The sequence below is a fragment of the Setaria italica genome, chromosome IX (genome assembly GCF_000263155.2).
Source record: "Setaria italica strain Yugu1 chromosome IX, Setaria_italica_v2.0, whole genome shotgun sequence".
Taxonomy (NCBI): domain Eukaryota; kingdom Viridiplantae; phylum Streptophyta; class Magnoliopsida; order Poales; family Poaceae; genus Setaria; species Setaria italica.
In genome coordinates this window covers 55,422,103-55,552,322 of record NC_028458.1, presented here as the reverse complement: position 1 = coordinate 55,552,322, position 130,220 = coordinate 55,422,103, and the positions used below count along the sequence as shown (strand labels likewise).

At 46.6% G+C, this 130,220-nt stretch overlaps 10 protein-coding genes and 2 long non-coding RNA genes across 23 annotated transcripts in view; 4 read left to right on the top strand and 8 right to left on the bottom strand.

Moving 5' to 3' along the window:
- The first annotated feature begins 2,083 nt into the window (after positions 1-2,083).
- On the top strand, positions 2,084-3,924 carry LOC101754735. Of its 2 annotated transcripts, none has more exons than XR_215980.2 (4): positions 2,084-2,181; positions 2,365-2,459; positions 2,559-2,847; positions 3,496-3,924. It is a non-coding gene; the product is annotated as an uncharacterized LOC101754735 (long non-coding RNA). The 2 variants fall into 2 exon arrangements; XR_002675638.1 differs by lacking the exon at positions 2,084-2,181 and adding an exon at positions 2,185-2,201.
- Positions 3,925-50,338: 46,414 nt separating this feature from the next.
- On the top strand, positions 50,339-53,688 carry LOC101754335 (2-dehydro-3-deoxygluconokinase). The gene is made up of 5 exons (XM_004985542.3): positions 50,339-50,771; positions 51,648-51,895; positions 52,050-52,341; positions 52,797-52,949; positions 53,063-53,688. Exons 1-5 carry the CDS (start codon positions 50,406-50,408, stop codon positions 53,444-53,446), a joined length of 1,443 nt encoding a protein of 480 aa, XP_004985599.1. The 5' UTR covers positions 50,339-50,405; the 3' UTR covers positions 53,447-53,688.
- A 451-nt stretch (positions 53,689-54,139) lies between these two features.
- LOC101753670 (myosin-binding protein 1) lies at positions 54,140-58,118 on the bottom strand. Of its 2 annotated transcripts, none has more exons than XM_004985540.3 (4): positions 57,591-58,118; positions 56,174-57,503; positions 54,730-56,098; positions 54,140-54,457 (listed from the first exon to the last, which is right to left on the bottom strand). In XM_004985540.3, exons 2-3 carry the CDS (start codon positions 57,168-57,170, stop codon positions 54,747-54,749), a joined length of 2,349 nt encoding a protein of 782 aa, XP_004985597.1. In that variant the 5' UTR covers positions 57,171-57,503; positions 57,591-58,118; the 3' UTR covers positions 54,140-54,457; positions 54,730-54,746. The 2 variants fall into 2 exon arrangements, with proteins under 2 accessions (XP_004985597.1, XP_004985598.1); XM_004985541.3 differs by having other exon boundaries at positions 54,730-56,047; positions 57,591-58,117.
- Positions 58,119-59,264: 1,146 nt separating this feature from the next.
- LOC111255831 lies at positions 59,265-62,483 on the top strand. Its single transcript, XR_002675902.1, has 2 exons — positions 59,265-59,692; positions 61,202-62,483. It is a non-coding gene; the product is annotated as an uncharacterized LOC111255831 (long non-coding RNA).
- LOC101752849 (DNA topoisomerase 3-alpha) lies at positions 62,402-73,237 on the bottom strand. Of its 2 annotated transcripts, XM_022823235.1 has the most exons (25): positions 71,807-73,237; positions 70,760-71,758; positions 69,729-69,907; positions 69,563-69,635; positions 69,169-69,291; positions 68,980-69,101; positions 68,837-68,909; positions 68,588-68,704; positions 68,379-68,462; positions 67,590-67,769; positions 67,350-67,478; positions 66,395-66,469; positions 65,925-66,014; positions 65,690-65,794; positions 65,099-65,133; positions 64,884-65,013; positions 64,667-64,719; positions 64,485-64,581; positions 64,347-64,385; positions 64,147-64,225; positions 63,966-64,037; positions 63,731-63,814; positions 63,390-63,548; positions 63,188-63,308; positions 62,402-62,833 (listed from the first exon to the last, which is right to left on the bottom strand). In XM_022823235.1, exons 2-25 carry the CDS (start codon positions 71,057-71,059, stop codon positions 62,599-62,601), a joined length of 2,754 nt encoding a protein of 917 aa, XP_022678970.1. In that variant the 5' UTR covers positions 71,060-71,758; positions 71,807-73,237; the 3' UTR covers positions 62,402-62,598. The 2 variants fall into 2 exon arrangements, with proteins under 2 accessions (XP_022678970.1, XP_004985595.1); XM_004985538.4 differs by having other exon boundaries at positions 70,760-73,237.
- A 184-nt stretch (positions 73,238-73,421) lies between these two features.
- On the bottom strand, positions 73,422-77,545 carry LOC101753259 (pentatricopeptide repeat-containing protein At5g01110). 5 transcript variants are annotated; one of them, XM_004985539.4, is made up of 4 exons: positions 75,371-77,545; positions 74,940-75,056; positions 74,633-74,709; positions 73,422-74,118 (listed from the first exon to the last, which is right to left on the bottom strand). In XM_004985539.4, exon 1 carries the CDS (start codon positions 77,411-77,413, stop codon positions 75,461-75,463), a length of 1,953 nt encoding a protein of 650 aa, XP_004985596.1. In that variant the 5' UTR covers positions 77,414-77,545; the 3' UTR covers positions 73,422-74,118; positions 74,633-74,709; positions 74,940-75,056; positions 75,371-75,460. The 5 variants fall into 5 exon arrangements, with proteins under 5 accessions (XP_004985596.1, XP_022678971.1, XP_022678974.1 ...); XM_022823236.1 differs by having other exon boundaries at positions 73,422-73,927; XM_022823239.1 differs by having other exon boundaries at positions 74,940-75,052.
- Positions 77,546-79,562: 2,017 nt separating this feature from the next.
- On the top strand, positions 79,563-84,646 carry LOC101782569 (protein CHROMATIN REMODELING 35). The gene is made up of 7 exons (XM_022829800.1): positions 79,563-79,624; positions 80,086-80,695; positions 81,065-81,253; positions 81,648-81,818; positions 82,542-83,228; positions 83,277-84,298; positions 84,463-84,646. Exons 1-7 carry the CDS (start codon positions 79,563-79,565, stop codon positions 84,464-84,466), a joined length of 2,745 nt encoding a protein of 914 aa, XP_022685535.1. The 3' UTR covers positions 84,467-84,646.
- Positions 84,647-88,544: 3,898 nt separating this feature from the next.
- LOC101786196 (BEL1-like homeodomain protein 7) lies at positions 88,545-92,034 on the bottom strand. Of its 4 annotated transcripts, none has more exons than XM_004985534.4 (6): positions 91,767-92,033; positions 91,335-91,448; positions 90,317-91,114; positions 89,816-90,195; positions 89,665-89,725; positions 88,545-89,566 (listed from the first exon to the last, which is right to left on the bottom strand). In XM_004985534.4, exons 3-6 carry the CDS (start codon positions 90,977-90,979, stop codon positions 88,985-88,987), a joined length of 1,686 nt encoding a protein of 561 aa, XP_004985591.1. In that variant the 5' UTR covers positions 90,980-91,114; positions 91,335-91,448; positions 91,767-92,033; the 3' UTR covers positions 88,545-88,984. The 4 variants fall into 4 exon arrangements, with proteins under 4 accessions (XP_004985591.1, XP_004985593.1, XP_004985592.1 ...); XM_004985536.4 differs by having other exon boundaries at positions 91,397-91,448; XM_004985535.4 differs by having other exon boundaries at positions 91,335-91,396.
- A 6,596-nt stretch (positions 92,035-98,630) lies between these two features.
- Positions 98,631-104,950, bottom strand: LOC101785113 (beta-galactosidase 5). 2 transcript variants are annotated; one of them, XR_001163034.3, is made up of 20 exons: positions 104,447-104,950; positions 103,960-104,055; positions 103,757-103,869; positions 103,573-103,639; positions 103,392-103,484; positions 102,948-103,091; positions 102,404-102,492; positions 102,159-102,264; positions 101,960-102,047; positions 101,580-101,698; positions 101,332-101,493; positions 101,030-101,208; positions 100,769-100,878; positions 100,573-100,682; positions 100,376-100,486; positions 100,184-100,297; positions 99,897-100,099; positions 99,357-99,690; positions 99,052-99,244; positions 98,631-98,978 (listed from the first exon to the last, which is right to left on the bottom strand). XR_001163034.3 is itself a non-coding variant. In XM_004985531.4 (19 exons), the coding sequence occupies exons 1-19, from the start codon at positions 104,612-104,614 to the stop codon at positions 99,125-99,127; spliced, it is 2,526 nt and encodes an 841-aa protein (XP_004985588.1). In that variant the 5' UTR covers positions 104,615-104,950; the 3' UTR covers positions 98,631-99,124. The 2 variants fall into 2 exon arrangements, 1 of the variants encoding a protein (XP_004985588.1); XM_004985531.4 differs by having other exon boundaries at positions 98,631-99,244.
- Positions 104,951-110,771: 5,821 nt separating this feature from the next.
- Positions 110,772-113,248, bottom strand: LOC101785789 (subtilisin-like protease SBT1.7). The gene has a single exon (XM_004985533.3). The coding sequence runs from the start codon at positions 113,162-113,164 to the stop codon at positions 110,918-110,920; it is 2,247 nt and encodes a 748-aa protein (XP_004985590.1). The 5' UTR covers positions 113,165-113,248; the 3' UTR covers positions 110,772-110,917.
- Positions 113,249-123,739: 10,491 nt separating this feature from the next.
- LOC101784721 (protein PAM68, chloroplastic) lies at positions 123,740-124,730 on the bottom strand. Its single transcript, XM_004985530.4, has one exon. The coding sequence runs from the start codon at positions 124,626-124,628 to the stop codon at positions 124,002-124,004; it is 627 nt and encodes a 208-aa protein (XP_004985587.1). The 5' UTR covers positions 124,629-124,730; the 3' UTR covers positions 123,740-124,001.
- A 698-nt stretch (positions 124,731-125,428) lies between these two features.
- Positions 125,429-130,220, bottom strand: part of LOC101782159 — a gene marked incomplete in the record, with an annotated part of 9,100 nt that continues 4,308 nt past the window's right edge. The window contains 9 exon segments of the mRNA XM_012842746.3: positions 125,429-126,173; positions 126,255-126,335; positions 127,131-127,264; positions 127,557-127,704; positions 127,815-128,087; positions 128,206-128,415; positions 128,495-128,610; positions 129,208-129,306; positions 129,971-130,186. Coding sequence (XP_012698200.2) covers positions 126,087-126,173; positions 126,255-126,335; positions 127,131-127,264; positions 127,557-127,704; positions 127,815-128,087; positions 128,206-128,415; positions 128,495-128,610; positions 129,208-129,306; positions 129,971-130,186 — 1,364 coding nt within the window.

Genomic DNA, 130,220 nt, shown 5'->3' with positions numbered 1-130,220 from the left:
CACGTTAATCGATCAGCGTCTACGAATCAACAAAACCGCAGCCAGCTTGCTAACTCAGCAGATACGCCTATATTGGTGATCAGCTTTGAAGCTGAGTTTGCTGTAAGAATTTGACTGTGCGGTCGTAAAGGTCGGAGATAATTCCATTTTAAATATGTGTTTAATATAGAGCACGAACAACTAGCAGCTAATAGGTGTAGACAAATCGAATGAAATGAACAGTGTATCCTATACGCATGTACAGTACATGTTAATCGATCAGCATCTAACGTATCAACAAAATTGCAGCCAGGCTAATTCAACAGATTCTTCATCCACGCCAGCCCGCGCCAACTGGCATCGAGCCGCCGGCTAGTTTATGGGCGACGTGGAGCTTGCCCGCCGCCGGGGTTGCCGGTCGACGGCGGCCTGCTGGGGTTGCCCTTGTCTAGCACCTGCATGATCAGCCCCAGCCACCCGCCGTCGCCTCCGGCTACCGCCGCTGCTTCCAACAACGGCCTCGCCGCGAGGATTACGTTGCAGCATTGCATCAGCACGACGGCCATCAGCACCGCCTTCGCCATCGTCGCCGCCGAGGATGCCATATCAGATGATCAGATCCTTACGTAATATTACAAGGGCGTAGATCAGTCGTCGCTGTTTTAGTACACTTGCAGCAACAATATGGCAGTGCGTGGCTTTGTGTCTTGGACAGGCAGCTAGCTAGAAGAGATGCTTCAGAAGACGATCGAGCTCTCGTTCCTCGGTGGAAATGGTTGCTGGAAGAGAGACAGGATGGGTTCCTTTTATAGCTTCGTTTGCACAAGTTTTACCGCCAAAAAGTATAACAATGGACGGAGTCTATTGTGGCCTTGTACTTTTATTAGTAAGCCTTCTTCTCTCATTCCCTCCTGGCTGATCATTAAACGCAAGTGCCTACGCGGTTTCAGGGATCGGTCCATTTGAATTCCAATTCGCAAGGTTGAAAACGCATCGACCAGCAAAACCAGTTACCCTACTAACAAGACACCTATGAATACGTCTTCCTTGCTGGTCCAGGGCCCAGGGCGTGCATATACATTGTTTGAATTGAAGAACCCGTGAATGAATTTGCTAGGGGATCATCCTAAATGTTTTTTTACATGTCCCAGCATCAAGGTCCTCCAAAAATCCCTCCCAAAAACGCAGCCAAACTCGAGATCGACAAATCCTCCAAAAATGGCTCCGAAAATAGGAAAAAAGATAAATCTCAGATCTTGACAAGGAGAAGCAACTGAATACGAAATTGATCTTTGGATTACTTCACCATATTCAGCCACAAGACTTAAGCACAATTAAGGTTAATATGGCAAAAGGTCAAATCAAAGATCCATCTCTCACCTCCCAAAGACTCTCACCAACAAAATGAGAAGCCCACCACCAAACAATCCCAGAGATATGTCCCACTCTCATATGTATAGGCATTTGGCAAATGTCCAAAATACCCTTACATTAAGGCCCTGTTTGGCACAGTTCCACTCCACAACTCCAGCGACTCTAGCAAAAAAAAAATAGCCAAACACCCCAACTCCAAAACTCCATGGAGCTGCCAACTCCATGGAGCTGTAGTACAAATGAGGGTGGAGTTTTAGAGCACCTCTTTTGCTGCTCCAAAATCCCCTCTTTTAAACCTCCTCGTGGAGTTGGTGGGTAATTACCCACCACTGCCACTGATTACACAAAAATAACGTTTCATCTTTGCCTCTTTCTTTCCATTCTCCCGTGCGCCTCTGCTTCTTTCCTCTCCCGTGACTTCACCCCACCGCCGGACGCAACACCCCGCCGCCAGGCGCCCCTAGGCCCGGCGGCGGCCGGAGCGCCCCACCGCCGGACGCAACGCCCCGCCGCCGGATCTCGCGCCTCTCCGCCGAGCCCCGCTGCCGGCCCTCGTGCCCCTCCGCCGAGCCCCGCCACCGGCCCGTCTCGCCCTGCTGCCGAAGGCCGCCGCCGCCCCTCGCGCCTCTCCGCCGAGCCTCGCCGCCGGCCCGTGTCGCCCCGCCGCCGAAGGGCGCCGCCGCCCCTCGCGCCCCTCCGCCGAGCCTCGCCACTGGCCCGTGTCGCCCCGCCGCCGAAAGGCCGCCGCCGCCCCTCGCGCCCCTCCGCCGAGTCGCCCACCGCCGAAGATCCCCCGCCGCCGAAGCTCCCCCGCCGAATCCTGCCCAGGTAACCTGAATCATGCCCAGGTAACTTCATTATCCTGTAGCCTGATTGATGAAGTGACACAACCTCATCGAGAGTGTTGAACACATCGAGAACACATTTTTTGCTTATCCACAAACAAAAAACACCTGAAGTTTTGTATACCATATTGTACTGACCTCTGTTGGTCTCCACACTATTCTGCAGGTGGTGGCTGCTGTAGGTTTTAAAGGAAGAAGGCTTGAAATCCCGAAAGATCTGAATCCTCTAGTAGCCGCGTTAATTGAATCTTGCTGGGCAAAGTATGGAATGTTGTTCCACCTATATACCCCCTTTCATTTTTACTTCGAATTTAATAGCAAGGACCTGGGCCTATTTTACTAATGCTATGTCTTTTGTAGTGAGCCATGGCGAAGACCCTCATTTACAAATATTATGGAAGCTTTGAGACCATTAATTAAGGTTCCAGTGCCGCAGCTGATTCGTTCAGATTCGTAGCCTGCTTTATAGAGTTACAGGAAGGTGTATTTTAGTGAGTTGTCGTGATAAGATCAACACGAAGGAGGGTTTTGAATTGACCTGCTATAACTGAATAATCCATTGTCAGCATCACTTCATTCTGAGAATATGGTTTCCTGCATCTACACTTTCAAATAAAGTGTACCTAGCAACTTCTTTCCATATCTCCAGGTATGCTGCCATTTTCATTGAGTTCTGTTCCTTACCAAAATTTGAAGTATCTATGCATTGTTGAATGTGAGATTACTTAGATATTTGCAAGGAGATTGAGTTCAAGTAAATACAAAATCAAACACAATCTACTGTCCATTTTGTCTTCTTGTGCTCAATTTTTATGTTTTCTCACAACGTATGCTGTATAGAACATTAGAAGTTAATGGCTTGGGTTAAAGGAATGAGTTCATAAATATTGAATTTAGAAATTTTAGGCGAGTAATGCATATATATGCATCCAGTTGATGGCTACTGTAATAATTCGCTGAATGCTCAAAATTATAGTTTTGAGTACCTCAAATGCATGGTTTGATTAGTCTTTCCTGATAGTTGTTGCTAGTATTATTTGTGATAATGGAAGTAACTTGGATTAGGCACAGTTGATCTAGGCTTCTTCATTTTAACTGGGTTTATGCTACAAGTACCAAATTGATTACACATCACTATGTTTAACTGAATGTTCCTGTTTTTAAAGATTGAGTGCTTCAGTGCTGTTCGCTGAGCTCTTACTGCTCCAACTTTATTTTACAAGTCAATTTACCTTTTCTTTTTCCTTTTTTTTTGTTTGAAAAGTAGTGCTGACGAGGCTATAATAACTACTTGCAGGTCTGCATGTTGCTTCAATGGATATCAGATGGAACTGTTAGTCTAACTTCCCCATGAGATGTGGGATGACATCCTTTGCTAATTTGGATTTTCAGTTTGTTTCTTATACGGAGTTATCCTGTGATGATATCTAGCTCACATCAGAGAATGCACGTTGGGTTCAAATTTCCTGACCATTTCCTATAAATTCCAGTCTATAGATTTCTTTGTACAGTATGTAACTACAGGTAGCCATGAAAACAAAAGATTTTGGCTGACTTGCTTCAGGCCTTTGATTCTATTACTGACCTAGACCAAGCAGTGCAGTTCCGTAGAAGCTGATGTATATCTGTATGTATGCCTGTTTCTTCATCTCTTGTAAATTGTAATGTAACATACCACGAAATTAGGTGAGTGATAGTACATGCCTACTATTCCGGAAAGATACAACAAGTATGCCGTGTCTCAACATACCTCTAATGGATCAACTTCGGAATCAAGCTTTGTGACTATGGACACCTTTCGTGATAGTATGGCTACATCAATTGCCCTAACATGGAATTAGTGCAATGATTATTGTAACGACCTTAATTTGGAACTATGAATTTATTTCGAAATTTTAAATTTTTGGAACATGTAATTTATTATTATTTTGGACATGTACTTTCATTTTATATTTGTGATAACTAGTTCAAGTCGAACCAGGGGCAAGAAGGCAATCTACCCTCAAACTCCTCTTTTTTTGGAGCTAGGGACACCCTCCCAGCCAAACACCCTCACCAGACAGCTCCAACTCCACCCAGAGCTGGCTCCACCTGGAGTTCTGGAGTGGAGCAGCTCCACCCAGAGTTGGAGTCATGCTAAACAGGGCCAGCATATAACCCAAATACCCCATAGGGTAAAACCATCCAACTTTTTGTCGGTACATCGAATGGACCTGGCGTCTTCACGACTTCGCTTCGCCTCGACGCAAGCTTCGTGATGGTGCCACGCGTCCTTCGACTTGACGCCGTCCGGCCGCACCGGACTCGCCCCCTGGTTTTGAGACCAAACCAGTCAAACCCTCTTGCACACCCTGCAAGCACGTGACTCACCGAATTCGACGCGTGTCCGACCTCCGCCAAGCTTTCGACACCTCCAAGTCTTTCGCTCGCACTCCCGGACCGCCTACTCAACTTGCCTCCGCCCCGCTTCACTCGACCGACGCCATCTCCGTCCCGTCCGTGTACTCTTGCTCTTCCGTGCACCATGTGGATCGACCATGACTCCGTCCGAACTCCTTGGGTCCCTCGGTCCAAGCCTACTCGTGTCCACCCTTCACAGCCCTAGTACATCGGCATGAACCTTTCGCTTAACCTTCACCTCATGCTGTCGACCGACATGTCGCATCCAACACCTTCACATCACAAGCTAAGAGACACAACACACGTTTACACACACAATAACAAAACGCACTCAACACAACACCTCCAGTTAGCCGTTAGCATAATCAATCACATATGAAATATTAACTCAACCAGTAAAATTTCAAATCATCTAATCAATCACTCATCACAAATATACCAAGGCACTCTCACGAATTCTCGTGTTTTAATGTTCGGCCGATTTCAGTTTGGTCGAATTCAGTGAGAGTAGTCGCTTAGGAGTCATTGCATTAGTCCGTTCCTGATCAAACAGCGTGCTCGCTCGCGCAGCTTGTTGTTTTGAGTTCTGACTTGACTTGGTCATGGTTCTGCGCGGTTACCTAGCTGCAACTCCGCTTGACAGAAGGTGGCGGCTCGATTTAGCTTCCAAATTCGTCTACACGGCCGTCCAAGCCCAAAATGTTCGTCAGTCTCGAGCCGTCGAGTACGCCAGGTAAAACTGGAAAGGACCGCCTAACTGCAAGGACGTCAGTCATGTTTAATTTATATACTTGTTTTCGTTCCAAACGTTGCTCACCCAGCTAGAAATGCGTAATCACGTGTAAAAAAAAAGAAATGTGAAAACATTGCTGTTGTTAAAGCAATAAGTCCCGGCTCCGCCCGACTCCGCCCGACTCCCTCCGATTCGTTAAACAGATACTCCCTTCGTCCTAAATTATAAATCATTTTGATTTTATAAAATTTATAGACTTTGTTATGTACTTAGATATACCCTATATCTAGTGCATGTAGAAAAGTAAAAACGATCCGTAATTTGGAACGGAGGGAATAGTAATTAATCTGTAATTTGGAACGGAGGGAGTAGTAATTTGGAAACGAGGGAGTAGTCACCAATTATATTGGACGATTGGCATGCTATTCTTAGCATGACACAATTGACACAGCAGTTGTACTATCTCGCAACATGCTTGCTTGTCGCTATCAACAACGTCGTTTTAGTTTAGACCACCCTCCAATTCATATATTTAAGGTTTACTTTTCCCCCATCAATGACTCTATGGCAAAACTTTGATGTATTAGAAAAGTTGACATAGACATCCTGCATGGACGGCGATGTGCATGTTCCACGGGAGCCTAACAAGTCTCCACCCAACCCCAATAGACTTCCTCTATTTGTTCTACTACCAAGCTATTAAAAATATTTAGAGAAAAATAAAAAACATTCCAGTTGAACAAAGAAGATTTTACAAGCAAAGAAGAAAAATGCTAAGCACAGTGACAGTGCGGCGCTATTGGTGATTTTGTCAATCCCGAGATCTGCCGGTTTAGTCTCTCGGAGATACTCATAGGAGTAGAATTGCGTGCGATATTGGTGAGTGTGCGTGCATGTATGTGAGCGTTTGCGTATGTACCGCGTTTCAAGAGAGAGACCATTTTCTTATATGGGTTTTTATATCCTTTTTTTTATTTTTATTCTCTTATATTGAATTATGGTTCTATTTTTTTCTATTCTAACCATTATATTTTAGACCAAAAGACCATTAAACTTGTAACTTTGAACTTTTAAACACATATACGGTGCAATAAAGATCAAAATAAAGCTGAAAACGATGGATAGCGAGTGTTTTCTCTGTACAACAGGAATTCATTTATTAAAAAAAAGGATACAACTTCAAGTGCAATTCACACTTATTAAATTATGAACCCAAAATTACATTGAGTGCATTTACACACCGAACTAATTCCTTAATTCGAAGTCTGGACTCTGGACCACTAGCTAATAAGTAGAAAATAAAAAATCTAATGAACGATAATTTCTTGCGAATATGTACACGTTAGTTAATCGATCAGCGTCTAAGAATCAACAAAAACCGCAGCCAGCCTGCTAACTCAGCAGATGCGTCATCCATGCACGCCCGCATCCATCGCGAGCCGCAGGATGGCTGGCTGACCGGCCGGCTAGTTTATGGCGGTGGCGGTGGCTTGGGAGATGTTACGCCGTTGGGGTTGCCATCGGGCGGCGGCCCAACTAGCACCTGCATGATCAGCCCCAGCCATCCTCCGTCGCCTCCTGTTACTGCCGCTGCTTCCGACAACGGCCTCGCCGCGACGATGACGTTGCAGCATTGCATCAGCACGACGGCCAGGAGCACCGCCGCCTTCGCCATCGCCGACGCCGAGGATGCCATATCAGATGCTTGGGCTATATGTGGAAGTTGCTACGCTACTTGGGCTAAGCGATAACTCTTGGTTTTCTGTCCTGAACAAGCAGATCGAAGAAATGCTTCAAAGGAGATCGAGCTCCCGTTGTGCCTCCGTCGAAATGGTTGCTGGAAGAGAGACAGGATGTGGCTTCATTTTAAAGTTTGGTTATGCTGGTTTTGTCACCAAAAAGTACGACACCGGGCTGGGTCAGTTCTCTTGACCTTGTTCTACTGGGGCTGATTAGACGCGCGAGTGCCTACGCGGTTTTTTCATCAGCGTGCATGCAGTCCAGTTCAATTTCAATTCGCAGGGTTGAAAACGCATCGATCAAACCTAGGTACCCTACTAAAACCCCTGTATTTGGTACAGTGAGGTTTAATCTTGCACCTACATATACGTCATTCTTGCTGGTTCGTGAGTAAACGTTTGCCATTCTTTTGCAATGATATTAGGAACTTTATTACGTGTTAAAATGTCTAGTCTTTCTGTTTGTTGGACCGACCAGGGGATGTACATACATTGTTTGAATTTTTGCGTTTTCATGTTCGGCCGATTTCAGTTTGGTCGAATTCAAGTAGTCGCCGCGGACTCGTATGGTCCGTTCCTGCTCGCGCTGCATGTTGTTCTGACTTGGTTCTGCCGTTACCTAGCTGCAACTTCGCTTCCGCGAAGGTGGCGGCTCGATCTGCATGCCTTTCAGTTCGTCGTCTTCGTCTACACGGCCGGCCAAGTTCATCAGTCGAGCCGTCGAGTACGGCATGCAGGCAAAACCATAGTCGTTCTGAATCCTGACTTTCTAGTCCAATTGGACGATCGGCATATGCAGAAGAAGAGCATGACGCACTTGACTCACCAGTTATTATACTACTCAGAACCATCAGAACGTATTTTTATCCTATTTTCTCTTGTCGCTTTCGATTAGGATACTGGCAAAAGGCTAAGGGTATACTGACACTTTCGCATAAAGTTGCGAATAGTATCGGTTGATTTTTTTTACATGGTGTCAATAATCGAGGGTATACATGCTAGTCATTAGGAGACCTGAAGCCTTATTTATTTTAAACAAGAAGGCATAATGATCCTAAGAAACTATATTGAACAACTGATTGATTGTGTAGACAACTATATCCTAAGAAATTAGTAAAAAGATTGTTTTTTGAAAAGAGGTTCGTATTCAAATTTATGGTCATTATATAGAGATGATAATAAAAAAAACCTTGAACAACAACATTCCCAGCCTCTACGAGGTATTATTAGGACAGGCTATTCACGAATTTTGTGTCAAAGAATAGTCTAGTGAGAAATAAAAAAAAAAGGAGATGAAAATGTCTTACTGATCGTGAGCAGGAGCTCAATCAAGTCTGAACAGTTTGACTCAGCAAGAGTGTCAGCGTTGTGTCTACGCAATTCAGTCAAACACGTGTTCAAGCAATCACATATGTACTCTACTGCATGGTTTCTGTGCAAAAATTTAAACAAATTCATTCCATGCATATATAGTATAAAGTAGTCCGAATATAGGTAAGTGACGGTAATAGCCTAGCTGATGTTCCTTCGTCTAATGCTGTGGCCAGTGGCCACGTGTACAACAGATAGGTCACTTGCACATATTGGCCGTTTCCTTTGTTGATCGAGTCCAAGCCCATGTATAAGGTCAAAGCGTCAAACAGTTACGGCACCACGCACCGTTTCCCTCTCTCCCGTCCACGCACCGCGCAGGCTGAAATTGAGCGATCGAGCAATAGATAAAAACAACCATCTTGCAAAAGAGTGGGAAAAAGTAAGAAAAGGAAAAAGGTAAAACACGAAAAATCAATGAGGGGCATCTCTGCGCACCGGCTTTAGTCATTGAAGGACTGCCCAAAGCCACAGCGCCAACCGCCAACTGCTGCTTCCATATATCTGTTTGAGAGATTAGATGAGCAATATTTGTAAGAAGCTCAATGTTCAATACGCAGAATACTTCATCTTATCTTATATTCTACGAGTACTATTTAGTTTAAGATATCTGTGATTTGAGTAGTCAAATTGTCACGTTGCATTAGGTCAATGGCATCGATTATATTTTCTCGCCATTCTTTTACTTCCCTTGCAAGCCACGAGCATTTACCTTTACTACATCATGTGTCTTAGTGTTTTTATTTACGTTTCTTTGACACCTTTAGGTAAAACTGATGTTTATGTATATCGCTGTGGTTAAAAACAGTTTTTGAGATTTGGTATATTGTACTGCTGATGATCTCAAATGACCATATCCCCCCCCCCCCCCCCCTCTTATTATTAAAAATGTTATGCTCCCGTAGCAACAGCATGATTGGTAGTCAAATAAAAAAGCAGTTGAATTTGGTCTGGATCCAACAAAAGGTATCCTTTTTTAATACTACTACGTACCTTTCAATTGTTTGACGATACTATATTTTTCCTATTTCCTGTTATTCATATTGAGCTAATCAAAATAATGCTATGTACACAGAGTGATTTCTTTTTTTTTCTGTCGATCAGGTAATCTTTTATTATATCTGAAGAATGAATTAATAAGCCAATCCAGTTACACGAAAGAGCTTCTGTCATAAAGACAGGTAAATCCATGCATTTTTGCACAGAATTGGTTAATAATCTAATGAACGACTAGCTAGCTACCTATAGACAGATGGAATCGAATGAAGAATATGAATCCTCTAAGGCATGTACATGCATGTTAAACGTCGTCTACAGGCTGGGGCTCAATCAGTCATGCAGTTGATCATCCATGGAGCTCCCGCCTATCGTCTGGCCGCCGGCCGGCTAGTTTATCGGCCACCGGGACCTTGCCTGCAGCAGGGGTTGCCGTTCTGCGGCGGCCCAGCTAGCACCTGCCTGATCAGCCCCAGCCACCCGCCGTCGCCTCCGGCGACCGCCGCCGCTTCCAACAACGGCCTCGCGGCGAGGATCACGTTGCAGCACTGCATCAGCACGACGGCCAGAAGCACCGCCTTCGCCATGGCCGTCGTCGTCGACGCCATATATGCCAGATGATTCAGGCAAGCAGCTACTGCACGAGATGTTTAATTAGCTTATTGTTTGCTGTAAGGGAGACGATGCCTTGATCGAAATGGTTGTTGGAAGAGAGACAGGATGGGTTCCTTTTATAGCTCCGTTAACGCAAGATTAACCGCCAAATGAGAAGTATGGCAGCGGACCGGGTCTATTCTTCGGCATGGTCGTCCTGGCTGATCGATCAAGAAACGCATGCAAGCACGTACGGGCACGCCCCGCCTAGCTACGCGGTGTTCAGCGCCCACGGTCCACTTCAATGTCAATTCACGAGTTTGAATTTTGAAAACCCATGCATCGATCAAAAGCCAGCAGGTGCCATGCATAGTACTAGGACGCTTCTGTATTAGTATCCGTTATGTTAGTAGTTGGTCACTGAGTAAAAAAAGAATCGGTCAAAAGAACAACCTCCACGCACATTAACTCTCAAGACATAAGAATTACCACATTAATTAATCGGAGAAAATATTATTAGAGTTAATATACATGTTGATGAATTATGGTACCACTATAAAAAGATTAATCCAAAATATATCCTTGTTTCGTTTCTCTATTACCCACCTTCGTTGCACCTTATAATTTAAGAGGTAAAAATTGGCATCAAAATTAAAGTTTAAATATCTTTGATGTACAGTATAATAAGGACAAGAAACTAACAAAATTTAGTACAAGTTGTTAAAATTTAAAACACTGAGAGAAATCAAGGATATAAACACCCGAAACAAGGAAATGATTGGTACATTCATATGGTACGTGGAAAATCTCCACGCTCCACCAAACCGCGTGCAGGCATCCATCACTGGAGCTTGGATCATACGTACCTTAAGGAGCTGATTGGTTTGCAGTTTGCTGTATTCGGCTGGGTGCAAGGCTGCCATGATTGGTTGCATGAATGAGGAGCTGGGCCTGGCCCTGAAGGTGCAAAACGTGTTGCCGAGCCTGGCTCGCGGGGTATGAAAAAATTCAGCATTTATCCCGAGCCAGGCTCCAGCGGTGCAAGGGTGTGAGCGCACCGTCAAGTAAAAAAACGGTAATGCTACGAAACAGCCGTCCGCAGCTGGAAACAAAAACAAATCGGACGCGCACGTGACATCACATCCTTCATAAATTTTCACCACATATTTCTGTCCACTCATTACTCCCACTGCACATCTATGCCTCAAGCATACCTATGTAGTACTGCTCTCCCTTCTCTCATGCCTTATCTCTTCTCCAAACATGCAACGATAATCCACCATCAAACCACCATGGTTGTCGTCTGTTGACCTACGTGCTGCTCTTGCTTCAACGCCGGCAGCCGCGCACACTGCTGTTCCTGCTTCTCACGCAAGCAGCGCCAGCCATCGCGCAAGAGTGCTGCTCCTTCAATCCCGTTCCGCGCTCGCTGCCGTGCACACCTGGTGCTCTTTGCTACCTTGTTTGTCGATCATGGACGAGCTCCTCCTCTTCCACACACTCCATGTCAGCCACAATCCGCTCCCGCGAGGTCGCGTCACGGAGTAGAAGCAGCACGTCCTACTGCGGCTGCATCCTGGACGCGCTCCACCGCCCATGGACCCTCTCCCAGTGCCTATAGCAGCAAAGCCATCTCCCCGCTGCCACCGCTCCTCCCGCCCTGGACGCCACCGCTGACTGCGGGGTCGGCGGCTCAGACGGCGAGGAGCCGTTGGAGATCTAGCACCAGCTCGGGCAGAGCCCCCAAGAGCAGCATCGAGCTCTTCCATCGCCTTGGTTCGTGCTCATCGATGGCCATGGAAAGGAGCACAAAAGAAGCTCGATTCTACATATGAAAACAATTCTTCTCGTTGAGCATGTTGCATTAGGTAACCCATGATGTTGCAATAGAGGTTTTTGGATGTTGCAGGTGTTATGGATGTTTGCTGAGTGTTGCATTCATCCCCTCTTGCATACGTATGTGTTGCAACGACCAAATTGATTTGTTGCGATAATATTTTCTTGATGTTGCAATAGCTTTACCGGATGTTTCAAGAGCTAGTCGAATTGTTGCAATAGATTTGTGTGAATGTTTCATAACTGAGTCCGATTCTGTTCTGGATGGATGGAGATTGTGATACCATTTCAAGGTTACAGTAGGATTTTACGGATGTTGCAACTGCATTTTTCAGTTATTTCAACATATTTTTATTGATGTTACAACACTAATTTTTAGATGTTCTATAGTATGTTCGATTTTTTTATGTTACAGTATCTAACCTAAGATGTTGCAACAATAATATTTTTATATTGCATGGTTGACGATGATTTTTTTTACAAAAGTTGATGATGATTTTATTTCTAGGTTCGGGATGTTGCAACTGTAAAATCGAGATGTTGCATTAGATGATGTATGATGTTGCACAAGGTGTTGCGAGATATTTTGGATTAAAGAAATTTTTCCAACGAAACGTTGATTGGAACATTCACAAATATTGCGATGGGTTTCTTTTATGTGTCAGAACTTTGTTCCTAGAATTGTTGCATGCAACATGTAACGCATGTTGCAGCAGAATTATTTCTACTTCCCAACCGTCCGATGCTAGCGTCCTGGATCGGACATCCGAACGCTAGTAACACCCGTAAAAAAAAGTATGGATGTATAAAAAAATAGGGAACCAATAAGTGTCTCATTGCAGCTAGGCTCCGTAAAAGCCGTGAACCTGCCCGGCGGTGGCCTGGCTCCCAGGTACCAGCCAGGCTCCACTGATACGAGAACCAATCATATATATGCTAACAACATAATTGCATAGGCCTCTTATGGTATGCAGGAAAAAAGCAGCTCCACACGCACTTATGGCTAAAGGGAGGATATCCTGACCATCCATGTTTCATGCAAAATATTCATCTGACTATTAATTCTCTCTTCAAGCCATGATTTCGTTCTACCAACTTGTGCAACACCGACCATTAAATCTAAAAAGAATAGTTATGATAGATATTGCGATCACATGTCCATGTGAAAAATTCAATGCTAGTAGCATTATATACATTTTTGTTGGATTGTGAATAAATGTATTTTTCTTTCTTTCTGCAAGGAATTAAGCAGTTGAAAAGGTATATGCCACAAGAAAAAATAAGTATTGTTGGACCGGCCGATTGGTCCTTGCATACACATCGTTTAAATTCTTATTTTGTAATGCTCAGCTGATTTGAACTAGCTCGACCGCGGCCTTGTTGTTCAGACTAGGTTCTGTGGTTAGTAAGCAGCAACCTGCTTGCGGTAAAGTGGCGGCTCTTACTTTTGATTCGTCTACACGGCCGGCCAAGTTCGTCAGTCCAGCGGTCGATCGAGGACGTACGGCAAGGCTAACCCTGAATCTAAACACAGGAAAAGAAAAAGTAGGTAGGAGCGGCTGGCTCCCCACCCAAGTTATTTTTATTTGATCCAGTGAATGATAAAAACCACTTGTCTTCTTCAAAAGCTTTCAGGAATAGTGAGTGAAATATTGCAATTAGTATCCTCTTGATATCCACAATGAATAATATGAAACGTTTTCTCCTAAAGCCAATGTCATTTATTATATTTGTTCAAAGAATGAATACAACCTCAAGTTGAACAAAAAGATTACACGAAAAAAAACTATGTCATAAGGATTACATGCATTTTTGCACGGAATTGATCCATTGTAATTACAAGTCTGACAGATCGAATGAAATGAACAATACTCTCTACACATGTACCACATGTTAATCAACGTCCGCAAATCAATGGAACCGCACGCAGCCTACAGGCAATTGATCGAGCCGCCGGCTGCCGTCCGGCTAGCCTATGGACCTTGCCTGCCGCCGGGGTTGCCGTTCGGCGGCGGTCCGCTGAGCACCTGCATGATCAGTCCCAGCCACCCGCCGTCGCCTCCGGCTACCGCCGCCGCTTCCAACAGCGGCCTCGCCGCGAGGATCACGTTGCAGCATTGCATCAGCACCACGACGAGCAGCGCCGCCTTTGCCACGGCCGCCGTCGACGACGACATACCAGATCCTTATGCCTAGCTTGATCGATCGAGCCAAACGCAGCCTTGGACAGGACAGAGCTCAGCAGTGTCCGTGTGATTGTGCCGAGAAGATTGATCGAGCTGGTGCGATGGCCGATGGGGTTCGAGTACGTCGATGGGAATAAGAAGGGAAGAATGGGATGCCTTTGGAATGGTTGTTGGAAGAGAGACAAGGTGGTGGCCTTTTTATAGGTTGGCGGCCCAGCAGGTTCAACTCAACCGCCAACAAGTATGACAAGGGACCGGGTCTATTCTTGCCCTTGTACTTTTATGCTTTGATTTCCCAGGCGATCAAGCGCAAGCACGTACGCGCTGACCCGCTAGCTACGCGGTTTTCAGCGCTCGCTCGGTCCAGTTCAAGTCCAATCCACAAGTTTGAAAAATTCCATGGATCAGAGCCAGGGTGCCATACTACGTACGTACATTTTTGTGCTTGTATCATACTATACGTACGTGCGTACGTTTTCGTACAGTGAGTTTTTGTACTTTTGCACACACATGTTTCTTACTTTCTTACTGAGTTGCAAATAAGAAAGTGATTTTGAGGGAAGTAGGTGAATTATGTACAGAGAGAGAAAAAAATCAAAGAATTTGTGGTCTGCGCTCTGTTTGTTGGACTGGACGATTGTAGGTCCATGAACACATATGCGTTGTTTGAATTCTCGTGTTTGTGATGTTCGTACGATTTCAACAACTTTGGTCGTGTTTTTTTTTTCTTTTTGGCTGCTGGATTCAATGTGGTCGAATTCAATCGGTCGCCGCGGACTCATTGATCAGTTCCTGATCAGCTACCTCTCGCGCTGCATGCTTTCCTGACTTGGGTTCTTGGCGCGCGCGCAGTTTCACCAGCAACACATTGCACCTTTTGCTTCCGAGAAAGTGGCGCTAGATCTCCTGCGCCATTCAAGTCGTCTACACAGCTGTCCGGCCAAGTTCATCCGTCGAGCCGTCCAGTACGGCAGGGCTCAAACTCTTTGAATCCAAAGAAAAAAGAGGGTACGTACGTACAGCAGGGTAAAAGTAGCTAGGTAAGTAAATTCGTGCTTGTCACGTTATTTGTGGTGTCAATTTTCCTGGCCGATTTTTTCTTCATGAAAACGTTTCTCATAGTTATGGCAAAGTACGTCTCCACGCAAGACATGATTTTAATCCTCTTTCGCTTGTCACTTTCAACAACGACTGCATGACTCTCCAATTCGCATAATCTTCAACGCTTTACTTTTCCAATCAATTACTCTATGGCGAAGCTAAGACACTTTTAGTATAAAATTGCTAATAATATCAGTACGACTTTTTACATATATATCTAGTGGAAAGGGATATCTTGTCGTTGACATTCCAAGTCGCTATCTATTTCTTTTAGAACAGTGATGGCTACTTATTATAATGTTGTGACCATTGTTCCAGCTACACTCGCATTGGATATATGATTGGTTTTTCTATCCTTGATTGAGTCAAGCTACAAGAGTTAAACAAACTATCATGTAGTGATGGTACTACGCTACTGCTAGACTTATGCTCGGCCAAAAACTAGCAATAATGCAACTGTTGATGTAGGCCCAACGTAAGCCTGTTTAATTCCATTATGCATATATATATAAAAGATAATTAATTCTTCGGCATGGCGTGCCCCAGCCCAAAAGAATGTTGTATAAAAGACTAACAGTCCGTTATAGTTGTCCTGTAACACTAATGTTAATTGGCCTAGGGCTTCCAATTTCATTTTTCATTTTTTTTCAAAAATTATCGAAGTTCATGAAATTTGATTTTTTTTCTTCTCAAATGTTTGCTGAAATTTGAAAATATTTAGATATTCGTTACATTATTAAATATAATATGCTATTCACAAATTTGCCTGTAGCTCAGTGGTTTGGTTGTTATTTCCAAAAAGAGGAGGTTTTCACCAGCAGGACATAGAAAGTCAAATTTTGTGAAATTACTTAACCAAAATCATTTCATTGTAACCCAGTGAAAAACCCAGAAATTTGTAAAATTTTGACGAAATCCATCACACAACTACCTTTAAACGAAAAGGAAAAAAAGTGTAGAACCTAATGTCACAGAGATTTGATTGAAGGCTTTTGAATATTGAGATAGAATCAATTTTTGCCTTGCTAAAAATATACTAATACAACCACATGTGCCAGTAACACTTTTTTTACCTCATGGTACCTGTTGAAGGAAGGTCTTTCTTCTGCTACTTCCAAATCTAAAATCAATCGAAATATCATAAGAAACTAATCACCTCTCTAGTCATCTGTACAGTTTTGTTGCATACAAGACTCATATCAGAGACTAATTTATTCTACACATAAGAGACTAATTTATTCTATCTTCTGTAATTAGAGTTACCAAAGAATCCCTTTACATATGAAGTTAAACCTTTACAAATTACAAGGTATGAACAAACTGCAGGAGGAGTCAGCCGCATCAGCTAGCAGCCGGGGTTGCTGGGATCTTGCCAACCGCCGTTGTTCCCCCTGCCGGGCCCCGAGCATCCCCTCTTACTGCTGTCTAGGACCTGCATGATGAGCGCCCCGGCGCCGGCGTAGCGTCCGGCGCCGTCCAGCAACGGCCTCGCCGCGAGGATGACGTTGCAGCATTGCATCAACAGCACGGCCGCCAACGCCACCCTCGCCATCACCATCATCATTGTCGTCGTCATGAGTGCAATGTATCTCAAAAGTTAAAGCTGGTCTTTATGTAATGTCGCTCGTGCGTGTTATTGCAGACGAAGTGGGTAGATAGCTAGCTCAGCTACGTGCCACGTCGCTCGAACTTGTGCTTTCAACTGGTTTGTTGAGAGGGGGACATGATGAGTTCCTTTTATATAGTGTTTCATTTCATCAAGACACATGCTGATCGGCGGCGCCGAAAAGGTAAAACGAAGGACCTGGTCTGTTCTTTAAGCTTTGATTTATTCATTCCGGTCAAAGCAACCCTAGTATTAGTACTTGTCGTGCGTACAGCTGCGTAGCTAACTGGGTAGTTTTCAGCGCGCGCGGTCCATTTCAACACAACAATTTCAAGTCTCAAGTGGAGGATGCTAGCCAATGCAAGACGCTACATGCCTACGCTGGCGCGGTAAGAAATACTCCCTCCATTTATCTTTATAAGGCTAAGGCGTGATATGACTCGACACGGTTTCCTAGATTACGCTTTGATCGTTCGTTTACCATACAATATGTTGTTTATGATTATAAACTTATAATCATTAGAAATCTAACCATGTCAAGTTTATATTATAAAAGTAAAAAAAATATTGACTAAATTATTTGTTAAAGTTTGAATCTTAATATAAGCGCGCCTAGTAAAGATAAACGGAGGGAGCAGTAGTTCATCGTAGCAGTATTTCTTTCAATTCCACCGTCCATTGGTTCCCGCTGTAATTGTCTCCCGTGTATGCGTGCCTTGTTGATAGGGTTTAACTTGCGAGACTTCTTACTGCTGGACCGTTTCGATTCATGCGTGGACGTACGTACCGTACGTACAGATTCGGCCGGATCCAATGGGGTCGCCGGCGCGGACTGCGATTGGTCAAATTCACGAGCGGCGGCGGCTGCTGCTCTGACCAAATTACACATTGCCGGCGGGCGTTGCTATAGCAAAGAGCAAAGATAGCTCCGAGAAAGTGGCCGGTGGCGCGCGCCGAACTTCACCGGCCTTGTTCCTCCGGTGGCGACAGAATTGGCCGGCGGTCCGGACGGTCAGCCGGAACACATCAGTACGGCAAAAGTTCGTACGTACTAGCTCTGATCTGCGTGCTGGCCAGCTAGCGGCCGGAGTTGTGGTGGACGACGGATCATCAGCCGCAGCGGGTATCGGACTTGGCAACGAGCGGCACCGGCTCATGGTTCGGTGCCCAATTCCAATCTGGTAAAGACTCCCGGCCCCGCGGACTCGTTGATCCGTTCCATCCTCTCGTCAGCCGGTCGGGTTCAGTCGCTTCCCGCTGCCTTTCTTTAGCTAGTTTTCTGACGTAGCTTGGTCCTACGCGCGCGCGGCGACACCAGCAACTTTGCCTCAGAGAAAGTTACAAGTTGCGGCTCCATCTGCCTTTCGATTCGTCTACACGGCCGGCCAAGTTCACCTGCAGCGTTCGAGCTCATACTGTACCGACGCAATTTTTACTCTATCGAAACCTTGCTCAACCAGCCAGAAACCGTTGCACGAAATATGTACATGCATGATCAGTGGTGGATCCAGAAACTGATCAAATTTTAGCTTATTATAGGGGAGCAATAGTATTAAAATTTAGTCAAAATTTAACAGAAATTTGCATTTGCATGGCTTGGGGGGAGAGGGGCGCCTCCGCGCACTGTACATGATAGCATGAATTTCTATCCCGGAGAGAATGCAATTCTAGCTACGAATCTGGACGAACAATTCAAATTCGTAGCTAGAATTGCATTATTTATTAAAGCTACTTATAGTTAGACAAATATTGGGTTTGGGTTGTCCTTTTTAGTACACTAACATAGAGATGCTGGAAAACAAGCAAAAACTGATTCCTGATAATTCACGCATAGAGGATGCTGCAAAAAAACAAGGGGATAGTACAATGTCTCGCAAATTTGATCAAACTATCAAAGGGTTTAGTATATATTTAAAGATAGATTGAATATTTTGCCTTGTAAATAAGAAAAATCAATACAACAATATATAAGTGCGAGTGGCACTTTTCTACCTCAAAACCTGAAATCAGTCCAGTTCTCCTTATACTATATGTCACATATAGCTAACAAGCATCATCTATACAACTTTTCTACCTCGAAACCTGAAACTAATCCAAGCTGCCTGCACTAATATCGATCTAAGATACAGTACTGTAAACACTTTTTCACAAGGAAGCTTAAAGCCCTGCAAGGTTGGAAGTTGGAACAAATTAAACCAGAGCCGCGCGAAAGGAGTAAGATGCCAATGCCATGGGCTATTTTCACGGGCAGCCTGGTGGTGGGTGGGGACCCTGGGCGTTATTGGGGTTGGGGCACGGCCCCTTGTTGAGGACCTGCGGCATGATCTGGTGCAGCGTCCCGGTCGGGTGGCCCTTGTCCAGGGCCTGCATGATCACCTGCGGATCGGAAGTCTGAAGTCGATGCTATCCGTGAAAGACGACGCTACACGAAGCACGCGGTATACATGCATACGTATGCGCGTGCAGTCTTGCACTGGGTTCTGTGTGAAGCCTCGGTCGATCTCAGCTACAGTAAATGTCATGTATACTGTCTGTTTGGAATGGTCGGGTCGTATCAACGAACGAGACTGATTGTTCTGTAGTCGGGCTACGTATTACTACGACGCATGCCGAATCGGCCGCGCGCCGAAACAGTCACAGGAAGGACCACGTCAGTTCCTCAACTCGTAAGCCTGTGGTACGTTATTTTTGTTGTCAAGGTCACGCCTGATGCAAGTACTTGTCGTGCGTAGCTAACAACGCCACTTAATTTTCAGCGCGCGCGTGGTCCTCCGTTTAACTGCAACTCGACCCAAAGCGGCGTATGCTAACCAATGCAAGACTCATGACTCATGACTTGAGTGGGTCACTGTAATTCTTGTATGGATGCGTGCCGGCCTTGTATGGACCGTACTGTTTCGACTCATGCGTGGATCAGTTTTTGTAATTGGGACCTACTACTATACTACGGTCAGGTCGGATCCAAATTGGTCGCCGCGGCGGACCGCGCGATTGGTCAAATGCGCGAGCCGCTGCTGCTCTGACCAAGTTATTCCTTCGGTCCGGTTCGGTCCGGTCCGGTGCGTCAGCCCTCAGCCTCAACTCAGAGGGAGAGTACTGCACTGAGTCATGCATAGCAACACGGTCTGGCCGCTAGGGCACTAGCGCAGCGGGCATCGTACTTTGCAATTTGGCATGCAGTTAATTAGGGCAAGCGTAGCGAGCGGCGCACGCTTAGGTGGCCGCCCATTTCAATTTGGTCGAAATTCAACGAGTCGCTCTGCACGGCCGGCCGATTTCCTAGATAGTGGCCGCTGTCTCACCTGCTTTTCATCATTCGTCTACACGGCCGGCCAAATTCAGCCACGCTCGACCCCGTACGGTACGCGACTACGAGTCTGCTATTCCTTAAAAAAAAAACTACTCACTGCTATTTGAGAGATTAAGGATGGAGGTCCTAAACTTGTACTAGATTCTTATCTACATCCATAAATTCTCAAATAGTACATTCAGAACTTCAAAACTGTCTTTCGTTAACGAATTAGCCAATTAGGAAGGTAAGCTGCCGCCTGCTGATCATATTAAATAGAAGAACCTAAACTAGTTTAGGCATTATATATATTAAAAAGATTTGGAGTCTTCAACTAGGTCCAACATGATCCACGTCTACCCTATTTGCCTATATACGGAGTATGTGACAAGCTACCGTAGCGTCCACGTGAGTTTTAAAATTTTTCACCAGCACTATCCACTAGCTTGGTTTAGGGATTCTATAATTTCTAAAACAATCCTCAATTGAAGGAATAATGCAGATAACTTATCGAGATAGATTGGGATGCAAGAACTCAAAACAAATCATGCTATCATGTATGCGTGAATTAGCATGATTTATCCGAGATCGATTGGGATCCAAATCATGCGTATTCACTGATACAGGATAGCACAGAAATAAGGCGATAATCCAATGTCGTGTACAAAATCGATCAAAGTGTTTTGTATATATTTAAATACGGAATGAATATTTGCCTTAGTAAAAACTGAAGTAATATATACAACTTGTACATAAGCGCGACGACTGTGCGAGTTGCACTTTTTCTACTCCGAAACCTGCAATTAATCAAAGCCTTATGTATGCATGTCACCTAGCTAACCTCATCGATCTACACGACTTGTTTGATGCTATGATAGGCTATTTGGTACGTGTTAGACCGGGGTCGAGTTCTAGAAGGTTACGTTTAGGTGTGCTCCTCAATCACAGCACCTGAGTCCTAATCACATACGTAAGTGGGACACGTACGTGAAAAGTTGTAATCTAAGTTATTATATATTGAGATCATAAAAATATCCAACAGTACAAACACTTCTTAATAATCCATTTTTACATGTAACCTTGCGAAATAGGAACGAGAACCGCGCCAGAGCAGCATGCGCATCGAGTAGCAGGCTAAAAACCACAGCCGGGCTGGCTATTTTACGTGCAGCTGGGGTGGCCGGGGCCCTGCCAATGGCCGTTCTGGCACGGATGGCTCGGGGAGCCCTTGTCCAGTACCTGCAAGATCAGCTTCGTCCCGGCGCCGCCTAGCCCCAGCAACGGCCTCGCCGCGAGGATCACGTTGCAGCATTGCATCAGCAGCACGGCCACCACAGCCGCCCTCGCCATTGTCATCGCCGCCGTCGGTGCCATATACACGATGGATGGATTAGTTGAACGAGATGGTTATGCGATCTCGATCGAACGTGTGCTTGCAGTTGCAAACAAGGTGGCTCGGTAGCAACTATAGTAGCTAGTAGCTAGCACACAGGTGGTAATAAGAAATAGTACTCCTGTATTCCTGTATTATGAAGATTGAGGATGCGTTGATCGAGCTGGTTTGTCGGAATGGAAGCAGTCTGCTTCCTTTTATAGTTTTGTGACGGGCCGGAAAAGTACAAGACACGGACCGAGTCATCAGGTCCTCACCTAAACCCTGTTGTACTAGTAGTTGTTCTCTGGTCCAGCATAGGGTCTGTTGTACTAGTAGTTGTTCTCTGGTCCAGTATAGAATCTGTTTGGTAAAGTTTCATCTGATTCTGATTGGAAGCTGATTCTTTGAGAGAAGTTATTCTATGGCTGAAAGTGATTCTTTTTTATTCTCTAGCATAAACTCTTAAAATCAGAATGGAGAATCATCTCACAGAATTAGGAGAAGCTACTTTTTTTAGCTCCCAGTCTCTTAGTTCATTTCAGAGAATCACTTCACAGAATCAGCAAATAATCACTTCACTTTGAAAAACTACTTGGCAGAGCTCCTATTGGAATCAGCAGAGAAGAGCTCCTGCTGGAATCAGCAGAGAATTAGCTCTAGGAGCTCTGCCAAACGCACCCTAAGTATACCTACACGTACGCAGTTTTCAGCGCACGCGTGGGGTAAATTTGAATTCAAATCCCGTGAGTTTGAAGTCGATATTTGTTTGCACATAAACCATGCAAGACGCTACGCGCGGTAAGTATCGTAACATGTACATGAAACGTGTGCCGGTCAGCACATTCTCTCCCTATGAAAGATGGGTACGTGCCCGCTGAAATGGTTCGGTTTGCGTACTGCCGTACTAGGTTCGGAGAAAGTCACGGTGACCACCGTGTTGTTAGATTCATACGGTCGTTCTGGGAATCGTATGTATGCGTGTACTTCTTAGTTCTTACTTGGGTTTGTGAATGGTTCTCGGTCGATGTGTCAAACCTTTGTACGGTTTGGGTCGTCAAAATCAACTAGACTGATTCATCAAGTTCACAAGCAGCTATCGTTCTGAGTTCTGACTTGTTGCTACCGGCAATTGTTCGCAATAGGATACTAGTAGCAGTCCCGGTTTGCGCACCAGTCGTGCAAGGTGCAACTGTCGCATGCTTTGCAGACACTGGGCCAAGTTCTGGGCTTGCTACGGCCCACGGACCATGTGGACGTTGCTAAAAGAAAGAGCGGCCCGGCCGGTACGATCGAACTTGGCAGTCCGGGCCAGCTTGTACTTGGGCTAGATACCAGATCCAACTACAGGGCAGATTATGTTATTTAATCAGTGGCCATTTATTCATATTTGTTCCTCTCAAAAGGAAAATGTTCATCTTGTTACTGTGCCTTGTAATTGTTTTTTAGCCTGTTACTTTTCAACATTTGTACATCCTGAAAACTTTACCTTTGACACCCTATTTGGTAACACAACCTATTGAAGATAAACTGAATGTTCTGATACTAATTGCTCATTCCGATATTGTTTGTATACATTAGTGGTCGAATCTTTCTATAAAAAACTCGAATCCGCATGCTCTAGAGTAGCATCCATCCAGGCATCTATTTTTAGGTAATGCCAACCACAGCTCAAGCTACTTACAAATGTTCTCCAATTTACGATCGATACAATGGCCATTAAAAATAAGTAAGAAAGAAAAAAATAAAATTCCACGCGATCTAAGCAAATGCATATATTCCTAAGCTCAAAAACCACCTTTCAACCCAACACTGCAATGCTAAAGAGCTAGTTTGATGCCATACACGCCTGAATAAATCCGCGAAATCAAGCAAATGATGCCGAAGGCAGCCAGCGAGCCAGCTGCAACTTATGGAACTAGCGATGACATGTCCGGGGGCTGGTAGTTGGGATCCTGGTAGTCGAACGGGTTGCCTTCCCCCGGACCAACGGCCATGGCGAGAAGCTGCCGCACGGTACTGAGCGCTGATCCGGCGCCCTTTCCCAGCTGCTGCCACCCACGGCCATCCGCCGCCGCACTCAGCAGCAACGGCCTCGCGGCAAGGATGACATTGCAGCACTGCATCAACAGCAGCACGGCCACCACCGTGGCCCTCACCACCATCGCCGCGGCCGTCGGTGCCATGCTAGATCAGATGGATCAGGTACGGTCGACGTACGATCCCGTCCTGTCACCCTGCGTGTAACCACAACTAAAAACGTATGATCAGGTCGAGTGTACTGTTGCAACCAAGGTATAGCCTTGCTAGCTGCTATAGCGCCTAGCCTAGCTAGTGGAGTATGTGTACGTGGAATGCTCGTTTTGATGAACTGCTGGCGTGCTTGTGCTTCTTGTTTGATTGTAACTTGTAAGGCACGATGGCACCCTTTTTATAGCCGTTACGCATGTTTAACCAACCCTCGAAAAGGCTCGATCGACGCGGTTTGCAGGGCTACGTCCGGTATTCCAGTTCATTTGCCAAGGTCGAAGCCGATAGATATATATTTATATAAGACACAAAACGGAAACTCGGAGACTCGGTAACAGCTAGAAGGTTATATACTCGGAGATATACCAAGTCACCAGCTATGAACACACACTTGTTTTAAATTCATTGACCGATCGAGCTTGGACTTGTGGGCAGCCAGCTAGCTAAAGGGGTGTTTGATACTAGCTACTAAACTTTAGGAGGGTCACATCGAATTTCGGACGCTAATTAGGAGGACTAAACATGAGCTAATTATAAAAATAACTGCAGAATCCCTATACTAATTTGCGAGATGAATCTATTAAGCCTAATTAATCCATCATTAGCAAATAGTTACTGTAGCACCACATTGTCAAATCATGGACTAATTAGGCTTAATAGATTCATCTCGCGAATTAGACTCCATATGTGCAATTAGTTTTGTAATTAGACTATATTTAATACTCCTAATTAGTATCCAAACATTCGATGTGACAGGTACTAAAGTTTAAGAGTGTGTTCCCAAACACCCCTAAGCTAGCCAGCTCCTTTTCCGCGGTTCGGCTGACACGTACTCGGATGGAGTTGGACGGTCCCGTGGACTACTAGAGAACTTGGTATTAGTACCGGTTCGTAAGGTGCATATCTCCCGAAAATGCATTCGGGATTAATCCGTCGAGATAAAAGGGGTCTTTTATCACGGGGACTCGGTATTAGTTGCACTACTAGAGAACTCGGTATTAGTACCGGTTCATAAGGTGCATATCTCCCGAAAATGCATTCGGGATTAACCGTCGAGATAAGGGGGAGTCTTTTATCATGGGGTGCATATCTCCCGAAAATGCATTCGGGATTAATCCGTCGAGATAAAGGGGGGGTCTTTTATCACAGGTCCCTCAACCGGGATATAAGACCCCCTTCTAGTCACAAGTCACACAATTTTTCACGCGAAATATGTGCGTGTGCGGTCCATGGGATTCGAACCCATGACCTCAAACCTCGCATGTAGCTTCCTTGCCATCCCACCTACACACCACATCTGTCTATATAGGGGATGCTATCCTTTTATATTAACTCACGGAGGACCCTTTAATCCAGGTTGATACACCAATCGGGATTAAAGATCTCATTTAATCCCGGTTGGTATTGATAAAAAGATTTGAGGGATTTAGTCCTTTTCCAACTACACATGGGGACCCTCTTTATCCCGGCTGTAAACTTGTATTCGCTGACTAGCTTATGGCACCCATCAGCTGACTAGGCACATCATTTAAGACTATGGACCAAAACTGAACCTAATGAAAAGTTTAAGGACGAATTTGAAGGCAGCAGCTTTTCGCCATGGTGCGTGGTGCTATAATAATCAAGCACATAGCTAATTTTTTTAGATAATGGAAAAGGTGATCCGGTCTCTACACAATTTTATAGTATAACAAAATCAGGCATGAGATTATTTATAGCTATTCCTCACCAAATAAAAACGAGAACATGCACATGCTACTCCATTTTTTTTAAAAAAAAAACAGTAGCCCGTTACACCAGGATCCAGGAATACAAGCGCCTGCTCGGAGTGGATATGGACAAACCGCCAAGTTTGACTAGACGACAAAGCTCTAGATCTCAGGCCGGTGACGGGCGTGTTTGGCAATCAAGTGTTAAAGTTTAACACCTGTCACATCGGATGTTTGGATGCTAATTAGGAGTATTAAACATAGGTTAATTACAAAACTAATTGCACAGATGGAGTGTAATTCACGAGACGAATCTATTAAGCCTAATTAGTCCATGATTTGACAATATGGTGCTACAGTAACCAATTGCTAATGATGGATTAATTAGGCTTAATAGATTCGTCTCGCGAATTAGCACAGGGTTCTGCAATTAGTTTTATAATTACCTCATGTTTAGTTCTCCTAATTAGCATCCGAACATCCGATGTGACACTGTTAAAGTTTAACACCTCGTATCCAAACACCCCCAAAGTTTTTGAGAGGGCTATTGGTAGCACCAGGACTGGTACGAGAGCGTGATTTAAAAGTCAATCAGGCAGTGTCAGGTATTTTGACCATGGTCAAGACGCGGGCGTCGGCACCCGACAGGGGAGTGACTGACGGACGGGAGGTGAGCACTGCAGTCTTTGGACGGGCGGCCACGTGCTCTATGCTCTCTCCCCCCGCGCTCGACACGCGTCGCCCCCACCTCCAAGCAAGAGGAAAAGTCTGGCCGGTGCTCCCATATGCACGCCACGTGATCTCTGGGCTCTGGCGCGCCGACCGCGACAGTGACGGAGACGGGAATGGAGCGGAGAGCTCGACGGACACGAATTACCCGTGATGCCGGCGGCCAAGAACCCGGTGGGGGTGAGGATACGAGTTCTATTTTATGCTCACGAGTATAGGTATAGGTTTGAGTTTGTACTTGTAAAGTCGCGAATTCACTACATAGTGCCTGTGAACGCTGTACAGGAGATTTCTAGGGTTCCTCCGGTCCTCCCATCCTCCCAGCCGCACGTACTGCCGTAGTCCCGCACGCCTGGCCGCACGTGCTCCCGCAGTCCCGCCCTCGCTCACTGCCGCGAGACCGCTCCGCCGCCCGAGTCCTGACGGTTGGTTGCCTGGGTACGCCCCGGACGCGTCCGCTCCCTTTTTCAAAAAAATTCAACTGCGCTGGACCGGTCCTTTCACTTCGGCTTAACGCGCCACGTACCCGATCCTTTTCTTCTAAACTGCTCTGGATCGGCTACTGGTCAACCAATCACCCACCCACCGTGCAGCATCTTTCCGCCCGGACGCACCGCACGCCCGTTCTCCTTGGCTCTTTGCCCATCGTTGTCAACGGAGAACCAAATCATCTGGCCGTTTACGTGGCATCGGTTCGCGCCCGGCGCTCTGTCTCACCAGACGGGACGCCACGCAAGGTACGGTGACCGGCTCCGCATGGCACGCGTACCGCACTGCCACGTACATCCGGCCGGCCCCGTCGGCACGGCACGTGTGGTTAACTTATACAAGGTTTGTATGCTTATTCGGCTAACATCTAGCAAACTGTCATTAGCAAGCTATAGTGCACGATTAATAAGGCTACCAGTTGTAGATCGAAATCTTTCGGGCAAGACATTCTTCGCGTCCCATGACCGGTCACAATTATTCGGTGGGAAAGCTACAGCAGATTGAGCTTGTAGCACACTCTACGCGGAATAATCCATCGGACACGACGACACGTCGACGCCATGACGGTCCATGGACTTACCCATTCGGTTGCACGCGGACTCGACGCGTGCGTCGGCAGGCCGAAATGCATTGTCCACGTCAGAAGCAGCACAAGGAACCGATCAAAGCCTCCGAGAGTTCGAGTCGCCAACATCATTTTTATCGTTTGGATTATATATACAAAAATAAAAGGAATAATTGAAGTGATGATAGACAGGTCTATCTCCAGAGTCACTTCAGAATAATTTTGCTACCGATTATAGCTTTGGTTGATGCTAATCTTTCCTTGTTACGTGAAAAAAAAGGTTTGTGTACATCCAGCCATATATATGCCCATATCCCTACCATCTTTTACAACGTCGAATTAACCTATTGGTGCTTTACTTTCACGAAAAGATTAACCTGGTGCTTTTCTGCCTCTTACACGTACCGTTATCCTCCCGTTCGGACATTCGCTTTGCCGCTCGCTGTAAGTTTGGCTGTGCTGTATTTACGCTTTACCATCCCTCTTTCTCTTTATCTCGTTGATGAACTGATGCAAAGGCTCTCCGGAGTTCAGACTCCGTTCCAGCTTTATTTCCCACGCACGCAGTCGGCGCTTGGCGCCGTTCTTTATCGTCCCTGTTGCATTGACTGCCTGGCATTGGCAAGGTAAGAATTGGAGTAACGGACACCGTAAGCCAAGGGAACGTACGGCATGACTTCCGTGACAGACAATGCGTTCGGATCAAATCAAATGCCGAAAAAAGGCATTCATGAAGCGAATCCACAGCATGACATCCGTTGGACGGCGAACCAGAACCGAAGACACGCAACGCAACACTAGCTGGGACTCATTAGCTCGTGTTCTACTGGTGGAGCCTTTTTGCATCTCAGGAGAGTTAGCGTTGTAGCTACTATGGAAAGGAGCTCGCAAGCTTTCCCTGGCAAGTACAACAACGCGTCTCCCCCCGGAAAAAGGGCCGCGAAAAAATGGAAGCTTAGAACAAACTCTTTTATGCAGCTTCGGCTTCACGTCACCTTAATTTGGTCCAATTGCAAGTTAGGGCGATTCTCATAAGTAAGGTTCTCCTTCCACCTCACAATCGCCCGTAACGCAGTCGCTCCTACTTTGCTGACATCGTCGAGTTAGGGTTAAGCTCGTCAGGGTAGGATCAATCCGTTCTCTCTCGCAGACATTCGATAAGACATTGTCCAATCAAATTCTGATTGCGCCGTTGTATTTGTTACGCCGAGTTCTTCAAAACTGGACTACACTTCATTGTATTTAAAGAATTATCTAAAAGAACCGAACTAGATTTCGCAAAACTTTGAACTAGATATTCCATAATATTGGGTGCTTATAAAAGTAAAAAAAATAAATCACCGTAAGGAAAACAACGAATTAGTATGCAGTAGTGGGTTTGGATACTGGATGAACACTTTGGAATAGTCCAATAATACTCCACAAATCCGCGATATAGGGCACATTTGGATTATGCTGGTGTCTGCCCCACCAAAGCAAGGGCTCGCCAATTATTTGGCGAAGGAATTCGCCGCCACCGTTTTGCCATTGCCAGGGCGCGGAAAATAACTGCGAGCGGGCGCGGGCGCATGGGCACGCCAAAAATTGGCATCTATACAAACACGTACAGGGCAGGGGTCAACTTCAAAAAAATTAGCAGGGCTATCATCGGTAGCCATCCAAACAGCCCCTTTTGCGTAAAATGGGTGCTTGTCCGAAGAGACAATTACAAATATTGAATCACCGTAATTGCGAGTTGGGCACTTCATTACAAGCTTGAAAAACAATCTATATTTCCTCAATCATTTATGTAACAATCTACTAATATAAGTTACAATTCCACGTATGACACATTGACACATGGAAGCCGACGTATTATGAATAAAAGCGCCAAAGGAAGAAGCAGCAGCAGCAGGCAATACTACTGCAACTGCAATAGCCTGAGGCCGCTGCTAGCTTGCTACTTATGGCGTGGCGGGGTGGGCGACCCCGAGTCCGACGGGCGTGTGAGTGTTACCATGGTTGACACCCACCCAGTCCGTCGGGTTGCCTTCCCCCGGCCGCCGGCTCATCTTCTTCTGGCCTAGAACCTGCTGCGCGGCTAGTTGCGCCCCGGCGGCGGCGGCGGCCTGCCCCAGCTGCCGCCCACGTCCGTCCGCTGCCGCCGCACCGTGCAACAAGGGCCTCGCCGCGACGATCACGATGCAGCACCGCATCAGAAGCATAGCCACCACGGCGACCCTCACCATCGTTGATGCCATATATCCGTGTACTGGTAGCTTTAGATCAGATCGATCTGTATATCCTAGCTAGTATTGATCACGCACAAGTGATGAGCAACGTACGCAAGTCAGCAAGTGTATGCTATTGCAAATATAAGCCGGTGACTTATTGCTTGTTGATTGCTTGCTGCTCGTGGATCGGAGTATGTGTCCGTGTACTAGGTGGAATGCTCGTTGAATGAAGTGGCTGGTGGTTTGTTTGTTGCTCGTGGATCTGTATATGCATGGTTGCATCAGTGCTGTAAGTATCAAATCCGATGGCCCCCTACCTCGCCCCCTCCCCGCCGCTCCGCCCCGCGCCGGCGCTGACCGACCACCGCCCACCCCTGCGCCTCCGCCGCGGACCCCCACCCCCCTGCCGCCAAGACCCCAAGCTGCTGTGCCCCCTACCACCTACCTCCCCGCGCGCCCGCTCGTCCTGGGAGCAGTTCTTCTCCCCATCCCCGCCTCCGCCACCCCGCCATGGCAGACCGGCGCCCGTCGGCGACGATTGGGTGCCGGAATCACCGGATCTGTGCATCTCCCCACCGGATCTTCGACCCCCGACCACGGATCTGCTACCAGAGAGCCAACCTGGCAAAAGACCATCCTACGCGGAGGCGGTCAGGGGGGGAGATTCAATTCCCCTCCTACTCCGCTCGCCCGGCGCTACATTGAAGGCCCCCTCCCCCCTGCCAGAGGCGGAAGCAGTAACTCCGGCGACACGACGGCAATACGGCGCATTCAATCCTCCACGACGTCAGCTGCTACCCGAATCAAACGCGCCACGCCACCGGAGATCCAGCCGCGTCAGCCGTCTCGGGAGTGGCAGCCGGTGACGCGCCGCAGGACGCGGCTGCGCGCGCCGCCCGAGCTGCCGCGACGGGATGGCGGAGGTGACCGTCAGTACAAGGCCTCTTCAAGGAAGCCACCCACCGCTGCTCTCCTCAACTTCAACCGCGCGACCGAGGGACGCTGCTTCATCTGCCTCGCACCCGACCACCGGGCCGCACTCTGCCGTGACCCGGTGCGCTGCTTCCGCTGCCGGCGCTCCGGCCACAAGGAGAGAGATTGCAAGGAAAGGACCGCTACTTCCGCCGCACCCCGCCACCGCGCCTCCATCAGCCACCGCCCCACCCTCGCTGTGCCTCGCCCATCCACCAACTCGCGCAACGCCCCGGCCACCAAAACGCCGTGCTTTCCAGCCTCCTCGGCTGCTCCTCTCCCGCCGTCAAGCCGCAAGACCTCCAACGCGATGGCCATCGGTGACCCGCATACGCGCCCGGAGGTCGAGACGGTCTTCGTCTCCGACTCCTTCCACCTCGCCCACGACGCTCGAGATTGGGAGGCTTGCGCCCTCGTCCCATGGGCGCTGCATCTGCCGCCGGGTGCCGGCGCACGGGACATCGCGGGGCTGCTCAGCAGGGAACTTCGGCTGCGCCATGGCGAGGTCAGCGTCACCCTACACCAACCGGAGCCATACCTTATCCGCTTCGACAATGAGACCCAGGCGGCGGAGGCACGGCGACGCGGACGCTTCACCGGTGGAGGCATCGACATCTGCCTCCGACCATGGCGTAGCCTCACCCACGCTCTCGGCTTCCGCATCTTCTACAGAGTACGGCTCTGCCTCGACGGAATCCCGAGCCATGCTTGGACGCCGGAGATCGTCGAGCGCGTCATCGGCAACAAATGCGCGCTCCAGCACATCGTCACCGACCTCGTCCAGCCGGCGGACTCACGCCACATCGAGCTCTGGGCATGGATGGTTGACCCCAGCGAAATCCCGAAGAAGGTATGGCTCGCCTTCGTCCACAGTCCGGCGACCAAATCCTCTGCTTTCTCTGTTTCGGCCGAACCTCCCCCCACTTCTTGGCAGCAAGGAGCACGCTATGAAGTGTTCATACACATGCCCCTCCTGGAAGATTACACGGCGGCGGCGCGCAACCTGGAGCACGCCGTCAACAACCCGGAGAACATCACCCCAATTCGTCGCCGGTACGAATGGCGCTATGGGTTGGTGGATGGCGCCCCTCTGGACGCGCGCTCTCGGTTCCCGGCTCGGCTGCCGCGACCGCCGCGGGAACCTGAGCAACGGAACCGCGACGACCATGAAGATGGAAGATTGCCTACCCACCGCCGCGGAGGAGCCGGCTCCTCCGGGGCCGCAGGCGGCGGCCGCGGAGCTCCCGGCGACGGAGGCGCGGCTGTCGGCGGCCAAGGGCGGGAACGACAACATCGCCAAGTCGACAGGAACCGCACCAAGCACCGGGCGGACCAGTCGACCTGTAAGCAGGGCTTCACCTGGCTGCCATGGCGCGGGGAGGACGATGATGACGACGACGACGTGCACCACGACTACAACCACCCGGGTCACGGGCGCAAGTTTGGCGACGCCTATTGGGGCTGCGCAGCCTCGGGACGCTGTGAACGCACCAGATCCCCGCCCCGCCGCAACTACGCGCCGCCGCAAGGACATCACCACGCCCGGGAACAGAGCACCTTCAGCCCGTCTCAGCTGCGGGCCCTATTCCAAGCTCAAGCGTCGGCGCTGACGGGGAACGTCCAGGTAACATCACCAGCTAACGGATTTGCTTTGAAGGGCAGAAACAGGGGAACTGACGCCGGCGATTTCATCCGCAAATTCTCCGCCATCGCCGACCGTCTCGACTTCGAGGACAACTCCTCCGGGGAAAAGGCCTGGTCCGCAACGATACCTCTGCCCCGAGTCTTCGACACTCTGCGGGCGGCGCTGCTCCCGGCGCCACCACCGCCGACGGTGGCGGAAGTTGAACAAGCCCTCGACGCCATGTTCGTCGGCACCAAGCAGAGGCGATCCATGATGGCCCGCGACGCCGTCTTCAACGAAGGTCTGCTGTTCACCGGGGCAGCGCTGCAGCGGGTGGCACTCCTTCCAGCGCCATCTGCGGCGGACGGCGAGGAGGTACCTGACGCCACGGCCATCGACCGCGCCGCCGGCTCCATGGTAGGGCCGCTCTCCTTTGTGGCAGCGTTGCAGCAGACCCCTCAGCTGGGCCAGCGGCCCACGTCGCCTGGGCTGAGCTCCAGCCGCTCCGATGGCCGGATGCTGGGGGGGGCTCCGCGGGCCGCCTCGCCTTACCTGGGTCACCTTCCTCACCGACACAGCTGGGCCATCAGGCCTTCTTCTCCCCTGGGCCGCGCGACAACTACCTTGGTGACACGGGGAAGGGGGAGCCCACGGCCCACTTCGCCCTGGCCGGAGCAACTCCCTCATCGGCCCATGGGGCGTCACAGGCCGGCCCGGGGTCTACTACCGCCGGACAATCTGCCCACGAGGCCTGCCAGGAGATGAGCCAGGGAAGGCCCACTGACTTGGGTCTCACTCCCCTCAGCGCCCAGAGAGATCCACCGTGCAATGTAAGTGAGGGGGATCATGACCTGAGAGTGATGGATTCCCTCTTCTGTATCCCACCCCCATCACTACTCCAGGAACCCGGAATGCGTCGCCAACGACAGCGTCGCACCTTCGATATGACGGCTGTCCGAAGAAGTGCACGACTCGCAAAGAAGCCAACCATGCCGGCGACCGAAAAGGCACAGAGAAACCTATGCAAGAAACTGGGTTTAACCAACGAAGAGCTAACTCCCATTGACGAGGTCCTTCGCGACTTCCTGTCCATGTTTCAGGGCCCTCTCCCGGAGACTGTTGTGGCAGCCCTGACGACCATCTTTGGATTGGACGACGAAGGGGCGGACATGATAGAAGATGCGCTCCTGCACCACGCGGGCACGGCCGCGACGGAGCCACAGCTTGATTAATGGGTGTCCCACGACTCGGCTCGAAAAGAACGTCTTCCTGCGACTATCGTTACTACATGACAGTTATCCTCTTATTTGTATCTGTACTGCAAAGCCCTGCTGGCTGCGACCTTCGGGCTTCTACCTTTCCACGCCCTGCTGGCTGCGACCTTCGGGCTCCTACATTTCCATGCCCTGCTGGCTTCGACCTTCGGGCATTTCCATGTACCACGAACCTGCGCACTTCCCTAAAGCTAGGAGGACCGACCGCCCACGTCATTCGCACGTCAACAACCGTCATCGAACCTGTCTACACATATGATACCATTTTAACTTGCGACGATCACCGTTATGACCTACACCCCGTGCGCCCAACATCGGCCCCATGACATACGACAATCTGGCTATCCTATCATGGAACATACGGGGCCTAAACGCACCAGCCCGCTGTCTAACCGTGCATGACTTCATGAGATCGACACCGTGCCAAATTGCATGCCTGCAAGAAACTAAACTACAATCCATCGACTCGAGTCTGGCCTCCTTTCTAGGCGCCTACAAATTAGACAACTTCGCATACAAACCGGCGGCAGGTACGAGAGGAGGAATCCTCCTTCTCTGGGATGATACGGCAGTACAGCTTCAAAACATAACCACTGGCCGTTTCTCCATAACGGCAGAGGTCACCATTCGTCATTGCATGACCACCTTTACGCTCACTAAGGTATACGGCCCGGCACGACGTCACGAGAAAGAATCCTTTCTACGACACATGCGATCTCTTAAACCCTCCGACGACACCAAGTGGATAATCCTTGGGGACTTCAATTTAATCTACCGGGCAAGAGATAAAAATAATACGAACATCAACCGGCGGCTCATGAATAGCTTCAGAAACACCATCAATTACTGCGGCTTAAAGGAAATCAACCTGCAAAACAGGAAATACACATGGAGTAACGAACGAAGAACGCCAACTTTAGTCCGCCTAGACCGAGTCTTCTGTAATCAAAATTGGGATCTCCGATTCGACAACAGCCTGCTACACGCGTTATCTTCATCCCACTCGGATCACTGCCCCCTGCTACTAACTAACCACGCTGATATACGCCGACCTGCAACCTTCAAATTTGAAAATTTCTGGGTACGGTTGCCACATTTCCAAGAAATTGTTTCCACGGCCTGGAACACACCGACCCATCACACGGAACCTTTCCATAGACTGGGACATAAACTTTATATCACGTCGCAGGCGCTACGACACTGGAGCAGATCAATGCTTTCAGATACACGAATGAAGATACACATGGCTCAGGAGGTGATTCTACGCCTAGACGAGGCCTAGGATACACGCGAGTTATCTTCGGCAGAAACACTACTACGGGGCAAACTGAAACAGAGGCTCATGGGGTGGACCGTCATAGAGAAAGCCAGGAAAAAGCAATGTTCCAGAGTAATTTATCTCAAAGAAGGAGATGCCAACACAAGATTTTTCCACCTTAAAGCTAATGGCAGAAGAAGAAAAAACTACATTCAGAAGTTACGTCGCGACAACAACGGCTGGGCACTTACCCATAATGACAAACTACAGATCGTTCAAGATCATTTCCAAAAGGTCATGCAGGATCTGCCACGTAGGACGCTCGACCTCAACTGGCCAGCCCTTGCTCTCCCGACAGTCGACCTATCAACGCTCGACAACCCCTTCACTGAAGAGGAGATCCGACAGGCCGTCTCCCAGATGCCAAAAAACAAAGCGCCCGGACCAGATGGCTTCACAGGCCTCTTCTTGGCTTCACAGGCATCTTCTTCACCACCTGTTGGGAGACTATCAAAAATGACCTTATGGCGGCGGTATCCTCCTTTTTTAACTCTCGCTGCGCCGATCTCAACCTCCTCAATAAAGCCACAATTATCCTAATACCCAAAAAAGAAGGGGCGGAGTGCATCGCAGACTACAGACCCATTAGCCTCATACATGCCATAGCGAAGATTATAACAAAGACCCTGGCTCTGCGACTAGCTCCTCTCATGCACAAACTTGTCTCACCTTGCCAAAGCGCCTTCATAAAAGGACGAAGCATCCACGATAACTTCTTATACGTCCAGCACCTAGCACGCCGCTTCCACAGACGTAAGCAACCGACCTTGCTCATGAAGCTTGACATATCCAAGGCTTTCGACTCGGTACGCTGGGACTACCTCCTCACCCTGATGCAACACAGAGGCTTCCCACCAAAATGGAGAGACTGGATCGTGGCAATCCTCACTACGTCAACATCACGAGTCTCCCTTAATGGATTTCCGCTGGACCACATACAACATGGGAGAGGACTCCGCCAGGGCGACCCTCTCTCGCCGCTCCTCTTCATCCTTGCAATTGACCCTCTACAATACCTGCTATCAGCTGCCACGGAGACGAAACTGCTTCAAAAACTCAACAACCGTGCAACAGTTATGAGAACATCCATGTACGCCGATGACGCCGTGATCTTTGTCAAACCTTCCACACGGGACATCACAAACTTGAAGACTCTCCTCCAAAAGTTCGGAGAAGCGACGGGACTCAAAACGAACATCCAAAAAACGAGTGTCACACCGATCAGCTGCTCAAACGATACCTTCCAGGAGCTGCTCAGTGACCTCCCGGTTGCAAGGAGGAACTTCCCGATAAAATACCTTGGCCTCCCACTAACGGTCGACCGCCTACGTCGCATTGACTTCCAGCCTCTGATCGACAAGGTGGCGAGCAAACTCTCAAAATGGAAGGGCAGAAATCTCACGCATGCTGGCAGATTATGTCTCACCAAATCTGTGCTATCCTCACAACCCATCTACACGCTGACGGCCCTAAGAACGCCCAAGGAGGTACTTGAAGACATCGATAAAATCAGGAAACGCTTCCTATGGGCAGGGGACAAAGAACTTACTGGAGGCAAATGCAAAATCAACTGGACGAGGACAACTCTTCCGAAAAAACACGGCGGCGTCGGAATCCTCGACCTTCACAAGTTTGCAAGAGCGCTTCGACTGAGATGGCTATGGCATGCATGGGCTTCCCCGGAAAAGAAGTGGATTGGAACAGATACACCCTGTGACGAAAAAGATAGACTCCTTTTTGCGGCATGTACGACGATCACACTCGGCAATGGAGCCAACACACGCTTCTGGCTAGATGCATGGGTCGCAGGGAGACGCCCAAAGGACATCGCTCCACATCTCTACGCGAAAACCAAAAGGAAAAAGAAAACAGTACGGGAGGCCTTCCACCATAACAGCTGGATTAGAGACTTACAGCACAGAACAGGCTTCACAACCTCTCTTCTCCGCGAATTCGTCACATTATGGCCCCTAATCCAGCGATACCAGCTCAATCCGGACCAAGAGGACGCAATTACATGGAAATTCACCAACAGCGGTCAATACACCTCAGCTTCAGCATACAGGGCCCAATTACTAGGGAGCATCAAAACGCCAGATCTGGCAACAGTGTGGCAAACTTGGGCACCGGCAAAATGCAAAATCTTCGCCTGGCTCATCCTCCAAAATAGGGTTTGGACTTCGGACAGACTAGCACAGCGGGGCTGGGACTATACTCCCACCTGCACCCTATGCCGCTGCACGATGGAGACGGCGCATCACCTACTAGCTGAATGCAGATACACAAAGCAGGTTTGGAAACTCATAGGCCAATGGCTATCACAAGGTAACCTGCAACCGGAGCAATGGAACCACAGCACAAAGGCCATTGACTGGTGGCTTGGCATCAATTCAACACCAGGGACCCCACGCAAAGCGTATAGAAGCCTAACCCTGCTGGTTATGTGGGAGCTATGGATTGAGCGAAACTCACGTGTCTTCCGCCACAAGGGCTCATCGACAACGCAACTACTGGCAAAGATAAAGTCCTCAGCCAATATGTGGATCACAGCAGGAGCGAGAGACCTAGCGGCCCTGTTACCGTAATCACAACGCTACGACCCCATACGCCGTTTTGCCGTTTTTTCGTTTTTTCCTTTTTTTCCTCCCTTTCCTTCCTTTTCTTTTAATCACTTGACCGCTCCGACGGTTGTATCCCCTCTATATCAATGAATAGGCACACTCTCGTGCCCTTTCCGTTCAAAAAAAAAAAGTATATGCATGGTTTCCTTTTATAGTTTCGTTGTGCGTGCATGCATGATCTCAACTGCCGAAAAAGAAGTAGAGTATATCTCTGACGAGGACTGGGTCAGTTTGCAATCGTTCTCACCTCGCGTACATGCCTGCTCGACGCGGTTTTCTGGGCGCGGTCTCCCAATATTCGTTCCCCAGTTTGGATCAATTCCTTCCAAAGCTAATTAGGGTTAGATTTGTATATCCACCAAGGCTACTCGATTGGGAGAATTTAACGCGGAGACTACTACTCGATCGGTAGCAGCAGGTTCATACTTGAGCGATGATGATGTAGCTAGGAGCCACTGGGCGAAGCCTGTTTGTTGCCAGCCAGCTAGCTAGTAGCTAGGCTCGCCGCGGTTGAGTCGACGGCGCTCTCACTCGGTAGCCGGTAGTGGGCTGGTGGGAGGAGCATCTGGCCGGTGATGGACGGACCTTTTAGTGGGACCACGCGCCGCACGCAGGGCACGAGGTTGGTGATCCGTCGTGATCGCCCCACAACCACAAGTTGGGCTGCGAGGCCGACGTTTGATCACAAGACGGGCCCCCGCAACGCTGAGAACTGGACCAGCCTGCAGTGTGGCAACAAACGAGATGTCCAACAGGCCCAATACAAAACGGATCACATACCAATTCTTTTGCATGGAAGCGATTTCCCAGACTATAATGAAACAATTTAAAATAATGAACACTGTATATCTCACTACACTGAGCAAACGCACGCCTGCACGTACATCTGGAGGCGAATGAGTGTGTGTGTGTGTGTGTGTGTGTGTACACACACACAATCTGAGTGCGAGTAGTTGCACATTTGTTATTAATTCTAATCCTGAATTCAACCTAAATCACATTACCGGTACTGCCTTATTTACTGTCGCATTGCTTGCACCGGCGCACTAATGATATATACCAACATAGGAGTATCTCTACTATGAACATCTTTCGAAGGATCCATTCCTCGATGCATGGACGAGGCTAACCAGCTAGCTCTTGCAAGCTAATTCTACTAGTAGCTATTTCGGTGGTGGTGGGCGGCATCCCTTGGGGTGGGCGGGGTCCTTCCAGTCACAATTGCCCTGCCCCGGTTGGCTCGGCACGTTGCTCTTGTCTAGCACCTGCAGGATCGACGCCCCGGCACCCTGCCCCAGCTGCCACCCGCCGTGCTCCGCCGCCGCCGCCGCAGGCAGCAACGGCCTCGCCGCGACGATCTCGGTGCAGCATTGCATCAGCAGCAGCACGGCCACCGCCGCCGCCCTCACCATCGTCGCCGCCGTCGGTGCCATATCAGACAACCAAGTCGATCCCTTGTGCAAACACACGTATACTGGTAGGTTTTCCGGTTGCAATCAAGCTGGGTGCGTTGTGAGCTAGTGGAATGAGTTGAAGACTTGAAGTGCGTGGTTGGTTTGTTGTAGTTGGAGGGAGACATGAATCAACATGCATGATGGATTTATAGTTCGTTACCCATGTCTGAGATCAACCGCGCCAAAAAAAAAATGACCGGGTCAGTTCTTCACCTCTTACTATTTTTGAGACAGGTAAGCCTAAGCCTAGGTACGCGGTTTTGAACTGTTGATCAGCGCGGTCCATATTTCAATTCAAATTTCGAAGCCTGAATAAAACCGATGCTGATAACCAAGACTCTACGCACGCCGGCAGTGGTCGTAACAAAAGTATACTCCGTATGAACTAAGCGCCTGGACCATGCATGCGTATATGAACTAACAGTACTACTCCCGGTGCGGTACTGTTAACCAGGCCATTTCGTCGATCTCGCAAGGAGCCGATCAACAGCTACGTGCCCCGCGGAAATGGTACAGCTAGCAATGAGTGATCTCCTTGCAGACTTTCGTCATGTTTTCATCAAGTCTGCCCTGCCACCATGGACTCGTGAATTCTCAATCCATTCTGCTTACGTGAATGTTTGCTTGTACTTTATTTGAATTTAATTCCGAAGTTTGAAGTTGCACTTGGTGGAGATGACGGAGTGCAATGTTTTGTTCTGACCACGCCGCGGTTTCATTGAAATTCAATTAGGAAGTTTGGAAATTGATGTTAACACATTAGAGACGCTACCGACATTTGCAATAAATTTGATATTATAAATATTAAAACTATTCTCTATAAATGTGATAAAATTCAAGATAGTTTGATTTAGAATAAAATTAGGATTTTTTTAAGACTAAGAGTGCTCAGCTGATTGACCTGCGGTATGCAGACCTACGTATATATCTATATGTTTACGTGCTACTCCATCCGTTTCAAATTGTAGGTCATTTTAGTTTTTTAGATACATAGTTAATTTGCTATATATATAGACCTAACATATATCTATATGCATAATAAAATTTTGGAACGGAGGGAGTATTATATATGTTGCATTGTTACTTTAATTTATAGCAGGCTGCATATAGCTGTAATCCATCACGGAGTTTGGCTAATTGGGCTCTAGACCGATCGTGGTGGCATGACCTGCTATCCATGAAAATGCGAGAACTTGATAACTTAAACTCAATGGGTTGGTTCCACCATAAGTAACTTAACAAACCATGCACCTTTTGGTTGTATTTATTTTTTCTAAAAAACTATTTTGCCAATTTATTCCTAAATCTGCACGTCTCTTTCTTTTACTTTGTTTTATCTTAAGGACTTTCACTTATGTGCTACGACCACTATTTTTTTAGTTTAACGAGGGAGAGGCAAAGCGTCACTTTTCTTAAATTTCGTTTTGAATACGTACAAAATCATTTTTATACACAACTCTTATTAGCACCGATTAACTAAAAGGATTATTCTTTATGCTTCATCTTGAAATTTTAGTTACGGCCCATGCTCCATTAAAATAAAATATAAAAGTCATGATTCATGAGCTAGTCAGCTAGAGCATCCTGCACCATCCGTGTATGTAACAAATGATGGAGCCGCACACACCAAAAAAAGAAGAAGAGATGGAGCCACTTGTCACGCATTGAGAATATTGCGATAAAACCATAGGAACAAACTAAATGCCATGATGTCATCACACGGACTTGCTTTTTGCAAACAAAGCCATTACTTATTTGGAGAAGAAAGAATGTTTGCCTGCACAAAGGATAACGAACGAATACAACCATATAAGGCATCTTTATTATTCTGAGTCGGAGATCAATAACCTAAGTCGCCTCGATCATATCACCTAGCTAATCAACTGTACAACATGGTAGCAAGTTCAGCTACGTCAGAGACTATTTTATTGTCGCATTATCTACACTAAATCAACTATCATATCGATCTACTATAAACGGCTTCTTCCAAAGAATCCATTTCTCCATGGAAGCCCTAGGAAGCTACAGTATACAGGAAGCAGCATTCAGCCAGCGATCAAGTATGGGCAGCTACGGCATTACAGTGATGGCGGGCAGGGGGGGTGTTCGGGACTCTTGAAGTCGCAGTTGCCTCCGCCCGGGCCTTTTAGCGCTTGCATGATCAGTGCCTCGCCGCCGTGCCCCAGCTGCCACCCGCGGCCGTCCCCTGCCGCCGCATCGAGCAACGGCCTCGCCGCGAGGATCACGTTGCAGCACTGCATCAGCAGCACGGCCACCACCACCGCCCTCGCCATCGTCGCCGCCATCGATGCCATATCAGACAATTACCTCACGTACCACTCGTGCAATCACGCAGTAGTATGCACGTGTGCGTGCGTTATCTGACTGCAAGCAAAAATGTATAGTTGTGTATAATGTATGTGCGTTGCTAGCTTGTGGTTGTCGAGACGAGAGAGAGCACACTACGTGGGGGTGTGCGTTGAAGTGGCTGGTTGGTTTGTGGGAGGGATACATGCATGGTGACTTTCCTTTTATAGTTGTTTAGCCATGTCTGATCAACCGCCGAAAAAAAGTATAACCACGGACCTGGTCAGTTCTTCACCCTGTTGCTGTTTTTGAGACGTAATTTTGTTCTCAGGTCAAGCCTAAGCCTAGCGATCTACGCGGTTTTCAACTTTCGATCAGCGCGCGGTCCATTTGAATTCAAGTTCCGAAGCTTGAAGTCGATGCAAGCCTAGTAACGAAAGCATACGAACGAAGTGATCATATATGAACATAACTACGAGACGATCAACCGGTACTTTGCATGTCCTGCAGAAATGGTTCGGTGTAAGTGATCTTCTCGTTGCCTTGTTGCTTGGGTTAAGTGAATTCTCAGTCGATCTCTGCTTACTGTTGGACCGGTTCATGCGTGAATGTTTGTAGCTTTGTACGGCTCGGTCGTATTCAATGATTCACCGCGGATCGGAGCGCGGACTGATTGATCGACAAATTGCAAGTTCAAATGCGGCCTTGCTGCTCTGACTTATTATCCGTTAACGACCACTGTAGGTACACAGCTTCCGAGGAAGTGGTGGCAGCGTCTTCACTGGGTCTCGCCTTTGTTGAAAATTATGTTGCTGGTGTTTGTTATTACTGTTAGTGGTAGCTAGGAAAGGCACAAGATTATATATGGGAGTTTGCTTGCTCCATCGATCTTTCTTCCATCAGGTTCCTCCCGTCTGATACATGCTTTAGGCCTCGTTCGATTGTTGAGGATTGAATCATGGAACGGATTTATTTCTGGAGGGGAATGAGTAGATCCGGTTATATCACTTGATCCTAGAGGATTTCATTCCAAAGGTCAGATTCCGGGTCGCTAAGCGGCCGGAATAACCAAAACAAGCTGGAATGGAATTAAGACCGGCTCTATTTCAGTCCGAACCGAACGGTTATTTTGTGTTAGGTCAGATTTTAAACCGGATCAAATCAATCCGTGCGGCATAGATTTCGTTCCGGGCGGTTCCGAGATAACCGAATGAGACCTTAATATTTTCTTACGACTCAACAATCGATAACCCTAGATTAAAGTTTTTCAATAGGCTAATTGTGAGCATTTTATGGGGATCAAATATATATGGTTCACTTGCTTTTAATTCCTACCTCATCTTAGCCATCCATCAATCATCATAATACGAATTTTAAACACTGCAAGTTATGTGAGAAAAGTAAATTTCCGAAAGTTGTATATATATAGGATTCCCGAGAGGCAAAACCGAACTCGTATAGACCACCTCAGGGATACCCTAATCTGGAAGCTTTCTTGTATAGTAATCTATGGTGCATATTTTTCATAAGGGGATGGTCCATATTTATAGGGAGGAAAACCTCCAACACCCTCGATATCAGCAATACGGGACTAATAGATAGTGTACCCCTCTTACGCTAACGTGCCTTTGATATTTATTCAAAATTATTATATGGGCTAACAACATCTGTATAATAACAAAATGATCGAGCCACACCCACAGTCCCCAAAAGAAAATGATTGAGCCATTTATCACGTATTGAGAATATTGTAAGAAAGAGATGTCTGCAAATTAACTTTGCTTTCCGTGAACAACAAAAAGACATTGCCGGCTATTTGTAAGAAAGAATGTTTGGCTACGAAAAGAATAACCAAAGAATACAACCATAAGTTCCACCTTTATTTATTCTGAACCTGAAATCAATAACCTAATAAGTCGCCTCACTTCACCTAGCCAATTGGTAGCATGTCTAGCTATGTCAGAGACTGTTTTATTGTCGCATTATCTGCACTAAATCAACTATATATCGTATCGATGATCGATCTACTATATACACAGCTTCTTCCAAATAATCCATTTCTCCATGGAAGCCCTAGGAAGCAGCATTCAGCCAGCGATCAAGTATAGGCCGCAGCTGCGGCATTACAGCGACGATGGCGGGCAGTGGGGGTGTTGGGGACTCTGAAAGCCGCCGCAGTTGTCGCCCGGGCCTTTTAGCGCCTGCATGATCAGTGCCCCGCCGCCGTGCCCCAGCTGCCACCCACGGCCGTCCCCGGCAGCCGCATGCAGCAACGGCCTCGCCGCGAGGATCACGTTGCAGTACTGCATCAGCAGCACGGCCACCACCACCGCCCTCGCCACCATCATCGCCGTCGTCGATGCCATGTCAGACAATTACCAAGTCACCCCTTGTGCGATCACGTTATCTGATCGCAAGCCAAAGCAGCTATCTGCGTTGCTAGCTTGTGGTGTGGAGAGGAGAGTGCGTGTACGTGGGTTGCGTTGAAGTGGCTGGTGAATTGGTTTGTGGAGGGAAACATGCAAGGTGGCTGTCCTTTTATAGTTCGTTAGCCATGTCTGATCAACTGCCGAAAAAAGTATAACCACGGACCGGGTCACTTCTTCACCTGTTACTATTTTTGAGAATTTGTTCTCAGGTCAAGCTTAATAAGCCTAGCGAGCTACGCGGTTTTCAACTGTGTTGATCAGCGCGGTCCATTTTGAATTCAAATTCCCAAGCTTGAAGTCGATGCAAAACTATGCAAAAGCGTACGTAGTAGTAACAATTAACAGAAGTATATGAACGAAGTGCCTGCCCCTGGACCATATACGAACATACGCTGGGTCCTGTGGCGTCTACCGTCGAGTGGCCCAGTTGTAAACATCTTTTTCTTTTCTTTTCTTTTTCTTTTTTTCTTTTTCTTTTTTTGAATCACACAGTACACGTGCAAACGCTTACATACATGCATACACACTTGTCCATACGAACACACGCACACAATCCTACCTCTATGAGCACCTTCGAGAGACTGAGTCGGCAAATCCTCAAAATTGACAAAGTCACCACTGACGTCTCGGTGTCGACAGGCACGTCACCTACCACGGAAAGAATAGTGCTGGTTAAATCCAATAAAATGTGAGCATTAGTACCGAGTCGAGGACTCAAACCCTGTTGAGCAGGTTCCTCACAAGGAACCTTACGAGCTGCTTTTCTTTTTGCCTTTATTTTTCATCTAACAAATTGCTCCCTTGACGTCCTTTCCAGAGAAAATATACGAACACACGTAACCACTTACTCTGATCCGACCGTGAAACTAACATTGGTTTCCTCGATTCACTACGAGTCGATGAACAAGTGCTTGCCTTCGGAAATGGTTCAGTAAGTGATCTTCTCGTTCCCTTGTTGATTATTGGGTTCATTCGCAAGTTCGCAGTCGATCTCTGCATACCGTTGGACACTTGGACCGGTTCATGCGTGGATGTTTTTACCTTTGGACGGTTCGTTCGGTCGTATTCAATGTATGGCCGTGGACTGGTTGATCGATCAATGCAAGTTCATGTGCAAAACACGCGCTAATAGCCCAACTGGCCCAGTTCAGCCCAAAGCTGGAGAGGACGAACTGGGCTCTGGATCAAGAAGGTGGACTGGGGTGGTTCGGCCTCTCCAACAAAAACAGGAACCTTTTCAGTGCCTTCGACCTGACCGGGCGGCAGTCGTCTCCTGTCCTCCTCAACGTCTTGGAAGACATCGGGCCGCACAAGAAACGGCTCCCAGTTCTAGTGCACCTGGGCAGCACCAGATTTTGCATTGCCATATTGTTCTGCATGGATGACGATGAACGCAAGAAGATGCTTGCTGTTTCGAGAAAATTCCTTATTTCCTATCAGAATTTGTCGCTTTCTTATTTGCCATTGAAAAAGTTTTCCTTCCTTATTTACCGTCAACCCAAATTTGCATTCCCTATTTGTCATCAACAGAGTTAAGTTGACATAAAATGTCGCTTCCTTATTTGCTATTGAAAAAGTTTTCCTTCCTTATTTGCCATCAACCCAAATTTGCATTCCCTATTTGTCATCAACGGAGTTAAGTTGATATAAAAAGATGGTTTTACCCTTATGATATAGGGACATATTGTTATAGAATTTGACCGGCTGCATATGCATGGTATCAACACATCTTCAAGAAACATTACCATGATATGATATGAGAAAGCAAAACCAGTTGTGACACAAATTTTTACAATGATGTGCCCCTATGTCATAAGGGTAAAACTGTCTTTTTATGTCCAACCTAATACTGTTGATGGTATATAGGGAATACAATTTTGAATCGATGGCAAACAAGGAAGCTCAAATAAGGAATTGCCGTTTTCAATGGTGTGGAGGTAGAGCCTTTCGCTTGCGGCAAGACTGACAAGGGACTTCGGATGGTACAGCACAAATCTGTATGTTATAAACTAGGCGACAACATCATCAACCACTACGTGCTTTAATGATGTTCCTGACTTGATTTCACTTTACAAAATCCAATCTCTGTGTAATGCAACCCAATGCAATAAAAGTTCAGCCAAGCATTTATTTTTGTTCGATTAATGATATGACCCTTGTTGAATTCCAAATCTTCAGAATAAGAGTAAATATGTCAGTTACTATTTAAACAGCATTTCCTCAATAACGCGGCGGGCGTTAGTCTGGAAATGATTCGTAATAAGTTATGAGCTTCTCATTGCCTTGCAAGAAGACGCGAGAATGTGTTTTCGTTTAAAAATTTAAAAAGATTATTCTTTTATGCGTCCACGTGGAAATATGGTACGGCACATGCATGGCCCATTAAAACAAAATTCAAAAGTCATGAGTCAGGACATCCAGCAACGATCTGTGTAACAAATGAACAAGCCACACCCACACAACAACAAAAAAAGATCGAGCCATTTGTCACGCATTGAGAATATTGCAATAAAAAAGTGTCATATGCTTATATTACAATACTTCCTTCCCACAAACAAATCCATTGCCTATTTGGAAAATAAAGAATGTTTGCCTATAAAAAAGAATACCCAAGAATATAAGTGCTACCTTTATTATTCTGAATAAATCAACAACCTAAGTCGCCTCATATCACCTAGCTAATCATCAGCACAACTTGTGGTTGCATATCCAGCTATCGCAGAGACTGTTTTATTTGTCACATTATTGTCTGCACTAATAAATCTACTATAAACAGCTTCCAGTTAATCCATTTCTCCATGGAAGCCCTAGAAAGCTACAGTATGCAGGAAGCAGCTAGCACTCAGCCAGCGATCAAGTGTGTGTAGGCAGCTGTGGCGTTACAGCGATGGCGGCCGCGGAAGCGCAGGGAGGGTGGCTGGGATCCACAAAATGGCAGTTGCCTCCGCCCGGGCCTTTTAGCGCCTGCATGATCAGTGCCTCGCCACCGTGCCACAGCTTCCAGCCGCGGCCGTCCCCTGCCGCCGCATGCAGCAACGGCCTCGCCGCGAGGATCACGTTGCAGCACTGCATCAGCAGCACGGCCACCACCACCACCGCCCTCGCCATCGTCGCCGCCGTCGATGCCATGTCAGACAGACCAAGTCACCTCTTTTTGCGCAATGTAGTAGTGTGTGCGTTGCTACTAGCTTGTGGAGTTGTGGAGAGCGAGGAGAGTACGGGTACGGGTACGTACGTGCGGTGGGCGTTGAAGTGGCGCTGATTGGTTTGTGTGCGGAGGAAACATGCATGGTGGCTTTCCTTTTATAGTTCGTTAATCGTTAGACATGGGCACATGTCCGATCGATCAACTGCATGCCGGAAAAAAGTATAACCACGCGGACCGGGTCAGTTCTTCAATCACCTGTTAATATTTTCGAGATTTACTACTTAACTTTGTCCTCAGGTCAAGCCCAAGCCTGGCTACGCGGTTCTGAACTGTGTGTTGATCAGCGCGGTCCATTTTGAATTCAATTTCCGAAGTTTGAACGAAGTCGGTGCAAAGCGTCATAACGAATTCAAGGTATATGAATGAAGTGCCTAGCTAGGCTACGTAATATATGAACATCATTACTTCCCCGGTCCGACCGTGAAGCACCATTACGAATCGATGAACCGGTGCTTGCCTTGTTTCTTGGGTTGGTGAATTCTCAGTCGATCTCTGCTTACTGTTGGACCGCTTCATGCTTTTCAATGTTTGTATTAGCTTTGGACGTCCGGTGTTCGGTGGTATTCAATGATTCACTGCGCGCGGACTGATATAGATCGATCAATATTCGTTATGCAAATTCAAATGCGGCCTTGCTGCTAGATCTGCGATGGCCTGTTGTTCGGTGCAGTCAGTTTGCTCTAGTGGACAGACTTGCTGCCGTACGTACGTGTACCTGACCATGTCTCAGAGACGTGTACGTATTCGTATGTTTAGATCTGTGCGTCTGGTAGTCATACTTTGTGAATCGTCTGCGGACATGCTGCTGGTCGAGTTGAACAGGGCTAATTATACTAGTAATACAGTACTTTTGTCCCACAAAGACTGTTTGTTTAGAAAATTTTAGACAAATAGTAGTAATGCTAAAAGTATAAAAGTATAAAAGTACCCCTAATAACTCTTCTTAATCAGATGAATTACCGAGTAGAATTAACTATGCATGCACGCTTGCAGTAATTGTCGAACTTATTAGCCTTCCTTATTTAGCGAGTCTGGCTCGAGCATTGATGGTGGGAGTAAATAATCGATTTGTTAACTGTGCCAGAAGGTATTATAAGGAGATGGTCTGAAAGTTATATAAACACTCTTTGTGGGATAAGTTTTGAAGACTAAACGAACCGTCTTCTTAGGACAGAGGGAGTAATATTTGACTGACTAACTGCATGCGGTTAGACAGAGTCAGCACGCACCTACGAGCGATGGAATTCGGCCTACTGCTGCGGACATGTATTTTCCACAAGGCATTGTGACCGCATAATCTATCGTAGCTATTCATTTTCAAATTAAGGGGTGGATTCGATCATAGGTAGGTAAGAGAATAAGAGAATCATGAATAGATGGCACGTCTGAGATGCATGATGTAGATAGAACATGTAGCCACGTGTACACGTGGAGAGGCTTTTCCCTAGCTGCTGCATGCGGTAGGCCCATGGAGCTTCTAACGCCGTCCACACGACCACACTTGCTTGGCTAGCTAGCTCCTGCGCTTTAATTTGCTCGACACACGACAGCACAGCGCTCGATCGGCCAGCTTGGCACTGATCCGTTCCAGACTTCCAGAGTTCCAGTACAATATACACATCACACACGGATGTGCCATACTAATACTATCATATACCTACCAAATTCAGAATCTTTGGCCAGGTTTTCCTTTTGAGGTTCTTAACTGAATACCCATGAATTGCATTGGATGATCGATCGGCACATCACATCGCATGGATGCAAAAGAAACACAAGTATTGCTCCTGTAGGAAATTGAGCAGTGAAACATCAAGTACGTGTTCATCCACACAAGCCACTCTCATCACAACCCCAGAGATGCAGCTACAGAGCACAACACCCAGATACATGGGAGGCTTATTAATTATGCTGCTCCCTGCCCATGGGCAAACTACTTCTAAGGAGCAGTACAGCTTGAAGAAGAGCATCCAGAGCTACATAAACTGACATAGCAGAACTGATAGCCACACGAAATGAACCATAGCAGATCTACTAAACTGGGGTTAATCCCTAACTGTACCATAAACACCAGACGACACGTATCGCCATGAAGATATGTAGTAGTCATCCATCCCTCCCATCCATCCATCCAGATCCAGTGATGATCCAGCAGACATCGCTGCAAGCAGCAGCAGGTTCAGTGCCGCCCCCAAACCCCTCTCTCCAGTTCTCCAAAGATGCGCACCGACGCTTGCGATCGCCGCAGCCACCAGGAAGACCGCCGCCCCCTTGCAAAGGATCATGAGCTTGCAAAGGATCAAAACGACCACGACGGCCATAATCCCCACCGCGGCCAGGAACGCCACCGTCGCCTCGCTCAGATCGTTGGTGCTTTCGACCGAGTACGCCATCGCCATGGAGAGGAAGACGCCCGCGAACATCGCCACCACGCCGGCCAGCGTGCGGCGTGCCGAGGCCGTCATCCGCATGGCGTGCATCCACAGAAACACGACGATGTACAGCGCCAGCGAGGTGACCTTGTTGCAGAGCTGGAAGTTGGTATCTCGGAGGTGCTGCTCGCCCGCCGTCTCCCGGGCAGCTCCGGCGAGCGGCTTGCCGGCGGCCAGGAACGGTGCCCGCGTGAGGATTAAAGCTACTATCATCAGCGGCAGGCACATCTTGTCCAGGTACTCTTGGGCCGTGAGCATCTGCAGTACAGAGCCACAGCAGACACGATGAGCATCGAAAATGTTTTTGGCTACTCCTATCCTACGGGTTACCCGCACCGCTAGGGGATGGGGGTGGTGTACTACTAGCTACTGCCTACTGGTGTTCCCACACACATCATGAGCTGCTCCTCCTGAATTCTCTCCTGTGTACTTCGCGGCTGTGCTCATCGAATTCGAATCGGTCACATGCGCTCGATCAGTTAAAGCGCACTCGCCCTGATCGCCTGAATTGGGGCCTGAGCGGCCAGCAGCGCTGCAGATGGAAATGGAGAGGGAGGGACGGACGGTCACGGACTGCAGCAGCCACGAGCCCACGAGGGCGCTGCCGAGATCAGATCTTTTCTCCACCCTGCCCCGGTCTCGCTCAGTCCTACACTGTGTGTTTTCGTCACCATCTTTTGTTCGACCGCGCTAGCATCAGACGGAACTCGTATGGGCTGATCGTTCGTTACAGCGAATGCCATGGGCTGCGAAATGGGCCGCGCAATGATCACAACAACTTTTCGTTTGCTGTTGTGTCCGCGTCATTTCTTTCTTCTACATACTCCAGTGGTTTTTCTTGACCCAGCATGATGCTTTTATTCTTCAAGCTTATCATAGAATGCGATTCCTTCTGTTTTTTTGACCATTCCTTTTCCAAAGACCACAAATTTGGTTTAAAAAAACCACTACATGTGGTGTGGAGGTATGGAAAATGCACGCACGCTTTTGAGCTCAAGCATGCGAAATCTAATATACATCAACACACATTCGCTATTGAGGAAAACTTGGTCAATCTTAATATACTTTGACTCTCCAAGATTCTTGGAATGACTTATAATTTCGGATGGAGGAAGTATACATCAACACACATTCGCTATTATTCGCTATTGAGGGAAAAAATACTCTCACCGATTAGAAACACCCTCAAAACGAAACGTCACCGATACACATTCACTAGCTAAAAAAGTAGTCTCACTGATTAGGAACACTCAAACGGAACCCAACCCGCATGACCGTACTCTGCGTGCCGGAATCAGTTCCATAAGCAGAGTTTCCCTCCCTTCCCTCGCTGGGCCTGGCCGCGTCGCTCCGGCCCTCCACCCCCACCACCCACCCCACCCCAATCTCTCCCATGGCGCTCCAAACCCTAAACCCTCACCGGCACCCGGCCGCCGTATCCCCGACCCCGGCGCCCGTCCCGCGCCGCGGCCACACGCCGCAGCCCCTCCTCCACCTCCCTCCCCGCCGCCGCCTCGCGGGCGCCGCCGCCCGCCCGCGCGCCGTCGCCGCCGCCGTCTCGGGGCCCGTCAACGAGGCGCAGAGGAGGCGGGGGGCGCCGCGCGGGGGCGCGGGGGAGGAGGGCGGGAAGGAGACGGATCTCGCCACGCTCGGGAACCTCTGCGTCGACGTCGTGCTCAGCGTGCCCCAGCTACCGCCGGCGCCGCGGGAGGAGCGGAAGGCCTACATGGAGCGCCTCGCGGCCTCGCCGCCTGATCAGGTCGGCCACCCTACCAGATCGTTGTGTTCTTAGAGAAACTAGGGCTCTCGAGCTATTCCCTTCGTTGTTTGGGTTTGGCGTTACGTACGGACGCGGGGTGAGAAGAGCGTTAGCTTTCGATTTTTTTTTGTCCGGCTACAAAATCCTTTTTGTCGACTGCGAAACTTAGGGGGTGTTTGGATCATGGCCTGAAGTTCAGGGGATGTCACATCGGATGTTCGGATGCTAATTAGGAGACTAAATATGAGCTAATTGTAAAACTAATTGCAGAAGCTGTGGCTAATTCACGAGATGAATCTATTAAGCCTAATTAATCCATCATTAGCACATGTTTACTATAGCACCATATTGTCAGATCATGGACTAATTAGGCTTAATAGATTCATCTCGCAAATTAGCCTCCATCTGTGCAATTAGTTTTGTAATTAGTCTATGTTTAATACTCCTAATCAGTAACCAAACATTCGATGCGACGGACTAAACTTTAGGAGGTGGAACCAAACACCCCCTTACATTATTTCCACTTTATGTCTTTATTATTTAGCTGTATCTAGCATTAGATTGAGTGGGTGGAGGGTAGGTGGGGACTTTAAGTGACAATTAGATGTGAATGGCTCAATACAAGTAAGCTTGTAATCAATGTCTACTTTTGTAAGGTTGATTGTGTTTTTCAGAAATGGAGCAGCAAAAATGTAAGGTTGCTAGTTTCTGGTGAGATTTATCAGCTTGGTACAAAAGTGGAGAACTGGACAATATGTTTATTTTCTATCATATAAGAACACCATGACTGATTTGTGTCTAATGCTCCGTGAACCACACAATGCAATACCTGGTTGTCATATGTTCTGAGTATTTTATATGCTTTAACATGAGCAGAAATTTTGGGAGGCTGGTGGGAACTGCAACTTAGCCTTTGCCGCGGCTAGGCTTGGGCTTCGCTGTTCCACGCTGGGGCATGTAGGAGAGGAAATATACGGAAAATTTCTTCTTGATGTGCTTCAGGCAGAGGGCATTAGTGTTATTGGGATGCTTGAAAATACCGATGCTACTGCATGCCGTCAGGCCTATGAAACACTTCTATGTTGGGTTCTTGTAGACCCATTTCAGAAACATGGTTTTTGCAGGTTAGAACTAACAGTTCTCATGCCCTCTGTTTCTTTTGGAAGAAAGATTTTTCATATTTTTATTGTGCTATCAGGGTTCATGTTAGCTAATTTATTTTTTTGCTGGTATAATGTGCTTGGTTATTTATCAGTGTTGCTTTCTTTGCAATGTCAGCCGTGCAGATTTTAGTGAAGAACCAGCTTTCAGTTGGATACGTAAACTCCCAGCAGATATCAGGACAGCAATTCATCACTCGAAAATACTGTTTTGCAATGGCTATGCTTTTGATGAGTTCTTCCCTGATGTGATTGCATCCTCTATTGACTGCGCGATTGATGCGGGAACAGCAGTGTTTTTTGATCCCGGTCCCCGTGGAAAATCTCTCTTAAATGGGACCCTGGATGAGCAGAGAGCACTTGAGCATGCCCTGAGGCTCAGTGATGTTCTCCTTTTGACCTCAGATGAGGTTAGCTGGCATACATGCAACTATAGTTTCCAATTACTACTTGAGTAGTTAGTTTGTGCAACTTCTCATTATAGTGGGATAATCAATTGATCATAGATCCATGTCAACACTCTTGTAGTCATTTCTTTACCTGACTGGATTCTCTGAGAAAGGTTGAGTGAGCTATAAATGATTTATGTTTTGTGGTTTCTTTATGTGTTTCTGTTGTGGTTGGTAAAAATCTGAATATTTGTCTGGCTTGTCCTTTTCCTTTGCTTTTAAAAAAGAATGGTTAGATAAAGACATTGCAAATTCCGCCTTTTTAAAAGATTCAGTATAACACGAAACTTTGCTATGCTTTTTAAAAAATATTTTGGTTTGCTGAACCTGGCCCTTTTGGAATGCAGCTACTTATTGTTGCATATTCTGTTTTTCGTATTTCTTTTTTCTCATATTGATGTTTATTTGTTTGACAGGCTGAATCTCTAACGAATGTCAAAAACCCAATTGAGGCTGGGCAAGAGTTGCTAAAGAGGGGGATCCGCACAAAGCAGGTGGTCATCAAAATGGGTTCCAAGGGATCGATCATGATAACCAAGAATGCTGTTTCCTGTGCACCTTCTTTCAAGGTACTCACTGTACTGATAAATGGCCTTCATTTGTGAAGTTTTCCAAAAGTAATCAGAGTTACATTCTGATTCATCGCACTATTAATTCTCACTATACTCTCTGTTTTCATTAGATTAATGTTGTGGACACGGTTGGATGCGGAGATAGCTTCACTGCTGCTATAGCTTTCGGGTTCCTCCATGACTTGCCAGCAGTTAACACATTAACACTGGCAAATGCAGTTGGTGCTGCCACCGCCACTGGCTGTGGGGCAGGTAGGAATGTTGCTCACCTGGATAAAGTACTACAGTTCTTGAGAGAAGCCAATCTCAATGAGGACACAGCATGGGGTGAGCTGATTGAAGGAAGCTCTCTCTGTCCTGATGTCACAGTTCTGTGTAGGACAGCAGTCAATGGTTTCAGTGAGCACTTTGTGCATGTACCTGTTGGCGATGTGGTTTCCGACCTCCTACCTATGTTCGAAGCTGTGTCAGAGCGAAGCACTGTCCAGGCTTGAATCCATGCTGAATAGTAGATGGCTGTATTCATTTTATCATTCATATAGATTCTTCCTTTACCCCCATCACCACGCTGTTTTCAGGTGATGACTGATAGTTGGAGGCTAGCCTCCAGGTAAAGCTATTTGATGAGAAGAATGTGGTTTGTGAAGCTATTGTTAGCTGTACAGCTGGCACCTCGCATGGAATGATGGTAACATCCGAAGTTTTGTTCTAACCTGAGCGTGATTTGTTGCTCCAAGTGTCTCCCTGGCTCATGAGTTATTTTCTTCTGATTCTTGTGATACCCTGATAGTTCTGTCACTCTTGAGGCTCTGTTTTACTAGTGTACTGGCACCGAACTTGTTGGTCTATGTGATAATTTTAATATTTTTCATGCCAATATCGATGCTGCACCTGCACAGATACTGCAGGGGTTCACATTCTGGCATCTCCATGGAAAGGCCAACTTCAAACATTCGGCCTGTTCGCTTTAGCTTATAAGCCGGCTGAAAAGCTGAAGCGGCTGATTTGTTGTGAGAGGAAAACACTGTTTGGTGGCTGATAAGCCGGCTGAATAATCTGAAGCAAACAGGCCGATTGAGAATGTGATGTTTGTATATTGTGTGGATGCGGACGTGCTGCAGTATATGCATCCCAAGTGTAGGGGCGAACTCATCTGCCAGGATCAACAGCTGGTTTGCTAACTGAACTGATCTCAACAAGGCCTGGAAATTTTAATTACACTGAAACTATCTCCTAACAAGTAACCACCACCACCTGATGACAATGTACAAGAAATATCTATTTCTAGGTAGTTAACTAAGCTGCATGAGACATTGCTGGCAACTGAAATTTGAAGTACATTCAGCAAGTTCAGGAGGTGCGTATGATCTATGTTCCCATGTCAAGCAAAATCTCATCTGGATGATCCTCTGCCGTTGCCACTTGTCAAATCTCCGAGCTGTAGCATTGTTCAACTATGAAGTTTGCCACATGGTGCACTAACAGTAGCAGCTCAGCGGCAGAAACTGAAAGAAGAGGTTGGGTCAAAATTCTTAGATTGGAAAAAATTCGATAAAAATGATGAGAGTTACTAGTGCAGATGGGAAAGAAAACAGAAGCAAATAACCAAACAAGGCTAGGTATACAACGAATACAGCAGTAACTGACTAAAAGATACACCTACGTGACAATCTGGTGAAGATATATCCTCTGTATGATCAATGATTCTGAGGTACTACTTAATCTAAAACATTTAAAATAGTCGTTCACTAATAACAGATAAATTACAAACAATTACCTTCAGAGTGATCAAGTTCATAGCACTGTCATATCTCTTTGTTCGGCCATAATTCTTCGCAGCTCTCTCAAATGGCTAGTAATCTCCTGGATATATTGCACGCCATCACTGCTACAATTAAGAGAACTTAGTATTTGCTTGAGAAAATTCTGATCTGCTTCAAGTGCCTTGAATCTAGTATTCAGGAGAGAAATGTCATGTTTAACGCTTGTCATAGAACAATTGTTTGCATCATCTAATTGGGAACATGAAGGAGAACTTTTTTGGTTCTCAACAGATTGATTTTCATCGTTTTGTTGAGAAGAAGCTGATACACTAATCAAGTGTTCTCGAGGCACTTGAGAAGTCCCCAGCTCTGAGTTCTGTAGATATTGGCTGCTCACTAGGTGATCTCCCAATGGCCCATTCTGTAGAGTATCATTTGTGCCATGCAAATCAAATCTATTTATGGAAGACATGCCGAGTGTTTCCTCCAAACTGTGTAAGGAATCCAAAATCTTTGCCTTCTCATCTTCAAAATCAAACATGATATGCCTCATGAAATCTGAGCCATCCAGGACTCCAAATGCTATAGCTCCATCAATAGCATTGAAATTTCCAACGTCAAATGGCTTATCATGAAGCCTGCTCCGATAACACTCAAGTTCAGCTTCCAGATCAAGTAATTCTTTCTCCCTTTCTGTAAGCAAGTCGTTTAACTTCTCAATTGCTTCCTGGTCATGATCAGCTTGCTCTTCCATCATCCGGAGATACTGCAATGCTTCCATGTGCATTCCGGCCTTTTCCTCTTGCAACCTGTTGATCATAGCCATTGCTTCGCTTGCTGCAACTGCTGAAGCACTTCGTTCTGCCTCGAGCTCCTTATAAAGCATACTCATTTTTTTCCTGTTAACCTCAGCTTGCTGCTTCAAGCATTCAATAGAACTTTCACCTTCATCTTCACTAGTGGCATTCACATCAAACGGCTCCAGATTTGAGTTGTTCCTATCAAGAAATGGGGCCATACCAGTAGCATCATATTGTCTGTACTCATCAATCTGTGTTCTGATTCTGGGACTAGCAGTCGACTCACTGAAAGGGCCATCAAAGCCTCGTGCAGAAGATAGTTGTGACAGAAATGTTTTCACTTCTTCATTTGTTTTTGAATTGGTGTCCCTAGCGGAGATTATTTCAGATAAACGAGGAGATTTAAGGTAGCCTCTACCGCCAGAAGAATTTTTCAAGCTGTTGTTGCAGTTGATATGAGTGTCTGCACTTGAGCTTGTTCCAGCATTTGTGGAAGCAGCAAAATCATTCATAGCTTCCTCATCAGGGCTTCCTGAAACACCCTCAAAAGAATCACCAACTTCCTCAATACCAACAAGAAAAGCTACAATACAAATTGATAAGCTCAGAAATAGTTCAAGTTAGATAAGGATGGCAGCGTTTTGGATAACATACGTACTTTTCTCTTTTGGATGCTCCGCACAAACCTGTTCAGGCATAGCCCTCGATTGCATGTCCATATTGCTGTCACTTACATTTGCATTGATTTGGCTCCAGTTGATTTCATCCAAACCATGCCCAATAGCAGGATCCAAATATTCTGCAACGTTGGTGCCACTAGACTGACTATCAGCATGTCTTGCAGTATTCAGTGGTTGCTTGGGCTTTGTCATAACAGTATTATCAGAAGGAAGCATTGACAAGCCGTTGCCACTGGAGATCATTGGTTGCAGCTGCACATCACGACTTGAGATGTTAATGGCTACTCCTCTAGCTTCATGAGGCATTGCATTGCCAACATCGTCATCACTATCCGAGATGTGAATCTCAGATTCAGAATCGTGGCCAACCTTTAGCTTTCTGTAACCTTCAAAAGGCAAGTGATCAGAGTCGTCATCTGAAGAATGCCCAACACTTGCCATGGATATGCTTCTTACTTTGTTCATATCATCACCAGGAAACCTGATATTTGCAACCTCAGATAGCCTGTGTGAATTCCGTGCCTTCTTGAACTGCAGTGAACAACAAGAACATAGCTGCTTGTGCCTAGATCTCGATCGAGACTTCGCCTTCTCCTTAACATTCATGTTTGTCAGGTTACTAGGCTTACCATCCGAGGTAGTGCAAGAAAGCAGGCACCTATCACACATATCATCAGAACACGCAAGCTTGTTGTGACTCTGGCAACATGACAAACGTGAGATTTCAAGCCTGTGTGCAGCACAAACCAGTTCTTCAGAGAACCAGGCCTTGCCATGTAGAAACCTATCCAATCTCGAGCAAAGCATACATGGTGACCGGAGCCTGCACATGCGTGCGAACCTTGTGGCCATATATGACAACACGGCGGTCGCAACGAGCATTATGATCAGGCAACACTCGCTGATGGCATGGCGAAGCACCGGCCAGAATTGCCGCGAAAAGTTCCGCGGCCTTGCACGAGCTTGCGCAGCCATGGGAAGCTCAACGCGCCCCCAATTCGCATGTAGGTTGCTGCAAAATCTTTATCTTTCCTATGAAGTTCCCATCAGTGCGGCACAAGGATACTAAAATCACACCACATTGTTGATGAGGAACGAACGGTGTTAGAATCTTGGTCACCCATGCCAATCTGTGGTTCCAAAATATGAAAACTTCACCAATGCGGCAAGAGGCTGCAATTATCCTTACTTCACCAATGCAGAAGAAGCTGCAATTACCAGGTTGCTCTGAATCGCGTGCCAATGTTCATACAAATAGATCGCAAGAACCCAATATTTCCACCAATGGATCCCAAGATCCTATCTTTCCTACAAAAGTGGCATAAATGTAACATTTAGGGTTTCATATTCGACCAGATTGTTCAGATTCGAAGGGGAATGCATTTCGGAACATACCAGCGCTGCAGATCTTCAATCAAGAAGCTATGTTCCCCTGAATCACCGATTTGGTAAGTGTGGGGAAAAAACAAGAGAAATTGGGGAAAAAATGTTTCTGGTTGCTAAGCGGAGGCAAAATGGCTCCCCCTCTCTCGGTGCAGATTGGGGAGGAGAGAGGGAACAGATGTCCGCCGTCTCCTCCCAAAACCCCGCATTTCTCTCTCTAGCCTTTGCATGTGATGTGAGGTTGAGAGATTTAAGCATGGCCTCCCGTTGCACTGGGGATGAAGACCACCAAAAGCTGAAGAAAGACAGCAAACGAATGTGTAGTGGAGATCAAACCAACACGGTAGTGCTGGTAAAATACTTGTATGTTCCTTCAAATCATTTACTTAATATACTGGGCTATATCGACATGGTGGTACACTGATACTTTCTGAAAATGAAGTAGCAATTGGTGCTACAGGAAGCATGTTTATTCCAAAGTGCATCTAGCTAGTTGAGCCAAGTTCATTCCGAACCTGCCTGTTTGGAAGCAAAAGGTTCACAGGAACACATTTTCAATAATTTCTCGATAAACTAATCTTGCTCTAAATATGGCCTACTATAATATATAAATATATATTTTTCGTTTGAGATCTTGGAAGATAAACGGAGCATGCATCTCAATTATGAATGCAAAAGGTATGGTCCTAAAGGTGATTAGCAGAATCTAGCTAGCTTGCCATTTGGACGCTGCGCCCATACAGAATCTAGCTAGCATACGTAAATATGTCGTTGGCTTCCTCCACAACCTTCCAGTGAAATCATCCTGCCTACACAAATCAAGAACTCTCCCATGAGTCTCTGTCATACAAAGAGACAGCCAAAGCCTGTCATTGCTACTCCATTCACACGGTCATCTTCTTGGTCAAGAAAAAAAATGAGGAAATAAATGCAAGTAAATAGTTGCAGTGTACGGTAAGGATATTAGCACTACATGTTGCTTCATTTCTCTTTTCACTCCATCCCCACCGCCTGTTTGCTCTGTCTTTCACAGCCCCACGAGAAGAAAAGCTCTCTTTGCTGCAGGCGAGAGTTTCTTAAACGCTAAGCTTGGAATCAAAACAACTGGCCGGGCAGGCAAGGCCATGCGATGCAACACCCAGCCAGCGCGTCGACGCAGTACGTGCATGCAAAGCAAAAGAAATCCTTTGCTTGGGAATAAAATCATGTACCATGCATCCTCGCAGCAGGCCTTGGTTCTCATCAGAGAAAGAAAAAGGCCAGACCTTTTTCTTCAGACGATGCTTCGTCTTAATCTGCATTACTTAATTACTTACTTCTGCCAACAAAAGCAATTACACGACCATGTCTTATTGGAGGAGCTGTTGATTGTTTGTCAACTTGTGACTGTCCTAATGGCGGCTAAGAGTAATGTTTATCAGGAAGCCAAGTAGAGCTAGTCATGAACTCATCATAGCGCTCTGACGTGTTCATTCTGGGATGCATGGCTATAAACGTTCTGAGAGGTGAGATAGTTTGACTTGAACTAGAAGATGTGATCAGCGTGCTAATTTAGGATGTACGGTTTCGATCTGTCTGTTCTTCATGCAAGATGTAGTGTGAAAGCGACGGCAGAGAACGAAGCATCTTGTATATCAATCTGCCATAAGGCTGTGGAAAGTACGCACCGACCTTGCCCGGGCGATAACAAGCTTCCCTGCCTGCTTCTCTCTCCTATCTTAATCATGCATATAAGTCCATGAACTCTCTCTCTCTCTCTCTCTCTCTCTCTCTCTCTCATAAGCAAACACACACTACTCCCTGAATCTACATGAACACAAGGAAGCTTGCTCTCGCCGATCTTTCTCGCATATGGCAGTTGAGGGGAATGTTGTCTGGTCGGAGACCTAACACCGCGGATCCATGCGGCATCGCAGCATGGTGGATGGTTTCGGACCAGGCTTCATTCCCCCCAACTCAACTGTTCTTCGTCTCCGAATCACCGGGGACGACGATGATCTTGTCAAGGATGATCCAACTCCCTACAACAGATCTCACGGTCTGAAGTCTGAACTTTTGCTGATGCTAGTTGGACCAACACCACGCACCAAAATTTCTCCTCAGTAAGCAACACAGTAAGCGTTTCCTCGATACTGTCGTATATAAATTATCTCGTCTTGCGTGATCCTGTCATATATTGCAATGTTTGGCTGGTTTCTAACATGAATTTGACCTCTAGTTCGGCATACTTGCTCCAAGTTTGACAATTTTTCAAAGACAGCTCTTTCCCATTGTCTCTTTCTATTAACACATTGGCTTTTCAGGTTTTCAGAATTTAATGATTGTAAATCTAAGCCTAATACCTGAAATTTCCTTTGCTTTTTCCCTTTGTCATGAGAGAGAGAGAGAGAGAGAGAGAGAGAGAGAGAGAGAGAGACCATAATACCCAACATAAAGGCTCTTTAGCATACATATTTAATTAATTGCATAGGTTACAGGAGCAGAAGCTTACAGTAACATGCAGACGAAATGAGAGCCGTAACAAGATCACTGATGATGTACGTCAATACACAGTATCTTGCTGAGAGCTTTACTAGGTGGGCGTGGGCAATTATGATCATAAAGTTTAGCTTGGTTGGTGTCGTCCTCGTTACGAATCTTTCCGATCATGGAAAGATCGCTTCCAAGATTTTTCATGTGTGGCAACTGAAGCATCTCTGCAAAGCCATGCCCGTTGCCGACACCATTAGGCATTAGGTGCGGTGGAACCCAAGCACCTACTCATGCAAAAGCCCATCATTTTTGTTCAATTTACCTTGAACGAGCTTAGATTCCGGATTCAAATAACAAACTTATCTGTCTAAACTTAATATAACTTTCATGTACTCGTGTGTAATTTTGTAAACAGAAAGGATTCTTTTACCATTTTTTGAGATGGCACCAAATTTATAACATGAATTTGGTACATACAGCACCATATTTTAGTATAGGTATATGTTGTGGTACCTCTTAGTACCTGTTGAATGGTCGAAAAGAACTTCTCGAAAAGGAATAGGTACCTCTCTAGAATTGACTTGTGTGCTACCATCCTAGATATGTCAGCCTTTGCCTTCTAATATTAGAAAAAGGCTTTGGACCGGTTAACTTGACCCTCATAAGTGCCTTTCGAGGGAAAATGTAATAATTTTTTTTGAAGGATTTCATTTACTACATCAAGATTCATTTGAAATTGCTAGAGAACTGTCTGATCCAAAACGAGGTAAATATTAGTGTTTGGTTCGAGCTAAGATAATGTAAATGCAAAGGGAATCAGATTACAGTGTATTTGGTGGCGGAACGGGTGATTACCCTCTTTTTTTTGTTGCATTACGGTAATGTTATCATATTACGGTGTGGGTGTTGTATCTGATTACGGTGGGGGAGGAGGGGTAACAAGTTTGTATAGGTAAGGGATTCAATTACAGTGTTAATTGATTACAAACCACCACAACTAAACATCTGTAACAGGATTTGTTACATTTGAGCCAACCAAACAATGTCTAACCTCATGTTTTATCCTTTGTGTCGTAAATTCCTATGTTTTTTTATGTGTTGCATCTAGACTGTTCTTTTAACTCTTTTTTCCCATTTACATGGGTTTACAGGTTTCAACACAAGAGTCTGAGCTATATTCTAGAAGTGTCATGGCATTTGAATCCTAACTATCTGGGTAGCTCGATCGGTAGGATTATGATGATAACGATGTGACGGACAGTAGATCGTACTAGTTAAGCATAGCACGTAGTGATGTACTAGTCATACGATTGCGACTTGACAAGAACAGCTAGTGGGTATGATGGTAACAGTGCGAGGAAAAAGTGATGCCTTGATCCTGTTTTTCCGCTGAACTTTTGACTTGAGAAAATCTCAAACCCCGGTGGGCGATAGAATTCCGAAGGAGCAATGAGGATCGCAAGTGTCGGGAGGAGCTTTACAAGGACGTCCCATCTCACCACATGAAACTTTTCGAAGGTGACCATCATTTGATCATCGCACCAAGCACCGGGGTTACATTTTTCAACGTCAAGTTTGAGCAAGCACCTTTATTTTCATTGTGATCTCCCCAGGCCCCAGCACGTGCTGGTCGCGAGCTTTGGTGCCGGTTCTATGCAGTCGATACTCGATAGACATGTACGGTGTTAGATCTCGTATATAGAACCGAGTGAGACGATCGGACGGTGCTAACATGTTCCAGTGGGCAGTGGCCAGTGTTCACAGAAAACACTTGGAACAACTCTCGGTTCACCACCGAGCCAGTCGAAGAGCCAGTGGCACGCCTGCCCTGGGCTCACCACCGTCCAGCTCGCGTCGCCGGCCGGGCTTGGTGACGACGATGTTGGACGCCGCGTCCCTCAGGCAGTGCACGAGGGTCGGCGGGGAAGTGGAGTCGTCCAACCCAGCGCCGTCGATCAACTCTGGGATGAGGGCCCAGGGATCCCGGTACACCGCGCAGATGTGGCTTGGGTTGGCGCGGCGGCGACGATGCTGGAGCGGGAGATGGCGTTGCTGAAAGGGTCGACGATGCGAACGACACGACCGAACGCGGGTCGTCCGAGTGCGCGCGCCACGGCTTGCACACGGCGCGGAAGCGGAGGCACTCGGCCAGGCCCCAGGGAGAACATGAGACGGCCAGAGATCTCGTCGACGAGGTCAGGCATCAGGTTGGCCCAGTCCCTCGTTTCCTCCTCAGGGACGGCGGCCACCGGATCGAGGAGCGGCTTCTCCATCCCCAAGCGCACGGAGGAGGCGCCGTCGCGCTCAGCGATAGCCTGCTTAGGAATTTCTGGATCCTTAGTCCATTTCTCTGACTTTTTTCCAAGCAAAGCAACCATACCTATGTACACGTACTAGTAATAACCGCATTTTGTTTAGTTGTCTAGAACAGAATTACCCTGAGCAGGCCAGGTGCACATGAATCCTAATCCTACCCACCTGAAAATGGTTTAGCGTTTCGCGAAGACCGCCAGTCTCTGTACACGCACAGCGAGCAAGTTCCCGGTAACTATCTCCGGTTCGGGCAGGCGTTGGCGAAGTGGGAAGGATCGCCGCAGGTGAAGCAGCAGCGGGAAGGGTCGCCCGTCGCTGAAACGAACATCCCGCCATCAGTGTTACGGCCTCTGCCCCTCCGGCCGCGCGCTTGGGCGCCGCCTCTCCGTCCTGCAGATGCTGGCGCCTGCCTGCTGCTACCGCGCCCGCGCCGGCCTCTCGGCGTAGCGTTATCCAGTTCGTCTTCCCATCTGCGTCAGGTGAGAGGGAAAACAGTCAGGCAACTCATGCAAAGTTAGGATTCTTCCACGACTGGTAAACAAAGGTTACCATCACGAAATAAAGTTTCTCTAAAAAAAAATATAAAACCAACATCTTAAATAAAATGTGAAAGACAAATGTTCTAACTCTCCTGACAATTTGATTACTGCATGTATAAGCAGGTTATGACACCCTTGTCGAACCAGCTGCACAAGTAATGATATGCTACACGCATAGCACGGAATAAGGGTGTAGATAAACTAATTTTATTCTCCATTGTACCAGAAGAATATGCATGCGGCAGTGTAATATAACATAATAAATGAGTCGACAACATCACATACTTAAAGAAGCCACAGCCAGGGTCTTCACATTTATAGAACTTCCTTCCCCTGTTAGCCTCTGTATTAGCAATTCGTGATATGCAGAGTTCTCCACATGAAGTGCACAGCACTTGGCCTGCATCTGGATGTAAATCAAGATAGGTAGCAGCAATGTACATCGTTGCGGAATAAGTAGAACATATATAGTCAGAATGTCAGATACCTGATGTGTTACTTTGGTTTTGGGTATGGGTTGAACGGAAACCTTGAGAATGCATAACCGATGGGTTCTCATTATTAAGCTGGCCTGCTGGACGAAAATTAGTATGTAAATCCTGCCTTGGAGGCCCCTGCCTCACACCATTCGGAGTCTGTCCTCTTGCTGTGAAGTAATATGATCATAAAAGTAAATTAATCTTTTAGAACAGAAGTTGCACCTATTCTTTTAGCAGCATAACATGGAGACTGGAGATAGATGAGATACGATCAACAAAACAAGTACACAGAGAAATAAAAGATATGAGCCCACATATGAACCAGAGAGTAGGGACAAGCATCACAAACCTGGTGTTGCAGCCTGGCTACGACTTCCGAACCTACTTATTTCCGTAAGCTCTTTGAGTATATCATCGCATCCACCAATACAACCTATCACAAAAATGGCCATAAGCACAAAGATAGAGTTAACACATTGGTTGTCTAAGTTTACGACAGTCCTCTCAAATAGAACCGCACAGCACAGAAAACCATAAAAGAAAAAGAAAATTAAGCTGAGGACTATGCATTTAGGACAGTTTACCTAGGTGATCAACATCAAAATTTGGTGGAATATCCCTCCGACGGAATTTAAATTGAATCTTATAAACAGGGCCTGTAAATGTGACAGAGTTGTCATAAGGGAAATGGCAAATGAACAAACAAACAAAAACCAACAAGTGGAGCTCCTGGTGCTATATCACAAATGGGACTCTAAAGATGACCTGGTGTGCAGATAGGACAAACTTGATTAGTTACAGACGCTTCTGAAAGAGATCCTGGGAGCCATACCACATTTCTACACTGAAAATTCAATGAGAACATTAATATCAAAATCATTACTGAAATTCACATATTTGTATCAGTGATGCCATTTTCCGGCATTATAGGTAATTTAGTTCTACCAAAAGACCACATTACTCACTTGTGGATAACTTCGGCAACCAACCATAAATTCACCATTCTGAGAGAAAAAAAAAGCAAAGCTCAGCCATGGATAAGTGCGACAGCCAATTTCTATAGATAAACAAACAAAGAAACGAGTCATAGGGAGACAACTTACCTGCTTTTGCTTCAGCACCATTTCAGATTCGCGGCATGCAGCACACGGCCTCACAACCTCTATCGGGTTTTGTGTCTCATTTACAGGCCTATTAGATCTACAAAAGGAAAAGGCAAGTTGAAGCTAAGAGGCCATAAAAGAAAAAAGAAAGAAAAAAATGACATATGTGTCCAATCAAACACCTTGCAAAGAATGTCCCCATTGCATCAAGGAGCTTCGCTTTGTTCACCCTTGCCTGTGTTGAACCAATGACCATCATGCAATCAAATTAGGGTATAGATATTCAGAATAACTGTAGCAATAAAGTAGTGACAATACTGTTGCTTTTCTTGCTGTTATGGTTTTAATATTACAATATTTTCTACATGTATCATGGAACACAAGAAATTTCCAACTTACATCAAGAAAGCAAGCCTTCATCTGTTGCAAACAACTCTCAAGTACTTGTGATTTACTCTTTGTACCTATGCTTACTGATTTCATATCAGCTTCCATCATTGATCTTAAATAAGGCTTCCAAAGCTCATACCTAAAAAAGTGTTTGAGCAAGCATTAAGCAACCATATGTCATCGTATTTGATTCAGTAAGTGCAGCAATTTTAGAATCAACTCACCCCATTTCATCATAACCCATTACCAATGCCTCACCCTGCATTTTTTTCCCAAGGATCAGAGGTTTGTTTTATTACAAAAACAGAGGTCATGTTTCAACTTTCAAGAAGACAGGCACTCAAAAGTTGGCCATGTTACTCTACCTAGGTAACTGAAATCTGAGAGATATCAGATATCTGAAGCTAAATAAACAAGAAAAGGAAAAGAGCAGAAGAAATGTCATTAATGATTAAACCTGAACTGGATTAAAACATCCAAGTGCAGCATGAAAAGTATGCATCTCTTACATAATCAGAAATGTAAAATTTTGCTTTCAGACATCAAATAACAATAATGCCATGATGATAGGAGTTTTCCACACAAAATAAGTGGATTTTAACAGAGTCACGCATGCATCTAGTAATATGGATAATATGGTAGAGTATCCTAGTCAAATCAGAATTTAGATCTGAGTATACTTTTTTTAAGAAACAAACATTCCATAGTGGAAACATATCATTGAAAGGAAAACAAGATTGGATAGGATAATTACGTGACATCTACATGCAAATGTATAATAGGCTATCAAGGGATAGTCTTTTGGCATGACATACAAGATTTGTCGGCGAGAAACGTGTGTTTTCATCTTTGGTTGCATAACAACGGTCAAGCAACTTCTTTATGTGATCATGCATGGTTGCATCAGTGCCAATTCCTGCCTGGAAATAGAAGTGAAAAAAGGGATTTTAAATTCTGGATGGTAGATTCAGTAAGTGGCAATCCAGCAATTTTGGATATTTGCCACAGAAAAATAATATATCTTAGGTTAAAAGAAGGATTTTTTTGTACTTTATCCATACAACTAAGAAGGTCAGCTTCAGCAAGAAGAGGGGGTGGCCGAGTCACTCCAGAATCAAGTGTTAAAGTTGTCGGAACAAACTGCATGATTTTAAGTCGATAGTTCAGGTTAGTTTTGTATTTGATTGAAAAGGATACAAAATGTTGACAAGCATCGCTGTTCTCTAACTCAAATCAAATAACTGAACCATAGATATGTTGTAATCAACAAATATTGAGCAACTCCATACATATTGCAATGAAATATACACTGCTACATATATTATGTTTAAATAAAGTAATAAACATCATCAATAATATAAATATACAGAAAGGGCCATATTTTTAATTCAAACTATGAATTTATCTGCAGTCTTTAACCAGTTTTTGTTAACCAATTACATGATGTCACAATAGAATCTTAGCAGGATAAACAGCTTAACCAAAGAAAATGTAGAGTATGAAATATGATTACAGCAAACCTGCTGTCCAATGTTGTACGTTGGAAGTAATGTGCCACCCCATGAGTCAAAGCGATAAACATCCAAATAATTTTTCTACAGAAGAAAGCATTTCTCTTAAGAGAGAGAAAAAACAACAGATCCAGGTGAAGCAGATAATGGAAGCATCTTATTATCAATAGGAATTGTGGTGATAATACAGAAAATTGTGGTGTCTGATGAGGTTCCTTGAATACAAGGCTTTCTCCAATATTAGCAGATGATTTACCAATGAACTTGCTCAATACAGATTAATGAGCACTAAATCACATTTATAACTGAAATACTGAACCCATTAAAAAATATCATGTACAATTTGACCCAGCATGATTGCCATAATTGAAGTTTGACTCTTTTTCTTTCTACAGCAGTTTATGGTAAAAGCTGTGCTCATGTATATTCATATGAAGGCACCTTCAAAAATAAAAGTAAAAGTACCATTTTTTTGTAACCAGAACTATTTTCTGGTGGATAAAACTAACAAGAGGAAATGCATGTTAGTTGTCTCATTCACATTTTATACAAATTCCCCTTTCTCTTTTCCGTTTTCAATAAATACTATAGTAACTTTGTTTGAAAATTGGCAAAAACATATTGTTCAAGGTGTTTCCAAGCTTCATGCTCGTACAGAAACAAACTATTCTCTTCAAGAAAAAAAAAGAAACAACTATTCAGACCTTAGGGTCAGCTTTACATTAAGAAAATCAGCTAATGATACATATCTGTACAAACTAGCCCCATCAGTCCTTACTGATTACAAACTTCACACTATTCTGACACTATAAATGTATCAGGTAATGGCGGAAGTAACTTTCAAACAGAACCCTAGAACATGCAGCACCAGAGAAACTGAATACATATGGCTGCTTGAAGTATTGATAGTATTGATAGACGATTGAAGGGAAGCAACAAAGGAAGAATATAGCAAAGTACTCACAGCAAGTACAACACGCCCTGATGCATTAAACTGTTCACCAGCTATGTCAATTTCCACAGTTGTTTCAGCTCCAACAGCTGGTTGAGAGCAACATGCAAGGAAATGGCGAACAACAAGCTCATATAATCTCTGGATGCCAGAAAGAAGATATACAAAACTTTATTAGACTTGTATAGGAACCTCAATAAAGAACACTTAAAAACGAATTTGATCTCTCAGCTGTTTAGTAGCACTGCATACATTGTGGTCAGGGCTCCAGTTATTTTCACCTCTTGAAAATTTGGTTGGATGAATAGGAGGATGTGCCTTGTCATCATGACCACCATTACTGGGATTTCTCCAAAGTCTTTCTTCAGGAGTTAGAAGTCGATGAGCATATGCTCCCCATACTGGATGCTCCACTTGTTCACGTACAATTGCCTAGGTCAAAGTGAGCCAAACATTTAAGAGGCGAAAAGATACAGCAAGGAAGATCATAACTTCAAGAAAATAAATAATAAATAATAGTGAATAATGGTGTAACCACTGCAAAAGCCAAGTATGACACAGACTACATGGAGTGCGTTTTTACAATTTTCTCAGTGCGATTTCATCAGGGACATGCCTAATAATCCATGGACATAATGCAATGAAGATCAACAGGGATTTAAATTCCCATCAATGGGAACAACAGATAGGAAGCATGTCGTGGGTACATGTAGATCAATTGTCTAAGTACCTGCCAAGCTTCTCGCGGTGGACCGGTTAGAGCACTGAACTCCGGAGTCATTAAGACTCCCGTCCCAACCCGAAGCATGGCACCTCCTTAGAACAAAGCCCAGGGGGTGTCTCCCCCCTGGTCGAGTTTTTTTTTAATTGTCTAAGTACATGTTTCTTGTCACTTTTCAAATAAACTAGTATTTGCATATTGTTAACTACGTCAATTGTCTTGAAAAATTATAGATTTGAATAAAAAGATGTAATCAAAATCATCAAGAAAACAAAAGGGAAGAATGTGAAAATAAGTCATGAGTAAAATTTCATACTGACATGCAGGTCAGTGTTTGGAGAGAAGTTATCAGTTTCTGTCCTTGGATAACTAATGAATCCAGCTTGATAAAGTTCTTCAGCCACCTGGAATTGAAAGGGAGGAGACCAGCAAACAAAACAACCAAATAATCAAGCCAATGAGATATGCACATTATTAGATATTGGAACTGGCAAGTGAAAATAAACCAATAAGACGAGATTTTTGAGACCTTCATTGTGTGTTCTGAACTCATTCTGAAGTACCTAGAAGCACGTTTTTGAAGCTCCAATGTACTTAGTGGATATGGGGGGTATTTTAATTTTTCTTGATTTCTAACATTTTGAACCTGCAGTGAACAAAATGAAACTGAAAAGTGGTACCACTACTGATCCATTTCTTAAAAAATGGTACTCTTGGTTCATGATCATTTGAATTTCTAACTACTGATATTAACAGAAAAGGATTAGAAGGCGCTTACTGTTGCCATTGGTTCTTCCACACACATTTCATAGAGTATAACAGCAGATGGGTAATCAAACAAATGACCACGTCTGCCAAGAAGAAAATGTCACAAGACTTTCATAATGAAAATGTCAGAAGAGCTTCTAAAGGGCATCTTACATCCAACCAAAAGATGCAGTGCCTTCATCAGAAGTATGAGTACAATTTATCGTCCAGAACTCTTCAGGTTCATGAGCTTGAATCTCCCAGAAACGCTCAACAATGAATCCTAGCGTTGGAAACTGCAATGTAATAAATTTTTAGACAAAATAAAGAATGAGCATACATGTAATAGGTTTTATGAAGTACCTGACAAGGACCATAGCTCAGAACTAAATTCCTGTCATCCCCAGTGACATCAATTACAAATGCATCTTTTAACAGCATTGTTTGAAACCTTGTAAAGGAGGCACCAATGCGAAGGTCAATTTCCTGTACAAAGTTTCTTATTACTTCTCTGAGCTTGAAAGTAACAATGAAGAGGTAAATGCTCATACATTTGACACAATTACATAGGCAGAGAAAATGTACTACGGAGTAGCAAATCTGCTGCTTTGGATCTTTGATTTTATATAAAGCTATCAGTACTAGAGGAAACATGCAGCAAAAGTTCACCATGGAGCTCAATCAGATAAGAGTACCATGCACTTTAAATTGGTTGATAGTTGAAAGTTGTAGCTCGAGTACATGAGATAAGAATCACCTGTCTTGCATCCACAGCATCCGCAAATAGTTTGTTGGGTCTGCCGAGATGTTGCACAGATTCATGTATTTCCCTGCAGTTTCATTATGTTTTTTAGACAAACCAATGGGCATGGGTACAACATCCTTGCACTAGAGGGAAAGAGACCATGCCCAGAAACCAATACCTGTCAATCAAAGCTGAGAAACGAGCCCTCCAAATGTTAAGATGACTGTTGGCACCTGTACAAACCTCGATCACTTCATATGCTATGTTCTCACCCTCTCTGTCACAATCAAGCCATAGCACCAGCCACTGGCACCTCCTAGCTTCTTCTTCCAAAGTTTGTTTTATGGCCTGCTTGTCCTGCATTTTGGATGAACAAATTCATGAATAGAATTCAAGTACAAATAAACCATGAAGTTACACTAACATCATGACATGCAACGATTCATATCTATGAAGAAGATAATCCCAATATGTGCACAACATGACAGCCAAAGACAGGTAATTAGACAAATTTATCCATGCAGGAAGAGAGAGGAAGATTACAAGAAAGAAGTTAAAAACGAATGATTGTGTCATCATGAAGAACACCAAGCATTCTGTTAGCATCCAATCCACAGCCAGCTATATCTATATTAAGGTGGCTGACTATGCCCTGAACTACATGACTGGTGCAAATCATTGGGTGTCTACTTGTGTCTCTCCTTTTTAGCTTTTTATATTATTATCTGCATGCAATGCGGTTGTTCTGAGTTATGATCATATCATTCTAGGCTAAAACCTGCAAGGTCTGTGAGTCGAATGATTGCATCAAATAATATTCGATCTCTATGTAACTAAGCAAAGGCCTGAGGATTACTCTACCAAATGGACTGATATGCAGTTTTCATGCAACTATCACGCTACGCCTGCAGTCAGAACGACTCCAAATATCAGAGCTCATTTAGTGCGTCAGGCACATGATACTGTACACAGCAAAACACCAAGCACGCTGTTGGACGGAATTCCCACATCAGTGCATTCACAAATGCGAAGCACAACATCACAACAATACTGCAGATGCCGACGCTAAGACTGTAAGGCACCATCACAACCGCGAGAAACCCACGCACCAACTAATCGAACCCGAACCGCCCTAAGCAGGCCACAGCGACGCGCTCACCAGCTGTTCGGCGAAATGCACGGGCGGGACGGAGAGAGCGAGCAGCATACCTGGGGCACGGACTTGCGGACTGGGGCGTGGAAGAGATCGGCGGGGTCGCAGGAGTGCCAGCGGCGGAACCGGTCGTCGAATTCGAGCTCCATGAGGTGGCCCGTGACAGAGGTGACGAGCATGCGGCAGGCGCGGCCGTTGATGGCGTAGTTGAACTCGAAGACGCGGTTGTACGGGGACCGCCCCGCCCGCGACTGCATCGAGCCGCGCGACAGGATCTCCGCCACGGCCTTCGCCACCGACGGCTTCTCCGCCACGTTCAGCACGCGGATCGCGCCGCCGCCGCCGCCGGGCTGCATCGCGAAAGGGGGGGACTGGGTGCCGCGGCGGGGGATTGGATTGGGACAGAAGGGCGGGAGGTTTTGAAATTTCCAGCTTGGCGAAGCGGTTAGGGTATTTCTCAAGATGGTAATGGGACCCGCGACCCGATACCCGATGGGTATTTACTCCATTCGGATTTGAATATGAACTAAATACACTACCCATGGGTACATAAATAGATCAAACCCTTCACCCATCGGATACGCAGGTATGGGTATGTTCCAACAGTCTCATACCCGTTGATCCGTGGGTGAAAAATAACCAGCCCAAAAGTAAAGAAGCGCACCAAGCACCAGGCCATAAGGTGAAACTCTAAATATATAATCCTCTCCCCCACTCCACCTAACCCCACATTCCCACCCCTATCCACTGCAGGCTACGGGAACAACCGAACAAGCCCCTACCCCCCTCGCTCCATTCCAAATCTAAGCATGTTTGTTGTCCTATATATATTGACTACAATGAACCTGGAGATTTATTTATGTATCCCTTTTGGCTATGTAATGTAATGATAGAATGACTTGTGTGATGGTGTTATGTGATCCGTAGAGATTATTATATGCTATTATTTGTCTAATTTTATGTGTTCTGGGACTAGTGGTTGCTGCTAAAGTGCTGATTTCATGTGCTTAAATAAACTATTGGCGGGTATGGGTGACCCGCCGGGTATGATTTACCTTATTGGGTATGGGTCTGAGGAAATTCCTCGCCAGCTCATGATTTACCTTATTGGGTATGGGTCTGAGGAAATTCCTCGCCTAGAGCTGGGTATGGGCATTCTGGTGGTCTCAAATTTTTATGGTGGGGATGGATCCGGATGACCATACCCAACGGGAATTTACCCATTACCATCCTAGGTATTTCACCCTTTTTTTAATGTAATTGGGCTGGGCTTTGCAGCTTAACGGGCCCATCTGGATAGATAAGGTTATGGGCTTCATGTGGCCTTCTAGCCAATCCTATCTGACTTCCGGAAGCTAGTATCTTATATGGCTTCCGGTGCTTTAAGATTGGTGCACACCACATGGACCGTCCGATCTCCTCTCCTCCCCGTGCGCCCTATCTTCTCCCCGCGCGCCCTAGCTTCTGCTTGTCCTCACGCGCCGCTGCTGTCCACCGTTCCTCCGGTGCCCGAGGTCGGAGGGTGGGCGGTGGGCGGGAGCGGCCGGCGGCGTCGAGGTCGGGGGACCTTAGGGTTAGGGTTTGGGGGTTCCGGGGGGCTCCAATGCCCACCGGCCTTAGAAGAGGAGGTCGGCGGGGGGCGGAGGTGGCGGGTTGGCCGGCGGCGGAGGCAAGGCGACGCGGGAGCGCCGCTGGCCGGGCAGGGCTGGCCATCCGGTGGGCAGTGGTCGGTGGCGGGCGTGAGGAGCGCCGCCGGATTAGGAAGGGCGGGCCGGAGGGGGCAGCGGTGGTTGGAGGGCGGGCGACGCGGCGACGAGCTTGCTCGCCACCGACCGGGGCAGTGGAGGTGGCGGTGGGGAGGGGGGAAGCCTGGGGAAGAAGAAGGTGGCTATTTAGTGGAAGGGGCCGGCGACGAGGGTGAGGAGGAGCGCCAGCGAGCGGGTTGGAGGAGGCAGCGTTGGGTTGTGGCCGGGTGGCGCGGCAGCTGCCGGCCGGGGCGGCGGAGGAAGGGGCGGGCGGTGGAGTCTAGGGAAGAAGAGGAAACGGTAGGGAAGAAGGAGATGGTTGTGGGTTTAATGGGCCTCTAATCCATCCTCCCTATCTGGCCCACCGAAGCCAGATAGGAGCCCCCTTCTCAGAAGTCCGCATTGTTGTTTTCTCACAAAGGTGTGTGCAAGAGGAAGAAGCTCTGATCTTGCCGGTTGCCGCGGACCTAGGCAAAAGCTCAAATCACGAAAGAAATCCACATCAGCACCTAGCAACCGCGGATACACGGTGTCACAGTCAAATGAATTTGGCTAGGATTCATAAGGAATCTGCGACGAAATCAAGAGTTTGACATTTACAGAACCTTGCGAGGCACGCATCCGGGATGGAAGACGATAGAACTGGTGCGGACGCTTGGTCTTAACGGAAAACAGTAAACGATGATCTCAGGGGGTGTTCGGATCTTGGAGCTAAAGTTTAGTCCGTGTCACATCGAATATTCAGAGGCTATTTAGGAGAACTAAATATGAGTTAATTATAAAACTAATTACACAGATGGAGGCTAAACAGCGAGATGAATCTATTAAGCCTAATTAATCCATCATTAGCAAACGGTTACTGTAACAGCACATTGTCAAATCATGGACTAATTAGGTTTAATAGATTCGTCTCACCGTTTAGCCTCCATCTGTGCAATGAGTTTTGTAAATAGTCTATGTTTAATACTCCTAATTAGTATCTAAACATTCGATGTGATAGGGACTAAAGTTTAGCCCGGGGATCCAAACAACCCTTGGTACTTCAGAAATTACATTGTGGAAGAGAGCTCCTTTCTGTGAACTTGTTCACGGCGAGTCGACGACTCTTGCAGTGGTCAACCTTGCTAATATCCCGCGTATAACTGTTGAACGCGTCGAAACCGTGAGCCTCAAGGAAACCAAACGCGGAAGCCTAAGCATATGCTCCTACATGGCTAATTGGCTATATAGCGGTACGGCTTCCTACTGGCATCTCAATTTGATACACAACTTCAGAAGATACCAGAATGTCATCTATGTTGTTCCAAAGAAAACAAGCTCTGCCCTTGATTCTCATTCTCATCCTAGTCCTGGGCGCACAAGCCACCCCCATCGCTGCATCCCGGGTTCCGAGAGAGAAACCACAGCCCCAGGGAAGAAACTCGGCGTCCTTGACATCCATGCCTGGGGCATCCGGCTGCACATTTGATCCGAATAATCCTGGAGGAAGATGCCCAAACCCATGAAGATTTCTTGAAGGCATGTGCAGTTTTATACAATGTTCGTTTATTCATTTTTCCCATTCAATGTTCTTTTGGCTGCTCTTCTGGAGCTTTGACTGAAGGGGACGGACATATTGAGTACCCTCGTCAATTTTCTATCTTTTTTTTGTGCAGTGGTTTTTGCTTAGTCTGCATGTAAACGATGGTGTAAGTTTGTACATATAACATCTTGTACATACCCTGTTCATTGTTGCTGCTACTATGACAGATGAATATGCTGACTTTTTGCATGGTTCGCTCTTCTTACTATCCCTAGTTTCGGACCTCCAGATTCTAAATTTTAAAAGGGTTAACTTTTTCTTAGTCAAATGTAGCATACCCAATCAAAGAGGGGTGATTTTTATAATCATCCTAGCAGTGGAAATAATTACAAAATAAATTCATTGACACTGTTCTGCTGGTCACAATTTCATGAGAAAGAGAATGTTGCAGTTCTCACTAAAAGAAACAACGTTTCAAGGTGTATGGTCAGTAGCAACAGATATTGGTAAACGGGAAAACTAATTTCTTTTTAATCCTGAACTTTTTGTTTCTCTGACCCATCGATCCTTTATATTCCTAACAAAGGGTTGAGAAGATATGATTTGGTGCAAACAGTAGATTCATAAACAAGTAACATGTTTCTTATTTCTTAAAATCTTACCGTTGTGAAATCTGGAGGCCATAGTTGCAGCTCAGGCATTACCATACTTTGTGTAGTCTCTCTCACCAAGTACGGAACTAATCAAAGCATATATATGAGTTCAACAACTATAATAGCAGATGGCGTAAAAAATGTAATTAAATGATAAAATACTGTTCAACAGATATGCAAAGGCTTTGCCAAATAGACTTCTGGTAAGATGATTTTGAAAGTATTCCTAATAAACAAATTGAAGCACATGGAACTAGCTAAGTTTGTAAAAGGTAGAATATACAGAGGCAACATGTGTGCTGGGTGAGAAGAGTACCTGAGAGGTTAAGAAGATTTTCTATGCTTCTTCTGTGCAACATTCCTTGACCTTGGTGAAGAAAACACGCCCACAATATAAGTTCCCGTGGGAGAACACTTTCACATCAATAACTTCCTAAGATAATTATCAGGGTCAGTATGATGGTACCAAGTCACAAACCATGTTTGTAAAAGGTAGAACTGTAGAAGGGTGAAACACTAAAAAGGGACAAAAAGAAAAAGGAAATAAATTTGCACCGCTAATGTCATGTGTACAGATAACAAGTTTCTTTGCTTGGGCCGGTAAAGGACATGATTTGTCAATTCGTACACAAATAAGTATATCAGACATCATTTTTCAGAGTTGATTCCACTATGGCGATAAGCAGAGGGTTAAATGCAAAACTATATGTTGTTTCAACGTTCAATGCTAAAATTTCTCATACTCACCTTCAACCCCTTGAATTCACAATATCTGTGGAGGCAAGAATTCAAAAGACACTGGCAATTTGCAAGGTACAATGCCATTACCAGCATTTCTCAGAATTTGTCATCAGGAGCAAATCCTCTATGAATCATTTCATCATGAAGCTGAAATGCCTCCTTCGAGTTGCCAGCTGCAACATGACCATTAATCATAGACATGTATGTATATCTATCCGGTTCAATTCCTCTCTCACCCATTTTCTTGAAAATCCAACCAGCTTCTTGCACATTGCCATGTTCAGAAAACCCATTTATGAGCATATTATATGTGACAACGTCTGGCTGTACCATTTCCTTCTCCATTATGTTAAACACATTGAAAGCTTCGTCCATTTTTTCTTCTTTAACATAACCATAGATCAGGGTGTTGAAAGTAATTAAATCTGGTAATATGTTGTCTTGCCTCATCTTTTGCAAAAACTGCTGCCCCTTTCTTACATTACCTGACCGGCAATAACCCTTGATAATGGAATTGTAGGTCATGATGTTTGGTACAATACCTTTATCAACCATTTCATCCAAAAAACGGAATGCATCTTCAACTTGTCCCTTCTCACAGTGGCTGTCTATCAGGATGCTGTAGGTAACATGATTGGGGAAGATTTCCAGAGCATGCATATCATCCCAAAGCTCATTAGCTTTGGTCAGATCGCCTTTCCTGCACATCCCATCAATCAAACTATTGTATGTCACAACATCTGGCCTCAAGCGCTGGTGCAACAATGTGTCAAACAATTGCAATGCTTTCTCTATGTTACCCTCCCTACAGTACCCATGAATCAAAGTTGTGAAAGTGCATAAATCTGGTGTAACCCCTCTCTCCTTCATCTCATTCAAAAGCTCCTCAGCATCAAGCAACTTGCGCTGCTTACAAAGACCACTCAACAGGGTATTGTAAGTTACCACATCTGGTAGACATCCACAACCGACCATCTCATCCCTAATTCTCAGAGCCTCAGACATTGACCCAGCCCTACAAAACCCACCTATGACCATTGTGTAAATAACACCGTCAGGCACCAAACCAGAACCCCTCATTTTGCTCAAGTATTCCGCTGCACGATCCATCTTCCCTCTCCTTGAGAACAATCCAATCAAGCAGCTAAAGCTCACCATATCTGGTGTAACACCACGCTGTTGCATCTCCTTGTAAAACTTCACTGCCTCCTCAACCTCCCCAACTCTACAGAATCCCCCAATCAAAATATTGAAACTCCAAACATCCGCTGCAACACCGCACTGGTCCATTGCCCTGAACACCTCCTTCGCTTTATCCAACCTTCTGTGCTTGCACAACCCCTTCAACACTGAATTGTACGTCACGATCCCAGGCTTCAACCCCTTATTAGCCATCGAATCGACCACTGCCATTGCTGCATCCACATCTCCGGCACGAAATCTGGCATCAACCATCACATTATGCGTAACCACATCCGGAAATACGCATCTCTTCTCCATCTCGGAGATGACAGCGTCAACCTTATCGAACTCTAAGGTTTTACAGTAGTTGTGGACCATGATGTTGAGCGTGTATGCGTTTACCTCAGAGTCGGACGAGAGGACGAGGCGGTAGGCCTCCGCGGCGAGGTGAGGCCACTCGGCCCGGGAGAGCGCGGCGAGGAGGGCGTTGGATGCGGAGGCCGGGACGGGGACGCGGTGGTCGAGGAGGAGGCGGAAGGCCTCGAAGGCCTCCCGGGGCTTGCGGGACTGGGTGTAGGTGCGGATGAGGAGGTCGAAGACCTGCGGCTGCGGGGTGGTGGGGCAGGAGGCGAGGAGGGAGGACACGATCTCGCGGCGGGAGGCGCCGCGGCGGCGCGACATGCGGAGGAGGAGGGACTGGCACTCGGAGGCGCGGCCGGCGCCGGCGGCGGCTGTAGCGGCGGCAGCCAGGGCGGCCGTTGAGGGTCTCGCGCCGATTCCTCCTAGGCTGGAGGCGAGAGTTCCGGCCGACCGCTTGGCGGCCGCGGTGGCCGTGGGAAGGCGATGGAGGCGACGGGCGACCGCCATTGGCCGACGGCGAGCGGTGGTGGACTCGGGTGTGCTCTGCTTTGCGTTTTGGAGTGGCTCGCTGGAAATGCAGTGAAACCATAAACCCGTGTTCGACCGAGGTTTACGTAATATCCCCACACGAATACGTAAAGTCAACCAGGCATGGGAACGCGGCTTCGATTCACCGGCCGCGTCCGATCTCGGGTCGGCAAACCTCACCGAGTTCGAGTCGGAGAACTTGCCGAATCCGAGTCGGTCTGCTGCATTGTAACCAGACCATCGGCGTCTACAAGTACCCGGGTCGGGGCAGAGCTTTTGGCAAGCTCGTACGCCGCTCCACAGCTGAGCAGGGACCAGGACAACAGCGTGACGACGCGAATTGCCGCGGTGCTTGCGTACTCGGCCGGATGCCGCCGCAGGTCTCCGGGCCAGCTCCGGGTGCCGGCGCACCGGCGCCGATGATGAGCTCTGGTGCTCCCGCCGGAGCCGCAGCGCCCCCGCAGTCCGGGATGCCACCAGCCCCCACGCCGCCTCAGGCACAGGTGCTGCGGTTGCAGTACGTGGGGGTGAAGCGTCACCCCGGCGGCGGGTGGGCGGCGCACGTCCTGGTGGACCCGGAGCGTCTCGCGTACCGCACCGTGGGCCCGTTCCCGGACGAGCACGCGGCGGCGCTGGCGCACGACCGCGTGGCGATCGCGTACCTCGGCGACCGCGCGCGGGCCAACTTCCGGCCGGGGTTCCACCCCATGGAGCAGCGGTTCCTGCGGCTGTGCCGGACACGGGCGGGGGAGATCGACGTGTGCGCGCTGGTGGCGGACGGCACCTACGAGGCCCGGTACGCGACGTTCCTGCGCGCCGTGCTGCAGCTGCCGCGATGGGGGGAGTACCTGGACGCCGTCCTCGACTTCTTCATCGGCCGCTTCGACGAGATCGGGGAGGAGGTCCTGGCGGAGGAGGGCGGCGACGGCGAGAAACTGGCGGCGAGGTTCGTGGAGATGCACCGGAACAAGGCCACCAACCCGAGGTGGCGCGCCTGGCACCTTACCGAGGTTAAGCGGCGCGTGGAGGAGGAGATGGAGCGGCGGCGGCGGCGGCAGCTGCATGGAGGGAGCAGCGGGGCCGCCCGTGCCGGTGCCGTGCAACCCCAGCGCCAGCAGCAACAGGTCCCGTGACGTCAACATAGGGAGCTGAGTTCTTTTTTTCTGAGATTATGGTATGCAACAACATGTTCGTGTTTCTAGTCCAGTGACGTCTTTGCTGTAACACGCGTCACGAAAGTACTTCAGCCGTTGTGTTGCTATCTGCAACTGCTGTTATGAACGCTCTTATGGGAAGGGAATCGATGCCTGCTTGGGCAAAAATACTCCCTGATCCTGGTACTAACATGACACTCGTCATCTTTCACATGCTGATTCTTTCTCGTTCATACATCCGCGCGTGTAACTGTTTTCACACACTCTATCCTTCAATTGGAAGGCAAATCGTTCGGATCCTTCTGGGCTACTGAGCTCAGACCCTTGCTTGCATCGACTGTGAGGCCAATCGTTCGGATCCTTTCATGTTTCACTGCTTTACGATTCGCTGCTACCCAAACGAGTGTTGCATGTCCCTCTTGGCTTTTTGCCGCTTCGTCTTGGGTACAAAAGGTTTGGGTTCCCAAGTTGGGTGCAAATTTACTCTTTCCCAGGCACCCAACTCTTTCCTTCCCTTGTGCGGGCACAGAAGCGCATCTTCTCTTCTCCGGCCGGCGATCATCATTCAGGTTCCCGCTCCACACCGCCAAATGCTGCTCTGCTTTGTCCACTGCATTTCTACATCCGTGTGTTGTTTTCTGCAAGTACGATCTGCGGGTTTGGGGTTGAATTGAGAGCTTGCGAGTTACTGTAGGGCCTTTTTGTTTCAGTGATCAAATCGAACTCATTTTTTGAGGTAGGTTTTCAGAAAGAAAAAAAAAACCATCAGGGCCCGCAGTTTCTCGCCAGCTTTCTTTGCAACAAAGCTCACCGTCTCTCCGCCTTCCCCTCCGCTTTACCTTTACCTCCTCGCCGTAGTGTTCCGTGGCGGCCGCTATCGCCCGTGGTCCGATCCTGCTAGCCAGCGGGGTCGGCAAGGCCCATCTGGCGGTTGGTCTCGCTGGAGAGCACGACCCGAGATTGCAGGCCGGGGCATGGCGGCAGGTTCCGCCGACGGCCCGGCGGACCGCTCACCGTCGTGTTCCCCTTCTCCATGGTATGCGAGGTGGATTCGAGTTCGGTAGTAGAATCCAGCGGCTCCCCTTTGCAAGAATGCAATCAAAATGGTCAGGACTGGTTTTATCTCACACCTTTATAGATTGTTAAACAAAGCAAAGCCTGCTATCGGTCATCCCACTTCTGTTACCACCATGAATCCATGATTGGTTTGCATTTGCGTTTCCGCTCCTTTAATCAACCTGCACATCATCTCTGGCGTGCCTTTGTTTCATCTCGCCCACTTCCTTTCACCATGAACTTAAGAGATACTTTCTTTTTCCTAACAAAGGTTTTCCCTGCTTTTATAGAAAGCAACTTAAGAGATAATATTTATGCGTGACAAATATGCAAGGTGGATGGACACCACAAGTACACCAAAAGGCATTTTCCGTTTAATATTTAACATACCTGTAATATGCGCATCTAACGGTTCTTTCTATATATTTTTTTTTTCTGAAGGATGGATCCTGCTGGCTTCAAAAGGCAGAAACGTGGCAATGAGCCTAGCTCACCAGGGACCCAGTCCCAGTCAGACATCTTCCTTCATAATAGATGTCTTCGTCTTCAGTTTCTTGAGCAACTCAGAGAATTGAAAACTGGGAGTTTCGATCTGAAGGCAATCAACACCAAACGGCGTGAACTTATTGGCATCATAGAAAGGCTACAGCAAGTACCTATCCAACAGCTTTATGCCAGCCCAGTGCCTAAACCATCAGATTCAACACCACATAATTTTGGGCAAATTGGGAGAAATTATAGCTCCAATAATGTTATCGACTTGGATGCAGACAAAGACAATTTTAAATACCATACCCAAGCTAATGTAGGCAACATTAGTGCTGACTCAACAATTTCAGCAGTTGATTCTAATGACAAGGACAGGGTTAAATCCTTTGGACATGAGAATTCATCTCCTAATCAAAATGCTAATTATATCGGGCAGCACCTGCTGCTTGAGCAGCCTGTCAGACATCAGGAAATCATCAAGTTGGATAATTGCAGTAGCAGTACTGAACCACAGGTTAAGAAAGTGAAGGGTGGCATGGACACTGACAACGGTTCTGTTGAGGTGAGCTCAGCTTGTCTTGAAAACGGATCTCGTTTTTACTGGAGAAAATGATGATGTAGATAACTTATAAGAGATGAAGCTACTGAACATTCACCATTTCCATGATCATTCAATTAGATTTATAGTAGTATGCTCTAGCATTTTGTAAGCTAAATTGTGTTGAATGCATCCATTACTAACTTGTTGCCATTCTGTTTCAAGACCAAAAAGATTATTCTATTTGATAGCGACAGTACTTCGGGGCAGCAGCCATTGATCAAGCAAGTACATGGAAACATAAACACTAATATTGAGGTATTTTTTTCTCATAAATAAGAGGTTTACATGCTATCTCCATCCAATAATGTTCACCCTTTTGAATTTGAACAGGACGATCTTGAAGAGAAAGGAAAGGTTGGAAGAACATTAGATAAATATGTCGGTTCCTACAAAGTACCTTGTGAAATTGTACAAAATGAACTACAGAGCAACGAGAGTAATCATCATGAGAAAGACAGCCCGGTTGATGAGCTGGATGATCTTTGGATGGGCATGTCAGTTGCACTGGCATGTTCAGAGGTACTCAAATATGAAATCATTCAATTTGTTGTAACTGTATTAAGCTTGGACTCTAGCTTTATGATAGACAACACAGTACATAGCTTCTAAATTTTCTTTGTGAATTGTTTAATTGTAATTTGATATCCACTTGTGAAGGTTTTCATGCCTGCAATTCAGAAATTTGTTCTTACTAGATAAATCCCTGTAGTAGAGTCTTACCTAGCACATAATGACTTGACTAGTTGTATTGCAAATTTTGTGGTTATATATGTTATGCCCCTTTATTATCCTTTGACTCTCTAATTTTGACACTTGACCATCAGAGTAGTACTAAATTATTACTTTTTGCTAGTCTGGGATTTGGCATTGGTTGTTTCTTTCTGTAACTTGAGCCTAACTCCATTTACTTCAGCAGATCAATCAAGTCGGTCAGAATATAGTTCCAATAGAGAGTAACCGTGAGGAAACAGAGGATGCATGTAACCATGACTTCCTGATGAAAGATGATTTGGGCATTGTGTGCCGTATTTGTGGTCTGATTCAAAAGCGCATCGAAAGTATTTTTGAGCATTCATGGAAAAAGGTAAAGAATTTCTTGTCCAAATTTGTTTGATCAACTCCCTCTTTGTTGGAACCATTAAACTGATTAAAATATCAATATCATTTTCTAAAGTTATGTCAATCTTGATGACTTCCTGACAACCGCATCATTACAGATTAACGTTGAATGCAATAATTAATATTTTTAGCAGTTATCTTCATAATGGACTATTTTTCATGAAGCATCAGCTTTTAATCTGCTGCTGATGTTATTTGAAACTTTATGCAGCAGTCAATCTGTACACAATTGCATAAGCTAACATGATTTTTTTGGCATCACATGGAATAGAAAAATTGGAGCTGTTTTTATTTCTAATGAATCATACACTCAAAAAGATTCAAAGTTTCCCTAAAAAATGTGTCCTTTCATCTAATTTGCCAGCTGCTGGAGCTACTATGCAGTTCTGCTGGTGTTTGTTCATATGTTGACACCTTGGCACGTGTAGGCTGTAATTATTGATCAAACACACATTTTCGTACCATTCAAAAATTATGCTTCTGATGTGTTTCTGACTGAAAAAAAACATAGATAAAACTTAGAGATCCTTTTCCAATATCAGGCCCTATTCAATTTCTCATTTGCAAAGCTTTTAAATTTTTACGGTGATGCACTTATTTCTTTATCTTGAATTACTAGTTTTCCATGCTCTTTTTTGTGAGTTAGAGGATCCCACTTCTCATCTCTTCTTTCTCTTGCATGCATCAGTGCAAGCAGACGTACAGAACATACCCAGCAAAACACAGAAAATCTAGTGATCCAGATTCAACTGAGAATCCTTTAGGTACTAATCTCAATGTGGTTCCTGATGCTCTGTCAATCCATCCTCAACATTCACAACAGATGAAACCTCACCAAGTGGAAGGTTTCAATTTCCTGATCAAGAATCTAGCAGATCAGAACAATCCAGGAGGGTGTATTCTAGCACATGCGCCTGGTTCTGGAAAGACCTTTCTGCTGATCAGTTTTGTCCACAGCTTTCTGGCCAGGTACCCTGCTGGGAGGCCATTGATTATGCTTCCAAAGGGTATCTTGGGGACATGGAAAAGTGAGTTTCTCCGCTGGCAAGTTGAGAACATTCCTCTGTATGACTTTTACTCCTCCAAAGCTAATAGCCGGTCTGAGCAGTGTAAAATTTTGAAATTGTGGGAAGAAAACAGAAGCATATTGCTGCTTGGCTATCAGCAATTTGCACACATAATTTCGGATGACTCTTCTGATAGAGAAACATTAGTGTGCAGAGAGAAGCTGCTGAGGGTCCCTAGCCTTGTAATTCTAGACGAAGGCCACACCTCGAGAAACGACCAAACAGACTTGCTCAGTGCACTTGAAACTATCCAAACTCCTCGAAAAGTGGTGCTCACAGGAACCTTGTTCCAGAACCACGTAAGTGAGGTTTTCAATATTTTGAACCTTGTACGACCTAAATTCTTGAAGATGCAGAGATCCCGTGCAATCATGAAGCGTATACTGACAAAGGTGGACATGGTACGGACGAGTGTGCGATCGAAAACCATATCTGAAAAGGTTTTCTATGAGTTGATTGAGGAGAACCTTCAGAAGGATTCAAAAACAATGAGAGTGATGATTATTCAGAATCTACGCGAGCTAACTGAGAACATACTCCACTATTACCAAGGTGAGATCTTGAAGGAGCTCCCTGGACTCGTGGATTTCACAGTTTTCCTAAATATGAGTACCAAACAGGAAGATGTCGTCAAGGATTTGGTAGGATTGAAAAGATTTGAAGCACATGCAAAATGCAATGCTGTTTCTCTTCATCCATGCTTAAAAGATGTCAAGAATGTTGACAAGAAAAATAGAAACATCAGCAAAAGGAAGATGGATTCAATCGTACACGGAATTGACATCAATGATGGGGTGAAGGCAAGGTTCATATACAATCTGTTGTCTCTTTCAGAAGCCGCAGGAGAGAAGGTACTTGTGTTCAGCCAGTATGTGCGCTCTCTTGATTTCTTGGAAATGCTGTTCACCAAAATGAAAGGATGGAAGGCAGGAGTTAACACTTTCCTGATGGATGGCGGTTTAACTCAAGAGCAGCGAGAGCAAGCAGTTGAGAGATTCAACAACTCACCGGAAGCTAAAGTCTTCTTAGGCTCCATCAAGGCGTGCGGGGAGGGGATCTCCCTTGTTGGTGCATCTCGTGTTGTCATTTTGGATGTCCATGAGAATCCTGCTGTGATGCGGCAGGCAATCGGACGGGCATTTAGACCAGGGCAGTCTAAAATGGTGTACTGTTACCGCCTCATTGCTGCTGGCACATTAGAGGAAGCGGATCACCACACTGCCTTCAAGAAAGAGCAAGTATCGAAGCTGTGGTTTGAGTGGGATGAGCTTTGCAACAATGAGGATTTTGAGCTCACCAAGGTTGATGTTTCAGACTGCAAGGACAGGTTTCTTGAAAGCTCTGCACTTCAAGAAGATATCAAATCCCTATTTAAGAGGTATATCTCGATGATTAATATCGATACTTTTTTTGCTATCCGCTAGTAGAAGGTTGAACGCAATGATGAATACACATTCTTCTTAATACAAAGGTACGTAGCTCTCCTGTGTATTCTCGAAAAAAAGCAATGATGAATACACCATCCTTCGCTTTGTTTTGCAGGTGAATGCGTGCGTTGGATGCTGACAAAGCGACAAGGAGGCTTCACAGTAGCAGTGGACGAGCTAGCTAGGAAAGGGAAGCGAAGCAAGTTTTATTTGATGCTTCTTGCAGTGTTAGGCAAATCCGGTGCAGTGTGTTTGTATAAAGTTCTACGAGTATCTTACAGTAGAAGCGTTAACACCAGTAAATGTAGGAAATAACTGCTTTTGGTTGACATCTTGTGTTCCCATGGAATGTGACGATAAAGTTATCGACATACTGATTCTGTGGTACGATAAATTTCTGGATACGTGAGGTAACCAGATATATTTCTCTGCTTCTAATTTCTGGTGGATGAACATTCAGGTAGCCATAGAAAGTTGTAATGTGTCAGGAGCTCTTCTCTTCTGAAATCATATACGTGCTCTATCATCCGAAAAGAAATATTTGCGCTCTATCCAATTTGGTGATCAGAGTTATTGTTACGGGTATCGTGAGAGATCTCTGCGCATGCCATGGCTGAATCAGATGTTCATGCCTGTTCATGAATTCAGATGGAGCATCAGTCGAGCTGCTGCTCCACACGCGCCACCGCTCCGCCCATCGAGGCGGGCCGCGGTGGAGGCTGAGACCCCGTAGAGTGAGGCCAATGATCTGCGGCGGCGATCTCTGCGCTTCTGGCCGGAACGAAAATGGGGAGGACGGCGGCTGCGGCGGCCGGGAGTCGAGCCGTCCGAATCGGAATCAGGGACCTTTTGCAAATAGTGGATCCGGGATTTTTTTTCAAATAGAACCCTAAATCAGATCGCGATCAATAATCACGATCCAAATAGGGGTTATTTTGCAAATATATGTTCGGACATTTTATTCAGCACGCCGGAGGCCGGTCGTAACTGGATCGCGGTTGCGACCGGCTCTTGGGCTTATTGTGGGCTGTTTGGTCTCAGTTGGCAGCCCAGATCGATGATTGCCGATCCATGCCCATTGGATCGCAGGCGCACGGCTCATATTATCGAGCAGGTGTTGTGTAATTACGGCCTAGAGACGTTTCGCCTCTTCTAATAGCGATCGTGGGGGAGGATCGAAGAAGGTGTTTCGGCGGCGGACTGACGGAAGCCGGAGAATCCCCCGGCCACCCGGCAGCGCCGAAGGCGAAAGGAAACGGCCGGATACTACAATCACGACGAGACGATCAGATTAGCAACCGGTTTGTGGCTTCTGCTTCTACCCAGCGATCGAGCATCTCCGTTCTTCGTATCTCGCCATCCAAGTCGCGTCGTCGCCCTATTCTGCTAAGTTAAGACCGCTGCTGCAGCAATCTTTTTCATTTCAGATGTATGATATTGATATACGAATCTCTATCTTCGAGAATAATTCAAAGCAAACTGATATATCGATCAATCATACTCCCTCTGCCCTAATAACTGTCGCTTGGGAAGCGTGCTGAGCGGCAGATAAAAAGGGTTGGAGGGGTAGATCCTTAGCTCGATAGTTGGTAGACAATCACTCTACAATATTATCGGATTTAGTAGCCCGGCAATCCATCAGGGGGTTATCCAAATGGTTGATTTGTAGACACAACAGATCATGAGATTAAGAACTTGAAGGTGATCACAAGGACACGAGGATTTAGATAGGTTCGGACCTCCGGAGAGTAATACTCTACATCATGTATTCTAATGGTTTGTATTGCTTTGCGGTTGTACGTGGTACAGATCGGGTTGCCTTTGGTCGCCTTATATAGCTGACGACCTAAGGTTACACTTGGTTTGAATTTAATCTAATTGGTTGTTACATGAAAATCAATTTGAGATGGGTTACAGTACGTATCCCACAATATCCCCACTTGTCAGGACTGGCCGGTATCCTCGTCGGTGGGGACCCATAGGGTACCCATATCCCTCAAGCCCCCGAGCGATGTGTAGGCGAATAGGAACTTGAGATCATCACAGCGAAGCTTCGAATGTGGTCGGCTGAAGTTGCGATGGCATCATAGTGACAGAGAGGCTGCGTAGTGCTAAAAAAATCCGAGCGAACGCAGAGTCATACGCGCAGAGCAAAGTCGAGTGTCGAGTTGATGGATGTTGGGCATCCAGCAGGTCAAAGCGAAGAACATGGAGGGTGTCGCAAGATGCACTCCATATGGAGTAGCCCCCGAGTATTGAAGCGATTAGTATAATCGGTCCAATGGTCAAAAGGAAGAAAAAATTAATCCCATAAGCAGATTCTAGTGCGGACAGGCGAAGCCATGGAGGCACGCCGATAGAAGCTACAGATTGCTACCCAAATGTCTCCATTGCATATCGGATTCTCTTAACTATTCCAGTGACAGTAGCATTAGCCGAAAGAAGTTTCTCTAAATCGAAACTATTGAAAAATTATTTGAGATCAACAGATTAAATGGCTTGGGTATGTGTTGGGGGGAAATATTAACGACCTCCTAATGCCGCTTAAAGCAACAGTCATGAAGGCCCAGGCCCATCTAAGGTAGCAAATTTGCCGTCAGCCCAATATGAAAGGAAGAGGCCACATTCCGCCTCGCCCGACCCGGAGTCCTGGAGTCGGACGCTCCCGACCCCTAGAAGACTAAACTCCGCCTCGCCCGACCCGGAGCCCTGGAGTCGGACGCTCCCGACCCCTAGAAGACTAAACTCCGCCTCGCCCGACCCGGAGCCCTGGAGTCGGACGCTCCCGACCCCTAGAAGATTAAACTCCGCCTCGCCCGACCCGGAGCCCCGAGGTCGGACGCTCCCGACCCCCAGCAGTCTAAACTCCGCCTCGCCCGACCTATGGGACCGGGGTCGGGAGCGCCCAACCCCCGCCACAGAAACTCCGCCTCGCCCGACCCTGGGCGCGGGGGTCAGACTCGCTCGGGTCCACAAGACGAATATCCGCCTCGGGCGCGGACTGGAGGATCAGGATGACGATCTCGTGGGTCCCCCCATCGACCTCGCAATAAATGCACCGCGGCCCTGTCAAGCCAAAAGGGAGCGGTGTCCCCAACGTAACCGGTCCCGAATACCGGTGCGCGGCCGTGCGGCGCGGGCTGCAGTGGCCGCAGCTCCTTCTGATTCGCCACAGGGTACTCATGAGCCGCGCCGAACGACACAGGAGGGCGCATCGCTTGCTCTCGCGCCCCGTGCTCCCAACGGCGGTGTCAGGGACGCGACATCCGGGTCTTACGGTAATCGACGGGGCAATAGAATCGGACCTCCTCCCCGGCGGGCACGGATGCCGAGGCTGAGGCTCATCATCACGCTCGACGGCGACGGCGACCAGGGAGATCATCGACAAGATCTGGAAGGAATCACCCTCCCTCGCCGGACGCGCTGACAGGGACCGGGGGCCGGAACAAGAGCGACGGCCTTGGGACTCTCCCCTTGTATTATTTTTCTATTTGGCTTATCCTTTCTACCTCTTCTCCTGACGCCCGGCTCAACTGTAACCCCGAGCTCCCTCTTGCGCTATAAAAGGAGGACCGGGGATCCTGAGGCAGGGGGGACTCTCTCTCTCAAGCAAACAGTACACACTCACACTCCCTTAGAGCACTAGCATACTCAAGAGACCGGGGATCAGTTCCCTCTCTTGCCCATCTGTAACCCCTACTACAGAACCCCGCGTGGGTAACACGAGCAGCCGCGATACTGGACGTAGGGCCTCCTTTTGCCCGAACCAGTCTAACCCCGTGTCTCCCACGCCACCATCCGAAGCCTTACGCGTATAAAAGAAATTTACTAGTCTAGAGTCTCGATCCGCAAATCTTGACAACGACAGTATGTGCAGCATTGAGAAGGATGTTTTGGACGACATTAATCTTAATACTGTTCTTGAAGATTTTGCATTAAGAAATGCCCGAAGATGATTTTTGACAAAGCACTGAAGCATTATATTTTTAATTGAGGTAATCATAATGGTTATTATTTTAGTTTTTTTTGTTACATTATTGTTATGTTTTATAAGCTATATATATTGCAAAGTAATTTTTATTATTTCGTATTATATGCTTTAGTTTTGATATTAAAAATTAGTTCAAAGAGCCCTTATCTTCTCGCTTATCTAAGGGCCTTAAAATTATAGAGCCGATCCTGCATATATCTGTCTCATCACTCAAACACATTTCTGTTTCTTCATAGCTGTTAGAGGTGAACTGAACAACAGGTACAATACAAAACATGAAAGTCTGTGTCTATAAATCTCCAAAGGAAGACATGGACTGAGGTCCAATTGGACCAACAACACATCATATATGGACTTGAATCATCCGAACACGAATCTTCAAGCTACCAAAAATACCAATCTAATATCCTTTACAGCACCCCTACACTTACCACACCTCATATACAGTTTTGTATACCCCCCTTTCCCCACAACTACTTCACTTACCTCACCAGTAAGTATATACGTATACTTAGACTCTTGCTTGTTTGAAACCTTGTACCATGATGGACGGAACTGTGACCATCGTATACCCGCGGCGGCGCCGGCCGGCCATCCCAGGCTTCTGACGCCGTCCGCCGTTATTCCCCACGCGCCCCAGCCGCGGTCACGCGACAAAATCGTGCAGCAGCTGCGACGAGCCGAACCGCTGCCTGTCCTCGGAGGCGTTCATGAACTCGAAGTCGCCGGCGTTGCCGTACAGGAGGCCCGGTTGTTCGGCCGGCACGGCGCCGGCGTCGTTGCAGTGCTGCAGGCCCAGCGTCAACGACACGCTGCCGCCGTCGTAGCCGCCGAGGCCGACCATGTCGCCGTACGCCACGAACCTCGGGTCGCTGTGGTGGTGCGCGAGCGCGTCCTGCAGGAGGCTGCTGCTGCTGCTGCCGTTGCCGACGGCGCCGAGGTTGAGGCTGGTTGTGTAGGAGCCAATGGCGCCGCCGGCGTCCATGCCACCGATGGCCTCCGACTTGAACGCGTTGAGGTGTCCAGCTGCTGTGCCGTGCTTCGCGGCGCTCGACGGGCTCTGGAACTCGTCGTGGTCCTCCGAAGATATCGCCTCGTCCTTGCCCTTGTTGCCCGCGTTCTCCGACGACGAGTGCGAGTCCATCTCCGCGCCGAATTCCTCCTTGTACATCTCCTCGATCATCGGCTTCCACAGGCGAACACGCGCGTTGATGAACCAGTTCGACACCTACGTATTATAGACACGCGCAGCTTAGCAAGGACAATGAGAATTCTTTCCTTGAAGTAGAATGAGAGCACGGCATAGCCATCGAGTTCGTGTCTCACCTGGCCCCTGGACAAGCCTGTCTGCCTAGCGAGCATCAACTTCTCAGAATCTTTTGGGTACCTGAGCCATCGATTCATGGAGCATTGGTGAGCAATAGAGTGGTGCATGGTGATAGACGAAGAAGGTAGTAGACGTGTAGGTTGTTCTTACGGGTGGAGGAAATGCTCGAAGAGCCATGCGCGGAGCACGGAGACGGCGGACTCCGGGAGGCCGCGCTGGGGGCGCCAGGCGTGCTGCGGCTGCTGCATCATGCCGAACTGCTGCATGGCGCGCTGCTGCCGGAGCTGTTGGTCGATGTAGCGCAGCCGGGACAGCCCGCCGCCCTGCGCCGAGGTATCCTTCTCGCCGAGGCTCCGCCGCAGGGACTGCACCTGCGCGCCGATGGCGTCGCGCAGCGACCGGAAGTGCCGGGAGATCGTCTGCAGCGCCAGCGCCGTGTACGGCCTCGCCGCGCCGGCGCCGGCCACCGCGTCGAAGGACGACATGACGATCTGCATCTGGTGGTGGTAGTGCCTGTACTTCCGGTCGACCTGCCGCCAAAATCACCCTCCATTTATGCCAAGTTCTTGTTCCAATACCCACTTGCAGGTTGCAGCAAAAGAACAGCATGCACCACGTAGCCATGAACTCGGTGACAGAAAAAAAAATTACCTGATCCAGCAGTGCCATCAGCGCCGACACTTTGTTCTGAAGGTCTTGCCTCTCCGACGGCGTCAGCTCGGCGGAGGAGTTCCCCTCGTGCTCCTCGGCCTTCTCCTCGCTCTTCTCGGCGTCCTTGCCCTCGCCGGAATCCTTATTGCTCTGGTTCTTGTCTCCCTTGCGCTTGATCGCGTCCCGGACATTGACCACCTCGTCCAGCAGCTCCCTCGCGGCCTTCAGGTACTTGGAGTTCTGGATGTAGATGCTCTGCGCGCTCCTGCTCGCCGTCGTCGTCTGGCCCGGGCTGAGCAAGGAGGCGGCAGCCATGCCGGCCTGCCGGTACTGGTAGAGAGACACCGGCACGCCTTGGGTGCCGAGGCTAAGCGACAGGCCCTGGTGCTGCGCCGTCGACGCGTTCGCCATCAGCAGCTGCGTCTGCAGGCCCATCCCAGCGCCGCTGGTTGGCCCGTCCCTCGCGTTCACGAACGAGGCCGGCTCGTCCCTGCCGTCGCCGCAATGGGCGACGTGGCCTTCAGACACGATGGTGGCGGGGAAAGGCATCAGGCCGCCGGTTGGTGAATCCGAGTACGGATTGGACGTGGTGTAGTGGTGGAACATGTCGCCGGCGGCGGCGAGGTCCCTCTGATCGGCGGAAGCGGAGAAGAATGTGGCCATCCTCTTCAGAAGCAGGAGATCAGACCAGCTGATAGACCATTACAGCGATGGCGGGAGATAGTGATTGATTTTGTCATCGGATTGGTGTTATGGAAGCTGCAGAGATACTGTATTTGGCTTCAAAGTAGGATCTGGCTGCAAAAGAAAAAAAACAAAGATTTCAAACCATCAGAAATTCGGCTTGGCTGCATATAAGGAGATAAAAGAAAAGGATATTGAATTCGTCAGAAAACAAACATAGCGCGTCCAATAGGCATAACCGCAAACTCATCTATTTGGCCGAGCGAAGCTAAGTGAAGTAAATCAGGCTAAAAACGAAAGAGTGAATCCAACAGGCTTCGAGGCATCTATCTACCTATGATGATAAAGTTCAGACAACTGCACTGCCGAACACAGTTCCCGGGGCTTTCAAAGTACCTGCATATAGAAAGCAATCCAAGCCTTTCAGTCGTTTTGATGAAGGCAGCACCTAATTTGAGCAAAAGCAACAGTCCAAATTAGTGGCTATGGAAGGAAAGAAATCTCAAATTTATGCACACAGCCAGACATTTCAGAGAAATTCAGTCCGATTTCAAAGAACCTTAACTACTACTTCAGAAACAAGCCAAAGAAGAACCAACCTATTCAGCTGGTGCACCCACCACCAGCACAAGGAGCTAACAAGAAATTGAAAGCTCAACAAGCAACAAGTAGAAAGTACAAAGCAAAGAATTCATATGGCAGATGTTATTCGCAGACAAATTACGATGCAAAAAATACTTTAAAACTTGACAAGATAAGGCTATACCTCTGCAAGAAACTGAACTTGAGACCAATCAAGCAAGGGTTCTTGGCTATAACAGAAACCACCCAGCAAGGGGACAGGGCTGATCCTAAGGAAGAAGGAATCAGCAAGATGAGGGAAGATTGGAATAAGAAGAAGGGAGCTGTGTCTATTCTTTTTGTTATTTTTCCCTTTTGGTTCCCTCTCTAGGCTTGAGTTGTTCTAACCTCTCACTCCTCCTACCTTGAGCAATAATATACTCCTGCCACCAATAAGGGTTGCCTAACACTATCTCCCTAAAAATCCTAAAGAAACCCCACCACCATTTTTGTTTGTTTCCTCTCTCTTATTCCTCTCTATCTCTTTCCCTCCATCATTTTCTCACATAGGTTTCGACTCTCGTGGGTCGACTAAAATTGTTCGCACGCTGCTGCATGCTTGGGATTAGGAGATTGACGGCTGAGATTGAGTGCAAGAAATTGCAATTTCTTTCACTCAATTAATGCCCAATCTCAGCCGTCGACGATAAGCCCGTTCGGCATTCGCCTACCTGAACATCTTATCCAATGGTTCGTGTCCTAGTATCAACTCCGGTGCTCACCTGATCACCCTTTTTTGGTGAGTCTCAGAGCTTCTGGCATTTTGTTTTTCCATATATATTAGTAAAATCCATGTCCAAAGGTCCCATCGATACAATCCATACAAGAAATGTAAATGTTTTTCCCCGTAAGCGATCAGATATAGGCATCTGTGGATCAGCTTAGTTTTCTCCACTAAGTACACAAGGAAAACAAAAGCCATTTAATTTCTTAATTTTTACGCTTCTTGGAAATACTGATGTGATTTCACTTTCAGTAGTGCCCATTCAGCAGAAGAACCCAGCTAGTTGCCTAGTTCACTTGCCGGACAGAAAGGTATTTGATCACTTGCTTGGTGTGTTTTTACCCGAAAAAGTCCCCCAAGTTGCCATTTTCAGGTGATTCACTCGCAAGGTCTTGATTGCTGGGAGGCCAATCGCTAGAGTAGGTGATGGCATCTGTTAAGCTGTATTAGTCTCGTAACCACCAGTTGGTGGACCTAAACCCTCTTTGCCTTCTGAACCTCCCAATCTCTCCCAACTGATCATGCATCATCAGATGCTCCTGAGCAAGTGCACAGGGAGGCGACGCTGACGTCTCACAGGAAGAAGTGCAGCAACAGAAATGTACCACCAGATGTGCAGCGTTGCACGCCCAAATCTCCTTTTTTTTTTCGTTTCATTTCTGGTTAAAAGTGCAGAGGGTGCCCCTAACACCACATAACTAATGCCCACCTTTATTTCAGTTTGGTGGCAGCACTTGCTTTTGAAATTGGGCATGTGGTAGTGATGTGCAAGGACAAGTGCCTCATTGGTCCCCTCCTATCATGAATTTGACCGGCCAACATCTCCCATTCATCTGCTCTAGGTAGCCTCACTGACGTGTGGGCCAACCTCGACGAGACGAGATTCGGCGAAAATTCAGTGAATCAATAGGAGCGTATTTGGTTGCCAATGCATATTATTGTTATCCCTCAGCCAAAAAATTTAAAGGATACGTAGTGTGCTTCTCAAGATTGTGACTGTTCATAGTTTTCAGCGAATGTGCCGCATCCAAGCATAGGAAAAATCCGAAATTTTTCTTTTTAGTAATATATCGGTTGCTTCGTGTGATTTATGACAACCTATAAGAAAAATAATATGTGGGTGTCATTGTCAGGCTTCAATGGTCAAGAAGCATAGGTCACATCAAAATTTATTTATTTATCATTACAATATCTGATTGCATCATCTAGAAGTCTAGTTACTGCAGACCGGAGTATAAGACTAAACTGACCTCAGTCAGTCAGAAATTAATTGAATGGTGACAGCGATCTTCATAGGTTTAGATGAACATCTTCCGGCGATTTCAAGCTCGAGAAACATTATCTTTGAATTTACAAATTGGGTTAGCATTTTTCAACTATGAGCTTACAGCCCCCCGGATTTTTTTTAAAAAAACAAGATGTAAGGTTAGCAGATAAGCATTAATTTAGTTCAGACTGATCGATTCTTGCTGAAACAATTAAGATGTAAGGTTAGCAGTGCGCCACTTGGTTTCAAAAGAATTTGTGGTGCACTAGCAATGAACACTGGAGAAATGTGAAGCTTTTTTTTTAAAACTAAAGCAGGAGCACTGCTATTCATTTAAGAAGGGAAAGCATAAGGTCCAGGTTACAATATAGGTGATATTACATAAAAGATTTAACACTCTCTCAACCCTAGCATAGCGATACACGAGGAAACAAATAGAACTCTAGCCCAACTCTGGGTTGCCACACGCCCGTCGTCGTAGGTTGATGTCATCTTGTATTAAACTGAAAACTTGTTCCGGCCTCAAAGTCTTGCCCTCGAAACCCGTCTATTGCGCTCCTGCCATGCCGTGTACAGAGAAGGGCCGCTGTTGATCTTCTTTGTTTTGTTGAAAGAGGCTTCAGGGTCCTTGTCCACCAATCTTCCACATCTTCTTCTTCAGCTCCCGGGACAGTGATGAAGTTCCCCGCCCAATTGCTGATTAAGAGCCAGACTTGTCTTGCAAAATGTGAAGCTCACATCACTTATTTAAGACACGTACGCTGCCATGCCATGCCATATCAAGTTTCGTTATGGACATCGATCCCATCAGACCGGGTCACACTACACCTACAGCTAACCGATATGTCGGTTCCTGACACGAAGAAACTTCGGCCCGGTTGCGGCGCATCTCGTTCAGATGACGCGGATCCTGTGCCACCCGACGCCATTGTCGGATCCTGACGTGTCGCTCCTCAGAAACTACCCCAGCAAATTGTCTGTCTCGCTCGCTAGTAGGCTTAGCTTTTTCGCGATCGTCCCCTCGCTTTGTCCTCACCGCTTATCCTAATCGAGGTGACCTCAACTCTGCCAGATCGCCACTGGAACCGGGTGACCGACCGGGGCTCGCCTGGCCGTGTCGCCTGGCGATTCGCCGGTCACCAGGCCAATAGAAGTTTCTGATAATTCGGGAGGAGGAGACGGGGACGCTGTTGGGTAACAGGGGAGAAACTCCCGGGTGCTTTCAGTCCCGGGACTGTGGAGGAGCAGTTCGCTGAAGAGGCGCTGTCTGGGATCATTGACGACGAGCGCGCGCGAGACCAAATCGCAGCAGGCGTGGAAGCGTTGCATTCGGACGAAAAGCTTGGATGGGGAGCGAGGAGATGTGCGTGGGACACACCAACAAGTGGCGGCTTCACAAGAGAGGCGGACGCCGAGCAGGACAAGGCTTGGTGTTTTCTTCGGCGAGCGAGTGAGCGAGCTGTGCAGGGATTTGGTCGGCAGCTTCGCTCAACAGTGACGTTGAAGAGATCGTCGGAGTCGGAGGGGATAACAATGCGCACACGCGTCTCCCAGAACGTGACTTAGTTCATATCAAATGGAATTCACTGAAAACGAGAAGAAAATCACAACAGCAGCAAGCATGAACTGGTGCTTAATTTTATGCCAAAAAAAGGAAAGTGGTTTCTTGTGGTGTTTAGTGGCGACCAGAGGAGGAGGAGGAGGAAAAATAAGGGTTGGGTAGCGTTGCGAGATGGTGCTCTACCAAACGAGGACAAAGAAGGATTTTCTTGTCAAGTCACGTGAAACGCGCAGGGTTGAGAATGCCATCAGCTTGATGGGGCAGGCCCATTCATTACCTAACCCCGTCTGAATTGTCTGTCATCACCTCCTTTTCCGGACGCAATTTTTTCCTGAGTCGTCCTGACTTGTTTCTTCGGGCAGCTCGGAGTTGGAAGATGCCACGAATAACCATCCTCCATCAGCTGCCAATGATTGCACTCATGCGTGTGCCTCAGCGACCCTGATGATCGAACTGAAGCCTATCTCCTTCAGGTAAACATTGACCGTGGCACAGCAGTTGGTGCCCGCGCAAAGCACGGAGCCGCTGATGCCGTGCAGTGATCCCAATCCATCCCTTGAATCTCAATAGACGTAAAACTTCTTCAGGGTCCCAGTCTTGTTTGCACAGCCAGGTTTTTGAGCAAGGGCTCATGCAGACAGTCAGTGTGTGACGAGTAGGGGCTGCAAATTAAGAGTGAGAGTGCAAATTGCGAGTGAATATCTTTGGATGATGTCACGTTCTGTTAGCTTGGATACGGGACTTGCGCTCCAGATCATGCGACACTAGGAGGCAACGCATGGGCAGAAAAAAGCGGCAGCGGCGATGCAGATCGACGGTAGCTCTCCATCGCTGCCGGTGACGGCGGGCGAACGTAGACAGCCGAGCCGGAGCTGCTGAGCCGGCCGGCGGCGATGGGAAACCAAACGAAAACTATAGTATCTCCGGGCGTCTTTATACCGGCATCTCGCTCGGCTTTCCCTTTGCCCTGTCTTTCCTGCGCGCGCGCTTTCTATCAGGATTAGCATATATCGCTGGCGCTTTAGACAAAAGCGTCGGCACCCGACGGGGGCCGGGGGGCACGCATCGGGGGCTTTGCGATGCCGCGGCGCGGAGGATCCCCTGGCCCCCAGGCCCCAGCGCACGTCGATCGCCAAGTACCCCCGACTGGCTAGTGACTCCTCAAAGTACAGGCGCCGCCACTGAGTCCAGCCAGCCTCCAGGATCTGCAACAGTTGCGCAAAGCGTGGTGGATAGGAATAGGATAGGGTTCCGGGCGCGCGGGGGCCCGCCGCCGCCAATAATTGTGGAGCTAGCGCAGCGCGATCGGGGCCGCCGCGCTTTGCGAGCACGGGAGACGGGAGCGCGAGAGCATCGGAGGGGCAAGGCAAGAACAGAAGGGACGGACAGCCCATGTGTGCGGGGGATCCAGACGTGGAGGTGATGTTTTAAGGGCGGTGTGTGTGGTGTACTTGCAGATGCCGGTGCGCGCACGGTCCGCATGGGGGTGCGGAGGCCGGAGGAGATGGCCGTGCACGCGCCGGCGGGGCCCTCGTCCGGCGCGCGGATGCCGGAGGACGGGGGCGGAGTGGGCGCCACGCCGCCACGGACGGCCGCGGTCAGGATGCCGCGGCGCGGCGTGAGCGTGACCTGGCCTCACGGGCACAGTGCGCCAGCCACCACAGCACAATTGGATGCGGTTTGTTTGGTTCTGCGTGCGCTTCGTGGTGGGCTCCGTCCTGATATTAGATAGGTGGGCCGGCCTGCCATTGGATCCTGGGCTGTGGGATGAGAGAAACGGTCGGCCGAATGGGACGACGACGGGCCGCAAGGGGACCATAAAATGGGCCCCTGTAGGCGATTTTATGTGGGTAACTGTTGCAGATCCTTCCTTATAGCTGCGTTCCGGTCCGTGGGTTGCTTCCTATACAGAGGCGGCCACCCTCCTCTGTCTGAGTGAGCTGAGGCGGCGGCCGTAGGATTCGGCCCGTTGGCCGCAGGTTTCACTAGGTGCCACCGGAAGACACGGGGGTAGCACTCACCAGTCAGCACTGGAGCGGGCGGCGCGCGGCGGTGAAGCCTCGGCGCCCGCGGACGGTAGAAATGGAACCTGCACTGGCGGCCGTCGCAACCCGCAAGGCACGGGCGCCGCAGCCCGGCCTCGGTCTGCCAGCACTCCGCGGTGCACCGCCCGCACGCGGGGGAGAAAGGCAAGACCCGTCGCGATGACCCCTGCCAAGGTAAAGGCTTCTGCTGCTCCCAAACACTGCGCGCGTTAGATGACAACAACAATGGCAATGCACTGTCCACCCCGTCCATCATGCGTGGGCGTGGCCGCTTCGTTAGGATCGAAAGAATCTAACCAACCAAAGCACTTGGTCGGAACTGAACAGGCCACGTCCATGAAAATCCTCGAGAATGGTAACGCGGTCTGAGTCTGACAGACTGACACCATGACGGATTGACGGCGGCCCCCCAAAACGCACAGGAAGCAGGTAGGGCCGTAGGGGCACACGAAAAAAGCATCAAAAGCCAAAAGGCCACACATGCTCACACCTCGAGGAAAAAGACTCGGGTTATAAAATGCGCGCCTTGCCGCTTTGCTGCCGCGGTAGGATTTGATTCCCCGTCCGGAGACGAGACGGCGGCGGCGGGGGGCGGCATGGGCGGCGGCAACCGCGAGCCGCGAGCGCATCAGCCATCCAGCCCAGCAGGTGCAGCGACGGGACGGGGAGCACATCGTCAAAAAGGACGCTCGTTTTATTATTGCGATCGCACTGCGCTGCAGATCTGAAGCAGGAGGACGGACACCGCCCAGCCTTCTGTCAGCACGTTTGTCGCGTCAGTCACCCCTTGCTTTATTTAACCTCACCTGTTTACCTTACCATGCTACCAGTGAATTCACGTGCATGCTTACTACCTGCTGTTCTGCTAGTATAATTCAATTTTACCACCTCACTCTTTCGTTTCGTTCTCCTAGTCCATGATTATGCCTGGTCGCTTCAGTTAGTGATGTCTACTGCCTACTCCATGACGCTGCAAATTCAGCATTACCTTGGTCGTGGTTTGGGTCATTGCTGCCGCATGTTGATTCTGTCATTCACCATGATCATTTGTGCCGTGCACCGGGAACGCACTACAAAATCATCACTAACCTGCATTCTTGCCCTTCTTCTCAATGGCTTCTGAGACCATTAGGTCTCTGGAAGAGGGAACATGTTCCATGCCTCATTGCCTGTGCCCTCCCTTGAGGATAATGTATCTTCGGCACTGGTCCCTGGCCCTTCTGAGCAGATTTCTGCAAGAATGATGGCCTGAACCGACGAAAACGCATCCAACGCTGACCGACTGTATGAACGACACGCGTTCCTTTAGAAATGGGAGTATGAAAACAATCCCTCAGCCTTTGGTCCCCAAAAGAAAAGAATTCCCACGCTTCAGCACACGTGTCATGTATTTTTTTAATCACAGGTGAAGATTAATAACCCCAAAAGAAATTCCACAGGCTTTTCCTTCAGAATAGACGCGCTACCAGATCTAAACTTCGGTTACAGACAGACAACACCAAGTTACCATCGGCATCTTCAGGCACACAGTCTCCTCATATTACCATTAATCAATCAAAAAGGTACAATGCACTCTTCACCCGCATCTTTCTCCGTTTCAAGAAAGGCGAGATAGCTCGCGGACTACTACTAAACAGGCAAAAGAATGTACCATCAATCTTTTGCGTTTACTCCCCTCTACACTCCATCCCCGGACCATCTTCAGTTACCAAGTGGCCGCTTTGAACAATTCATGGGGATGTAGTAGGGCCAATCCTAATCTGGAATCAGACCGACGAATGCTAAGTTCAAGACCTAATCATCCAACCACATATACTCGAAGTCGATACTTACAATTCAACTCTCCGCATTGGTTTTGGCCACCTTTTTGGCAATCGCCTTCAAATACATTGCTTGGAGAAGTAGGCTAAGCAGTGGGAGAACATACTGCCTCGACCGCCACCCTTTTCGTCACGTTCGGGCAGGGATCTCCTCCAAAGTTCTCGGGAGAGATAGCGACAACACACCTTTGTAGGCCAATGCATTTCTGTTCACATGAAACATAACATGGTGTTATGAAGCTAAATAACACAGCAAAGTTCATGGCCCAGTATTTTTTTACAGGGAGATAACTGAAATGGCCAAAACAATGAACCAACCTTCTCGAGAACAGTGTGAGAGTTAGCTGAATGGCAATCTCCTTGTTGGAAACTTCCACAAGTTCCCATAGGTGTCCCAAAGCTTGCAAATTTGATGGCAGAAATAGATTGCCCAGGCGCACATTTTAAGTGCACTTTGGCCCTGTGGTACTCGCGCTCACCATAGCTCTCAATCTGCCACTTCTTGATATTTGGATGATCCTCAGATACATCAGCACAGACACTTGAGACTGACCTCTTCACAAGAGCAATCTTCGATGAATCCCCACCAAGTTCCTCAAAAACAACCAGCAAATTTCTTGTGGGTTGCAGCCAGGATCTTGGCACATGATACCTGCAGGCACCAATTTGAAATGTTAAAGAGTGGAGTTGCAGCCACTAGCTAGCATCTCATGAACAAGCAGAACCATAATAGTCAAGAAAAGGTAAAAAAGGAGAACAAAACACTAGACAGTGCAGTATGAATTTCAATACTGGAAAAAAAATGGAAGTCAAGAGGTAGTAGTCCGAAAATTCAAATACTGTTACAAATGTTCTTACCAGCGTTGTGTGGGCTGACCGCAGCCTGCTTGACACTTAGGTGCCCGGAATGTCCCTGTGTAACTGCATCCTTTGCAGTCCCCATTTGCATATGCTGTCCAGTAACGTCCAATGCTTTGTCCATTTATCCAGATTTGGCCCTTGCCCATGCTACCCATGTCCAGAGCCAGTGGCTCATCCCCACTGGGAGTCTCGAAGTAAGCCTATGAATAGGAAATATATTAACAATGGGGGTGCAAATGTAGCCACAAGCAAATGGTGGTGTTGGCATTGCCATGTTTTCATACCCTATACCAGGCCAATGGCTGTTGGTTTTGAGCTAACAACGATCCTTGCATCCATTCAACTGAGCTTGAGCCTTGTACAGAGTTCAGGTTCATCTGTTCACCTTTCAGGCCAACCTAGCATGGAGAAAGGCAACTTTACTTTCTTTCTTAATAATCCATTCATTGACGAATGGTTTGTGATGTTAAACGTACCTGATAGGACCAAGTCTGCCAAGTAAGGTCTCGTGAACCTTCATCCAACCCATGAAGGACAACAGGACCAACAACACCAGTGTTCCATGTCTCATAATGCACTCCAACATTCTATATCAGGACGAAAAATCTGAATAGTCATATACTAGGTTATAAGCTGAATATATATAGATTCACACAGTAATGAGGGGACAGACCGGCAATCCACAAGCAACACTCAGTAGTGCAATTTTATTAGTACCCGCTCGAAGGTTAGCATTGCCATTATATTTAATTCTTCGATCTTCCCTGGTACCATAAGCAGAACCTACAACAGTAAAGAAAAATGATTTATTCACAAACTATGTTCCATGACACTAATGTTCCGAAACAGGCAAATTTCACAGTACATACCTTGAAGCTGTCCATTGATAAAGATATGCAAGGTGTGACCAGCAGATTGCACACTGAGAGACAGAGGCTTGGCACCTTGTAGAAAGTTTTCAGATGGGCTAATCTCAACACTGTAGACAATGATTAAAGCTTTTCAGATACAAAATACCCAGGCTTCCATAACCAAGAAATCCAAATAAATTCTTCAGAAGAAAAGGGACCTCATTTTAGATTATTACATTTGTACAAATTGATATCTGCGAGACATGGATACATCAGTACCTGGTGATGTACCACAGATAGTCACTGCTGTCTCTCGTGACATTAAGCTGCTCAAGCAAACCAGTTGTCGTGAGCAATGGAGCAGCTGCCAGAGAATCGACCTCCTCATCATACCTCTCCCACATCATTGAGGAGGCCCCATCTGCCCACATTTGCATTTGAGATGTCTGAACACCAACCTGCAGAAACAAACAATTTTGAGCAGAAAAGCCAGTTATCATACAGTTGTTGCAGAACAAAAGGGGAAGATGCAAGAAGCGGACATCATGCCATACTGAAACAAAAGCATAAATGAAACTTACCGTTGCACTGTTAAAAACTACATTCTTGCAGTCAGGAAGGATGCTGATTGACCAAGGTGGAAGGCTGTAATGCTCATTGTTGAACACCACTTTCGCATAGGAATTAGAATTGTAGTTTGCAAGGAAAGCGGCACAACCAGATGGAGATCGGAAGACATGGGCCTGAAGTATAGATGGTATATATCAGTGACATATCAACCCATCTATGATTTATGGTTCACTGTGGAGAAAGGACGACCAAGACATACCTCTTGCATGGTTCCAAGGGTAGTAATTGCTGGGTCAACAGAAACCAAAGCCTGCTCACATAACTTGACGGCTCTGTGGAGTTCTTTTAGATGACTGTGCTTTGGTTCTCTAACAAGTCCTGGGCATAACAAAGCAGAGTATGAGTACCAATAACCACACTTATACAAGATATATATATATATATATATATATATATATATATATATATATTCTACAAAATGCAGTTACAGGGTAAGTCTGGATTGGGACCAATATATTTAGAATATATAGATGCAATAATTTTTTTAAAAAAATAATATATCTGTACACTTTCTAGAGACAGAACTGGCAATGCACACATTCGCAAAAAATCTACCAAATTGCTTCCAAGTAAACTTACCATATTCATCAATTGGAGCATCATAATCATAACTTGTAGTGATGAAGGGACCCCCAGCAGTACGCCCAAAATTTGTTCCTCCATGATACTTCATTGACAAAAACCAATAAAACCACCAGCCATGAGTACCTCACAACAAGAAGCGTGAGATAAACTTCTTAAATAAATATAATGCACACAACTTTCTTTTTCATGATACCATGTAGTAATTGATAAATGAACCACCCTTTTGTACAAATCGAGCAACGGCAAATGCAAGGTCTTCAACCGGTCGCTGGCGGATGGTCCCACCAAATTCCGTGAACCTAAAATGTTGTGAACATTCTTTTTAGGGCAGATGTTGAAAATACTAATGCATATGACCACTGAGAATAAACAGCAACTAAATCTGGATGAATCAACGCCTAACTTCCAAAAAGGGAAAGGAAAAGACAAAAAACTTACCATCCACTCCAAGCTTCAGTCCACATCATAGGCTTGTAAGGCTTGTTAGGAGAAAATGCATCACAGTAGAAACCATTGCATGCGTTGATCTGTTGAAACAAGTCAAATTAAATTTCAAGATTTGGTTTTAAAGGACAGATAAGATAGATGCTACAGTATACATTCGTCTAAATCAAAAGGAGCTGCGTTGATTTGATTTGGCCCTCTAAATGCATACAGAATATGCATTAAGATTCCATCTCATTATTTACGAATTATGCGACTAATAAAATCTAGAACGCAAGGATTCGTAGACATCAGAACTCAGAAGTGACATTCTTTAGAACTGGGGATGAGCACCCTATGTTGATGATTAGGGGAACCACAACAATATCCTTTTTTTACAGGAATATATACTACTGCATAAAGTAAAGAAAGATAACAGCCAAGCACCTGGGCACATTATCAGAAGCACATGATGACCAGTTTACAAATTCAACTACCATTTGACCATAAGTAACATACAGTGCAAATAGAGTTATTGGCATAGGGAGGATTACTGTACCACTGGATCCGGTGCATCATCCTCCTTGCACATCACCCATGGCACACCAGTGCCCAATCCGACAGCCATCTTTGCAGCCCAATTGATATATGACTGACCTGCGGCACCAAACTCTTTGCCTTCCGGCCCATATTCATTTTCAATCTGCACAACGAAATAATAGTAGTCAACATTATGAACTACTGGGAACATATGCAAATCAAGATGAATCAACTAGAAATCACTATCCACAAAATGCTAATTTCAGACTCGTATCAAGGTGTAACAGCATAAACTAGCAGAGCGCTCAAATGTTAAATATGCTAATACCAATAGTCCAAAATCTCGAAGCATATTAGCATGTTGTAGAAGGTGCAGTTGCTTATCACCAAATGCAGTAACTCAACTATAAACCTATGCACCAAACTTTGGATAATGTGTATACACTTATACAGTTATACTCGCCTGAGAGAGGATAATAGGGCCACCTTGGGAAGCAAAGAGTTTTTCACTCTTCATCATTCCCACAATTTTCTCAGTGAAACCCTGCATTGCCGTCTGCAAAACAAAAGGCAGCATTACAACCATGAAAAAATAATAAGCATCTCCAACTAGATCCAGAATGTTGGTGACCTCACGGACCCACCTTGAAAGGTTCGTTATCTGTCCTGAAGCTGATGCCTGGTACATACTTCAACCAAACTGGGAAGCCACTAGGAAATTGCATCGCAACAGAAGTCAAGAAACAGGAGTGCTGCATGTACATACACATAAACTGGAGAACATAATACTCCATTTTACAGAGGTGTTTTCAAGAAATGGAGGGATACCCGAAATTCCACTCGCCACAAATATAGGGACCGATGCGGAGATGTACAAACAGCCCGGCCTTCTGGACAGTCTTTACGAACCTGACCAAATCGTACCTCTCTTCGAAATAGTACTGCGCAAAGCGAGAAAATACCATTGGAATCCGGTGTGACATGATAATGACAGCGGAATGGAAGAGCTGAAGAGGTGTTAAATTGCTTACATTTCCAGGAGTAGGCTCATGACCATTCCAAAAGACATAAGTCTGAATCACATCCAAGCCTCCATCTTTAGCCTTCTGAATCAGCTCTTCCCACATCTGATTAAGAAAGGCAAGAAGAGGCAATCACTATAGCACCAGTAGATTCCAAAGATAAGCCACAAAACCACCCAAAATAGTTGTTTTTGTCAAAAATTTCTAGCTACAACACCAGATTATCCCAATGCTGAGCAACAAATTAAGAACCGAGAAACATGGTTGCTGGGGAGAACAGAGAAATGGAAGACAGCACCCCGATAAAATCTCAAAATCCTTCCTTCTGTAACCCCATCCAAGAAACTGCCCGTGGAAGAAAGACCAGCAGCTAAATAGGAAAGCAGATTGCTTTTCAGAACATTGTATCAAGAAACCGCCGACCACAGCCATAACCCATCTAAAGAACCTCCCGGGGAAAGAGGAAAAAGGAAAAGATTTTGAGGAATGCAGTTACATCAGGGGTGCTCCTGGGGTAGTGTATGGATCCGGAGAAGAGAATCCGCCTCTGGCCGTCGATCAGCACCGCCTTCTTGTCGTACGTCACCGCGCATTCGACGGCGGCCGCCAGCACGGCCACCGCGACCGCGCAGCCCAGCAGGGCAGCCGGCCACCACCTCCCCATGGCTAGCCCCCCACTCCGAGAAGGTGGTCAAAGAAGAAGACCGCGCCGCACACACTGAGTGTGCGAGTGTGTGAGAGACCGTGGTCTTCACACACTGGTCTTCCCCTCCAGCACCACCTTCTCCTCCTCCTTCAGACCTCCCCTGTTTTTGCTGCTGCCTTTCTTGGATTCTAGGATTCTTTGGAGGTGGGCTCTTGGGAGGAGTGACAGTGGGGGGTAGCAGGTAGCTGCTCGTCTCCAGTGGAGCTTTTGGCTATCGTGTGCTATTATAATGGCTCCTCCGTCTGCTGCCCTCTGTCCGCGTAACAAGAGAGAGAGGGAAGGGGGAGCGGACAGCGGAGGACGGAAGAAAGAAAGAGGGTTTAGAAAAGTGGCTGTAGGCCTGTAGCAGGCTAGCCGCGGCCCGTGTGTGTACGGGTGCAGCCGGGCAGGGCACCGGAGAGTAGGGAGGGAAGCAAGAACACGACAAAGATGGGCAGCTCATCATGGTGCGGGGTGGCCACCATGGCCTCTCCTCCCTGCGACTGCGATCTAGAGATGGCCATCTGACAATGGGGGCTCGTCTCGTCCTTCCGTCGCAATTCGTCCCTACTCTGTTCAGAAAAGCCCCAGGGGCCCAGGCTCAAGCTCACTACTAGTCGAAACTGGTCAAAGCTGTAACAGTAGAAATTATAGAGGCCCGGCTTTCCTACTTTGTTTTGTTTGGTAGATTAGCACTGAAGACATTTTTTTATACATGATAATCCCTTCAAAACTAGTATACGTATCGGAAGGAATTGACATGAAAATTAGTGCACAGTTTTATTGCACTATTACCAAAACTGTAAGCTAGGTAATCGTGCCTCTTGAGTGTTACGGGGATGAAACTCCTCTCACACATATGATGAAACTCTCACATCAATCTCCTCATAAAGACCTTGTCAAATTAGTAAAATTGCTAATGTAGCATGAAATTTAATGTCAATGAAACTTTCACTAAGACTGACCTTATTACAATATTTTTCACTCAAATCCAAGTGTATTGGAAGAGATTTATTACTATATTTTTCACTCAAATCCAAGTGTATTGGAGGAGATTTGTGTTTTCCAAAAAAGCCCTAACCAAAGCCTCGTTATTAATTCATTTGGAAGTTAGAACCCAGTAGTATTTGTTTTCCTAGATGTGCCGCGTTGTCTTTGACAAAAAGAAATAAATGAGATTTGAATGTGGCATGAAAAGCTTTGGTGGTACCGTGGTAGTGGCCATAGAATTCTCCACCAGGAATGCATGGCTTGGCCGGACTATCAGCTAGTTTCCGTATACTCCTAGTTGGCACATTTGCACGTCAGGATGTCTGGATGTGGGTGGGTCTGCACGTGTAATGTAAAGGAGAAAAATGGGCGCAAATACATCCACGCCGCGTTAGTAGTGGTACACCTGTGTATGTTCAGGCTGTCGGCAAAGTGTTGGGCCAGTGCAAAGATACAGTGTATAGAAAAGCAGGAGAGGGAGCAAAAAAACACCAGCGAGCTTAAGAGCTAAGCTTTCCATATACGATGATGACCCCGTGCTCCTTCGACGATCAAGACCGCTTTTGATTTTAAATCTTCCCCCAAATGCGTGTCTTTTTCAGTTTTCTTCTCTAATGTGTAGTGCTTAGGCGGCCAAGGACACGAAAGAGGCCGGTCATCAAGATGTGCGTTGCCACCTGCAGTCTTCATCAGCGATGCCACCCCGGAAGTGCCCATTTCTGGCGACGCTGCTCTGTGCACGCTGATGTCAAAGACTGACGAGTTCGTTACCCACCTACCATGCCGAGACGGCTACACCAGTGCTACTACTAGTGACCCGAAACGGGTGGGTTCTTGGGGGAAGTCCCGAGAGGGAACGAGGTAGGTTTCGGTGAAACCATGGGTTCCATCCCGTGGTGTAACTGTAAACGGCCAGAGGCCATTCAATTCGCCCCGCAGGCACGGCATCTGCAACGCTCTCGGTTACAGGCTCACAGCACGTTGAGTTCAGAGAGTAGAGATGGGGAAATTTGGCTCCAGAGGCCTGCACGTTCTCGTCGTAATGTCGCCGGACGTCGGTGCAATTCATTCTTCTAGGAATCTACTAGACGGTGAAGTCTAGAGAGACTGGCACGCTGCAGAGAGTCGCCGTAGCGCACCGCCGTAGTATTGCGCAGCAACGTGTCAGCGTCGACGAGGACAGGACAACATTACGCTGGGCGAGGCACCACGTATCCCACCTACAAGAACAAGACTCTCAGCGTGTACTCCATCCATATCGGGAGCTTTCGTAAAGCTAGGTAGGCGATCGATCGATTTGAAGGGAAAAGGTGGCGATTCCTAGCTAGTGGGGAAAACGGTTGCGAGTTGAGGAGTGGAGCGGTGGAGGGACCAGCGGGGCATAGGCCATAGCATCCCGCAGTGCTCCGGCCATTCCCCGTGATCCAGACCAAGCGTGCGCCACCCGTGCCCGTCCCTGTCTCGTTCTGGTCTCCGCGCCGCGCCGCGACGCGCATGATCGGCGTGTGCGCGTCTCTGCTGCCGCTCTCCATCGCTCGGCGTGCCCTGCGAAAATTTCGTCATCACGCTCGGTCGCGCACGGCGGTGGGGATGACGCCTTTGTTCCCGTTCGGAGGCTCTCGGGAACGGAGACGAAGCCGCGACATGGACTATGGACATGGGACGCGTACGACTGCCCGCCCAACGTACATCTCGCGCTATCCGAGTGCAAAAGGACAGAATGCCTGAGATGGCGGATCTCATCGTCAGTATACTAGCTTGTGTATACTCCGTGCATACGCGCGGTATGTCAGGGGGCGCGGTCCATGCTCTGTGTATACGAGTACATTGAAGCGGCGCCTGGACCACGCTCCCAGCCTTTTCGCACGTCGTTCTCATCTTGTTTGGTGCTACGTCACTTTGTTGGACGGAAGGAAAGATGGAGAGATTGACACTGAGAAGCCTGAGAGGAGAGGATTAGCAAATCCAAAATCCAGCCGCATTCCCGATCCGTCAAGAGAGAAAACGGAAGGCTGTAGGCTGTAGCCACTTGGGATGAAGCTATCTCCTTATTGTTTTTTTTAACTTAATCTCCTTATTGTCAAACAAGAAAAACATCGTGGCATTGCGCAGTCCACACATCTCCTTCCCGACACGGCGACACCAGCTAGTGGCAGCCGGTAACAGCAGCCCTGTTGTGGGTATATTTACAGCCCCGGTACGGTAAGGTAAATAGTGACAGGCCACATAGGACGTCAGTCACAGTCACAGCGATCCGCGTTCCATGGCAGGCAGGTAGGTGATGGCCACATGGCCGTGCAGAGGTCGCGTCGCCCCCAGTAGTCAGTAGGCAGGTCAATCAGGCAGTTAGCCCCATTCCATGTGGGCCTCCCGTACTGGAGCCTGGAGGTGCTGCTACTATACTCACAGATCACAGTCACAGAGCAGCAGAGCGCTCGTATTCTACCGCGGATACAGCCGTATAAGTATCACGGCATTTCCCAGCCGTGGGAGCGAGAGGAAGAGAGCGGCCGAGCGCGGAGGCCTGGCAGCCGGACCACCTGACTACCTGAGGCTGAGGGCAAAGCATGTCCATGGGCACCGGGCTCGCGGGGCAGGCAAGCGACGCTGATGCCGCCGAAAGAGCGGCCAGCGCTTGCCAACCTGAGAAAAGCAGAGTCACGCAGCAGTATGCCAGTATCCCCCAGGTCTCGGCGCTCGGCACGGCGGGGGCGGCGCCAACTTCTCTTTTAGGTCGTCTTGCTGGCTGGGCCTGCGCTGAATCAGGCGGGAACGAGGGCTCGTTAAAAGCGTCGCCTTTTGTGCTTAGGATTTAGAGAGCCAAGGCAGCATCACGATGTCGCTCGCGCGTGCCATCCCATTCCTGCAATACCGAGTACCTACTACCGGATCCTTGTACGTATAATTGTATTCCATGTTTGCTCGAGAGCGTGTACGTGTGCAGCGCCGGCAGATCAACGAACACTGCGTGCTCTACGTGGGCTAGCACTGAAGATAAAATGATGGCGGTTGAGTTGCCTTCAACCCCACAGCAAAATCGATGCCATCCCTTCCCAACAAAATCGATGAGATTGTAAAAAATACTCAGAGGGCAGAGGGAAGCACCGTCATGCAAACTAGGGTTGATCGATGTATTAGTGTTGATTGAGGCGAGTAATAGCCTCTCATGTGGCATATGTAGGCACAAGATTACACCTTAACAATCTTGGAGAGCTGGTTAGGAGAGGAGAGATTTACAATAATTCTATCTACAACAACAGATATATCTCCCGACCTATCACAAGTCCAAGGTTGTTTAGATTACAAACTAACTCATGCCTAACATGTCATACACAAACACACATGTTAACAGAGATCACTGCGGAGACCATACATTTCTACCTCGCTCCACCACATCGTAGCTCGTAGCTCCTGATCAGACGATGCAGATGCTACGCCGGCCATTCATTCGTTAGAAAACGTCGTACTACGGGAGACGAGTCCTTTCGCCCAGAGTTGAACATGCACGGTGCACGGCGCTCCGCATGCGTGTGTGCGTGGGTTCACAATTCAGTGCGCCAGGGCATTTATCGGCGGGGCAGGTGACCGAATCGCTACGTCACCAATAGTCCAATGTAAACTCAATCTTTATCCGCGGCAAGTGAAGCGAGATGTTCAGTAGTGGGAAGCGCACCAGCTAGCTAGCACGATTGGCGGCGGGGAGCCCTAGCAGGGCACACGGCAGCTGCTGCCGCCTCGTACGCCACATGGATGGATTGGAAGGCAGGCAGATCCACCCGCTCGCTCGCTGCTCGCACTAGCCGCGTGCTGGTTGCAGGCCGCGCCGCTCCTAGTTTATTCATGGCGGTTGCGTCGGTGGCGGGCGGCGTCAACCTAACCCAAGCCACCGAGATGCTCCTACGGAGAGGAGAGAGGAGTAGGGTAGGAAGCAAGGGATTATTAACATAACATTGATTTCTCCTTCCTTGGATCTCTTGGTTCTTCTTTAAGCAACAGAGGCGCGGCGCGGGGGCGGACATTGATAGCCCGCGTCGGTTGCACTGTTCTTTAATTCTATTCGTGATCCGAGAGCCCTCGGCGTACGGAGTTACGGATCTGGATCTCGGAGGCGCTAGGCCGGGTTAGGGTTTACTACTGGGTTATTTCACATAGGTATGCAGGACTCCTTTTCCTTGCTCATACATACGTGCTGGATCGAGCTTCATGAAATTCAGCTCTTAGTTTAAGACATGGGATCTCATCTGATTAGTTATGTTCCGCAGTTTGCCACTAGACCTCTGGCCGTCAGCACAGATGGACCTCCGGATGACCCAATCAGTTGAATCAAAGCCTCTTTTGTTTCTTACGTGAGAACTAACACAAAGAAAGAAGCAGCAGTTCCATGGTCCAGTCTCGTACGTCGATTACATAGACTTGTTCCAAATCTAATTTTTATATCGACTATCTAATTGTTGTGACAACATAGACATTCTAAATGCAGAAGCACACCAGACATTTGAGCATCTCCTGCAACTCAGATGATGATTTGAGCTCTTTCACACCATAATGGCCATTTGGTCAAAGGAACAAGGAATCCGAGGAACAAGAACACAACCTTCGCCCAACATAACAAATTGTTCACCACGACAATCTCATTATCCTCTTCTGCAGGGGAACTAAAGATGGCTAAATGGGGGTCGCATGCCCCACTAATTTTAGATTCCGGTTGAATTTTGTTTTTATTTCAAGAACCTACAAACACCTATGTACTACCAATCACTCGCTCAAGTTCAGACCGGGAACAATAAGGTTCTATGATTCTTCCCAACGTCTCTCAACTCAATGATATTTGAAGAATGTAGTAGAGGTCCATTCCAGTGAGATCAGCTGCTCCAGCCTACCACCGTGAAACAAGGAATAGAACCTCGCCCCCCAAAAAAACAATACAGTGTCAATCTCCTTTTTTTTTTTCTCAGGGCCGGACCCAAAGATGGACCAATAGGGACACATGTCCCCCCTAATTCTAGATTCCAATCAATTTTGTCCTTACGGCCCATGTACTAGCAGGCCCACTCAACTTTTAGACCGAATTCGGTTCATGGATAGGTTCATTCACATGGGAGCTTCTAAGCTTCCCGCCCTAGGAATAAAAAAAACTCACATCATATCATTATCCTTCTTGAAACTCTATTAAATTTGAAATGTATTACAGTGAAGATATACGGAAATAGTGGAGATATATGAGTCGAGTTAATTAGCAAGTAAATCCAGCTTTACATCAGTCACAACTTACGGGCAACGTGTGCATTGGTATCAAGGGAAGGAGATGGAGATGGGGCTCCTGACGGTGTACGTGCCTGACACCCACCGGAGCGCGCCTTGCACCACCTTGCCACCGCCATTCCGCCTCGCCCACACGACCACCTTGAACCTCCGCTCCTGGTTTTCCTCGGAGAACTCCAACTCGCGTGGAACCACGCCGACGGTCACGTCGTCGTCAAACACGTCGACCGCCGCGTAGTACACCGACGGCACCTCCCCGACGTTCCTCACCGTGCGCTCGACCGTCACCGGCGTGCTCCGGTTCCACGCGTGCCGGAACGCGAGCGAGATCGACGGGTAATTCAGCATGCTCTCCGGGATCGCCGCGACGGCCGAGCAGTCGACGGGCCTACGCGCGATCACCGAGACGTTCTGGCTATTGTAGAGGCCGCAGAGGTAGCCGACGTAGTCGCTGGCGGCGATATCGTAGACGAGGCCGGGGTCCGCGGCCTTCTCCGGGTTGACATGGCCGGCACCGGTCGCGAACAAGTCCGCGGGCTCGCGTTGCTCGTCGAGGATCGGGTTGCCGGCACGGTCGGTGACGTCGGCGGTGGTCATGATCGCCGACTTGATCGCCGCCGGCGACCAGTCGGGGTGCTTGCTCTTGATGAACGCTGCGATGCCGCTGAGATGAGGCGCCGACATGGACGTGCCGGACTCGACGTTGAAGGTCGGTCCCGGGAGGGGAGACTCCGTCCGCGGACCTACCTGGAACGGCCACGCGGCGAGCACGTTCACGCCGGGGCCCGTGATGTCAGGCTTCAGGATGCCGGGGTTCTGGAGGCTAGGCCCGCGGGAGGAGAAGAAGGCGATCGACGGAGCAGGCGACGTGCCGAGTATTGTTCCCCCGGCGAGGATCTGCGCCGTGGGGTTCGCCGTGGAGCTGACGTAGGACTTGATGGCCGAGGCGGCGGCGTAGTCGACGTGCGACGCCGGGAGGACGTGCGCTGAAGCGAGCGTGCTGTAGCCTTGGGCGAATTTGTTCAGCAAGACCATGCCGGCGCCGCCGGCGCTCCGGACCACCGCGCCTTTCAAGATCCTCGAGATGTTGCGCCCCGGCCCGCTCCCAAACTCGCAGAGCACTATCTTGCCCGCGACGTCCAAGCCGTCGAGCGAGCCGTTGCCGCAGAGCTCGGCGTACGGCTTCCCGTTGGTGCCAGCGTAGACCAACGGGTGGGAGGTGGGGACCGAGACACGTGGCTGGTAGACCGACTCGCCGTCGAGGACGACGCCGTTACCCAGGCGGACCGTCGAGCGAATCGAGCGGTCCATCGTGCTCGCGGCGACGGTGAGCATCCATGGCGCCTCGTTCGTCACGGAGCTGGCGTTTGGGCCGGAGTTGCCAGCCGACATGGCTACGAAAACACCCTTCTCGATGGCGCCGAACGTCGCCATGGCGATGGCGTCACGGTAGAACGGCTTCGACACTCCACCAATGGACATGGAGATGATGTCGCAGCCGTCGCCCACGGCGGCGTCGACGCCGGCGAGTATGTCGGAGCTGAGGCAGTTCGTCTCGTTGCACACCTTGTACATGGAGACGTGCGCGCGGGGCGCCATCCCGGCGGCGACACCCGCGGCCTGACCGAGTGCCTGAGCGCCTGGCACGACGGCGCCCGCGGCCGTGCTCGCGGTGTGGGTGCCGTGCCCGGCGTCGTCGACCGGCTGCACCCGCAAGTCGTGGGACATGAAGGAGCGGGCGCCGATGAGCTTGTTATTGCACACGTGGCCTCCGGTGAAGTCGCAGCGCCCCTTCCACTTGCTCGGCGGCGGCGGCATGCCGTCGTCGCTGAAGGAGGGGTGTGTCGGGAAGACGCCGGTGTCGAGCATGCCGATGATGACCCCGGCGCCGCGCTCGGAGCCATGGTTGGCGATCTGGGCCTGGCGGGCGTCCAGCCCGAGGAAGAGCGGCGTGTGCGTCGTGTGCAGCTCGTACGTCTCTTCCGGGACGGCGCTCACGAAGCCGGCCGCCCCGGACAGCGCGGCGAGCTCCTCCGGCGTCAGCCGGGCAGCGAAGCCGTTGGCGACGTGGTGGTACGCGTGGACGAGGCGGCCGTCCTCGGGCAGGAACGACCTGTACCAGGCGTCCCTGTCGCCGGCGGAAGCGAGCGCCGCCTGGTTCTCCTTGGGCTGCACGTGGACGATGAACGTGGCGAGATCACCGCCGGCGACCTCGCCTACGGCCGCGAGGAGAAGGAATGGGATAAGCGAGAGCACGGAGAGCTTGGAGCCTCTCATTATTGCCGCTTAGCTAGCTGACCTTGCTTTGCGGTGATGCTGAGTCAGATTGCAGCTGCTTCCACTAATCTCCATTGATCAGATAGCTTGCTAGCAAGGTTGACTACGTCCACACACCACATGTATTAGAGTAGATAAATATACATACATGTTAGAATGCGTCATATAGACCAACTACCGATTACTCACTCTGCCCACAAAATGCTTGCTTACAATGTCAAACTTATTTAATAACATATTTTAAAGCACTTTGATATATGACAATTTTTAACAAATTTTAGCGATGCCGTAGCTGGGAGCTGTTGCCGTCGCAGGATGTAACTTGTAAGAAGGCTGCCACAGCAGACCGGTGTAGGCGAAAGTCTTCGAAAGGGCCTCCTTGGCTTATGGCGACGACCGACGACTTAGGGAGTGTTTGGCTCAGGGCATTAAATTTTAGTCCTGTCCCATTACAAGTTTAGATACTAATTAGAAGTATTAAACATAGTCTAATTACAAAACTAATTACACAGATGGAGACTAATTCGTGAGATGAATTTATTAAGTCTAATTAGTCCATGCTTTGATAATGTGGTGCTACAGTAACCATTTGCTAATGATGGATTAATTAGGCTTAATAGATTCGTCTTGCGAATTAGCCTAGGGTTCTGCAATTAGTTTTATAATTAGCTCATATTTAGTCCTCTTAATTAGCATCCGAACATCCGATGTGATAGGACTAAATTTTAGCCCCTGGTATTCAAACAACCCTTACCACCATTTTAGCCTGCGCATGATGGCATGATGAAACGACACCTCCCTCGTACTCTTCTGCCACCATTTCCCTATCGTGTCGCCCTTGTTGCCGAGGAGAGTGAGGGGCAGAATGGAGCCTCCCACCGCGGCCGCCGACAGGCGAACTCTGATGAGGCGGTCAGGTCGCCTTTTGTCTGCACCCACTCCTCAGCAAACGCCAATGGATGCCATCACCGTTGCCGGAGAAGTCATCCCGCCATCGCCGCTGGATGATCCGCGCCTAAACACTTGTATGAAAATTGAGTTGATTGTGCACCAATGTTTTGTCCAAGTTTTCCTTTATGTTTTGGGTCCACTTTCTCACGTGAAATTACTTTGTTGACGAATAGTTGTGCTGCAAAATCATCTTGAAACTTTGGAACAAACTTCCTTTAATCCTTTTATAACATTTCCACCAAAATTTCTCTTGGCAAATCTTTTTATAAACAATCATGGGAAATTAGGGAAAGTGTAACAACCCAAAATAGTTAATCATGTCATGGAACATACATGTGCATCATCTCTAGCATCATTGCATCTTTTGAGCCAAATTGCTTTACCATTGGACTTGAAATTAAATTAAAAACTTGCTTTTAGCATGTACCTTGTGAATGAACTTAGATTTCTACCATATAAAAGATAGCTTGATAAATTAGTACTTCTCCAAACATAAATTTAGGTAACTTCTCCTAGATTTTTAGTGACCATCTTGAGGCCAAACAGCTTACCTGAAAACCCCAAAATAATATTTCGGGAAGAATTTTCATTCCAAACCTGCAATAGCTATGATGCCAGCTATGTGCAAAATGGATCGCCCTTGATTTATACTATCTCCATGATTTATTTCATGATTTTTGGAGATCTCTAGGTGGTTCAATTTGAATTGCCATGTTTAATCAGTTCTGTGTGTTTCGTTTCAGCACTGAGCCTGTTCTTCCTAAATCCATCCAAAACTCTTAGAATAGCTATCATTGATGTTTTGTGCGTTGTTTTTGAAAAGCTTTGCGGAATTTCCGTAGGTTTTTGTGGAGTATCCGGAGATTTTTGCGGATTCTCCAAAGTTTTCTCTTTTCTGGGAGAGTTGCCGAAACTGTGCAACTTTTTCTGGAGTTTCCCGTAGTTAACTTTTTCTGGAGTTTTCCGGAACTAAAATTGTTCGGAATTTCCGCACCGATCGATTTTTCCTTCAAATCCTCCTAACGCCGTTCCTTCATCATGTGCTATCCGTTTTCTAGCCCATGTGCCCATTTTCCGTCGCTTGCATACCCGGACGCCGTCACCAGGCTGTCCGCCCCTCCCACAATACCTCCCATGCTTCCCCCTCTGGTTCTCTCTCTCCCTTACTCGTTCTTTTCCAAGAGCACCTGCCGCTCCACCTCCTTTGCTCGCCAGCACTGTCACTAGAGCAGGAGCTGGCCAGCGAGGTCTTGACTAGGCTAGGGACGAGCTCCCCCTCATCCACGTCGACTTCCCCTTTGCAAGAATCAAGCTGCAGGAAGCTGTTCTTCATTTTCTTATTCCTCAACTCCGGTGAAGCAAGTCCAAGCCCGATCTCCTCCATCGCTGCTCTACTCCAACTTTTGGCTCTCTGAATCGTCCTTCCCCATCCTTGGTGAGGTTCCCCTATGGTTTCCCCATCCTCTCTCCTTCATTGGAAGCTCCTCCATTTCCCCGTAAAAGCTTATCTCCATTGATGTTGCATGTCGTCCAAACCTACGTGCTTGTCATTTCTATGACCTAAAACTGAATCCCCATCACCTAAGGAAGCTCTAGGATCAAATCCCATTGCAATCGGTAGCCGGAATCAATGCCATTTTTGGGAACTTGACGAGTTATTTACGGTTCTACCATTCTAAGTAAAACGTGAATATATCATTGTTTTGTGTAGGATTTAAGTGTTATACCTTGTAGTAGATGCTTTGAATTGATTTACTAATATGATACAAATAGTTTACTTTCTTTTCCATGCATCTCATATATCTTTTGCATCTTTCATGCATTTATTAATTATGCATTATTGCATTCATGTAGAGATCGAAATGCCGGAGCAAGTTGTGGGTGAGCCCAAGCCGGAGCCTGTCATTGACGACGCTTCCTTTGAACCCCAAGGCAGGCACCTAAGCATTCCTTTAACCCTATTTTGGATCAATGATGTATATGTGTCTTGTATGTGCATGAGTTAATATTTATGTATATCTTGCTTAGCTCCTACTTGATGCATTATCCATCCTTGATTTGGAACCACTCTTTCTAGGCAAGTATGTTTGTTTAGGTGTCACGAATTTAATTTGCTTATCCATGCTTAGTTTTGGTAGAAGTCGAGAGCTGGCAAGGTCATCACCGCTCGCGAGTTATAGGATGCTTGATTAAATAATACTTGGTTAGCTAGGAATGGATTAAAATTGAGCAATTATAAATGATGAATCGAACTTGAGCAAGAATGGTAGGGTCATGTTGAGATTGGAGCTCACTTGGCTTAGCTTGCTTGAGTTGGTTAAGGTCTGGTCGTTATCGCTTTGATACTTGAGCATTGTTCTGTACAAACCATATGCTTAATATGGGCATGGCAAGCCAAGTAGCATAAGTCACACCTTGCCTTGACCAGATTCGGTGCAGGTGGGATGAGGTGTGATCGGCCTTGTCCAGTGCACCTATCCATTTTGACCGTTTGTTCGTAGCCGGGTGTGGGTATGTGAACGGTCGGGGGCATGAATCAACACTTATCCTCGGCTGAGGTTATGGTTGTTGGTCTTGCGTCTCGTGTGGGAAAATTTGTACACCCCTGCAGGGTTATGACCTATTGGTAAAAAGTTGTATACCCCTGCAAGGTTATGATCTATTGCAATAGCCGCGCTCCCGGTTAATGAGCACTTGTGACAGCCCTAGTAATTAAGCAACTAAATTAGGGAATCATCGAAGTGATTAAGAAACTAAATCTAAGAATCAACAAAGGAATTAAGGAATAAGTGAGAGCTAACTCTAAGATGCTAAGAGTTAAGAACCCAAAAACATCTTAGATTTTTGGCTAGATGTTAAAAACTTCTCCTATTGAGAATAACTTTTGAGGCTGATAAAAACCAACTTCACATAAGAACTTAATTTTGGCCAATATAAAAGTGGTAGAACTTTTCAAGTTGAACACCTTCCACTCACAGCACTTCTTTTGATTTTGAGCAGAGGATGTTCCCAAATCGAGTAGACGATCGGCCAAATTTCAAATCCGAGTCCAAAATAGCTTTGACCGACGTTCCACCAAAGATCCTACCATCCTATCCCCAACTTTATCGAGCTTTTCCTTGTTGATCTTTATAAAAGTCATAGCACATACCTTGTTCCCGAACCTTCACTTTTGGAAATTAAACCGCGTAATTTGAACTTGGTGTGAGAATGCGCGTTAAACCCGACACCTTCATCACGACACGCATCATGAGCACCATCATGCATAATTAAGCATCATAAACATCTTTTTGTGCATAGTTGGCTGTCATAAGCATCATTTGTGCATAAATGAATGTTTTGGCCATGCATTTTTAAGTGCCCAGAAATTCATCTTTTATTGATGAAAAATCAAATTTGTGAATGAACCCCAATTTCTTCCATACAACTGTGCCCCCTAATATTTTTTTCAAATACTAGACACCATTTAGTGTTTCAAAATATTTTTACCAAATTTTTCAGAGATGTTCGATTGGGTTAAAAATTCATTGAAAATTCAATTTTAGCTCTTTTGTTTTGATTATTTTGTCCAAACCATAAAATATTTTGAGCTGATTCTTGTTGCATTAGATTTTTTATGATTTTATCTTTCCAACGAGTATTTTTGAAGAATTTTTGGACACCGATAGCTAGATCGTTTAAGGGGTCAAAGTTGGCACATTTTATTTCTTCGTGGGCCCACGCGTCAGCACTTCTTCTCCTTCCTCACGTCACCGTACGAACGCCGTTGGCCTGGAGGGGCTGCTCCACCTGGCCGGCGCCCATGGGTACTCCCCTTCCCTCCAATCCTTGCACCCGGGGGTAAGTCACCACGCCATCCTCCTCCTATATAAAGCCCCCAACCCTCCCCTCCTCCCATCCTCCATGAGCAGTGCCCCAACCTCCAAATCCCCATTCTTGGCTGACCAAATTCATCGCCATTGTTGAGTCTCCGATCGATTCCTTGCATCTAGAGCATCCTCTCGACGTCGCGCTTTCGTTTTGCTACTTCTCGGCCGTCCTCCCTCGCTGGGCGACTCTCTCCACGGCGAGCCCCCATTTGCCCTCACCTGTTGCCGTGAAAACTCTTGGGCCCCTTCTGCACCGCTAGTTCCTCATCGCTGCGCTGCGGGTAAGAAACCCCCTGGCCTCCCTGCTCGACCCCGCTGCTCCCCAAGCCGTGGCTCGCCTTTCCCCCGCCGACCCCCAGGGCCATGGACGGCAAGTTTGAACCATGTGCCTATTTCTGTACTTTTGTGCGTGGGAGATCTGTGTGGGGAAGAAGAAGAAAGTGTAGGGGGTTATGGGAAAGTTTTCAGGCACTTTTGCGCAATTAACCCGTAGATCCAGGGGCTAGATTGCAATATTATCTCGGTTTTCTTTATTTTCTAGATCTAAAAAGGCTGCAAATTTAGAAATTCATAGTAAATTGTATAAAACTCGTAAAATAGCAAATGGAGATGTTTTGGAATCCTTGTGAGAATAACTATGCAGCAGTTATATAATATGATATATGTTAGTAGAAAGTTTCTGATGTTTTTATTTATCCTTAGAAAGTGCTTTTAAAAATCCTTTTAAGTTGGTTGGATGCATATTTTGAGTTATAGAAGTCCAAAGATTGTTATTCCAGTTGTGTTAGTCTTTTGATGACACTCTCTAGCTAAGAAAAATATTAAACATGCTAGTGGTGTGCTATTTTTATCATGTTTTGATTTAATAGGCAATTTTAGCTTGTTTTGCTTGTCATTTTTATATCTAAAGTTGTGGTGATCAAATTTCTGTGAAATGTTTATGGTAGGCTGTAAATGATGCTCTTGTACTTTGGTAAAAATTTCATATTTATTGGTGCATGTATGACTGAGTTGTTGATTTAACTTGTTTAATGCTTGTTATGTGATTTATAAATATTAGGAGTGTCTAAAAATAGAAACTATGGTTCCACTACCTTTTGTATGTGGTTGTTCTACCATAATAACATATTATATGGCTTTGTATTTATAGAAAATGATGGTCTTTAGAATTATCTTGCTTTTACATGTTTTCCTGCATTAGCAATTTGTCTTTTTTGTAGCAATTAAATTATACAACTTGAGCATGTAATTTTTGTACAGTAGCCATGTTTTGATAGCATATACCACTCATAAAAATCTCAGCCCCAAACTAGTTGTTCTAATATGGCACTAAAAATAATATATATACATGTCATTCTATTGAAGTTAATAACAAATAGGCATATTCCTAAGCCATGAGATGCTACTTTAATTACACCAACCTTGTGAAATGTTGTTGAGCTATATGGATGTTGTTTGAGCCCTTGAATGATATGTATGAAATCTCTGTTGAGAGAAACACGTGAAAACCAACATTATGCTACCTTCTGAAATTGGCTGCATGTGTACTTTTGTGGTGCCATGTTTTCATAATGCAAATGATGTTTTCTGTAAATGTGGTAAATACAAAAGTTGTAGGTAACTTCATAATATATCTTGTGTTAAAGTTTCGTGACCATACGCGTGATGGTTTAGGAGCTATAGGTTTTACAAGTTCATTGTCAGGTTTTGCGTGCTCTATGTATAGGTCTGAATGATTGTGTTGTTTGACTTAGATAAGCTTTGAATCATATCTTGGAGATAATATAACAAGTGTAGGGTTTTGCATGATATTTCCAAATTATTAAAGATCACCCCTTTTGGTTGTCTAAATCTCCAGTTATGAGCTTGTGAAGTGGAATGACAGAATTTGTCCTAATCTGGACAGAGATGTCTTCTTTGTGATGTTTGACCTGGTTAAGTTCGGATTTAGCTTGTGGTGTTTATAACAAAGTTGTGCATAGTTTTTTAAGATTTCTAAAAAGTTTAGAACCCCTTGTTGTGAAAACTAGAACTCAATTTATTGCTGTCTAAAGTTGCATATTAGATTCAACACATATTTTGGATAAAATTGTTGCTTTGTGTGTTTAAGGCTAAATAACTATTGAATCACCTAAAGATGATAAGAATAAAGTTGTATATAACTTAATAAGATTTGTATAAAGTTAAGGATCATGCTTGTTGGATGATTAGAACTCCACTTATACATTTCTGAAGTTCATGTTAGTTTTCTATCCTTATCGGTATAGACCTGAGATATTGGCATATTTGATCATGTTAAGCTATGAATTAGCTTTTGGAATGAATAATAAAGTTTTAGATAATTTTATTAACTTTACATAAAGTCTAGGGTCGCCTTTGTTGGATGCTTATATCTCTAGTTATAGCTAAAACAAGTGACTACTGTACTGCTGTCTAGATTCCGTGTATGTGCTTAAGTTATTAGCTTTAACTTGATGTTGCCTTGTGTGCTGGCTAGTTATCTCATATCACTATTAGAGTTAACTTGATCTACCTGAGGATCTTATAAATGTGTTATAATGTTAGTCAAGTACTTAACTAATAAATGGTCATGTATGCATATTGCTGCAAAGTAACCTTGCTGCATAGCTTGCTAGAACCTTAGTGATGTTGGTGTGTGACTTGCTTGTGTATGAGTGGTTTAAAAATAAATGTAATATACTTTTATCACCTGCACTTATGAATGCCATGTTGATAAGCACCATCACCCTAGTTCTTGTATGATGCTATGCTTAATTAGCTCTTGATTGTTAATTGCTTGCAATAGCTTGACTTGAGTTAACTAGTGTGCCATGCTTGTTAGGCTTACTATCTCTATGGTAGACTTGAGTGATAGTTAAATAACTTTATCTCTAAGTGCTTATGTCTTGTGGTGTAACCTTGTGCTTGTCCTGGATGCTTTTGTGTAATGCATCTCATTTTACTGTTCTTCGTATTCATGCTCTTGCATCTTGCATCTCATCTAGATATGCTAGATAAACCACGTGAAGGACGTGATGATGGAACCGAACCCGAGGATGGTATATGGTGGACCTATCCCGAAGATGGAAGGACTAAGCAAGTGCCGAGATGGGAGATGCTCGCCAAGCGAGTGTCGTCTAACAAACACTAAACTAGTGTGGATTCCAGGCAAGCTCCAGAGCATATCCTGATTTTCTAAACTTTTGCAATGAATTATGTTTATTATGATTGTGCATTTAAGTTACTAGGCGTTGTCTGAAACCTTAGATGCATGAACTTAGTACCCTTTTGATCTGAACACTAGCATGCTAAGTCATGTAGATGCAATGCTTAATAGGACACGGTAAAAGTCGAGTGATTTCCTGTCACTCGCGAGTTATAGGAGTTGTTTGTTTACTTATGTTACAACCATAAGGACGACGGGTGGGGTAGGGTCTTGTGAACTGTTTTAGTGGTCGGTGGATTGCCCCATCTGTCTAAATGAAAATGGACTAAGGTCGAAACGTGTCGGCGTTCGTGATCAAGTGTTTGAAAGTACTAATCTCATACCTAGTATGGGATGGGGAAGCCTAGTACCTGATTGAACTGGGGCGTGGCTTATACTCCTGCTGTCCCTGGAACGAGGTTCCCATGGTGCATCATGTGGGTGCAAGTGCGGTCACAATACGGCAAGTGGTCGGAACTGTGGAGCATTGCATGCCAAGGGAAGTTTGGCCCTAACACGTGCCTGAGGATCGATGGGGATGGCTGACAAGTCAAGCGACTCTTCATGGTGCGCGGATGTCGTGGGATTAGATTCTCCATGCATGGTTAATAAATTCGAATCGATTCCTCTGCCCCTCACAGTTTGGGACTATTTGATCGCTATTCCGCACTGAGTAAAGATGGAACATGATGATGATGTAAATCTTGATGCTTGTATTTTAATTGTTTGGAAACTATGTTTTCTTAGCATAAGTTGCTAATTTAGATTGGTTAATGAGCTTAGAACCTGATCTAAAATATTGAAAGTAAGGACCAACTTTAGTCGCTTTTGGTAAAAACAAATCTACTGCCAAAAAGCCTTGCATGTCTAGGAGTCGGTAGAGTAGTTACCACCTGACGGGTAAGCCTTGTTGAGTATTAGTATACTCAGCCTTGCTTGTGGCTATCTTTTTCAAGTTTGCTGTTATTTTGGGTGCTAGTCTTACTTGGCCTACCCAGCTCCCTCCGGGTTGGACGGGCAAGTGGGATCCCCCCTTGGATGGCGAGGATAGGGGTCATTGATGTCATGATCGGCTTCGTCATGATATCATGTATCGACGTTTAGCTTCCGCATATTTTACTTCTTCGTTGTTTGAAACCTTGCAAATTTTGTTTGAATTTCGAAAACTCTGATGTAATAAGTTGTTGAACTATGTTAATGTGATGGGAATGTTGTAATCTCTGTAACCACTCACCTTCGTGTGAGCAATGCTTCTTGATCCTGAGTATGTGGTTTATCGGATGAAATCCGACGGACGACTAAGTTGACTTGTTAAGGTGCATGATCACGTGTTAGGCGACTTAAGTGCACTTTAGCTAGGTTAATTTAGACGGTTCCGCCACAGCACGCTCTTGTACTTTGACTTTAACGTAGAGTTATCGAATGGAGTTCATGAAAGATTGAGCTCATGTTCATGACCACCTTTACTTTTTACTTATTACAATTACTTGATGCTTGACTGTGAGATCATAGAACGCCATGTCTTTTGCTTATTATAACTTTATCAAATTTAGATACTTTTATGCAAATTAATTACCTATGTCATTCCTTACTACTTAACCAAATACATTCTCCTTGAGAGTCGGCCAAGTATATACCCATATTTTGGATAAGACCTGTTGAGTACCTTTTTGTACTAACGGTGCCGCCATTAAGTTGTTGCAGGTGATTTGCAGCCGGATATCGTCTTTGGGTACTTCTTCCCCGCGGACGGAGGTCCGAGGAAGAAGTAAATGGCCATGACTATGAGAATGGCACTATTGGCATATAGTGTCAACCTTCTTATTTTGTGTTGTATCGTATGAGCGCGATGAATTAACTTTCCACTGCAAAACTCTATGAACTTGTTATGAATGAGAACTTAAACTTCTTTAATGTGATGGACTATGTATAGTTATACTTATGTTGTGATGATGTTCAACTAGTTGTGCTTGTGAGGTGTGTTTAAATCCTGGACATTGCTCATGACACAGGATTAAGTTGATATGACTTAATTAAATGGGTTTAATTTGGAGGTTCCTCGCAGAAAGTTTATCTCAGATAACATTTGAGGACGGGGGATGTGCAGTGTTAATCGATGCCCATGCATCTTTCCACAAACAGCATCAGTCCACATGTCGCCGAATCATCCTCAAGCAACCGTGCTGCTAGCGTGCACTTTGTTTTCGTTCCCAGCTACGGCATGGGAATTGAAACGTTTAGCAATCTTTGTTTTTGTTTGGAAGGTGCAGGCTTGCATCCTATTTCGCCATACTTATTCCGGTCCTGAACTCTGAGAAACCAGACATGTGGTATTCGTCCGTAGTAAATTGATGTCTTTTTCTTGGACTCTCATCCGCCTGGACTAATGTTGTAAATTGACTTGCTGCTCCCCTTAATCCTCACTACTGACAGCTTGCTCGGGATGAATTGGCTGCTGATTGCAGATGGACAATGCGCCGCGCCACCGAGCCAAGCCTACTTTCCAACTCCCAAGTTCAAAGAATCGATTGAAGTGGCGCACTAATCTCATATTCACAACAGGTCAACAGGCGTGAACTGGTCCCTTGTAGCATAGCATAATCGACGCAATGAAACATATCAGACCCATTGGAGCTATAAGCTGTTGACGTGTATAACCCACCAAGAAGGAATACGTACTACGTAGCCTCAAAGATAAACGCTATTAGAACACTCTACGTCTACTGCAAGAAATCCAAGAATGGCCATGACAAGTAAAATACGTAGCAAATAAGATACGAGTGGAATTACTGGCCTCGATTGATTAGCTAGCCTATCCACGCGAGCGGCCCCGGAGCGAGTCCCAGAAGACGGGCCAGTTGCGGCGCGCCTCGTTCCAGCCGAGCAGGGAGCCCTCCCTGGCGGGGTCCCAGCTGGCCGACACGATGCCGTAGCTGACCCCGAGCAGCGCGGCGCCGAAGAAGACGAAGGAGACGCCGAAGGGGATCCACGTCGGCACGTCCACCTTCCGCACCGCCTTGAGGTAGTAGAACAACGGGAAGAAGCCCACGCCCAGCGCCAGCGGCGCGCCCACCGACACCCCCACGCGCCGCATCATCCGGTTCGTCACCACCTCCGGGATTGCCACGTCGCGCTCGTCGTCGTCGTCACCCTCGTCCTCGCCTTCGCCGTCGGCGTCTGCCTTCTGCGGCAGCTGCTTCCTGTTGCCCCGCCGCCGGCTCTTCCCCGGCCGGCCGAGGGTGATGATTTTGGGCTCCGCGGTGGCCGCGTCCTCCTCGCTCCGGTAGTTCTTGTTCCTGCGGGCTCGGAGCGGCCAAGCGCCGCGGCTCGGAGCGGCTGGGTGGGAGTGGGAGCGGAGCCCGAAGGCGATGGGAGTGGAGCTGCAGGTGAGGAGGGCGGCGTGGGCGCGCGGAGGGGAGAGCGGGAGCGGCAGCTCCATGGCGAGAGCCCCGTTTCGAGCCAAATCACTTGCTGCAGGGAGGGAGGGAGCATCTTATCTCTAACAGGCGAATGGGACAGCAGGCGCGTCAGTGCGAGGCATAGAGACCTCAGTTCCTCAAGGAACAAGAAGTGCCGTTCAATTCAGGCTTTCGAAACGGAAGGAAGTTTATGTTCAAATTTCTCGTCTTACGCAGAAGATGGCGAATCAAGCGTCAACCGACTTTAGACTTCATAAGATTATCAATGTTTTGTTTTCTGTTTGGAACTTAGTATCAGATTAGTTGCGTCTAAGGGTCTGTTTGGCAACAACGTGTTAAAGTTTAACACCCATCATATCGGATGTTTGGATGCTAATTATGAGTATTAAACATAGATTAATTACAAAACTAATTGCACAAATGGAGTATAATTCGCGAGACAAATCTATTAAACCTAATTAGTCCATATTTTGACAATGTGATGCTACAGTAACCGTTTGCTAATGATGGATTAATTAGGCTTAATAGATTCGTCTCGCGAATTAGCACATGGTTCTGCAATTAGTTTTATAATTAGCTCATGTTTAGTTCTTCTAATTAGCATCCGAACGTCCGATGTGACACTGTTAAAGTTTAACACCTCGTATCCAAACACCCAAACACCCCTAAGACCCTTAGTTTGTGTTATCATCTCGTACGAGTAACCACCAAAAGGCCTCATGACCTGTTGTTACATTCCAAATGAATGATCGCTGGGAGAACGGCGAAACATGAAAAACAGCAGCAGCTCTACTGTCAGAATCAGTCAGAGGCACCAACATGCAACAGTATTTGATGAGGATTTTGTTATTCATCGCCTATAACCATATCACAATCTCATGGGGTCACTATGTTGACTCATGCTTTACAGATTTCTCGGAACACAATACCTGCCCCAGAGTTAGTACCGTATTCCAAATGGTGTTTCTATTCCAAACATTTCTCAACGAGTGAATACAGCTCACACCACATCTTCATTCCATCTCCTCCCATTAGAAACCTTCCGACAGCAAAACAAAGGCTCCTATACCAGACTCCACATTGTAAGCACAAAATTCTATACATGGTTGGTGCATAATGAAGAGCTTTAGACAGATTCAGCTAGACTTGTTCGATGGCAGTGCGAATGCCCCCACCCACTTGATCGGCAGTGAAATCTTATTGGCAGATGGAAGGGTCAGAGGCTCAGTAACTATACCCAAGGTTAAAGGAAAATAAGAGACAAGGATAATCAGCTCTCTTTCTGCCCAAGTATGCTCAGATGACTGCTCATTAAGGGCTCGACAAAAGCTTACGGATCAATGCAACTGTTGAATACTCTATCCCCCCGCTCAAAACGAATTTGCTACTCTATTTCTAATCTTCACGACCACTGGGAAAAATCTATATATCTGAGGGCATGTTAACCACTGCACAGCTCCCCAGAAGCTGAAGCATAACTAACTCGCAGCCTCAAAGAAAAGCACTTGCGGTTGCAAATGACCCTTTTCACACATCACAAGAACATCACCCCAACTACCAATAACCTGCACAAACGACATACAAGGTCATACTAAGCAAGAGTAGAAAAAGCAGACGTGGATGTTCATTTTAGGTTATCTGGTTACCTTAACAGTCTGGTCATCATACATGACCCACCTTCCATCCTTGAAAGCGAAACAATGATAATGCTGGCCATAGTAACAAACCTGCAGGTGTCAAGAGCAATAAGATATACATCTGATACTGTTTGGATTGACAGATTTCTAAACAACAGATTCAGGTAAAGACTAGGTAGTCTAGTGAAAACTCATGCTATTTACTTAAAGATATAACAACCTTACTGTAAATCTGTAATTTGGAGAAAAGAGAACAAATCTATATCTATTTGATTATCCAGCTGATAGGTATAGAGCTACAAAACAGAAACAAAACTAAAATTTACACCAATTGTTTTTGGAACTTGAAGCGCCATGTTACTGAAGCAGTTGCCAACCAGAAGTAATAAACATGTCATCGCGATTATGAAGGGTAATAGTAGGACAATCACGTTGATGTTATGGGTTTTAGAACAGCTGAACGTAATTTGCTACTACACCTGCATCTAACTGCTACGCATAATATGCTGCTGTTGACAATCACGTTGTAGTCTAGTTGTCACTTTTCACCTTAAATATATTCAACCGGCTTTGCAAATACACACACACACAACTGCTTACATATCCTATCAGCGTACAGTTCAAAAAACAAACAAAAAGATGCCCTAGCGGGAGATAGCATCCTATTTCTCAAGCTGGAGTTATTTTGGTAGCTCCCCACCTCCCAGCATAATAAAAGGATTGCAGAAGAAAGCGAGCATATTTTTGCTCATACAAGTAATGCTCGACATGCATAACAGAACAATATAAATTACAAGTTCAAGAAAACAACTATTAACAAATGTACAAAACCATCCATATATTCAGAATGAGATAGAACAAAATAAAGGGTCTTCATGGCCATACCACTGACACCAGAGTGTGCTTGCTTCCTTGATCTATACCATGGAAGAAGATGCTAATGTCTATCTCAGTTGAAATACCAGCCAAAGTTGCAGATATGTCATCCACACTCTCTTTGTTGTTCTGCCATCCCAAAACTAAAATGAAAGTTCAAAAGGTAAGTAGAGGCATGCCAATAAATGATCTCACCAGACATAGAGCATGAAGTGTTCAAGTGCAGGCATAACATGCCAGAAGCAGGCAAGAATTGCAGTTGCGCATTTAAGGATGGTCAACTAAGAGAATACAGCAATCTATTAACAAAACATAAAACAATCCAAAGAGAATACTGCAAGGTCAAATATTTGCCAAACAACTGCTTGACTGGACATGGAACTCCAAAGTAAAAAATAATTGCAGCCTGAAACATCCCAAGAGCAAAATGCTTACCAACTGTAAAAACGTGCGGGCGACTAGAAAGAATATGGTGTTTATGATTCAATTTTCCACAGCCGCCAACATCTTGATCACAAGCTAGCTGGTCATTCATTTCGACAATCTTCAAAAGTTCATCAAATGAATAATCTGGACACATCATCTGAAGAAGAAGGAATAGCTAGGAATCAGTAACTATCCTGACTGCAACATATAAACCATAGATTACCCTTAGAGAAAAAAAGAGGGCACAATCAAAGCAAGAAAACTAACCTTTGCAGTTCGGAGCGAACTAGCATTGATATTGTGGAAAAATGAGGTATATTTGAGGCGCCTAGACTCAAATTTACAATTGTGACAGTTCATCCGTTCATATATGTCCATTCCAAAAAGATTATGTGCTATGCAAGAAATATTTGCACAATCCCATGATCCAACACAATTCTTCTCATGAGATTTACCATGAGAGACAGTACGAGAAGTGTACGACTTATGCAAACACTCAAAGATTACCCCCAGTACCTCAGATGCATCGTTCATTTGCCCCTGCGATGAGCATAAATTGATTAGGGTCAATGAACATGGAGATCGCAAGAATATAATGATAAAATGCTGAAGGATTGTGTGTAAAGCATTTGAACTATCAAGGGAGGACGCCATTTACCTCCTGAAAGAATTTGCTGTTCGGGTAGGATTTACTCAAAGCGATCCTCAATGAAGTAGGCGCAACTGCTTCTCCTTGACCCTTGGAAGCTTTGCTCAAGTCACTGAAGATATCATATAATGCACAGACAGCACAAGGATCTTCAACATGCTTGTGCAGTAATGATGTTTTAACGAACTCGTACCGAAAACGCCTTATATGCCATAATGACTGCATACAGAAGAACATTACTGTCAACAAGCACGGTTACTTGATCCTGAAGAAAAGCACATTACAAGTCTATGCTTACCTGAATAATCACATTCAAGAAACAATTGTATTCACCAGCAGCATTTTTAAGGCCAGCCCCACACACTTCTGCCCCATTTGAAGCACTTATTGTACCAGCAGGACAAGTATCATAACCTTAAATGATATAACTTAAGTGAGAATGATGGATATTGCAGAAGACGAAAATTATCACCATTAACATATGATACTAAGAGAACAATCATCGTAACATCACATCATCATTCCTATATAATGATCGCTCCGCATAAGAAAATAGCTATTTAAATCCATTTGCATCCTCAACTAGCATATCATCTCCAGCATAAGAAAATAGTTATTTAAATCCCTCTGCATCCTCAACTAGCATATCATCTTAAAGTACATAAAGTTGGTGAAGCAACACAACAATAAAATACATACTCTTCCAAGAACTACTCTAATCAAGCTTAGATCCTAATGTCGGAAACCTGAGGTAACTATATAAATACTGCGGATTAGTATTATAATCGTAAAATTATTCTTCAACAGGGCAACAGGACATTGATATGGAAACACACAGCATCAATAAGTTATTAGACCACTATGCATTTAACAACAGGAAAACATGTTTCATGCGCGCTATAAAAGCAGAATATTTGTAGATTGTATAAGTGTTGAATACAGATGTTCTTGTGAGCCTAAGATTTGAGCATATTCGTAGAGAATGGAAGCAGCAATGAAAAGAAAAGGTACCAAGGCTTTGGCGCACAGCTTCATTGAGATCTTCCTGAAACCTTTTATCAAAATCATCCTCAATGCAGACATCTTCTGATGGTATTCCATCACTGCCAACTGGATGTGAATACAGAAGTTTGGATAAAAAAGAAATTAAAATATATGCAGCATTAATTCCATTTATCTGATAATTTACAAGACATGATGTCAAGGAATTAGGACCTAAAGAAAAATTAGAACAAATATGTAAAAATGGCCATAGTATACAAGATACCTAGAGGTTGCTTTCGTCAAGTAACACAAATGCTTAAAGCAAGAACAAGAATACTACGGAACTAAAAGCAAAAATACAATACAATTGATGGTTTGATGTATTTCAATGATTTATAAGTTTTTAGCTCTATACTCAGGCATTCCAAGATGCATTAAACTTATTTGTTATCAATCTGATTGATTTCTATTATTCATGGAATGGGTTTGTATCATACGAAACCCAAAAAAACTTTTTTTTTACAATAAAAGGCAAGTCCAGAAGGAAACGGAACCAGGAATGTTGTGGTACTTGTAAAATTCGATACCATACAGGTTAGAAGGAACCACTGCATATTATTACTATACATGCCACTATATGCTAATTTAATGTGTCAAGCTTAGCAGAGTCTATAGGAAGCTTCAACCACTATATCCCGTACTGAAAAATAATAGTGCAAATAATTTTATATGGATAGAGTGATAGACTTAAGGATATACAAAAATAGCATGGATATACAAAAATAGCTACCTTTCTCAAAATTTGACTTCTCTGTTCCTGCAGCGTGCCCTTTATTAACAAACAGTCGATCATCTGAAGGCAACACATGCAGCTGATTCTGTTTTCCATCATGATAGTTGTGATTTGCATAGGGAGCTATTTTACTTCTACTGCTCCATCTAGGAGCTGCCGTACCAAATTGTGGACCACATGCCCTATCATCATCATAAACAGCACCAGGCACACCTGCAACAATAAACAGATATTAAATGTTAAATTG

What these genes read in the sequence shown, in the direction of transcription:
- LOC101754335 (XM_004985542.3), top strand. Translation starts at nt 50,406, where the DNA reads ATGGCGCTCCAAACCCTAAACCCTCACCGGCACCCGGCCGCCGTATCC. An exon ending in CGGCCTCGCCGCCTGATCAG is followed by an intron (nt 50,772 to 51,647) that starts GTCGGCCACCCT and finishes TAACATGAGCAG; the next exon opens with AAATTTTGGGAGGCTGGTGG. An exon ending in CCTGTGCACCTTCTTTCAAG is followed by an intron (nt 52,950 to 53,062) that starts GTACTCACTGTA and finishes TGTTTTCATTAG; the next exon opens with ATTAATGTTGTGGACACGGT.
- LOC101752849 (XM_004985538.4), bottom strand. Translation starts at nt 71,059, where the DNA reads ATGCAGCCCGGCGGCGGCGGCGGCGCGATCCGCGTGCTGAACGTGGCG. An exon ending in TGGAAGAACCAATGGCAACA is followed by an intron (nt 68,705 to 68,836) that starts GTAAGCGCCTTC and finishes TGTTCACTGCAG; the next exon opens with GTTCAAAATGTTAGAAATCA. An exon ending in ATGGGTTATGATGAAATGGG is followed by an intron (nt 65,014 to 65,098) that starts GTGAGTTGATTC and finishes ACACTTTTTTAG; the next exon opens with GTATGAGCTTTGGAAGCCTT.
- LOC101753670 (XM_004985540.3), bottom strand. Translation starts at nt 57,170, where the DNA reads ATGGCTGCGCAAGCTCGTGCAAGGCCGCGGAACTTTTCGCGGCAATTC. An exon ending in GGAGCATCCAAAAGAGAAAA is followed by an intron (nt 56,099 to 56,173) that starts GTACGTATGTTA and finishes TTTGTATTGTAG; the next exon opens with CTTTTCTTGTTGGTATTGAG.
- LOC101785789 (XM_004985533.3), bottom strand. Translation starts at nt 113,164, where the DNA reads ATGAGAGGCTCCAAGCTCTCCGTGCTCTCGCTTATCCCATTCCTTCTC.
- LOC101782569 (XM_022829800.1), top strand. Translation starts at nt 79,563, where the DNA reads ATGGCGGCAGGTTCCGCCGACGGCCCGGCGGACCGCTCACCGTCGTGT. An exon ending in CTGACAACGGTTCTGTTGAG is followed by an intron (nt 80,696 to 81,064) that starts GTGAGCTCAGCT and finishes GAATTTGAACAG; the next exon opens with GACGATCTTGAAGAGAAAGG. An exon ending in TCCAGAACCACGTAAGTGAG is followed by an intron (nt 83,229 to 83,276) that starts GTTTTCAATATT and finishes TTGAAGATGCAG; the next exon opens with AGATCCCGTGCAATCATGAA.
- LOC101784721 (XM_004985530.4), bottom strand. Translation starts at nt 124,628, where the DNA reads ATGGAGCTGCCGCTCCCGCTCTCCCCTCCGCGCGCCCACGCCGCCCTC.
- LOC101786196 (XM_004985537.4), bottom strand. Translation starts at nt 90,979, where the DNA reads ATGGCCACATTCTTCTCCGCTTCCGCCGATCAGAGGGACCTCGCCGCC. An exon ending in TGATGGCACTGCTGGATCAG is followed by an intron (nt 90,196 to 90,316) that starts GTAATTTTTTTT and finishes TTTTGGCGGCAG; the next exon opens with GTCGACCGGAAGTACAGGCA. An exon ending in CAGGCTTGTCCAGGGGCCAG is followed by an intron (nt 89,567 to 89,664) that starts GTGAGACACGAA and finishes TATAATACGTAG; the next exon opens with GTGTCGAACTGGTTCATCAA.
- LOC101753259 (XM_004985539.4), bottom strand. Translation starts at nt 77,413, where the DNA reads ATGGCGGTCGCCCGTCGCCTCCATCGCCTTCCCACGGCCACCGCGGCC.
- LOC101785113 (XM_004985531.4), bottom strand. Translation starts at nt 104,614, where the DNA reads ATGGGGAGGTGGTGGCCGGCTGCCCTGCTGGGCTGCGCGGTCGCGGTG. An exon ending in ACTGAAGCTTGGAGTGGATG is followed by an intron (nt 102,265 to 102,403) that starts GTAAGTTTTTTG and finishes ACAACATTTTAG; the next exon opens with GTTCACGGAATTTGGTGGGA. An exon ending in CTCACACTGTTCTCGAGAAG is followed by an intron (nt 99,245 to 99,356) that starts GTTGGTTCATTG and finishes TCATGTGAACAG; the next exon opens with AAATGCATTGGCCTACAAAG.